Genomic DNA, 140,173 nt, shown 5'->3' on the forward strand with positions numbered 1-140,173 from the left:
GCCCTTCCCCGCACGCATCTCCTACACCTGGCTGCTCTGGAGTTTTATCTTTTGATAGTAAACTGGTACTCTAAGAAGTAAAATGCTCCTCTGAGTTCTGTGGGCTGTGCTAACATATTCATCGAACACAAAGAGGGGATTGTCAGAACCTCTGACTTAATAGTTGATTGGTCAGTCGCACAGGTGACAACCTGGCCTAGTGATTAGCATCTGAAGTGGGGGACTCTTGGGGACAGAGCCCTTAACCCGTGGGATCTGATGCTATTGATATAGAAATGTTGGGGTTCGGGGCTCACCGCCAAGAATGAATTCTTGAGACATCTTTGGTGCAAAAAGGTGGTTTTATAAGACACGAGGACAGGACCCGTGGGCAGAGAGCGCTGCAGTGGGTTGGGAGGGGTGGCTGGTGGTATACCTTCAAGTTGGGAGGGGGTTAGGGAGAGCCTGAGTCTCGAAGGAATTTGGAAGCAAGGTTTCCAGGACCTTGAGGGGCCAGCTGATGTTAGGGAAAGGTCATGTATACTGTCTAGTAAAGCGTCAGTCATGAGCCCCTTCAGATGTCTATCAGTGGGTCATATGCTTGGTGGATGCTTGTCAACATGTATCTTGGGGTAGAGATAAAGGAAGTTTCCAAGGAATTTTTATATGTCCAAGAAGACTTACGGGACCCTGGAGATGGGATAATGTCAAGATAAGGTTGCCTTTTGCCTTTAGCAAACTATAAGCATGAGGAAGGCGTAAGAAAGGCAAAACCCTCCAAGGAGAAAATACGCGAGCCGTCACAGCTCAGACCCCTTCCTGAAGCCGGCTTCATCACAGAATCTAGGGGAGCCGGGGGGAGTGGGGGGGACACCGGGGTCCATTCTTCTCTGCTCCCCCAACTCCCGGTTGGGCGCATGTGTTGGGTGAATAAGGGAATGCATTCCGGGCCTAAGGAGTAACGGGAGGCCACCTGCCCAAACATCTGGGGGCGCCCACCCTCTCTGCAACCCGTGCCCTCAGGGAGCAGAGCACATCCCGAACAAGGTGACCATGCGGACGGAGCTAGAGTGAGGAGACAAAGTCCAGAGCGCCTAGGGTGCCCCCCTGCGCCAGGTTTCCTTCTCAGTCAAGCAAAAACGCTCCTCGTGGGGTCCCGCGGCATGTCCCTCCAGAGCCTCCCTTGGGCCTTTCTTGTGGGTGCTGCAGCTCCCTGTCTCTCCATCCCTGCTCCCTGTTTCAGCCTCTCTGCCTCCTCCCTCTGCGCCTCTCCGGATTGGAGGCCTGAGTCTGAAACCAGGATCCTCCCAGGCTGGCCTCTCTGACCCTGATCTTCCACGGAGCCCGCTGCCGCAGCTTCCTGGCACCTCCGGGGTGTTCGGGCTGAGCAGATGTGCACAGACAGATGACAGCAAGCACGCCCGTCGAGACACCCCCCACCACCACCACCCCGGACACCTGTGCGCACCCTTTCCTTAGGCTACGGCACGGATCCTGGGCATCCAGATAGTTTATGGCAGTTTTGCTTTGTAAGAATTATGTACACTTGAGCAACACAATGGTATTTTATTTTCCTTTGGAGGCTCTGGCACAAATACGTGAAAAGACCTATCCCCCCTGCAGTATATTTTCTGTGAAAAATGCATTTGCGAGGCCTTGTGTTGGCCGATCCCAGGCCCCCTCATCCACACGCGTAAAATGCCTGATGTTTTCAAGGTAACCAGCGTTCTCTTCATTCTGCGACTGAGGCTGGTGAGCTCTATACCTGTAATTTATTTTTTTTTAAAGATTTTATGTATTTATTCATGAGAGAGAGAGAGAGAGAGAGAGAGAGAGAGAGAGGCAGAGACACAGGCAGAGGGAGAAGCAGGCTCCATGCGGGGAGCCCGACGTGGGACTCGATCCCGGGTCTCCAGGATCCTCTTGGGGCCTGGGCTGAAGGCGGTGCTAAACCGCTGAGCCACCCAGGCTGCCCTATACCTGTAATTTAGAACACAAATGTGCCAGAGACGGGGGATTTAGCGGAGTAGGGAGACAGGCTGAAGAAAATGCAAAAGAAGCATTTTAACATGTCTCGATATTTGGGCGCAGGTAACTCACTATTCACCAACAGCACAGTGGGTTGAGCTGATTACCTCCTCGGCCAAACAGCAAGAGGAAAAGTAAAAGAAGGGCGGTGAGAGGACGGGAACAATACTTGCCCAACGCCATGGCTTAAGTAGGGTGGGTGATGAGTAAATGAGCAACGATGGATGGGAAGCGATACATCAGGGGGAGAAATGGTGTGTGACAAAGCAGTTGAGAGCACCGGCTGAGAGAGGGCCGGCGGGGCCCCGACCTCGACCTCTGACGACAACCATCCGGTCCACCAGCCCCGCATCCCTCAGGGAGCAAGACGTGCCCACAGTTACAAGATCATTGGATCTCGAAAGCAGACGAGGGGGTTGGGATTTGTGACTACATCTTACAGATGAGGAAGCTCATTTGTTGGGGAAAAAGAGTCAGCCAGTGACCCAGGGTCCCCGAGCGCTGCTTCTGGGACTAGAACCCCCGTGGGTCACCCGGACGCCCAGGCCAGGTGGTCTGTCCCGCTCTAAGCGTGTCTCCCGGGACTCGCCTTTGAGTCATCTGGCCACGTGGCTCTGCCCTGGACACTTCTCCCGGGCCGGGCCTGGCGCTGCCCCTGACCTCGCAGCCGACCTGCCACCACGCGGGGACCCGGGTGCCGCAGACAGACAGGCGTCCTCAGTGTAGCTCAGGAAAGTCTGTCTACACCCAAAGCCGCCGGCCCGGGGCCACCCTGCCGGGAAGGCCTCCGAACTGGGCTGTCAGAGGCCACCCGCCGGCCTGTGACGCGGAGGAAAGGAGGCCTGCCTCCCCGAGCACTAGCTCTGGTTCTTCTCGAAGGACCTGGGGAGTTACTTCACCTCTTCCACTGCAGCCACTTCATGTCTGCCAAACACGGGGAACAGCAGGCCCATCCGAGCCTCCGCGTGCAGGGCCTCCTGGGCACCCGCAAAGGCGCCCTCTCTGCCCCCCTCCCTCTGGCCGTCCCTCCTCCCTGCCTCTTCTTCCTTCCCCTCTGCTGAACTTCTTCTTGCATGACCCTCCCAGAGGATCTTTCTGGAACGCTGATGGCCTCTGGCTGCTCGTGGCATCACCAGTGTCAAATGGCTTGCCATGGCCAGAGCAGCCAGCTGCCGCTGCGTCCACCCAGGACCCTCAGCTCCAGATGCTACCTCCCCCTCCAGGCCTCCTGGCTTGTCCCGCTGCCCTTCCTCCTGCCATCTCTCCCCCCACCATGCCCTCTCCTGCGTCTCCACCTCTGCAGGTGTCACCTGCTGCCAGGTGGGTCTCTCCCTTCTCTGATTTTTTTTTTTTAATTTAAAGGCTTTATTTACTTATTCATGAGAGACACAGAGACAGAGGCAGAGACGCAGGCAGAGGGAGAAGCAGGCTCCATGCAGGGAGCCCGACGTGGGACTCGATCCTGGGTCTCCAGGATCAGGCCCTGGGCCAAAGCGGCGCTAAACCTCTGAGCCACTCGGGCTGCCCCCTTCTCTGATTTCTTGTTTCATTTACTGTTTGCATCCGTTTTCTCGGTTCCAAATCGTGGGGGCAAGTACGTCTTCAGGTTGTCTCTTGCGTCTGTATCGTTTCCTTATCGGCTTTACCATCTGTCCCTCTAGGGCAGACCAAAGTCACGCTCCTCTCTGGCTCCCCACCGGCCAGCAGAGCCCAGTGGGAACACGGGACGAGCTCTGGACTCGCGCCTCCAGGCCTGGGTCCAAATCCCAGGTCTGGCACTTACAAGCTATGTGATTTAGGGCATCTTGTCTCTTGCAGCTGAAAAATGTATAACTTAGCTTCTTCAACAAAAGGTTGTTTCTTTCAAATGGGTTTGTCCATTGACTAATATTTATTGAGCATCTACTATGTGCCAGGCCTCTGCTTTTTGACACATACAAGCTCATCTCTTTTTCTTTTTTTAAGTTCATTTTATTTATTTATTCACGAGAGACACAGAGAGAGAGGCAGAGACACAGGCAGAGGGAGAAACAGGCTCCCCGTGGGGAGCCCGATGCGGGACTCGATCCCCAGACCCTAAGTTCACGACCTGAGCCGAAGGCAGACGCTCAACCACTTAGCCCCCCAGGTGCCCACATACATACAAGCTCATCTAATACTATTTCAACCTCATCTCTGGAGCCCCGAACCTTAGCCTAGAGTCCATGGGGATTATGTAAATGAAGATCGTAAGTGAATTTGCATGATGTTTGATGCATAGCAGACGCCCAGCCAGTCGGACTACTAGGTCCTCAATACGTTGAGTGTGACTGACTCACTCACAGATGGTGCTGAAGATACAGCAGTGAGCAGGATGGGGTCCCTGTCCTCATGGAACATCCAGTTCAGCCCAGCAAAGGATGAGATGGACATTAATACCTAGCGACAATTGTCTTTAGGAGTATTTCTAGAGCGTGTAAGAGGACGGCCTGTACTGTGAAGGGTACAGTATCGGTGGAGACTTCTCTGAAGAAGATGAGGAGCTCGGATCTGAAGTATTACTTATAAACTTCAGGAAAGAAAGGGAAATGGGCTAAGAGGTGGAGACCATGGGCCTTCCAGGTGGTGGAAACAGCAGGTGCAAAGATCCTGAGGCAGGAAAGCACAGAGCCGTCTCCGGGAACTTGAGCTTCGCTTGGTGAGCAGTGAGGAGAGAGGGGCCAGGCGAGGCTGAAGGCGGGCGTTTCTAGAGCAGAGCCTGGCTGCCACGCTGAGGAACTTGGACTTGATGCCAGAGAGGGGGCGACCAGAGTCTCAGGCCGGCCGGGGGGAGGTGACGCAGTTAGGTTTGCACTTCGAAAGCTCACTCTGGGAGCTGTATGAGGAACGGATAAAAGGGTGAGAGTGGATTCAGGAGAGCAGAACGGAGTGAAAGAGCCACCAGTGCCTGAGACACTGCCCATAAACCCTCCGAAGGGTCTGGGGGTTTAAGACCTGCCTTCGGGGCGTCGCCTTCAGCCCAGGGCGTGATCCTGGAGACCTGGGATCGAGTCCCGCATCGGGCTCCCTGCATGGAGCCTGCTTCTCCCTTTGCCTGTGTCTCTGCCTCTCTCTCTCTCTCTCTTTCTCTGTCTCTATGAATAAATAAATAAAATCTTAAAAAAAAAAAAAAAAAAAAAACCACCTGCCTTCAGGGTCTTGAGCGAACACCCTCACCTTCCTGAAGCACATTTGTCCTGACCATCACCTCTTGCTTCATCCTTACTCTTCCTGGACAGCCTGGTTTAGGGTAGGGGGAAAAAACCCAACCAAGAACTGCCAGCACCACCCCATTCTGTTCTGAAGTGTGGGCTAAGCCACAAACTGGTTTGAACCTGTCAGTTCAGAGCTGCTGCAAGGCCAAGACCAGTGTGGCCTGGCTCAGGGCCCGAAGCATTCCTGCGCCCACACTCACCCTGCGGAGGCCAGGGCAGGGCCAGGGCCCTGCTCCCCCCCTTCCTTTCCTGATGGCTGCCAAGGACTCAGCCTCCGCTTACCTAACCTGAGCCCAGGGCAGGGCCCCATCTCTCCTGGGGGCTGGGCGGCTCTGGAGGCGGGTTAACAGGGAGGTTCCCGGTTGGGAAGGTAGAAATAGGAACAAGGTTCTGGTCCCCGTGGTTCTGCCCACTAAGCACCCACGGTCTGTGCTTTGGGCTTAGTCCCGGCTCCCAGGCCTCAGGCACAGGTGGTTCTCCCAAGGCCCCCTGTCCAATGTTCTTCTGCTCTGCGGGGAGAAATCGGAGTGACCTTTGGCAGGGTCAGGGGAACTGTGATTTTAGACCTCCGCTCTCTGTCTCCAACCCGGGCAAGTAGCCACGACTTCTCTGGGCTTGGGTTTCTTCAACCGTGAAATGAGGGGCCCATCACTTGGGCTGAGAAAGAAGTCCGATGTAAGGGACTCAGAGCAATCCAATCCAACTCCGATCAAAAATACAGCACCAGCAAAAAAAAAACAAAAACAAAAACAAAAAACAACACCAGCTTAAAAAGTATCAATGACGTCAGTAACGACAATCAGAACGATGACCTTTCGTGCCCAGGGACTCATCGACGGCCATCAAAGCCCCGAGGACCCCTCCACTAGATCTCCAGAAGCAGTGACGTTTCCCACCCCCGTTTCCCTCCCGGCCCTGGCCCTAACCCTAACGCAGTCCAGGCTGGGACAGAGGCTCAGGCCCTCTCAGTTATGCTGCCCCGAGTAGCGAAGCTTCCTCAGGCCTAGGCCACCTCCTACCTCTCCGCTAAGCCTCTTAGGGAAGCTCCCACTGACTGCCGTGGGTACTTCCGAGGGGAGGGGTGGAGATAGTCACCAGCTCAGGAAGGGCAGCTGCAGGTGCCCCAGGCAGAACTGAAATAGACACAGGACCCAGAAGATTCCTGGAAGGAGTCAGTGCCAGAGCCCGGGCAAGATGAGAGTCCTAAGCCAACCAGAGGACAAATACAAAGTAATGAGGGGGTGACTTCCAAGTCCCAGTCTTTCATCCACCCAAGGGGATCCCTCTTCCCTAAGACTTTCAAGAGGTTTTCCATGTCTGACCCCTCTGGGGGCTCTGTCATGGTTAAAAAGTTCATGCATTTCAGCCAAAGGAATGAATCTCTAAGAACACACATACCAGTACCTAATCAGCCAAGACCACCCAGGCACAAAGCTGCTGACAGACAAAATCACATTTATTGACTCAATGCAGCGAGGGAGAGTATTTCAGAGGAACTTAGAGTGAAGCTCAGCAAGAGGGAAGAGGAGAGGCATCTTTTGTAAGGTTTGGGTTCCTGTTGAGTCATTTTGAGGAAGGTCTCAGGGAAGTGAGGTTCAGCTCTGAACTGATGGCTGTTTTCAATGCAGGATTAGGATACGTGGAAGTGATTTAGGGATTGGAGGGCCCTTGAGCAACTGGGTCTTCCAGCAAAGCAAGTCTGGGAGCATCGCGGATAAGAGAATAGTGGTCCCTCACATGGGGAGGGGGGCTCTATTCATGACATTTCACGTCTGCTGCCGGACTTTGGGAGAAGCAATGTCTCTTGTTACTTTTGCAGCTAGGTTTGTTTTTTGTTTTTCTGTTTGTTTGTTTTCATCTGTATCTGTCTGGCCAACCCGACTAAGGGCAAAGCTGCTCTTTATTTTTCATTCTGAGCAGATTTTCACTCTTTCCGTTTAGGACACAGAGTTTACTCTTTCACCTACCACCACTGAGTATAGGGCCTTCAGGTTGGGTGGCTATCTGCCCATCTGTCCACTTTCTATCTATCTATCGATTGATCGATCTACCTTCCTGTCTATCATCATCTATCTAATGTCACAGGATGATTCAGGACTGTGCTTCTGGAGTCAGGCTGTCTGTGTTTATATCCTGGTTCCACTATTTGCTTAGCCCTGAGATCTTTGGCAGTGATTTATTGTCTCCATCTCCCAGTTTTCTCATCTGTAAAGTAGGAAAAAAATTAGAGCGCTTGCCTCGTAGGGTTGTTGTGAAGGTTAACAAAATAATACATGTGAAATTCTTGGACCAGTGCTTGGCCCGTAGTTAGGGCTCAATAAACATGAGTGTTTTTGCTTCTTATTTTTATTTTATTTTATTATTTTATTTTATTTATTTATTTTTCTTATTTTTATTTTAAAAGTAACCTAATTTCTGGTTAAAGGTGACAGATTTACTCTACATGTTTTCTCCTCTCCCTTCAAAGATCCCTGCAAATAATAAGAAGGAATCAGATGTATGAACTCTGAGCAGTGAAGATGAATCAGGAAAGGGTCAAGGTCTAGGTAGGAAAAAAAAAAAGAAAAAAAAAAAAGGTCTAGGTAGGGTGAGAGAGGAGGGCCCTGACTCTGGGGACAAGGCTCACCCAGGGGGCTACAGTGACCAGGCTCATAGTAACCCCAAATGTGGAGACATGCTGAGGGCAGACAAATCTAGAAATAGGGGAACAAACCAGACCACCTGGCCCTAAATGTTAAGGAGTATTTTATTTTTTTATTTTTGGCAACTACATTGTAATCACAGAAAACGACCAGAGCTCAAAGAAGTTAAGTCATTAAGGATGTTATCAATAGTCCTTGCTCAAACCAACACGGCCCAAGAATTTCAAGGCCACAAGCTTTCCAGACAGTTCTCGATAGAAGACTGCCAGTAAAAGCCCCCAGTGGCAACTCATTTGGGACCCCTCCCACTCTAGAGAGCTTTCTTCCCTCCTTCCCTTAATAAGACTTCACTTCACTTCACCCTTTCGTGTCCTCGAGATTCATTCTTTGGCTCCTGGAGACAAGAATCCTGCAACCCTGTAATGCAGAGACCAACAGAGCGGTCATCAGAAGATGGGAGACGCCAACAGATATTTGGAAGCAATGAAGAGATGAAGGAGTGACAGTTGATGAAGCAGAGACCAGGAACAGGGTTGGGGGAGTGGGGAGGTTGCGTATTGTGGGAAAATAAAGTAGAGGAAGGGCTTTCGTGCTCTGCAAAACCCAGTGGACGTGGGCCTAGCAAATGCCAAGGGGAGTGAAGCCAGGAGTGAGATCTGGGTTGGACAGCGGGGCTTTGCTGAAACCCGGTATACACAGAGAATGCTGCCAAAGCTCCAAATACGCAGGAGCCACGCACCTACCTCCCTGGGACCACAGAACAACCAAACACCACAAATAAAATTCCCAAACAAAACCCAGCATAGGGCTTTTTCTCTTGAGACACTGAATGGTTCCAGAGAAAAGATACTCCCCAAACGGCATTTAGTTGTCAGGGTAACTGCTGGTTCACACCCGACCCGCGTGAAGCAAAGCACATACTTGTACATGGGACTCCCAACCTGATGTTTTAGAATATGAGTAGACAACCAAGGGTAGATAACCAGATCTTAGGAGAGTCTTTACTGAGAAAGGGAAAGACAGAGAGAAACGATGGTAAACAAATGGATAACTTAAGGAAGGGAATTTTGGGGACGCCCGGGTGGCTCAGCGGTTGAGCGTGATCCCGGGGTCCTGGGATCGAGTCCCACATGGGGCTCCCCGTGGGGAGCCTGCTTCTCCCTCTGCCTGTGTCCCTCTGCCCCACTTGTGCTCTCTCTCTTTCTCTTCTCTCTCAAATAAATAACTAAAATCTTAAAAAAAAAAAAAAAAAAAAGAGGAAGAAGAAGTCACGCTCCATCCTCTCCTCTCCCTGTCCCTGGAAATCGCAGATCCACTTTCTGTGTCTGTGGACTCGCCAATGCTGTACGTTTCATGTAAATGGGATCATATAACGTGTAATCTTTTGTGACTGGCTCCTTTCACGTAGCGTAACATTTTCAAGGCTCGTCCACCCGTACAGCACCACGTCTCGGTGCTTCCTTCTTTCATTGTGTGGATATGCTACATTTTTGTTCACCCATCCATTGCTGATGGGCGATTTTGGTTGTTTCCACTTTTGAACTATTATGAATAATGCTGCTGGGAACACTCATGCAATTGGGGAGTGCTTTTTGTTCATTTGTTTTGTTTGTATTTTGGGGTTTTGGTTTTTTTTTTAATTTTTGTTTTTTTTTTTTGTTTTCTGTTTTTTTGTCTTTGATTTTGTATTTGCATGGATCTATGTTTCTATTTTCTTTGAGAACACTAGTAGTGGAAGTGCTGGGTCATATGGTTAAGGTTATGCTTGACTATTTGAGGAACTGCCCTACTCTTTTCCAAGGTGGCTACACCGTTTTACATTCCCGCCAGCAATGCCTGATGGTTAAGATGATGTTTTGAGATGCATTCATGACCCCTGTGACTATATAGTTCATCCACTTTATGGCCACACCACACTGGATGCATTCTATGGTTGAGGGTCATTTGGGTTATTTCCAGTTTTGTGCTGTTATATGCAACACTCTCATGAACGCTTTCCTACAGGTCATCTGGTGCACATGTGTAAGAACTTCGGAGTCTGTGCCCAGCAGTGGAATTGCTGGGTCATAAGGTATGCACATTTTCAATCTTATTAGATAATTCTGAATTGTTTTCCAGTCTCATTGTAATAAGCAGTTTTACACCCACAGTTTTTAAGAGCTTCTGTTTCCCTCCATCATCAACAACTCTTGACATCAGATTTTTAAAATCTTGGCTAACCCGTTGAGTATGCAATGTCCTTTCATTGTGGTTTCTTAATTGGCATTTTCCTGATTACTCATCTTACTGAGCACCTTTTCGTGTGTTTGGGGCCCCTTCCAGGTCTCTTCTCCAGTGAAAAGTGAGACGTCTTTTTTTGGTGCTCCTCTTGATTCATTTTTATTTTTCTTATGATTTGTGGGTGTTTTTCCTAAATTCTGCATGCACATTCCTTTGTCACACTTTGTGTTGCAGTTGTATTCTCTGACCTGGTGGCTTTTCTTCTCTTTCTCTTTACCTCCATAAACAGTATCAAAATATTCAACTATATATAGTATGTTAATGTATTTAAATGTATCCTCTTTCCCTTTGGTTTGTGATTTATGTAGTTATAAAATAAAACCCTTCTTTCTCTTGAAATCATGATTCTCTTCCACTCTAGTTCTTTTAAATGTTTTTTTTCTTTTATATTCAAATTTTTAATCCAACCTGGAATTTATTTTTGCATATGGTATAAGGAGGGACTTGATTTGCTTTTCCCCATGTAAGTAAATAATCAGCAATACCACGCCTTTCATGTATCAAGTTTTTATCTATGTGTGGGACGGTTTCTGGCATCTCTTATTCTTCTCCACTGATCTGTTTGTCTATCCTCTCCGAATATGACATTTGTGATTACTCCAGTTTTATAATAAATCACAATACCAGAGAACATGCTGTCCTACCCTCATCACCAATCCTGTGCTTCTTCAGGGAAGGTTTTGAACATTCTTGCCCCTTTGCTCTTGCAAACAGACTTCAGAGTAAGTTGGTCACATTCCACAGAAAACCATGTTATAATTTTTACTGGGATTTATTTGATTCTACATATAGATCAAGAGGGAGAAAATGTACATACTTAAAAATTTGACCTTCCTTTCCCACAAACATATATGTCTATTTCTTTAAGCCTTCTCCAATATCTTTCAAAAAAGTCATATTCTTTTCTATATTTTCTAAAGACTTGCACATCTTGGAGATCTCTGGGTGGCTCAGCAGTTTAGGGCCTGCCTTCGGCCCAGGGCGTGATCCTGGAGTCCCAGGATCAAGTCCCACGTCAGCCTCCCTGCCTGGAGCCTGCTTCTCCCTCTGCCTATGTCTCTGCCTCTCTCTCTCTGTGTCTCTCATGAATAAATAAATAAAATCTTAAAAAAAGAAAAAAGACTTGCACATCTTTAGTCTTACATTTTTTTCTATTTTGCTGCTTTTGTAAATGAAAATTTGAGATCGTATTTTTCTGTTTAAATTCAAGATTTTATTTATTTGAGGAAAGAGCATGAGAGAGAAAGAGCACAAGTAGGAGGGAGGGGCTGCAGGAGAGGGAGAAGCCGACTCCCCGCTGAGCAGGGAGCCCAATGCTGGGCTTAATCCCAGGACCCTGAGATCCTGACCTGAGCCAAAGGCAAACGCTTAACTGCACCCCCAAATTTATTAATTTTTGTGTATTGATTTTAAACTTAGCTATTTTGCTTGCCTGTCAGTAATTCTAATAATAAATCTGTAGGTTATTTGGAGTTTCCCATGTTAGTATTCATATCACTGGCAAATAATGAGAATTTTGTTTCATCCTTTTTTCATTCTTATACTTTTTCTCTTTTTTTCCCCTTGCCTTGCTGAGCTGCCTCAGATCTTCCCTGCAATCTTAATTTTGTTCCTGAATTTTAAAGCACTACTTTTAATGTTTCACTAATGATTTACCATGTTAATATTGTAACTGGTTGGTTTTTTAAAATAGATTTCTTTAATCAGGTAAAGAAAATTACTGTTTCTAGTTTACTAGGAGATTGGTTTTAATTTAATTTTTTAATGGATAAATGTCGAATGTCATCTCAAATTTTTTCTAGACCTATTGGGATGAATATCTCTTTAAATCTCTAATGGGATGAATTATATTAAGATATTTTCCAATATAACTTCTTGCAATCTACTTATATTATTTGAAAAAAAAAAGACAAAGCTAGATTATGTTTGGAATATTTAACCAAGGCTTTTAAAAAGTTTGTATTCAGGGGCGCCTGAGTGGCTCAGCAGTTGAGCATCTGCCTTTGGCTCAGGTCCTGATCCCAGGGTCCTGGGATTGAGTCCCGCATCTGGCTCCACACAGGGAACCTGCTTCTCCTTCTGCCTGTGTCTCTGCCTCTCTCTGTGTCTCCCATGAATAAATAAATAAAATCTCTTTTTTTTCTTTCTTTTTTTTTAAAGTTTGTATTCATAAATATGAATACAATAAATATGACGGATCTTTTTTTCTTTCTCATACTTTTTCTGTATAGTGTGGGGATCCAGCTTCCATTAATCTCATAAAATAAATTTGGGGCGATTGCCTCTCCCATTATCTTCTTTTAAAGAGTTTGAATACATCTGGATTATCTACCTCTATCTGTTGAATATATGTCAGAACTCACCTTTATAATTGCCTGGGCCCAACATGTTCCTTAGGATTCAATTTCTTTCGCAGTTATGAATCTGTTAGAGGCAGTTGCTACCAGTTGCATTTTTCATGCAGAGGCAGTTGTTACCAGCTACGTTTTTTTTTTTCTGGGAGTTTGTCCATTACACCTAAGAATACAAGTTTATTGACTTCAAATTATTTATAACATTCCTCTATTATCTTTAATCTTGTTACTCTTTTCTCATTCCTGGTATTGTGAGTGCCTCTGTTTTCCTTACTTGCATCATCTTTCCAGAGCTTTGTTAATTACTTTGCTCTTGCTGTCTCTATTTTTTTTAATATTTCTGTATCAAGTTTTGTTCTTGTCTTCCATTTTCACCTCTTCACCTTTACTTGGTTTTCTTCTGTGGTTCTTTTTTTAATATCTCTAGTTGGATACTTACTCTAGTTTACTTATTTAGTGTTCAGCCATTCTTCTCTTCTAATACAATCGAAGTTTATAAATTTCCCTCGAATGTTAATTTAGTTTTGAAATTTAGTGTTTTTTTTATCACTTATATTGAAATTTTTTCTATTTCATCTTATTTCTATTTTAACATTTCTAGTATTTAAGAGATCTGTTTTCAAATTTCCAAATACATGGCTCTAAAAATATGGTATATGGCATATTTTCGTTGCTGAATTTTAACATGATTCTTTTGTGATCAGATGAGAAGATCTGTTTGATAGTAATTCTTTGAAATTCGTTGAAAAATTGATTTATGATTTACCATGGTGGTCAATTCTTGAAAATTTTTTTAAAGTCTGTATTTTAAGAGTATGTTTTCTTTCATTAGTATGTATTATATTTAATATATGTCCATTAGATCAACTTTGTTATCTTATTCATAATGATATTTTTAGAAATGCAAAGACTGGAAAAATTTACCTATCTAACTTCCTTTGTTAGTAAATGATTAGCAATATGCTTGAGCAAATAAAGGAGTCAGCTAAGACAGAGAAAAACAAGGGACCCAGGAAACAGTCTCTGTCTCAGGCTCTGTCTCTCTCAGGAATGCAGTGACACCCCAGGATGCCGGCTATGCAGCAGGTTCAGGAGCTCCAGGAGGAAGTTTCTGCAAGCACAGGCTTGACCCCCTCCCCCATTCCAAGCAAAGAATTGAGAAATTGTAAATATTTTGGATGGCAATTTTTCAATATGCGTCAAAATCTCTAAAAGTTTCATTTCGTAAAATCATGGGAAGTTGTACAAAGATGATTGAATAAGGATGTTCACTGAATCGTTATTTATGTTAAAAAAGTGATTATTAACGAATAAAGGATTGGTTGATGAACTTATAGTCTCTGTATATGATGTAATGCTCTGTAACCATCTGAAATGATATTACAAAAGATGAAATGTCATCAGTAAATAAGTCTGGGTACACTAGCAAACGGAAAAATATGACTTGGGAAAAAAGTGTTTTCAGAAGAGTTTACTTTTGTAGGACAATATCAGGATAGATAAGCATTTGGATATTAAAATTGGGTATCTTTATATGGTGGAGTTATAGGTAAATTTTAATTTTCTTCTTTAGCTCCCTGTATTTTTTAAATATAAAACTATGAAACTGTATAACAACTTTTACAATGAAATTCTTTTTTTAAAAGATTATTTATTTATTTATTTATTTATTTATTTATTTATTTATTTTCATGAGAGACACAGGAAAAGAGAGAGAGAGAGAGAGGCAGAGACCCGGGCATAGGGAGAAGCAGGTTCCATGCAAGGAGCCGGATGTGGGACTCGATCCCGAATCCCGGGATCACACGCTGAGCCAAAGGTAGATGCTCAACTACTGAGCCACGCAGGCATCTCAAAATTCTTTTTTTTTTTTTAAATCCATTTTTAAAACAGTAAATAGTTTGTTTCTGTCCCCTCAGCACAATTGTCTTTGGGAATTGATTTTGATGAGTTGAGCCTGTTGGGAGTGGTCCTGGGGGCTCTCTTGGTGTAGATGGGGAACAGGAACAGGGAAAATTGACCAGCAAGGACAGAGCAAAAGGCATTCCACACTGATGAAGTTTTGGGTATAGGTGAGGTCCGGAGCCAACCACCAAGAAAAAATTCTTGAGATTTCTTTGGTGCAAAATGGTGGTTTTAGTAAAACCCAGGGACAGGACCCGTGGGCAGCAGAGCTGCTGCCCCAGGCCTGTGAGGGTGGCTGATTATAGACCTGGGAGCTGGGAGGGGTCTGGGGATAGCATACTCGCTAAGGAATTTTGGAAGCAAGTTTTCCAGGACCTCGAGGGGGGCTAGCTACGATTGGGAAAAGGTCACTTATTACTGTTTAATAAAACCCGAGTCTTGAGGCCCTTCAGATGTGCATTGGTGGGCCGTGTGCTAGGGGATGATTGCCAATATGTATCTTGGGGGTTTAGGATAGTGAAAATTTCTAAAGGAATTTTTATACGTTAAAGTAGACTTACAGGCTCCTGGGGGCCGGGCTAAGATTGCCTTCTGCCCTTAGCAAAGTATGAACATCAAGGCAGTTGAGTCCATAGAGGAATGTCCCTCTGCCTGTTTCAGGGACTTGTCCATGTGCTACTGGGCTCGTGCTTTGTCCTCAGCTAGTCCTCTGTTCCCCCATCAACATCACACTAGGAAGCCTGGGGACCAGACAAGTTTCTACAGCCAGTGCTCTCTTGACACACAGTACACCTGCCCCTCGGGGAGGGCCCCAGTCAGCAAACACTGGTTCTGTGCCATGAAGGAGGAGAGAGAGGTGAGTGTTTGAAACGCACACAAAAGGGCTGATTAAAAAGAGGGGGGAGAAAAAGTGAAACAACTACAAAGATGTGCAGTAATTAATTCAAAATACTATAGGATTGCTTTGATATACTGGCTGATTTATGTAAGTGATAGTGGTACAGAGTAAATAATCCGAGTTCTGAGAATTTATTGAGAGAAGCTAAGTGAAATGCATGGAACACGGGCTGGTTCTAGCCAAAAAAAGAAAATCTTTTTAAAGAGTGTGTCTTGCTCACTATGCCTGTTAGTTTCTCATTAAGTGTTTGTGGAAGGAAAGAAAGTAGAAAGAGAGGAAGAAGTGGGAGAGAAGGAGGGAAGGATGAAAATAGAAGAGACATTTCAGGAGGAAGATGTGGCTAAGCCGGTGGTTCTCAAAGCATGGTCCTTGGGCGCCTGAGTGGCTTTTCTTTAAGCATCTAACTCCTGGTTTCTGCTCAGGTCATGACCTCAGGGTTGTGAGATGGAGTCCACATTGGGTTGAGCGTGCATCCTGCTTAAGCTTCTCTCTCTCCCTTGCCCTCTGCCCCTCTCCCTGCTTGCATGCTCTCTCCTCTCTCTCTGTCTCTAAAAAAAAAAAAGTGTGGTCCCTAGACCACCACCATCAACACCAACTGGGAACTTGTTAAAAATGTAAATTCTCAGGCCCGGGCCCAGCTCTGTGGTACTGAATCAGAAATCCTTGGGTGGGGCACAGCAATATGTGTTTTAACAAGCCTTCCAGGTGATTCTGATGTACCTAAAGTTTGAGAACTACTGGGCTAGGCAAAATCTTTGAAGCTGGCATGAGCAGGCTGCAGGTAAGGAGATTCACTTTGCTAGAGCAAAGAAGTCATATCAGGGTTTGTTGGGAGATCAGCTGGAAAATATACAGGAACTCCGTATTATTGGAGGTAAAATAGATTTTTTTTTTCACAAACAACATGGCTGGTATTTATGTACAACTAATACAAAGGAAATGTGTTAAAGAAAAAGAATCACCCATCCTCTCTCCTCACCAGCATATCAATTAGCTTAATATTTTTCCTGTTCCTTTATAATGTGTGTAGATATGCATAGATAATGTTTACGCAATGGTAATGAAGTCATACATGCAATTTTGGGGATGTGTTTGCTAGTTTTAGTATTTTGTAGTGGACTGGTGTTTTGATACATTAAGCAATGAGTTTAAACTTTACTGTGGTTTATGCTGTTGTATTTTGATCTTTGCTCTTCCTAGCCTGTCTCTGGGAGGTTGTTAGAGCAGAAACAAATAATAAAATGACCAATCACTGGGTTTAAGATTTCAAAAGTTGAGATCCAGGCCAAAGACAAGAGCATTTGCAAGTATCTACACAGCCACCATCAGTTTTTCTCACCTGAGAGACTTGACAAAGTACTAGGGTTAGGGGGCTAGGGCAGGGCTGCAAAGAATCAGAAGGAACATGCATGTCTTGGGCCCATTCCCCATACCGTCTGCTCCCCCAGGACCTCGTGGATGGGAGCTGAACCACCTTCCTGAAAAGAGCCTGGAGAAGTGGTGAGTGTGGCAGGGATCCTTCCGCTTAGCACCACGTGAAAACAGCAGTGGCTGCATGACCCACATCAGGCATGAGGACCCAACACGAATTCTCCAAGCTCCTTGCAGATCCAGAGTCATTTGATGAAACAGACTGAATATGGCTAAGACAGAGGCTGACCTGAGGAACCTCTCTGAATTAGGGAACACAGAAAAACCCAAGTCCTGCATGGATCCATGACCAAAGAAGACAGAAGTCGGTGACTATCCCAGTGGGTGCCAAGAAAGGGCAGGTGATGAGAAAGTACCAGGCACAACTACAGGGGAAAAGCAAGCAGTTGGGAGGAAGGGGGGGTGACAATAGACAAAATTGCCTAATACGTTCCTAAGAGTCCCCAAAGTGTTGTCAACCAGGAACAAAGCACTTCATGTGATGCAGGCTTGAGGAGGGACGTAAATCTTCTGTAGAAGAGTAAAGAAAGTCAGTATTTGGCACACCTGAGTACGTCCTCTATGATTTGTACTCGCAACAATGATGTACGCTTTTTTTTCTCATGTCTTATAACACTGGATAGTAAATTAATGGACTATATCCTCGTCAAGTGACTATACTGTATTTTATTGAAAATTAGGATTGTTTCCATTTTTAACATGATACAAATATGGCACAATGGTTATTCTGCACCATTCATTTGCCACCTACAATGTGCCAGACTCTGGTACTCGGAGGTGAGAGGAACACAGTCTCCTTAGTGTCTGATGGGAGAGTCCGACGTGTAAAATGGTCATCCAGCACAACATGAATGGCATTATAAAAATCGTGTATAACTTGAATCTTCTTTTAAATTATTTCCTTAGAAATGAGACTCCAATATTGACAAGTTGCTTTCCGAAAGGCATCAATTTACACTACGCTGAAGCAATGCTGGATTCTGTTATATGCCAAATTCCCTGACATGTTCTAGAAATGTTTTGCAGGTTTTGTTTGCCTTTCTATTTATTTACATTGCCGTGGGGGGGGGGGGGGGCAGGGCTGATTTTTAAAAGTATTTTAATTTCTCTTTTCTTATTTTATTTCTTCCATGACTTTAAAGCTTTGAAAAGTATTCCTTCAGAGACATGATAAGTACTCATTTCTATTTTCTGTTAGTTTTAAAACATGATTTGATTTTTCTTCAGTTGTTCAGTTAATCCACCTGGAATGTATTTCAACCATTAATCAGAACAATTGACTTTCTAATTGCTAGCTTAGACTATCATTCCTGTACTTATTATTTGAAGACGTTTATCAAATGCAAAATTCTTACTGCACCGGGATAATATTTTTTGAGATATTATGCCTGGTACTGCCTAGAATCTGATTAGCCTGTGGCTCTTATATATTGGATTAATGGCATCCACAGCTTCATGGAAGGGGAGGGAAGAACCATCAGGAGTAGGGGAGCTACTGTTTGGTGTTCCAGGCTATGTTGAGAAAGTAAAAAAAATTAAAAAACAAAAATGCTGGAGGAGTTTCAGATAGCCTGAGCTTAGAGAGCTGATCAGGGAGCTGATCACAGATCAGAGAGGAACATGGAATAAGGTGGTAGTGAAGTTCCCACCACAGAGTGGATTCCGGGTATTAAGAGGGAGGAGAGAGGGTGAAGGGTCACCTGAAATGCTTGACTCCCTTCCTTACCCCAGGATGAAACATTGACAAAAGGTGGGGCTGGCAGGAGGTGAGGAGATAAAATCACAATCAGATCGACTTGGAGAATCTGAGAATTTTAGGGGCTGGTATTCTGTACAAGCTGGGTGGAGCCTGGGGAAACTACAGGCCTTGCAGAGAAAGGCTTTACTGGTGAGATGCCAGACTGACATGATTCAAGATGGCAGACGTAGCAGGGACTGGGCCAGGCGCCAAGACCCCGACCCCCACAGCGGAGAACACAATATACAGTTTTCTGGCGCTCATGAAGAGTGGGATAGCTGACAGACCAGAAGAGACCTAGGTTCTGAATCAGGAAACTCTTAATGTGGTCCTCTTGTCACCAGAGGCAATAGCAAGGACTAGGGTGTGGGTGGCAGATGCCACTATGTTGCCCACGGACCAGATCAGGCCAGCTGCACCTTCGTCATCAAGCGGGATGAGGCTCTCAGTGGAAGCTACTGGGGACCAGGGATTAGCTGGACAGTATCATTGCACCCAGTAGTGCTTCCCAGTATCCCAGGAAAGGGTGACCCTTCCCAGCTGTTAGGAGTTTGAAATTTGACTTGACTGCTTTACCCACAGAAGATCTGAAAAGGAGAGAAATCAAGTTACCAATAGTTTTCGGTCAAAGTATCTTGCCAGTGTCACCTGGTCCCTGCTATCAACAGGAGAAAGGGGAACGCTCTCAGCTGTTGGTGGGGGTGCAAACTGGTGCAGCTGCTCTGGAAAATAGTGTGGAGGGTCCTCAAAAAGTTAAAAATAGAGCTACCCCCCGACCCAGCAATTGCACTCCTAGCTATTCATATAGAGGATATGAGCATAGGGATTTGAAGGGGCACCTGCCCCCAAAGGTTTATAGCAGCAATGTCCACAGCAGCCAAAATATGGAAAGAGCCTAGGTGTCCAACAGATGAATGGATAAAGAAGATGTGAGCTACACATCTCTCTCACAGTGGCATACTACTCAGCCATCAAAAGAATGAAATCTTGCCATATGCAATGATGGAACTAGACGGTATTATGCTAAGCGAAATGAGTCAATCAGAAAGATAAATACCACATGATGTCACTCGTATGCGGAACTTAAGAAACAAAACAGATGAACATAGGGGAAGGGAAAGAAAAATAAAATAAGATGAAACCCGAAAGGGAGATAAACCATAAGAGACTCTTAACTCTAGGAAACAACTGAGGTTGTTGGAGGGGAGGGGGGCGAAGGGAGGGGGTACCTGGGTGATGGGCATTAAGGAGGGCGCATGATGTCATGAGCACTGGGTGTTATATGCAACCAATGAATCACTAAATTCTACCCCTGAAATGAATAATGCAGTATATGTTAACTAAATTGAATTTAAATAAAAAATTTTCAAAAAAAGTCAGCATCCAGAACAGAATGCAATTGTAAAACAAAAATTTTACTTTTATATTACTGAGTAATATATATTTTTTGAAATTACCACCACCACCACCACCACCACCACCACCACCACCACCACGTGCGCATACACACACACACACACACACACACACACACACACACACAGGAGGCCCTTTCTGGGCCTTTTGTCCCTTTATTGATTTAAAACATATCTTTGAAGTCAGAACAGGACTTTAAGTGTGTTTGAGGCATGCTGTGTCCACAGGCAATGTAGAAGGAGATCATTTTGCTTTTTTTTTTGGCCCCCTTTTTATTTTTTTTAATTTTATTTTTTTATGTTTTTATTTTTTTATGTATTTTTTTTGGAGTTCAATTTGCCAACATATAGCATAACACCCAGCAGCATCCCATCAAGTGCCCCCCTCAGTGCCCGTCACCCAGTCACCCCCACCCCCCACCCACCTCCCTTTCCACGACCCCTTGTTCGTTTTCCAGAGTTAGGGGTCCCCCCCCCTTTTAATAGGTACAGTTGGAAATTCTTTATACTTGGTGTCAGGGGAACGCAAAGCTCTTTCATGTGTTGTTAACCTTGTGTGAGGCGAGTGGAGGCCCACGTGAGCAGCAGAGGAAGCCTCAGGCTGGGAGGAAGGGCTGGAAGGTGGGACAGTTTGGGACACACTGCCAGACTGGCCTCGAGAGAACCCTGCGCGGCCTCTTATTCCCTCATCGCCCTGTGTCCGGGCCGCCTGGGACAAGTCCCCATTTACACTGCTGTCCCAACACAAGAGCTAAAAATGCCCACTTTGACTTGCAAGAGTGTGCAGGGCTGAGTGCTCAGCCACGTGGTCGGCCTGGCCGTGGAACCTTCCTGCCACAGGGCGGCAGCATCTGCCCAGACTGGGAAACGTCCTGCGGCTGTGGGGCAGGTCCAGGGGCTGCGGCAAAGAAAGTGGCCCCTTGGGTAACCCAGGGCAGGGCCGTGAAACGGGGGCAGCGTGGCCTGCTAGCACTTGTAAGTCCTTGTCCATCCCCCGTCCCCGGGCAGGTGGCATGACCACGGCTGGCCAGCTGTGACAGCCACTGTGCGGGGCGGGGGGGGGGGGGCAAGCTCTCAGGGTGCCGAATTAGGCCCTGCCTCAAGCATTGCTTGTGCGATCCCCGGAGGGGGGTCCTCTCCCCCAGCAGCTTCTGAGATCCCCACCTACAAAGACACTAGTCCCTGCACTGAAGCTGCAGGTGTCATCAGGCTCGTGAAGAGGTTTATTTTCCAGATGATACATGAAGGGTCCGGCCTCTTCTTTTTTTTTCTTCCTGTGATGGGGTTGAATTTTGTCTGCAAAAAAAGAGTTAGGTTGAAGCCCTAACTCCTGGTACCTCGGAATGGCTTTATTTGAAAATGGGGGCATCAAAGATGCTGTTAGTTGGGACGAAGCCGCACAGGTGGAGCAGGCCCTCAGTCCCACGGGGCTGGCGCAGAAGACAAGAGGTCTGGGTTAGAGACCTGCCACCCCGGGTCAAGGAACGCCTGGGGAGGCCAGAAGCTGGGGAAGGCGAGGCTGGATTCTCTTTTAGAGGCTTCGGAGGGGGACACCTGGGTGGCTCAGTGGTTGAGCACCTGCCCCTGGCTCAGGGTGTGATCCACGGTCTCAGGATCGAGTCCCACATCAGGCTCCCTGCCTGGAGCCTGCTTCTCCCTCTGCCTACGTCTCTGCCTCTCTCTCTCTCACTCTCTCTTTCATGAATAAGTAAATCAAAAAAAAAAATCTTTAGAGGCTTCAGAGGCCTCCTGGCCTGGCCCACACCCGGCTCTTGCACTTCTAGCCTCAAGAACCATGAGAAAATTGGCTGTGGTTATCTCCTAGTTTCTTTGGGTCAAGAGCCCCGCGTACGACTTAGCTGAGCTCTGGGCAAGGCCGCAGTCGGGGTGTTGGCCAGGGCTGGGCTCTCCCTGAGAGCTCAGTTGGGGGAAGAAGCATCCACTTTCAAGTTCACACGATTACTGACAGGAGTCAGGCCCTTGTGGGCGGCCGGACCGAGAGCCTCAGTTTCTTGCTGGCTGTAGGTCAGAGGCTGCCCTCGTGGCCTTGCCGTGCGGCCCTCCCCACAGAGCGGCTCGCAGCGTGGCATCTGGCCTCGGTAGAGCCAGCGAGGGAAGCAGTCTCCTTGCCAGATGGGTGTTAGAATCTTCCGCATCTTCGTCACGGAAGTGACCTCTCATCACCTTTGCTGTGTTCTATGGGGTGAAAGTAAGTCACAGCTCACCCCGCGCTGAGGGAAAGGCAGGAACACCCTGAGGTTGGGGGGGCCTGGGGACCATGTTCTACACGGAGGGGGGACACACACTCCTGGGGGCTGGGCTCCCGGACTGAACTTCCAGGAGCTCGTGTCTCTGTGGCTCTCCTTGGTCACTGTCTCCCCAGACACCCAAAAGATAAAAAAATTATGTTTTCCTTCCCATTCCCAAGTGGAGAGCGACTTCCCACTGGGCTGTGGGGTGACCCTCTTCCCAATTTTGCCCGTTTCTCCCTGCTGCCATGGTGTAGAAGGAAGCCCCCAGGTCCAGGGGCAGCAGCGGAGTCTGAAAGGTGAAAATGGGCAGATCCGAGGCAAGGACGGGCTGTGTCTGGCCGGAATTTGGTAGGTCTTATCTTCCTTTAGGGATGGGGTGAGCCACTGCTCATGCTCCCCCACTTTTCCCTTGCCTCTGCTTCTGGGTCCAGGGTCCGTCCCACTCTATGGCAGCGACAAGGGACAGTGCTGTCCTGATTGTCCATGTCTCGACATTTTCCCTTCCTCCTTTGCAGTCAGGCTGGGGCCATGGAATAATTTAGGCCAAGGACGTTTGGTGGGGTGCTCCTGGGATGGGGAATTGAAGAGCCAGCGTGTCTCGTCCATCCCTTTCTGCCCTGAGTCAGCAAGCACGGAGCCCAAGGGCTTGAGAGGGCAGTGCCGCACGCAGGATGGAGGGAGCTGGGTGCCTGAGAGGGGCTGTCCCGGGGAGAGAGCCCTCTGCCAACCCACACAGAACGTCACTTGCAGGAGAACTACAGTCTGGGTTGCCTTATCAGCCCTCGGGCCAAATGTTGCAAAGAGCAGCTCAGCGAAGCACATTTTGAAACGTCCAGAACTTGCCCTGGGATCAAGACACCTGCTGGGGTCCCTTGGATAATAACAGACTACGGATTGTGCTCTATGCCGCGTAAGGCCTGTGACCTCGGGCGGGCCACTTAACTTCTGTGCCTCTGCTGCCAAACCTGTCAAACAGGGTCCTGCCAGTACCTTCTCATATGGCTGTTGTGAAGCGTGTGTAAAAGCCGCAGAGCAGGCCAACAGTTCCCGGCTCATGGTCTGCGTGATTGGCCACCACCAGGTATGTGCTCCGGACACCAAGGCGGTGCTGCCTTTGACCCTTTCCCCAACCTGTCAGCTCAGATCCCTGGGGGCTTCTCCTTGGCCCAGGTAAAGGACCGGCCCCCGCTTCCGAAACAAGGGCCCACTTACACTCTTCCTTCTTACCCGACTCCCTTCCTTGCGGGCATTCCTTTCCTTTGCTTAACACTAGAGGGCACGTCAAGACTGGCACCATCCAGCCCTCCAGCTTGGGTTCTCACTCCATCCAGCGACGACGGCGGCAAGGGTCCAGCAGGTGGCTGAACTTGAGCCTGGAACGTATCCCTCTGAACAAGGAGATGGGCTCCCACCTGTCAGAACAGCCAGCCAACCAGCTAACTATCCGGACCCGTCCTGCCCCACTTGCACTGAGCCCTCTTCTTTTCCTCCCGAGGAGCTAGCAACGTTTAATTACGTACTTCTTTCTCTGCTGATCAGGTTACTGTCCTTCCCGCACCCCCCCACCCCACCCACCAGACTGGAAGCTCCACAAAGGGAGGCACATATCTATCTGGTTATCCATTTCTGACACCTAGCATTGTGTCTGGTGTACTTATTCTTTAAAAAAAAAAAGATTTATTCATTTATTTGAGAGAGTGTGTGTGCACAAGCAGAGGGAGGGGTAGAGGGAGAGGGAGAAAGAGAGAATCCTTGAGCAGACTCCCCGCTGAACCAGGACCCCAATGGGGCTTGATCCCAGACCCCGGAGATCATGACCTGAGTCGAAATCAAGAGTCGGCCACTCACCCAACTGAGCCACTCAGACGCTCCTGGTGTATTTATTCTGGATAAATATTTGAGGACCCATTAAAGTAATCTCTCTATCTCTTCTCATACCCCTCCTCCACCCACCTACCCCACACCCCTGGATGTCAGCCTGACCTGGGCTACTCATCACTACCATCCTAACCTCATCACCTTTGGTAATTGTCACAATTTCCTAACAAGTTTTCATTTTTTCCAGATGTTTACTCTCCAATACATTTTGTCCATTTTTATTACCCTGCTCAAGAAACAACTGCTTTCAGGGCATTCCGACAAACAAACTCATCTAGAAGGGAGAAACTTAGGAGAGGGTTTGAACTTCTTTGAGGGCCCAAGATTCTTATCCATATAGTGAGGATAGTCATACTGACTTGAGGGGTCATTGCGATGCTTAAATGAGGTCATGGCAGGCATGGGGCCCAGCAGAAATCAACCTTCAATAAAGAATAAATATTTGCGTCAGTAATAACCCAAAGGAATGAGGACTATTTAGATGAGCAAACAGAAGACTTTACTAGACTAGTTCAAATGCTAATCAAAGAAGGAATAGATTAAATCTTGTATTTTTCTTTCTAGAAAGTGTAAGTATTACCAACTGGTAGGTATTTTTTTTTTTTTTCCAACTGGTAGGTATTAAAAGTAGTTAGGTTTTTCCCAGCTAAGGTTTCCTAAAAATTGGAAATATTTGCAAATGGGTTTGGCTGTGCATGAACTCTGTCACGGGAGCTCATCAACCTGAGGTGGCATGCCTCTCTTTTAAAGATGTCTTGGAAGATATTGTGCATCAAGTAGAGATTTGAGTTAGGTCACTTCTAAGTCTCGCATACACTTTATAATCCAATCATGATTTATGATTCTATGAGAATCCTTTCCTTTTTTTGGTCCATTGAATTCTCTTACTTTTTTGAGGCCTTATTTTTGGGAATATATGTTTGTATGGACATTTGCATTTTCAAGTTCCTTCCACAAGGAGGTAGTAAATTTCTGGAGGACGTACCTTGTATCTGTGCCCAATACCCTCTCCCCAGTGCACCCAGCATTGTGCTGTATAGTCACTGGGTGCTCAATAAAGAGTAGTCAGAGGGGAAGGGGGAGTCCAGATGGGTCTTGCTTTTGGGGAGAAAAATCTCCCGTGCTGAAGTAGGTGGGGCTGCAGGATTCCATCCCCTCCTCTGCTTCAAGATAAACCTCAGCTGCATAAATTGAACAGTTAGGAAGGACATAACCCCAGGGACACTGGGGAACCTATGCATCACTTTTTGAAATGCGAAGTGAAGCTTCATCATTTCTTCAGGTATCTTCATGTAGAAGCCATTAAAAAAAACTCACATGAATGAAAGATTAAGATCAATGATCTCTGAAGATAAATTACCTCCTCAAATTAAGTAATTTTTTTTTTTTACTTAGAGCTAAAAAGGTGATAGTATGAACAAACATAAATGAAATCCCCCATCATTTTGGAGCTTGTCTCACTGTCATAAATCTGGAGGCTAAATACATCCATTTGTTTCGATATAAGTTGCCCTTGAGAACCCCCTTGTTATCAATTCCTGTGGGATTTCAGGCGGTTGGGCAAGTCCCATAATAATCTGTCTATAACGGAAAGCTGGACCTGCCCTTTCTAGTCCATGCACACGAACAGGCTAAGTCTAAGGGGAATGGAGACATTTGTGGAGGCGATGGGGCCCCAGGACTTAGGATGGGACATCTAGGTGGATGATTTCCTCCCCTCCCCCACCCACAATGTTTAACTCCTAGATTCTTCTAAACTCTGAGCCTGCAGAATTAGCCTGCCTCTCCCTATTAAGAGCGAACACTACTCTTTCTACTCCCACTTCCACCTTGCTTGAAGAAACCTCAACGACCTTTCCCTTCCGCCTCCCCTCCTAGTAACTAAGCTTGTTACTTGGCTTAAGTCACAGCATAACCCAACGGGGCTGTTCTGGCCCTGCTAATGGAAGAAGGGTGTTAAAAAGCAAAAGTGAGCTGAGCAAATTGAAAGATCTAATTGGCTTTATTAATGATCCCTGAGCCAGGCAGCATCCCATCCTAGCAGATTTAGAAAGGAGCTCCGAGGAGTTGTACAAAATGGAAGACTTTATAGGCAGGAGGTAGGGCAATGAAGTGATTCTAGCAAAGAGTGAATTGTTTTGCAAGGTCACCTTCCCTTGGGGGAAGGCAGGGGTCTCTCGGGCAGGTTACCTCACTAGCGCTGACCAGGCAATTCTAGATCGACTGATTAAAGGTTTCACTCCTGGAAGAGACTGAAACGAGAATTATTAGGTATTACGTTTTGGTTTGTTGATGTGGGGCTTAGTACAAGTGGCTCCATGTTAGGCCTTTTTTTTTTTTTTAAACAAAAGAAATAGACCTCAAGTGAGCTGTAAGTCTACTCAGCAGGCGTCAGCAAGAGTCAGAGGAGTTCATGTGGACTGGATTCTGAAAATGCTGGATCTCGGGAGGCTGAAGCACAAGATAGAATAGGGAAGAGTATAATGATTAGGGAGCAAATCCAGAGATACAAGTTTTAACACCTGGCAGCGATTCCAGGAAGTATATGACCATGCTATTCAAACGTTTCCTAGAAGTATGGAAAAAGTGATGACCCAAGCTATATGAGGTTGAAATGCCAGAACTGCCCCAGCAGGCAGTGGAGGAAGAAATGAAGAGACTCAGGAATTGAGCATGCTAAGAGTGGATATACCAGAAGACTGGAAGACCTACCAGATAATTCTGTTCTGTCGGAAGGCCTGGGCAATACGTCATTCACAAAGCTAAAAGAAATGAGCTAGTGAGGAGGACACCAGCATTTTCAAAAACTCAATCAAGACTCTTCTATAAGCCAGGGCTGAAGTTAGGAGAGGTAGGTAGAGAATTTGGCTTAGTGATACCAATGATGATGATAGGTCCAGATTCAAAAAGGCCAAATGGATGCAGTTATTATGATGAGCAAGGGGGTCGGAGCAGTGGCCAAAGGGGCCTGACCCGCAGACAGTAATGGGGGTGATTCAAAGAACGCGACATTCTTAGAGGCAAAATAGACACTCAGCCAATGAAATTGTTTCTTTTAGTTTGTACCGTTAGGAGAAGTTAAGGCTGGATGACAAAGAGTCTAAAGACAGTGGCCCCAATAATATGTCATGATCTCTTGCTCATTTGCTGGACCTGAGCCAGTTTTCAGACTCAGGCTCAGCCAGATTCCCAGGAGATGAAACCTTGCAACACCACAGCAAACATACACATTAATGATTCCATAGGTCCTTTCCAAAGGAACCCACAGTCATTTATTTGGAGACACGTATACTGGTGAAGAGGGACTCCCGAATGTTTGATGTTAGAACACAAGAGTCCAAGCTGACATGATACCCAGAGAACCCAAGGCTCCTCATGACCCCCTATTCTAACTAGTGGGGCTTATGGGAGCCAGGTAATAAATAAAGTCCTGGCCAAGTCTGGCTTACGGTGTGCCCACTGGGTCTGCAGATACATCTAAAGGTAAGCTCTTCAGTCCCTGAAAGTATAATTAGAGTTGACGTGCTTGTTAGTTGGATCATTGGGTCTTAGGCTTGTGCAGCAAGAACTGTTGTAGTGGAGAAGGTCAAGTAGAAGCCTCTGAAACTGCCCCATCCCCAGCCAAGACAATAAATACAAAACAAATCACATAGTGGGGGGATTGTTGATATTAGTGTCACACTGAGGGACTAAAGGATGCAGAGTAGTAGCTCCCATGATGTCTCATTCAATTCAATAGTTGGCCTCTGCAGAAACCTAGTGGACCCTGGGGGATGACTATAAATTACTGCGAACCCAATCAAATATTGGCCCCAATTCAAGCCACTGTGTCCGTTTATCTATTACAGCAGAATTGATGTGACCTCGGGGACATAGTATGTAGCCTTGATTTGCTGAGTGCATCCTTCGCTATTCCCTTCAGAGAAGAGGAGGAGAGATTATTTGCATGTTTATGGGTAAATGTAAACATATGTTTACAATTTCCCAAGGCTGTGCTGACTCCCTGACCTCTGTCATAATATAGTCCAAAGGGATCCAGATCATCGGGGCATCCTGAAGGATGTCACATTTGATCCATTATTTATGGACGATATTATGCTAATCAGGCCATGTGAGCAAGAAGTGGCTAGCACGTGGAAGGACTTAAGACATGCATGCCTCAGGGGATAGGAGGTAAATCTCAGGAAGATCAGAGGACTGTCACATCAGTGGTATTTTTAGGGGTCTAGTGATCAGAGTCCTGCCAGGAAACCTCATCCCAAGTAAAAGACAACATATTCCATCTTGCACCTCCCACCACAAGGAAGGAAGCCCAAACTTGGTGAACATCTTTGGCTCTGGAGGCAGCAAACACCACCCTCAGAAATACTGCTCCAGCCCATACTCCAAGTGGCATGAAATGCTTTGTCAACCCTAAAAATAAAATGGCAGGTTATTTTTTACCAGCAAAATGCGTTTTGGGGGGAATAGGAGAGAAATTGCAATTCAGGACAAGCAAACTCTGCTGAACCACAGGCAAGTTCAAAGAGACGGGTGGGGGCTGGGGGAAGGTCAGCTTTTATTAGGTTTCAGGAGGAAATTGGAGAGGCTTGTTTTAAACAAAAGTTCATTGGAGAAGAACAAGTGTTGGAGGTTGTGGCAGGTTCTCACTGCCACATGGGGTGGTTGCTGCATTGTTGCTGGGGCGGGGAGGGATCTTCTTTCTTTTTTACTTAAAAGTAGGAGAGAAACTCCTATGTGGAAAAACGCCTCCCCTTGTCCAGATAATCCTTATCTCCCTTCCCGGGGCTGCGAGGTAGTCCGTGCAGGACAGCGCCCCCTTCAGGGCTTCCTGGCTCCATCTCAAATGAGGAGTTCACAGCTCCTACCTTGGAGCCGGGAGCAGGGCAGGGCCCTGCAGGGCCAGGCTGACCTGTAAGCGGCCAGGTCAGAGGTCGGGGTGTTGGGGAACGATGCTGTATGGAGCTCATGGTCAGTCCCAGTGGGAGAATCGCAACCTAACCCCCTGGGGTTCTTCTGCACAGCCCTGCCATCTGCACAGGAGATGGATGCGTCGTTGATAAACGACTCCTAGTGTGATACGGGCCCGGCCGAGATGTAACACCTGGACGCCGGATCCCAGATGACTGCCCATCATGAACCGAGGGCTATTACGGCCACGGAGTCATGCAGTCAGGGAGGCCAGCAGCAGCTCATCGTAAATGGGAAGTGGTATGGCTGGGACCGAGGCCATGGGGACGTGGGGCACCAGCAAGCTGCACGAGCACGCGGGCCGGCCCCTCACTTCGGCTGTCTTGTTGCACGAGCATCCCCCTCCCTCCGTTCATGAAGGGCCACACAGGAGCATACCTGATAAACCACATGGCAGGAGCCAAAACCCAAGTTTCAGTTACAGATGAATTGGTTCCATATGTAGGTTCACGGCGAAGTGAACGGAGTGGCCCTGAAGAACAGTGGCAAGAGAAAGTCCTTCCAACAGGCAGACCTTTGGGCAGTGCCTCTGATGTCCTACTTTGTGCACAGGGCAAAGCAGCCAGACGTTAGAACATGCACCGAGGCCTGGGCGGAGAGAAAGTGGAAGATTGGTCGGAGGCACGTGGATGCACGTGGGAGTGACATCAGGTGTGAAGCCCTTTGCCTCACATGCTAAATCCCACTGAGAGCGCCCTCTGCGGAGGAAGCCGTCAGTCCCCAAGCAGACAGAGGGCTTGGCTGTCTGACATCAGCCAACTCCAGGCACTGGCCACCGTGGTGCTGGCACAAGGGACATGAGGGAAGTAGCCACAGTCGGAGGGATGGGACCACCATGCCTGGGCTCCCACAAGCAGCATCGGCTCCTCCGAACCCAGGCTGAGTTTGGCCTTGTTGCTCATGACCATCCACCCTGCCAGCAAGAGAGCAAACCCCTAGCCCGCCGCAGAACACCATCCCTCGGTGGCAAGTTAATTACTGGGGGTCCCTTCCATCCTGCAAGGGCTCATTATTCACGATCACAGGACAGTGTCTATTCCAAAAAGCATCATCATTAAATAATCCCAACCGGTAAGAAATAGATTTCAGTTCCCAGACTCATCACTCCAGACGGATTGTGAGAGAAGCTGTAGTTGATCACGGTTTCCTGCAGTGACCTATGCCAAGCTCTTGGGCTCTCCTCCTATGAACTATGAAATGATCCCCGGGGATTCTTTCCCCTGCGCTTTTGCCAGCAGTCCCGTCCATGAACTTAAACCATCTCAGCACTCGCCTGATCGCCTTTGGGATGTCTTCTGGGTTTGGAGGGCTGTGAATGTCGCTGGATTGCAATCTTTGCTATCAGCTAAATGATGGTGGACGTTGTAAAAGCCTGATAATGTCATTATAAAATGATTACTTGTGCTATACAAATACTTTCTTCTCTTACCCTTTGGAAGAGTGACAAGTCTCATAGTTCACCTTCCTCTGTGAATTTCTAAGTGATCAAGGAGTGGCGGTGGCAATCCAGGTGTTTTTAAACAACGCTTTCTTGGGCATGCAGGACTTGAGTTAGGGATGGGGAGAAGGACTGTGTCTCTCCTGCTAATAACTAGGCTAGAACAAAGCTTGCAGGGGCACCTGGGTGGCTCAGTTGGTTAAGCGTCCGACTCTTGGTTTCAGCTCAGGTCGTGATCTCAGGGTCCTGAGGTCCAGTCCTGCATTAGGCTCTGTGCTGAGCGTAGAGTTTGCTTGAGATTTGCCCTCTCCCTCTGCCCCTCCTCCCTCCCTCTCTCTCTTTCTAAAATAAATAAATGAAATCTTTTTTAAGATTTTTAAATTTACTTACTCATAAGAGAGAGGCAGAGACACAGGCAGAGGGAGAAGCAGGCTCCAAGCAGGGAGCCCAACACGGGACTCGATCCCGGGTCCCCAGGATCATGCCCTGGACTGAAGGTGGCACTAAACCGCTGAGCCACCTGGGCTGCCCAATGAAATCTTTTTTAAAAAACAAAGAACAGAAAAGCTTGCATATGTAGGTAGAGCCAGCTGAAAACTCGGCAGTGATGCAGAAGGAGGAATGCGAGCTTTGAGGAGGGCCACCTGGATGCATAAAGCATCGCTACATATTGCTCTTAATTTATTCATTAGAAAACATGTTTTGGAGACAGAAGAGATCAATACAGATCGTGTTATAGCACAAATAGCTTTCCCTGCCTTGGTTAGCTTCCTGATTTCTGATTTTTACTTCAGTGCGTCTGTTTAGCAAATGACCTTTGCTAAATTTGGGATTGGAGGAACTAGGGGAGGGGGGCAGAGAGTGGGCAAAAACACTTCCCATACCTAACATTTGGTCTACGCGTTATTTCGTTTTCTTTCTGGAGTCTGGGACCTGGAATCAGAAGGTCACAGTGTCATAAACCTATATAAAGAGGCTTCCTGTGGCTTGATACTAGGCAAAAAAAAAAAAAAAAAAAAAATTCAGTTACACTCTCAAGAGGAGTAGCCAGTACAGTGTTTTCTCCCCCATAAAGTTTCAGAGAGGGAGCACTTGGCTCCGGGTCAGGGCTCTGAAAACTGGCCCCAGACTTTACAACTAATTGGGCTTTACTATGGCTTACCTCTTTAGTAATCAAAAAGTCTCCAAAATGTTCAAAAGGAGATAAACTAGACAAAAATATCCTTAAGGCTGTAAAATGTCCGCCTGGTTTATTAAACAATACAATTTGACCATTTTTTAGTTTAAAATACAAAATCAATCTGGACATGTCCTTAGAGAAATTGATTTATTTTTCATCTTTCAGATGCCAAAATAATCAAGTGGCAAAAAAAAAAAAAAAAGAAAGAAAAGAAAAAAGAAAAAAGGAAAAAAAAAGGGCAAAAGAACGAAAGGAAAAAAGAAGAAAGAAGAAAGAAAAAAGAAAGGAAATAGCAGGCTGCTGAATAGAGGAAAAGCTTCAGAAAGGACTGTTTTTTGAGGCTGTGATCATTAAATGACACCTGCTCTCTGTCGCTATAAACTAAGCTATTAACATTATCTATTAATATTATCAGCTGACATTTACTGAGAATTTGCTACACGCAGGGAACTTTAAGTTACATGGATTGTCACACTTAATCCACAAACTTTATGAGGTAGGTGTTATTATTTCCTGTTTTCAGATGAGGAGAACAAGGGGTAAAAACGGTTAAGTAATCTGACCCATATCACTTTTCCAGTACAAAGTAGGGCTGGGATATTAACTTGGAAGGAGTCTTAACTCCAAAGTCTATGGATCAACCGCAGTGCTCTAGTGCTCCCGGCGGAGCGTTAACCCTCTCTGCCACCATTCAATTCTGGGGATAAGGGGAGCCATCACGTACAGTTCTTCAGGTTGTGCACTGCGTCAGCATGCCACAGCTAAGGGGATGCCATTTCCATGGTGCATGTATTCTAACTTATAGGAGAGGCTACAGGTGTCGAAGATCTGGGCCGTCTAACCACGTCCTGGGATAGTGGCACACACCGCTCCGCACACAGTAACTGGCATACACACGTGCCCAGGACCACCTCGGCCCTGCCACACCTTGGACATCCTACAGTAATGCTTCTTTTCCTCTCTTATTTGCTGTCAGTGACCCAAATCCTACCCATAATCTATCTCCAAACCTGGAAGGGGGAATGCATAGGTAATACATGCTGCCATCTATGGTCACGGCGCAACAATATATCAACTGCCTTGATTTTTCTAAAGAAGAAGTGCCCTTTTGCACTGGCCTACGGGTGCTACAGTGCCCATCAGGGGCCCTGGTGAGAGTCCCTCACCGGAGTCTACAGCACCTCCATCCCTTGGAGCATCTTAGTTGTCATTTGAATGTCAGTTTAAAACCAACAGAGGTGGGATCCCTGGGTAGCTCAGCGGTTTAGCTCCTGCCTTCAGCCCAGGGCGTGATCCTGGAAACCTGGGATCGAGTCCTGCGTTGGGCTCCCTGCATGGGGCCTGCTTCTCCCTCTGCCTGTCTCTCTCTCTCTCTCTCTCTCTATCATGAATAAATAAAAAATTTTTAAAAAAATAAAACCAACAGAGGTAGGCATTACATCTTTTAAGAGGAAGAGAACCCACCCCTGATGTGTTTTCCAAAGCGACATATTGGGGTGTTTTTAAGCATGTTGTCCTCCTGGATGGGCCACCACTTGTCAGTGCTGTCTTTCCATGGAGCCCGTCTCATTTCCTGTATTGTGCTCGCTCTGGAGCATGAATCGGGGACTACCAGGCACGCAATTGACCTGGAGCCCGTGACCCAAACTGGCTCTCCCTGGCGGCCGAAGGGGCCAGGCCAGCAGAAGGCCCCCGCTGTCCAGCCAGCCTACAGGGGAATTCCTCTCCCAAATTTTCTCCCCTCCCCAGATTGTTGGTTGCATTACTTATCCTGAAGGGGCCAGTTACACTGGGGCATCCTGAAAGATCAGGATGGGGCCTTGGGCAGGAGGGATAACGAGAGGTTGGAGAATGTAGATCCTTGACACCTCGGTCGCCACCCCTGGAAAAGTTCTGCGAGAGTAAGTGACAGCGAGGACCACAAGGACCAGCTCCTTCCTCGACCTAGAAGCGGAGGCGCGGGGTGCAGCGACTTGCTGCAGGTGCAGAGCGGCGAGGGGCAGAGAGAGCCCCTCTCGCACTTGGAGCTTCCACTGCAGCTCCAGCTGCTTTCCAGCCCCCGGTGCTACCTTCTCAGTGTCAAGGCTAAGGAGAAGAAGCTAGACGGTGTTCCAACACCAGCATCTCAAAAAGACAGACAGACAGAGAAGGAGAGTCCGGGTGGGTCTTATCTCTGGACTGAGATGGCTGCAGAAGCCTCAGCTAAGCCAGGAGGACAGGTGAGCCTTGGCTTTGTCCCCGGAGGCTGGGATCCTGTCTCCCCGGGGAGGGGTGGTGACTCGCAGCAGCAAGTCTCACGTGTGCAGTGGGGGGCCCTTCCTGGGGCAGGCGTGTCCCTCCTGCCTCCCCACTTTCCTGCTCACCCTGATGCGCGACTCCCCGAGTCACGTAGGACCCACACATGTCACAAAGAGCTCTGGAGCAGGATGCATTGCTCTAGGTCATTCTATGGTTCGATCAGCCACAGGCAGGGCCAGAGCTCCTGAGTCCTGCTTCTGGGCTGCACTACCCGACTGGGCTCCTTGGCTTTCCTGTCGGCTGTCCCCGGGGGCAGAGAACAGGAGAGAAGTGGCCTGGGGGGACCGGAAGGAGGGGGCAGTGGGGATTTGGGGGCGCAGTCCCCCAGCCGTGCTGGAGATGGGGTAGATGCGCTTCCCGGCAGGACAGGAGGGGGGTGCCGAGAGCCCCCACCCTGGCCCTCATCCCAATCCCAAGGTCCTGGGCGTTACTCCGAGGCCTGCAGCCCCAGGCTGCTGAGCTGGGGCGCCTGGTATTCCGGAGAAAGGCTTTCGGAGGTCACGGGCGGGGCGGGTGCCTGGGCGCACTTCCTGCAGTGTCCCCCTGCCAGCCTCCAGTCAAGGCCGATAACCCGGAGGCGCTTATCTCGGTCCGAGCTTCCTCATTGCCCCTCGGGGCAGGTGCCTTTGCTCCTGAGCCTGGAGATTGCTGCCTCCCTGCACTGGTGGGGGGGCGGGCAGACTTTGGCCTCGGCCGCGGAGTCAGCACCCAGCGTGCTAGAAAAACTTCGCCCCACGGACCTGGGCTTGGTGGGCGGTAATCAAACAGCAGATTAGGGCAGCGCACCTGGCAGAGGCCGCCGGGGAGGCAGGCGGCCAGCGGGTGGGCGGGGGCCTCTTCCAGGGCCGCCCCCTCGGGGCTCCCTCGGGGCCAGCGCCGGCCTCCAGCGACCCCCCTGCTCTCGCCCCCCACCCCCGCCCCGTCTCCTTAAGCCTCCCCTCCTCCCCTACTCTGGCTGGGCCCAGGGGAGGTGACCGTCCTCTGCCCGGGGCCAGACCGCTGACTGTGCACCTGTTCTCAACCTTAGTGAGGTAGGGAGGAGACGGGAAGGACCCCAGGACAGCCAGCTCCCTCCTCCCTCCCTCCCTTCCTTCCTCCCTTCCTCTCTCCTTCCTCCCTTCCTTCCCTCCTTCCTTCTTTCCCTCCTTTGCTCCTCCCTCCCTCCCTTCCTCCCTCCTTCCTTCCCTTCTTTCCTTCCTTCCTTCATCTCTCCTCCCTCCTTCCCTTCCTTTCCTCCTTCCTCCCTTCCTCTCTCCTTCCTCCCTCCCTTCCTCCCTCCCTTCCTTCTAGGTCCCAAGAACCTCAGGCAGTACATAGATTTCAAGCACAGATTTGGGATCGGTCAGAAAGCAACCGTGAAAACCCTAGGGGAACGCGGATGAAGCAGGCATTTCTAATCAGCACGCGATGAAAGCCGGCCGGTGGGGACGGGCAGGGCGTCTGTCGCAGGAGTGGTCAGTCCTGCTCCCGAGAGCCCGCGGTGCCCCCACACCCTGCGGCCTCCTGTCCCAGAGCCATGGGGTAGAGGGGTGACACACACACGCCCACCCTCGAGTCTCCGGTGGGGGAGATCAGCATTGGCCCAGGGGACAGGGAGGGCTTTCTAGAAGTCCTGGAGAAGAAAGAGAATGAACTAGGGCCCTTGTGCAATTGCTCGTCCGTGAGCCAATGTTTAAGTCCTTGTGACTGACCGGAGGCACCCCGCCAGCAAAGCAGCAGGCTCCCCCTGAGGGAATCAGCTCTTCTTCGGCCAAAAAGAAGGGGTGGGGGGGCGGGAGCTGCTCCGTCCCTGCACACTGCCCGCACCCCTGGCACAGTCGAGTTCCAGTTGCACAACGGCCCCCTGACGCACTTGCTCGTTCCCCGGCCAGGAACCCAGCCCACGAGGCCCCACCACCCAGCCTGGGTCCAAACTGCAAGCCTGTAGCCTTTCCATGACACAAGTCTCCCCTGGATTCCCAGCTCCGCCGCGTGGGTGCAGGGGCTGGGATCCTACAGAGGGAGCCCCCCCTCTGCTGAACACAGAGACCCCAAGGGCAGGGACGCTGGAGCCTGGTATGGGGCCCCCGGGCCAAACACACATGCTTCGGAGCACGGTGGAGTCCGCGTCCCGCGCTTGGTTAGGCACGGCCCACCCAGCACAACACTGCGCCAGCGGACGTCCTGGAGTGAGAGAGGGCTCACCCCAGGTCTCCCTGCTGCTCACCCCAGCTTCTCACTGGTCCCCCTCAGGCTTCTTCAACTATAGTGCTTTCTTTGCAGGTCACCAACCGGAGGGCAGGATGGAAAATGCCCGTCCTCCTCATGGTGTGCCTATTGCAAGGTGAGACCCCAACACAGCCCCGGTTCAGAGCTTCCAAAACCAGCCCCGTGGCTTCCAGGCCGCAGGGATGCGCGGCGGGCCACCCAGCTCCCTCGGCAGTCCGGGCCTACCCCTGGCCTTCCCTCCTGGGACCCCAGGCCATGCAAGATCCAGGGGGTGGTCAGGTCTGGCTCCAGGGGGAATGAGACAGGCAAGAGCTCCCCAGAGAGGGCATATGCCTGCTTTGGTCAGTCCTAGAATAATCACTGTTTTGACATTTCCCAGTGTCTCTGCTCTCTTCTATTCAAATTGCTGACTGAAAGTCAGCTGCGTTTGCAAGATAAGGGGTCCAGGGCATGAAGGCAACAGATGCAAGGTGCGCTGCTTGTTTCCACTCATTTGAAAAACAGGGATCCCGGGTGGCTCAGCAGTTTGGCGCCTGCCTTTGGCCCAGGGCTTGATCCTGGAGTCCTGGGATCGAGTCCCACGTCAGGCTCCTGGCATGGAGCCTGCTTCTCCCTCTGCCTGTGTCTCTGCCTCTCTCTCTCTCTATGTCTATCATGAATAAATAAATAAAACCTTAAAAAAAAAAAAAAAAGAAAGAAAAACAGCACCAGGCCCAATACTGGGGACTTTGAGATGCAGACCTGCCCTACCCCAAAGTGCTGAGTCTACTAAGAAGCTAGGTGGGTAGATGATAGTACATCTCTGCATCCACTGGTTTAGTCAATACACATCCACGGAGGGCCGACGACACACCAGCCACGGCGACAGTGGGGGGAAGACAGCCCTTGCCCTCCGGGTCCTGGCAGGCTGGTGTGGGGAGGCTGGATAGATCAAGGCTCAGATGACACATAGCCCTGTCTCTGTGCTGCGGTGTCTAGATTTTTTTTTTTTTTTTAGATTTTATTTATTTATTCATGAGAGACACAGAGAGAGAGGCAGAGACACAGGCAGAGGGAGAAGCAGGCTCCCCACGGGGAGCCCGATGTGGGACGCGATCCTGGGACTCCAGGATCACCACGCCCTGAACCAAAGGCAGATGCTCAACTGCTGAGCTTCCCAGGCGCCCCTGGTGTCTAGATTTTATTTTAATGGTAATGGGGAACCCTTGAGAGATGTAGTGACTGTTTGCCCAGAGCGTCTGGTAAATGGGGAACCCTTGAGAGATGTAGTGACTGTTTGCCCAGAGGGTCTGGTACCTAGAACCTAGTCCTGAGTACACGCTAAACAAATAACCATTGAATGAATGAATAAAAAAAAATGCTCTGGTAATACAAAAAAAAAAAAAAAAGGATTAATAATTATGTTTGGCCTATAAACAAATCAGAATTTTCAGGAAACGAAGGTTCATTTTGAGCAAGGACTCTCTGTGATATAATCATCCCATCTCTTTATTTCAATCTCCCATGCGCCCCTTTAAAATTTCTCAGTAGAAAAAAAAAGTAAATAAAATAAAATAAAACTTCTCAGTAGAAGGCAGGCATCCCCCTGCCCCCAGATGAAAACTCAGGCAGGCCCGTTCTTTTTCTGCTAACATGTTAACGTAGGTAAGAGTCCTGACTTAATTCCTCTAGGTCTCAAATCTGAATTTGATACTTTAAAGGATGTAGTTAAATGTTTTGGTCGGGACTTCTAACTTTCTTCAAAGACAAGCCCCCTCATCCACCCAAGGCCTGCAGTCAGGAGGCAGTGCAGGGGACATGGTGACTGTCTACTCTGTTCCTCTCTCTCCTCTCGTCCCCATGTTGGGACCCCAGCAGGGTCACAGGAGCAAAAAGGGAGGAGAGGAAGAAGGCAGGGAGCTCTTACTCCATGGGGGGGGGCCTCCAGCAATCTGGCCTGGCAGGGAGTTTAGAGCTGGCTCTGCCTCTCGTGGGTGCATTTGTGAACTTAGAAGGCCCCCTGATGGTCCATCTCCTCCCTTTGCCCCAGGTTCTGCTTTGACCCCTCCACACAGAAGACCCCATTTCAGATGCCTGTGGAATGGCCCTGTCCCCTCCGGGGCCCACCTCTGGGCCAATGAATCACTCACTCCTTTCTCGCCCCTCTGCCTGATGGAGGAGACATCCATCGCAGGTGCAACCCCTCTCCCTCTGCCCTGCCTCAGACCTCTCCTGCTCTCTCAGACCAAGTCTGTCTCCAATCCCTGGCCTCCCTCCATCTGCCGGCCCCCCTCGCTCTTCCCCAGGGGGGGCCATAGCCACAGACAACCGCAGGGAAATGATGGGGGAATGAACGCAGGGCACCCTAGGGGGGGGCACCACATTCATCCTAAAATGCTAGCTCTTTCCTTAATTCCCACAGGTGACTAATAAAAAATTCCAAATTACTTGGAATACCTACCAAATATATTCCAAATTATATATAATATAATATAATATAATATAATATAATATAATATAATATAATATATATACATATACATTAATTACATATAACTAAGAGCTACCGATCAGTAATCCATAAAATGAGTCTCAAAGGCAAGGACAATTTGGTATTAATAAAAGAAAAAAATGTTCATCGTGAGAGCTCATGTAGAATTCCTTTTCAAAATATTTTCTTTATTTATTTGGCAGAGAGAGAGACAGGGAGGCCATAAGCAGGCGGAGCTGCAGAGGCAGACAGAGAAGCAGGCTCCCTGCTGAGCAGGGTGCCCGACCCACGGGGCTCGAACCCAGGACCATGGGGTCATGACCTGAGCTGAAGGCAGACAGATGCTTTACCATCTGAGCCACCAGGTGCCCCCCATTAAGGATTCTCAATCAGCTTTCTCCTGAGCAGTCAGACTGCCCCATCCTGTTGACTAATGGGGCAGAGGGCCTCTCGTGTGTGCGCCCCGTAGGTCGTAAGAATTCCCGAAGCTAGGGTGTGAGCACTTACTCAGGGCCCCATCACGCTGTCCCAAGACGGTCCTTGTTTATAATCCTGAAAATTCTCTCAATGATAAATTGCCATTTAGCTTTAGTGATCGTGGCCTAGTTGGACGTACGTCACTTAATTAAAACTACAGTGAGAACATTGCTACAGTCGTGGCCTGTACGGCCTTGAGTCTCCCTATAACTAGACCTCAAGACATATGCAGCAGGCAGGCCAGCTCCGTGAGCGCGTGCCCTGTGCATCACAAGGGCTCCAGCCTCAGAAGACCCCTGGTTTACTGCCCTATTACCATAAAGGATGGGGGTTAATAGCCTCCGAACAGCGGGGTCCTGCATTTCCGTTTTGCACTGGGCTTTGCAATTCTGTGGCCAGTTCTGGCCACAGGATGTTATTAAGCTTAGATATTAAACTGAGCCTTCTTGGGGTGCCTGGGGAGCTCAGTCGGTTGAATGTCTACCTTCGACTCGGGTCATGATCTTGGGGTCCCAGGATTGAGCCCCAATTCGGGCTCCCTGCTCAGTGGGGAGCCTACTTCTCCCTCTCCCTCTGCCCTTCCCCCTACTGGTGTCCTCTATCTCTCTCTCTCTCTCTCTGTGTCAAATAAATACAATCTTTAAAAACAAACAAAAACTGAACCTTCTTGGTTTCAGAGGCCCTAGAGACATAGAACAAATTGATAGATGCCAGGCACCGACATCCCAAAGCAAGATATTTAACAGCCTGTGTAGGATTGTGGGGAGAGATGGCACAGCTGGTTGTGCGAGCAACAGCCCCCCCCCCCCCCCCCCCCAGCCATCTGAGGAATCCTGAGTGTGGCCACACTCCCTGTAAGAGCTGTTTTTGGAGACAGATGTCAGCGTGTTGTGCTCTCCTCCACCTGCCCCCTCCCCACCCCCAGGAGACAGACAGGAGGGCTTACTTCCCCCTTCACGTTCAGTCCAGCAAGAGAAGGAAACTTGTAGAAAGCTACGCAACACGCTGTCCCGTGTCCCAGCTTCTCTGGACAGCAGGACAAAACTATGCTTCCTGTGACCAAATGTGGCACCTATGAAAGGAGCTGGCGTGGGGACTCCGCCACAAAGGCCCCCCAGAAGGGACCATGACCACAAAAGGAAGGGCGGGTGGCCAGAAGCCATGGTTTGGTGGAGGTGGAGGAGGCCCAAAGGCCAGCAGGACAGGCACTTCTTACAAGAAAGGAACAGCAGCCAGAGAGCATGGGAAAGTCTGGGAGGCCAAAGTCCCAGGGAGGGCCCTGGACATGCGTGTGCCCAGAGATCAAGGCGAACAGCCCACAACTGTCCCCCCACCTTCCCCTCTGCCCCTCCGTATGCGATCCCCGAGGGGACACCGCGATTTTGAACAGAGGAAGGAGGAGCTCAGAGAGCCTGGAGTTGCAACCGGTCATCGCACTCCCCTGGAGATGCCATTCTCGGCCGGACCAGACTTTTTCCTCTCCGGGTGAGACGACAGAACCTACTGTCCCCAAAAGGATGCCTGAGATGCGTGAAGGAGCAGAGCCAATATGAAGAGAGAGTGAAAGGACAAGCTTTGCTTCTGCCCGCACCGGGTCAAGTTCGTGCCATTCGGTAGACAGGCCACAGCCTGGGTCAGGCGTGATTTCTGCCACTTGCCAGAGCAGACATGGTCCCAGTCTGTGCTTTGATGGGGGCACGTGACGGTGACATTTCTACAGAAGAGTGCCGGGTGCGAACATTTTTCGATCCTGGGTCTGGGGACGGCCCCTCACCAGGGGGACCGGGATTCTTGTGTTTGGGCAGCCTCCCCTCTCAGAGGAAAGCACCCCAGCCTCCCTTACCTGCGTACCCTCTCTCTTCTGCGGTCCAGCAAACCCACCACAGGCCTGCACATGTTGCCACAGGCTCTGGGTGGACTTGTGCAACCACACCTGGCACCTGGCACAGGACAGGTGCTGGCTAATAGCTGGTAAGAGTATCCTTGCATTTCTGTGTCTCAGATGGGGCCTTGGATGCAGCTCCATTCCATATCTTGGGGTGCTCCGGACCCAGGGGCTAAGCTCTGACATGTCCATATTGGTTCTTCTTTCTTCACTTTCATGAGGCCATTTTCCGACCTGTCCCCTCATTCCGGCAGAGCGCGGAGCTCGTGACTCCCCAAACGGTGACCACACTCAACGCCCCCTTTCCTCTGACTTTTTCCCCCTCTCTCTGCCTGCAGCTGCAGGTGCGTTGAAGGGCCCGAGGCTGGTGTCCGGGGAGCCTGGGGGAGCTGTCACCATCCGGTGCCACTACGCCCCCTTGACCATCAACATGCACGACAGGAAGTACTGGTGTCGCCTAAGCCCCGTGACACACATCTGCCACACCATCGTGTCCACCACCCACTACACTCACCTGCGCTACCGCGGCCGCGTGGCTCTCACTGACTTCCCGCGGAGAAGCTTGTTTGTGGTGACGCTGACCCAGCTGTCCCCGGATGACGTGGGGCGCTACCGCTGTGGCATTGGAAACACGAACAACATGTTCTTCTTTAGCATGAACCTGACCGTCTCCGCAGGTACGTGCTCACGGCTGGCGGGTCAAGTCCGGTGAAGGGAGTGCAGGGAAGGTGCAGGTGCAGGAGACGCTGCACGGGTCCAAGAGGGCTTTGCCCCCCCGGGGGCCGGTAATGAGGAAAAGCTGGGGGTAAGGCAAGACCTCTAGGAAGCAGGCTTTCATTTCAGAAAGAAATCACCTTCAGAAGGAAGGTAGATATTGAGAAACCCTTCCCAGCGGAACGCACGCGGGCCATCCCACCCGAGCTCCCCCATGGCTCCTGGCAGGCGTATTTGGGCAGGACTCGAGAAGGGAGTGAATCGGATAGTTTGGCCGCTTGGGCTCACGATGTCTCTTTGTTCAGACAAGCAGAGCAGGTGAGACACGAGCACGGAAGAGGCTCTTCCTGAGACCGAGCCCCTGAGCAGACGTCTGGCGCCTCCCAGGTCCATGCTCTGCGTGGAAGGTTCCAGAGAAGTGACCTGGAGCTGGGGACCCAGGGTCCGCAGAAGGGCGCCCCGGGGAGGGGGCATGGCAGGGAGAGGGCAGTGCCTGGGACCGCACTTGACTAAGCATCTGGCGAGAGCCCCACATGGCGGGCTGGGGCCCAGGGGCTGCCGGAGGGCTGAGGAGGGCATGTGTGGGCACCACACGAGGAGGAAGGACCAAAGCACATCAATGTTTGCAACAGGCTAGAGAAGACACCTGGTTTTCCCTAATTTTTTTATCCTATCCCACATATTGAGCAAAGGCTGCTGCTTCGTGAGGCCGCGTTCCTCGGAGCGAACACGTTAGGCCTGGCGGCCTTTGGTGACTCCTGTGGGCAGCCGGGGTGGCCTTCCCATGGGGTGTCCCCCTGCCGTTCGCAGGCCCTTCCGGCTCCATCCCCACGGCCACTCCAGCTGCCACTGAGCTCGTCACGGGACCCTTTGGAACAGCATCACCAGCGGCCAACAGACGGACCCCAGGAGCCACCCAGACCATAGGAAGACAGGGGACAGGATGGGCCGGAGTTGCTGGGACTCCAGGAACCACAGCTGAGGGAAGGCAGACCCTGGGAACAACGGGGGCAGGAGCTCTAGGGACGGGCAGCCAGGGAGCGGCCTCCGTCTGGGCAACGGTCCCCATTCCAGAGAGTCCGGCTTCAGCGATCGGAGGCGTGTCCGATACAACAGAAGATGTTTGGGTGTGGGACCCCAGAGGCTCGGTAGCCAACAGGGCTCGGCCCAGCGAGGAAGGGGGGGAGACAGCTACTGAGGCCGATGGAGCAGAGGAAGAAACAGAGAGGGTCAGAGCAGCCCCGGATGTAGCTGCGAAGGTCACAGGGACCTGTAGGCCATCAACTCTGGTCTCTGAAAAATGGGTGCAGGGAATCCTTCGAGAAGCAACAACTGTTTCTGAGCCACAAGCCCTGGGCTCCATTGAAGGAACTGCTCCAGCTGCAGGTGTGTGGACCCTGGGACCCACCAGCAGAGAGATGGCATCGGAGGAAGGAGCCACCCAAGGGGACCTAGACAGGCCTGCAGGAGACAGCGATCCCCAAGCCACACCGAGCCAGGCCCCAGCTGCTGGGTCCGTGAGGCCCTTGGGCAAGGGGTCCCCCATGAAGAGGTAAACTCCCAGACCCTCGTCTCGGCTGGGGCCCTGCCTCTGCCCCACTTTCCGCATGCTCCTCTGTGGGCTGACCTCTGTGCCCCCCTCCATCTGCTCACTCCTCTTTGTAAGCCCAGGACAGCGAAGGGCAAGGACCATCAAAATCACAGACCCTCCCTTGCCTGTTCAAGGGTCCTTGCTGAGAAACCCCGAGTATTTTCATGTGGTTCTCAAGTAAAATCTAAACATTAGGAAAACAGACTATTTAGGTGGAACCTTTGGGACTTTTTTAAAAGATGAGGAACAAAAAAATCTAGACATGGGAGGTCCTTGCTGAAGCCACAAGGAAGGATTGTGGTGGAGCCAAATGCCCAGGGTAGATTCCCTGACTCACTCAGCTGTTTCCCACTGGGGCACATGGTGGGGCCCGCACCCAGGCAGGGCAGACAGTAGTGACAGGGATGCAGGGCTTGGGAACCTGAGGGTGGGGTTCTGGTCCCAGCTCTTCTACTAACCTGCTGTTGAATGAGGGCAGCCCCCCTCCCCCACCTCAGCTTCTCACCTGTAAAGTGAGCAGCGAGGGTCAAATGCCCTTCAGTCTCCCATCCAACTCCAACCTCCACTCCCCTGTGCTCTTTCCACATCCCCCCCCCCCCCCCCCACCGGCTACATCTACTCCAGTGCTACTCCAGGAGAGAAAAACAAATCTTGGATCCTGATTCCGGTCTCTATGCTGTTCCCCGTTACGCTTGTGGCTCTTGGCCTATTGCAAAAGAAGCTCCAGAGAAAGAGGATGAGTGAGTTGAGTTGCAGTAGCCTCCCGGGGTGGGGGTGGGGGTGCAGGGAGTGCTTGTTCCCATCTGACACCTGGGGACTGGGTGGGGTCAGGGTTGATGCCAGGACCTCTGGATGTAGAAATGCTAAATTCTCGTCTGAGCCATCGAACCACTCCTGGTTTATCAATAAAATGGGGAAACCATCTCTGTACGTATGCCTCAGCGACCGCCCAGGGCTGAAGGAGAAGCTCTTCAGGGGATGGCAAGACATATGCTACCGGTAGGCATGTGTGCCACAAGAGCAATCCCAGCAGCAGGTAGCAGCAGGGCTGGGGTCAGATGCGGGAGCAGACGGCACTTGCGCCCCCTACACCGTCTGGCTGGGCATCTCTTCCAGCCCAGTTTTAAATACTCGTAAAAATGAGGGCTCCATGGTGTTTAGCGCTTCTGAAGAGAGGGTGAGATTTCTGGGAGCAAGTGCAAGAGGCTAAGTTGATCACACCCAGGACCCCAAGGGTCTGGCCCAACCCCTTTCAATCTAAGGGTTCAATTGCAACTCTTCTGGTGTCAGGAGTTTCCCAAAGTCTGTGGGGGTTGGGAGTCAGGGTTCCCAGGGAATCAAATTCAGTCCCCAGTCCCCTCACAGCATCCTCTGTATGTGTGCAGCTCAGGAGACAGAGAGGACTGCAGGGGTCACCTTGATTCAGATGACATATTTCCTGGAACTGAGCCTCCAGCCAGACCAGCTGCCTCTCATAGAAAGGAAGATGCTCCGGGGTGACTGTCCTCCCCAGGCCAGTCTGACAGTCCCGGAGAGGCACCCCGGACCCCGAGGAATAGAAGAGTAAGCTGCTCAGTCACCATGGGAGGAGAACCAGGACCAAACACCGTAACTTCAGCCTTTTCTCATCCTTCCTCCACCTGCATGAAGGGGAGCTAATGGAGCTGGGGCTCCATCTGGGGAGGCAGGGGTTAGCCATCCCTGGGCCTAGGAAGGTCGAGCATTTCCCACAGCCAAAGGTGATGCTTGACTCAAAAGATGATTCAAGAAAGGATTTATTAAACCCTGGTGGAGGTCCCCTGGGGAAGTGGGATTTCCATACCTGGGGATTTGATAATAGAAGAGGCTGCCAATTGCTGTGACATCTTAGCCATCGCTCCTAGCCCTCGCTAGCTGCCCTCTTTCCTGAGGTCTGTTAGCACTCGACCTGCTGCACACATTTAATCATATTCATGTACACGAGGCTGCCTTCTCAAGTGCATCCTAAGCTCCTTTAGAGCAGTAATCATGTTGGATCCGCCTCACTATGTCCCCAGACAACTTCCAAGTCAGTGGGGGTCCCAGTAAATATTTGTGACTAAAGGGCTGACCGGAGGGCATGGGCTCAGTGGCCTTTGAGATACTCTGAGCCCCCCCGCACTTGGAAGTTCCCCTGGTTGACTCCACCAGCAGGTGCTTTCTCCATGGAAACCAAAAAGAACAACCCCCATTCCTCAAATCATTCCTCCCCAGGAGCCCTCACTCATTATGCTCTAGACCTTTTGACCCAGGCAAGATTTTCTGGGGTTTTCCTAAATTCATGGATGAGGAAGGTGTTTTTCAGTAGATCCTCACCTTGTTCATAAAGCTCCACTTGTTCAACTGCTTATAAATCTTTGATATCAAGGACTGTTGATAAAGCTGAGACATGGTCATTTTAGGGGGAGGGAGGTGTTAACAGAGAAGGTGGCCAGAAGGAATTTTATGTGGATTCGGCTTTATGACCACTTCATCCCATGCCTATCGGGGAACTTGCCCTCTACCCTTGGTCCCAAGGCTCTTTTATTTTGTCAAATCTGTTAATCAGCTGTCTGAGCTTCATGTTTGGGCAAAACAGCCTTTGAGCCTTGGAAGAGAAAGAGAAGAAAGACTCTGATATCGAGTTGAGAATTGTCGGGTCGACATTTCCAGAAGAATCAGCCCTGCCTCCTCCCATGCTGCCAGCCACAGTAGAAACCCTTCATTAATACCTCCTCACAGCTGGTACTGAGCACAGACACTGTCCCCAGAAAATCATGGCAGTTTGGTCTTTAAGGTTGGTGAGAGAGACCCCATTTTTTTGGATAAGGGGAGGGGGGCGTTGAATGTATCTAGCCAAATGGAATGGTAGACTTTCAGAGCTCATAGATCCTTAGAGTCTAGGGGAAGTAACTGAGGCCCTGTGGGGAAAAGAATTTGGTTAAACCCAGTGGGTACCTGAGCAAGGATCAGAAAAGGGACCTCATAACCTTGATCTTGTGCTTTCCTCACTTTGCCATTGCTAAACAGTGTATCGAAGCCAAACTAATAAAAAAAAAAAAAAGAAAAATCAATGACACCACAGTCATCTTGCTCCAGATCGTTTTCATGAACGCTATCGCAGTGACCTACCCGAAAAACCTGCAAGAGGCCGAGATAGGACAGCCCCACTACCGCATTCAACCAATGAGGAAGCTGGCCCCGGGGTGTATGTAGTACAGCCAAGGTCACTTGGCCCATTAGAGGCAGGGTCAGGCCGAGAACTCAGGCGGTACAGGGTCATTCCACCCAACTAGTGTTTACCAGGGGCGTCCACAGAACGCTAGCTTCTCAAGATTGTGAAGAGGTAAAAAAAAAAAAAAAAAAGTTTCGGGAGATCAAACAGGTTTGGGACATGCTTGTTGAACAGTAAAAAGGTTCTTCTGTGTATGATTTTTAGGAGGCCCTAATACACTAAGGGGCATTGTGACTAGCCCTGGGGTGTGGAGGCACCATGACTGTTTCCCCGTCTGGGTGAAGCAACCTCCCCGGACCGGGTTCCTCAGATCGCTCTGTTTGGGAAAGCTGGATGCACTGAGAGCAGGGGCCTGCAAACTTTTTTGCGTAGAGGACCTGATGGTAAATACTTTAGACTTTGTAGAACAAGCAGCCTCTGTGGCAGCTACGCAGCTCTGCCGACGTAGCACCAAAGCAACCAGGGGCAACACGTGAAGGAAGGACTCTGGCTGGGAGCCAACACGGTTTTACTTACAGAGACAGGTGTCAGGCTGGATCTGGCTCTAGAGCCATGATTTGCCAATCCCGATCCCTGAACTAAGCCACAAGAGCATACAAGACCTTCTGTTCCCGCTCTCATGTCAAGGATCAGACCCCACTCTTCCTCATAAGCTTCCCTGCCTCCCCCTGACTACCCTTCTCGGGGACCTCTCCCTCCACCCGAGTCCTGTAACACTTTCTCTTGGGGTCCAGCAGCTAGGGTGCCCCGCCCGACTATCTCATCTTGGGGAAGTAGGGGACCCACCTGGCAAGGGTGTTGCCCAAGTGGCCGGAGTCAGGGGTGACTTCTGGAAGTAGAACCGGCTGCCACGTCAGGGTGCATTAGGGAAGCTGAGGCCTGCCAGGAGGAAGAGCCAGGACAAGTTCAAAGCGTCAGAGCAGAGCCAAGATTAGAGTCTCAGGGCCTACGGTTGGGAGCTTGGCAGAGATAAGATGTGAGTCAAACTCTCCCCTGGAAGGAAATGGGGGCAGCCCAAGTCTTTACAGCTCTTCTTTATGGCCTAACTGGTGCCTGGAGTGGGGCAGGAGTCAAACAGACGAAGTAGACCAACTTGGGATTGTCCGTGATTTGTTTTTCATTTTCTTTTTTTTTTCATTTTCATTTTTTAATTTTTATTTTTCATTTTCTATCCCCAGCTAGCAGGCTAGTCGCATCACTGTCACGCAGGGCAGGGAAACATCCATCACTAGGTTGCAATGAGGGAAGTCTTCATGGAGATTTCTTTTTTTTTTTTTTTTTTGAAGGCTGGGGCAATAATTTATTTTTTACTGGTGTTCAATTTGCCCACATATAGAATAACACCCAGTGCTCATCCCATCAAGTGCCCCCCTCAGTGCCCGTCACCCAGTCACCCCCACCCCCCGCTCTCCTCCCCTTCCACCACCCCTAGTGCATTTCCCAGAGTTAGGAGTCTCTCATGTTCTGTCTCCCTCCCTGATATTTCCCACTCATTTTTTCTCCTTTCCCCTTTATTCCCTGTCACTATTTTTTATATTCCCCAAATGAATGAGACCATATAATGTTTGTCCTTCTCCATGGAGATTTCTAATCCAAGATGCAGGGAGCACGGACTTTCCTGAGATCGAACAGATCCTCCCCGCAAGGGCGCAACTCTTCGTGCTGCGGCTTCTTGCTTTAGCAGCTCCACACAGCAGCCCCCACCCTCGGTTTTCACATTGCATTGGACGCAACATTTCCATCAGGCAGGTCTGATGATTCTCGCTTTACACGTGCAAACACTGAAGCCAGTTACACTCCTAGGGAGAGGGCAAGCCAAGAACTGAACACAAAGCCGTCTACCTCCATGGTTAAATCCTTGACCCCCACACTGCCCTCTTCCTCCACACTTGGGTCTATGCCCTGGCATCTGATCAGGTCCTTTCCTGTTTAACGTTCTAGAGCCTTCTTTGTTTTCCTCTGTTAGGCCTGTGTGTAGAAGGTTTTATAATCATTTCCAGTAACTTGTTTTCTTTGGTCACCCAACTGGCTTATTCCTATTCTGGCTAAATGAAGTATAAAAGTTCAGGGAGCTGGAACTGAGAGCTATATATTTGGTCACTACCCCGAGGTCTCACCGGCCTTGTGCTAGTAGAGCTCAGATCCTTAACTCCTTGTGAGGATATCTATCCATCGCAGGTGACCCGGGGCAAATGCTTGACCCCCTCCTCCCCCCCAACTTGTCAATGTTCTCCACTAAGATTTTGGGGGGTTTCTTCCTCTCCTCCAGCAGCCAGTGTGGTCTGGGAAATTCAGAATCAGCTTAAAACCAGTTTGAGTCAGACACAAAGAGGAAAGTATTTCCATGGAATGATCTATAATGCACTTCAGCCAAGTAGACGTGAATCGTGTGATTATTTTCCACTGGGATGGATACTCCAGGGCTAAGAGCTTGACAAATGTTGAATGGAAATGGAGATTCGACACACAAGGAAATCTGGCCCTCTGGCAGGGTCCAGCACCACCAAGCTCTCCCCTCCCCAGTAAGGGATGCAGCTTGGCTCTCGGGTGCTGGCCTTCTGGTGTGCTCCCTTCACTATCAGCAGGAGCATGAATGGTCACCCCGCTACCTGCTCTCCGAGGGGTCGGCTGAAGCCCAGAAGGGCAGCAGAGAGGCAGGAAGGGACACTATGCCACACTTCCACTATGGGGAAGCATGTAGAAATCAGGGACACTGAGGCACGGGGCCAGTAGGGCCATTATTCACGCCCCCCCCCCGGTCCCATTTTATTGGACACACATTCCTTGGTTAGCATCTGGTGTCTTCTGTGTTCCACCATTTCTAACCTCTGTCCGAGTTCCCAACCTTTGCTTATTTGCTGACTTGATCTAGATCTATCAGCTCTGCTCTGAGTCTAGAAGGTCAAAAAAGGGCCACTTCTCTCCCTAATGTTGTAAGTTCCTGCCTCCCTGACCCTGAGTATCTTAGCTAAGAGGAGGAGAGCCCGGACCTCCATGACCAAAGGCATTTTCCAAGTTGCCCTGCAAGTGTAGATGTTGCACTTTGGACAAGAGAGTTCAGGGAGAGGACATCGGAGAGTTTTGCTTCTTCAGAGCCTGGCATTGGAAGGACAGACTGGTGAGTGAATGCAACGGGCCTAAACTCTTCATTTTGCCAGCACATTACACCACCTGTGCGGCGCAGACAACTCAAAATTAATCATGGTTTACAGCACCAGAAAAAAGCGGATTGTACACCATTGCACAGATGGGAATGTTAAGGCTCCGATGGGCATGGGCTGCAGGGGATCTCCGAGGATATTTTTCCAGTGGCCGTCTGACAGGCAAACGGTGGGCTGAAGGCCAGGCTCGGACCAGGAACAAGGAAATTGCAAGTCCACAGGAGGACCCCAGTGGCTTATGAGAGGGGCTGGGCCCTGTTACCTGACACGCTGCCTGTTGACTTTGGATGTCTGCTCTAAAAGTCTTCCTCCTTCCGCCCCTGCCTGGCCAGGGTCTGGAGGTGGGAGAGGCCAAGAGAGCAGTGAGAGCAGTTTGGTAACCTCTGAAAAGATTTGTTCGTTTGTTCCTGCCTCTCAGAAGCAGAGAATGAAAGTCTCTGGGGCCCTGGATTGGCCCCGGGGAAACTGAGACAGCCTTTGGCCCACGGCCAACTTTCCACCCGGCTTCACTACCCCTTGCTCTTCACAGCAGGTTCCTCGGGGCAAGACACTCCGACTACAGTTTCTGCCTTCATTGCCCCACCACCCAAATGATGAAGACACCCCCCCCTTCCCTGCCCAGGAGCCTCTGAGGAAATGTTTTCACTCTCTGATTGGGAGTGAACAGAATTAGGGAAACAGGTGAGGGGTTGGACATCTGGGCCATGACACAGGGAGGCAGGTAGTCAGGGAGAAAGGTGGCTCAGTGAGTGTGCATAGGAGAAAGAAGAGCTCTGGGGCTCTCATGCGTATTTTGTGCAGGAAGCTGCCTGCCCCAACACTCTCCAGTGACCAGAACCACCTTCCTTCCCGCTCTCCACGTATCCACCACCCAGCTGGCCATCCTCCGGCTTGTCCCTCACAGAGGTTGTTCTTGCCATTGACATGACACTGGCCAGTCACAGATGTCATGCTCCCAGCTCCTTAAGAACAGCCTTGGGGAGCCTCTATGAAATCACCCAATAGCCAGGCAAATACAGAGTATTTATAGCTAATCTCCTCCCCCCCACCCCACCTACTCCCTAACAGGGAAGCTCACCTGGGAAGAGGTTCAGGCCTCTGAACATACGTCTGGGCTCAAGAACTCCCCCAAAGCCTACCTGAGCCCAACCAACTAGACTATTGGAGCGCCCACTTCCACAGTGGGACTCCTGGCACGACCACACTAGGGCCCATCCTCCCAGCCAGCAGCACTCAGCTAAGCACCAAGGGTAATAGTCCCTATCCCGGGGTTTAGGACAGGCGGGGGGAGCTGCCCAGGACAGGAAGAGCACATGCTGTGTTCCTGCCCATCGAGGACAGCTAGGCCCAGGAATTGCCAGAATGTTACCTGCTGCTGGTGAGGGGAGGGCTGCTTAGACATGACAATCCCAAAGACGGGGAGAGGGGCTTGATGTTTAGCTTTGGTGGATTCACTGTCACAATTCTATTTTTCAGTGATCGACATTGAAATGACTCTGTATGATTGGTTTGCTGAGGAATGCCGGATTTTGGGGCTGGCTGGCCTGGGATTAAACATTGACTCCAGATGGGGTTAAACATTGACTCAGCCAAAGATCTGCACATGGGAGCAGAGAATGGGCAGTAAACAGCAGTGATAGGCTGCTTCATCTGCCCGCTCTTATCTCGCTGGGCTGGCAAACGCTGCGTTCATAAGCGCCATCCGCAGCGAGGGACACCAGAATGCCAGGAGAGCAGGGGACGTCTGGGGAAGGAGCCCACCGCTTGGGCCTCCCCTTCTCTATGGGTAGCGGGGTCAACCCAGGGACTTGGAGGATCCAGCTGATGACACCAGCCCGTAGGGTTGGACCTGCACAGGCCTCTATCCTTGGTCCTCTCCAGTCTTCCCTGAATGCACTGAAGGTGCAAATCAAAGTCTGTTGCCGCCCGTGGAAGCACAATTCAAAAGATCCATCTGGAGAGTAGAGGCTTTGGGAAGTGGAAGAAACTTCCTAATGCTGGAGGACCCTGGTGCTTGACCGGTCTATGTCATTGCCTCATCGGGGCAACGTGGGCAAATCATGCCACTTCTCTGCCCTTGGTTCCTCCTCGATCAGCGGGAACCACTCTTTGTTCTGAGAGCCTAGGCTGCCCCATTCGTTTGAAGCTGAATCCTCAGCACCTACGTGATGCCAGCCCCTGCACATAATAAATATACTTAGTATTTGTAACAAATACACAGGGTAAGTGTAATTAGCCCCATTTTATACATGAGAAAACGAAGGCTCAGAGACCCTATGGAACTTGTCGAGGGTCCCCTGGGGCCAGCAGGTGGCAGGGCTCGGATATGAAGCCGGCATTCTGGGTCCCGTGAGCTATCCCCAAGCCGGCCCTGCCTCTCCATGCTGGCTACCGCCCAGCTGGTGTTGCTCCTTGGCAGCAGTGTGTGGGGTCGTGCCTCCTCAGAGAATACAGCCTTGGAGAACACAGATGCACACTTCTGGAATCTCCCTGGACCTCACGGTAGATGCTTGCAGTAGGCTCCAAAGTGGCCCCCCAAAGACACGGTCACCCCCCTGATCCCTGGAATCTGTAAATGTTACCTTATTTGGGAAAAGGGTCTTTGCAGATGTGATTCAGTCTAGGGACTTGAGATGAGGAGGTCATCCTGGATTATCCGAATGGACCCTACACACCATCACAAGTGTCCTTGTAAGAGTGTCCTTGTAAACAGTTGAGGCCACACGCGGAAGGCAACGTGAGCACAAGAACAAGACTGGGGTGATACAGCCAGGAGCCAAAGGCTGCCCCGGGGATCCCACAGCAGCCGGAAGCCAGGGGAGGCGGGAGTGGGGGGCTTCTCCCCCAGAGCCTCCGGTGGGAGCACGGCTCTGTCCACCTTGATTCCAACTTTGGGTCTCCAGAACCGAGAACACGTTTCTGCGGTTTCAAGCGGCCGGAGCTACAGCGATGTGTTAGAGCAGCCCCGGGAATCAGAGGCCGTGCTCAGCCGAGCCCAGACTCCCAGGACTGCAGAAGCCTTGAGGACCACGTGGCCCAGCCCTCCCATTTAGCAGAGGAAACAACTGCAGGCCTAGAGGAGGAAGCAACGTGGCCAAGGTCACTTGGCAAGTCAGAGGCAGAGCCCGAACCGGGACACGTGTGTTCCGAGCCCAGACCAGTACTCCTGCTGAGTCCCTTCAGACGAGAAGCCCTAGTTCTCATTATTGGTATATTCTTCTCGTGTTATTATTTCACCGGGGCGGGGGGGGTAGTTTAAACCACATGATGTGACGCGAGCTTCAGAAGGTGTGATTACTGCTCTCATCATCGTTAGTGCTGAGCTGGGCCGTTGACCCCTCCTGGCCAGTCCTTCCCCACGCAGGACAGGGAGGCAGGGGGGTTATGCTTTAGGGCCACTGAGTTCCTGATGGGGAAGCCACAGCGCCAGAGGGGAAGTTGGGGAGCTCCAATCACACCACCAGCATGTGGCTGAGCCCAAAATAAGATGCAGGGTTTCGACTTCCCGACTCTTCCCTAGGTTCTACTTCTGGTTTTCTCTTTGCCCAGAGCTGGATCGGTAGGCCAGGTGGGCTGTGCACACGTGTGTGTGCCTGACACGGTCTGCCAAGACAGTTTTGGGGACTCCTGGGAGCACGCACCAGAACGTGACCTATTCTCCCCAGTACAGCACAAAGAACCAGGGGTGGGGGGGATCTGGGGTTTCCAAGGCAGCCAGAGAGGTGACCATTTCCTGGGGGTGCCTCCCCCAGCCCTGTAAGCACTAACCACGTTTCGGCCCTAGCACCCAGGGGGCCTCCCGTGCCCCCTGCTCCAGTCCACACGATGAGATCTGAGTCATCCTCTGCTTGGGAAAGTGAGTTAAGGGGAACCAAGAGAACAGCCGGTACCTGCTGACTGGGTCTGGAAGGAGAGAAGCGCAAGAAGGGGGGCTTGTGGAAGGAGCTGCCACCTGGCAGGCCAGGCTTGCCCAAGCCCCGTGCCCCCACCACCCCCATCTCCCCTCCCACGTGCCTGCTCCTAGGCTCCCCTGAGATAGACTGCCCAGCCACTGTGCACCTGGGTGCCCCCCAAGCCCCACAGCGGGGCCTTTCAGGGGTCGGGAGATGAACAGGGGTGGAGGTGTCCCGAGTAGCTGGGAGGCGCCAGAGCCAGGGACCTGCACCCTGCTTGTCCTGCGAGCACGGCCAGGGGTCCACGGTCTTGCCCACTCGTGCTGCTGCTCCACTTACATGCCAACAGTGGCCAGGGGGAGCCAGGGGAGCGCAAGGCCTGCTGCACAGGACCCCCCACGGCATCAGGAGGGTGCAGGCCAGCCCCAGGCGCTGGCATCCACCTGAAAGGCAGTGGAGGGCTGGGAGATGGCAAAAGTCCTACCCGAAGGAGCCTAGAAGTAGGGACAAGGGCGGCACGGAGTGGACCACAGGGAGTCTCAGGATGAGCGGGGCCCAGGGCCACTGACCAGCAGTCCAAGTCACATCTCAGAGCACAGGGCTGTTCGTGCCCCAGGAGGAAGCCGGCGTAGAACCGCGACAGAGCCGGGTCAGAATAATCGGACATTCCTTCTTAGAGCCCCGACAGTGACGTAGAGCCACCCCCTTGCCCCTGCCCCATTCACCCCAGACTTAACAGAACGAGAGGAGAGAAGGGAGACGAAAGGGAAACTGAGTCCCAGTCGAGGCTCAGCTTTGAATCGGGAGTCAGGTGACAACGACCCAGAGCTCGTTGAACTGGACCGAGCTTGCCCGGGAGTGACTAAGGAATTTTATTTTCTTACATTAGTCAGATCGTGCGCTGAAGGGTCTGAAATCAAGCTCCATGCTCGAAAATACAATTTCTAGTCTTGCCATCAGCTGTAGGGTTGCAGGTTAACATCCACTCCCGAGGGAGGGGTGAGCTAAAATAAGACCCGGGGCTCTGACCGCCTGTGTTTCTCTGGGACTCTATTTCTCCTTTCCTCCTTCCCCTTCTGGGCTGCGGCCTGCGGGGCGCTGGAGGGAGAGCCTGGGGCATCCTGCACAGGTAGGATGGGGCGGGACGGTGCGGGAGCTGGTGTGTGGCGAGGGGTGCGGGGGCACACGTGCGTGTGTGTTGGGGAGTGGGCTTCACTGGTGTGACATGGGGCTGCTAAGAGCATCTGGGCACCTCTGGGAGGCCTAACCGGATCACGTCGGGGAGACAACCGAGGACTCACTGACAGAGGGAAGGAGGATCCCCTCCACCCCCTGCCCCAGCTCGGGACACCAACACCGACTTTGCTGTGGCCCAGAGCCCGGGTCCCAACGGGACTCTAAGGTCCACCATTTGCAGGCGAGCCCAGAAGCAGCCCGTCTCTAACCTGCATAGGGAGCGAAGTGGGAAGAGCCACAGTCCCACGCGTTCCCGGAAGCACTGGGGCTGGTAAAGTGGGGGGCTCTTCAGAAGATGTGTGAAGAGAAGACCTCCTCCGGGCGAAATACCCCAGGACGTTGAGGGTTCCCGACTTGGCGGGGGGGGGGGGGCATGAGGCCAGGGACTGCGAGCCATTCCTGCCACCTGTGCCCCATCACCTGCACAGGAACCTCATACCACACCTGGACCAGGGGTTTACATCTAATATCTGGTTACACTCTCGACCTGCAGGTTTGGGATTACTATCCCATTTTTCAGTGAAAAAAAAAAAAAAAAAAATATATATATATATATATATATATATATATATATATATATATAAAGGTGACTTGCCTAGGATCTTGCAGCTAGAAAAAGGCGGAATAGGCTCTTCATGCTTGATACTCTGTCTTGCATCCTGCAGTGATGGAGGGTTCCCTGGGAACGGCCTCCCCAAGGTCAAGGGGAGCAAATGGAACCAGTCAGAAAAGCCGAAAGGAAAGGAAAGCAAGAGATCTGTGAGAGTCACGTGGCCCTGGCCGGCCGCCAGGCCTCGGGGAGAGTGTCCCTTTAAGAGCCCAGGTGTGGGTGAAGCCCTGCACACAGTTTCAGTTTTGGCAGCACCATCCGGTGTCCTGCTGGCAACTTTGGGAAAGCCCCAGGCTGTGGACTGGCCAGTGGGCTGCGCCCCCCGAAACCGACTTGCCAGGAGAGGAGAAAGTGGCATAAAGTAAGTGTGGCTGCTCCGGGGTCTGCGAAGGGATGTGTCTGGGAAGGGCCTGGGATGGTGGCTTAGGCAACCCTCAGCCCTCGGGGGGCCGCAGCCCGCGTGGCTGAGCGAGCAGTCGGGGAGCAGAGGGCCATGGCCCAGAGGTGAGCAAGGGCGCGCGTGTGCGTGGGAGCCCCCACCCCTTCTCTGCGAAGTGTCGGCTGCTGGGAAGGAGGAATGTCCATGGTCAGCACGTGTAGTCACTTCGTCCCCTGAATTCCCGACTAACTCCCCCGCAGTTCATCCTTGTGACCCTAAGCAAGTCACCCCATAGCTCTCGGAGCCTCAGTTCCTCCATCTGTAAAATGGGGATCCAAATAATACCTCTCACTCCGGTATGCAGGGTTCGCATGAGAAAATAGGTGTCACTTTGCTTTGTAACCTCGGGAGCAAAATGACAATTGTTGGGTGTTTTTCAAGTTAGCTCAGGTACCCCAGGACTCACTGAGCACCACAGAGACCTGGATAAGATATTGCATCCCACGTGCCCGGCGCGTAGCAGGTGCCCCTCTGGTCTTGGAGGCTTTCCACCTCTCCTTTCTGGGGAGGGCGCCTGCAGCCCCTGTTTCAGGGCCTCAGAGGGGCTCTGGGATCCTTTCCTGTTTGAACCTAGCTTTGTTCCAGTTGATTCCTGCATACGGAGGCATCATAGGCCCCATCATATCCCCCTGCCCTCGCCAGCGTGGGGGAAGGAGGTCCTCCCAGGGTGAGGTGGGTCGAGCCCCTCCCAGGCACATACAGCCTTCTGAGTCCACTCTCCACCCGCCCCCCAGCTCTGCAGCCGGGAGGCCCCCCACCCTCCATGCTCCCCCTTGCCCATCCCGACAGCATCCCCAGCCGGCCACGGGACCCTCAGCCCCAAGTGCAGAGGTTGCACAAGCTCCATTCCCAGCGCCCTCAGCTCTGCTTGGGCAACTGGCCCAGGCCTGGGGCCACCAGAACTGCGGGTGGCTTGGCCCCGACGCCTCTGCCATCGCTCTCCCCCTTCACTAGGGGAATGGTGGGTTCCTGAGCTCCTGGAGAGGAGATGTGCCCGTTCATGGGTTAGGGTAGAAGGCAGCCGTCTGCTCCCCCAGAGCCAGCTCTGGATTCTTCATCCATCCAGCCTTCTCCTTGGCCCTGGACGTGGTGACGTAACAGAAAGAGCAATGAACCAGGAGTCAGGAGAGCCACTAGCTCTGTGACCATTGCCGGCCTCTAATCACCTCTAGACCTCTGTGGCTTTATTTTATCAATAGTGTGAAGACCGCAAATTCCATGTAGTGAAGTCACGCACCGCAGGCTTTCACAGCTTCACCTCATTCCCACCTGAAACAAATCTAGGAGGTAGGCAAGGCAGGTGTCACAATCCCATCTATAGTTGAGGAAACTAATCCTCCATGGGTGAATGGGTGACTGCGAGTGGTATAAGGTCACCCAGCAAGTATGGAGGTGACATTTTGGTATAACCATTTTGCCATGGTCATGGGGACCTTTTGACAGCATGTAAAAAAAAAAAAAAAAGGACAAAATACCCAACTTAAAAAAAAAAAAAGTAATATTAGCCTTCATGTACTTGACGGAGACCTTCCTCAGATATGTCTTGCCCTGTCTCTGGGTGGGCTGGGGCTGGGATCCCAAAGTCCCTGGCATTGACCACGTAGGAAGCAGTTTTGGAGGCAATGGGTCCAGGTACAGGAAACAAACATAGCATGCCTCACACGTGGTAGGGGCTACGTAAATAGCAGCTATTATTATCTTTTAGGAAGAAATTTCCCTGTTGGCACCTACCTCTGGGTTTAGGTGTCTCTTCACAGGAACTATCTTTCCTGTGAAAAGTGAAGAGGAGAGACCCGGACTAACTTTTCTAGCTCCCTCCTCTCCTGAGCGCTTCTTCTCCATTTCAAGACAGCATCGCCTCTGCTCTTGGTCCAGAGTACCTGAATTTGAATCCCACGGCAGTCACCTACCAGCTTTGTGACTCTGGGCAGGTTTTTCACTCTGCCTCAATTGTCTCATCAGTGAAAGGGGTTTGCCCATTTTATTCTCTCTCCTTAGGAGGGAGAACAAGTGAGGGAAACACGGGGGAAGCACGTGAAAAGAACTCCACGTATGCTGGCTGTAATTATATCTCCCATTTCTAACCTACTCTCCTCTTTCAGACCATGCCGGTCCCATCAGAGTAGCTCACCCCCAGTCCTCAAAGGACACCCACTGAACAGACTTCTATTGTCTTCTCACTCTAGGACAGGGAAAGGAGAAGACCGTGTTGATTTTAGGAGGGAGATGGGAAAGGAACTAACATTTTTTAAGCCGACACCATACTAAGGACATTGCATATGCTGTTTCATTTAATCCTTATAATGATTCTCTATACCCGGTGTAATTGTCTCCAGTTTACAAATGAGCGCTTGAGGCTCCCGGAGTTGAAATACCCTGCCCCCAAATCACACAGCCCCCAAGTGAGAGAGCTGTTAACCAAGCCGTTAACCAAGCTAATGCTGTGTGCCACGCTCACGTGCACAGCAACCGTGAAAGTCAAGTGCACAGACCCCCTACACCCTTGTGCTTAAGAGTGATTGTAACCTCCTACAACTGAAGGGCACTTCATGCTATTTAAAGCACTTCCATATGCATACCCCATTATCCCCTCCATATTCCCGCATCCCACAGAAGCCTTTCTCTCTAAAAGATTCAAGAGACCGTGATGTTCATTTTACAGACGAAGCATTTGAGCCAGCATATTTTGCCCAAGTGATACAGCTCTCCTGGGGGCTGTGACAGCTCTCAGGACCTCTGAGTTCTCGTCCATCCTCTAAGCTCCTCTTCATGCAACTCTGCCTTGCATGCCCCAAACCAAGAAGGCATTTGGCAAAGTGAAAGAAATCAGCCCTGACTTGACCCTTCCCACAGACAGGATGGGGATGTAACCATTTCCAATCCCATTCGACTTTGCTGAGCAGCTGGTCGTTGCCAGATGCTGTCATGCAGGCCCCTCAGGGTTGTAGAGGTCCATCTCAGTTGGCCCTGGCTTCCAGGAGCAGGAGCAGACGAGAGAAGTATCTAGGCATCAGGATGGGATGGAATCAAGAACAGAGTTCTAAGTTTTTGCAGAAAGATCGTCTGGAAATCTACGAAGCTTAATCCCAGGGCTTTACGGAGCTGGTATTTCAAATGCTTAATTTATGCTTAAACTTTGCATTAATGCAGGCTACTTTAGACAGGGACCAGACTAGAAAGTCTTGGATCTTTCTAGCTCATACATTCTTCAGACCCCTTGACTGTTCTCTATTTTCTTGCCTTCTAGAATTCTTTTTTTTTTTTTTTTTTTTTTTTTTGCCTTCTAGAATTCTTATTCCCTTCCCCCAACATTGCCTTTACTTGGAGAGTCTCCCACACTCCAGGACTTCTATAAATCACATAAACTCTCCTAAGCTCCTACCTGTCATTTCAAGCCTGAGGCCCTTCCAAACCACACAGACTGCTGTCTCTCCCTTAGTGACAATGCAGTTTCTGGGATCACTCTAGTATATGCTCTGCTCCTGCACCCAAGGGAGATAGAAGGGATAGTCCCAAATGGACTCAGGCAGTGCCTCTCCTAGAAGTAGGCAGGCACCTCTCAGTCCAGGCCAAGAAAAGCCCCATCCCCAGCCAGGCCAGTCACTCCCCACTCCTCTGAGCTCCAAACTTCTTGCTCCTCCAAGCTCACACTCACAGAAAGTCGCCAGAAATTGCCAACTTGGCTTCAGTCTCTGTAGTACACACTTTCTGTCCTCCCTCAAGCCTGAGGGGCTGTGATAACCCTGACTGACCCTCTGCTCTGTACCAAACAGATGAAAAGCTCAGAGTGGCTAAAGGCCATATGGTCCACCAGCAGCCATGCTAAGCCCTTGTCCAGGAGATCCCTCTCCCTCTGAATAAAAAAGGAAACTATAGATTCGATGGACAAAGTTTTGGATCCCAAGCTAGTAGAGCTGAAGTTCAGTCACTCTAATAATGGAAGGGGAACCAGCTAGATTAGTTTTTTAAGGTAACAAATTCTGTTTTCCAGCATAGCCTACAACTCTGTCCCAATCCACAATTGTGTAGACATGTTATAAATGTGTCAGAGATAGCAACTTGGGAACATGAGAATGATTTACGATATCCCAGTCTAGCTGGGAAAAAGAACAACTCCTGTTCTGAGGACAAGAAAAAGTGCCTCCATGCATGATACCCTAGCCTATGTAGATTCCCCAAAGGACAGGTCCCTCTGCTCATCTAAGTAACCCAATTCTGCTGTGGGGCTTGGGGCCAAAAATCTCTCCAACCTTTAGCTCTTCCATCTACAACATGAAGATAATTATATCTACCTCTTGGGTTGCTGTGATGATGGATGAAGTCATAAAAGAAAAGCAGTTAGCAAAGCCAAATGGTGCCATAGTAGGTGCCCAATAAATTTTATGCTCTTTCCTTAAGCAAATTATTTAAACCAGCTCCAACCACCATGGACCAGTGCCTCCCTGGGACATGAATTTCCCAGATTTGAGAGAATTGTGGTTTGGAAAGGAAGGGATCTCTAATGATACTCAAGTCCCAGGGTCCTTTCAGCTGCTGGCAGAGAAACTGTGCTTCAAGTTTGACTTTGAGCAGAGTCCTGAGAGTGGGGGCGCCCTCGCCCTCCCATCATCTCCCCTGTGATTATACTCTGTTCCTCACCAAAGTCATTCTCTGCCTGCTTTGCCTTCCCAGCTGTGCACACCTGATGCTCTTGTCCCTGGCCTGAGGCTGTGCAAAGGGTTATGGGTCCGTGTGTGCATCCTCTCCCCAGGTGGACATTCCCAGCCATTTAAGCAGGTCACAAATGGAGGAAGCCTGGGCCAGAAGTTGTGGCCCGCTCCCCACTTGGGAAAAGCAGGCATCTGCCTCTCAATAACTGCAAGCAAATCACTTTTATCAATCCAGAGGAGGTACTGCATCCCTCAGCTCAGCCCATGGGAAGACCTATTCTTGTCTCAGAGAAATATTAAGGAGCTTGCTTATCTAAAGGTGAGAAGAGGAACCATAACGAAGGAAAGCACTGCTGGCTTGACTCTTAAAAGCATGTGGCATTTTGTCATTGCCCTCAAGGCCAGTGCAAACTGCAGGTGGTAATTTCCCTGGGTCTCTGCAGCCGGCCCACTCCAAGCCTTCCAGAGGAGACAGACTTCTCAGCCTTCTGACATCTGGTCCCACCTGGAAGTTTCTCTCATGGTGACCCGTAGTGTCCCCTCGGATGGTTCCCCTAGCCAGCATCTCCCGAGTGTATCCAGTTTGGAGCTGATGCTGGCATTTGGCTAAGAACCTACCCTAGAAGTTAATCATTGGCCTCATATGAAAGGTCCGGGGCAATTAACTGGAATCAAGAAAACGTCAGGCTACCACCTGACACCCATATCTGTGCCCTCCTTCCCTAACCCACACTCCTCACTCTTCCAAAGAACTGGAGAAACAGAGTGCCTTTATCTGCACAAGGAAATAAAAAGGTTCCTTGCTGGGGAATTCCCCCACGGAAAAGAAATAACCAAGACAAACAGCTCTATTGCCTTTGGCTCAAGCAAATGAAGGGAGTCTCTGGGGGCGGGAGCAGGGGTGAGGGTGGTAAGGGGAGGCTGGGAGATCACTCCCTGGGCTTCCTAGTGCTTAGAGCTTCCTTATCTTTATAGGTCCTCATTACTGCCCTGTGCTTGTTGACATGGTTTTCTCCCTTAATGCTCTCATTGTCAAGTCCACTCCGAAGGTTAAAGCCTACTGAAGTCCGTGGGAAAGTGGCGTTCCTCTGTCCCCCTCTTTCCTCCTCTGGGCTGCAGTGAGGCCGATCCCTGGGACCCTCAGACTGCACCCCCTGCCCCAGCTGAAACAGAGAGATGGGGCCGCTTGTTGCTATAACCATTCATCCAGTGAGCTATTCCTGAGATCTTACAGATCTTGCCTAGGACCATGCCTTCCAGATGGGGACATAGGAAAAATGGCACCTGTGTCCTTACCCCAAAAGGAACGTGCAGCCTAGTTGAGAAGACAAATATCGACACATAACTATTAAGGAATAAAAAGCACCGTGGGATAATGGGACTTGGAAGTGTAATGGGAAAGGCGGAGCCATTCATTCTTTCAAAAGGATTTATGGCAGTTACTGGAGGTACAACACCAAACAGGTGTTACAGGAACTCGACGGCCTAATTGGCCTTGGAAAATACAAGATTGTCATCTTTTGTATTGTTGTCTTTCAGCTTCCCACAAAGAAGTTGACCTGGGTGGCACAGCCCCCTCAGGAGCCACTAGCGATGAGGCTCCTCTTCCTCACCTGCCTGCTGGCTGTCTTTCCAGGTGCGTCTTTCAGGCCCTGGCCCATCCCTCCAGGACCCAGTTCCCTGGGAACGCTGAAATCATGCCTATACCCAGGGATGTCACTCTCAAAACTTGCACTCCCTTGAGGAGGAGTCACACAGACGATGCAGAAAGGTCATGTCTCAAAAAAACCCACAATGACCAAGTGTTGGGGGTCTGGAACAGGAATGGCAATTCCTCATTTCAAGGCCAGGAGTCTTCACCAGGTCTTCCCCAGGAGGGGGGAAAAAAGACCTTGACCTCGAACCAGACATCCTTATAAGTTGCTCTGGGGTTTTGAGGAAATGACTTATCCTTCTTTGCTGTCAATATTTTAATCTGGGAAAAGAAAAAGAGAAAAGAATCTACAAAATGTTTTTGGAAATATAAGAAAATAGGGACCCCTGAGTGGCTCAATGGTTGAGCGTCTGCCTTAGCTCGGGACGTGATCCCGGGGTCCTGGAATTGAGTCCCATATCGGGCTTCCTGCAGGGGGCCTGCTTCCTCCTCTGCCTATGCCTCTGCCTCTTTCTCTGTGTGTCGAAAGAAAGAAAGAAAGAAAGAAAGAAAGAAAGAAAGAAAGAAAGAAAGAATAGCAAATGCAATGGGGTAGTCCCCACAAAGTGCCCTTTTTTTAAAATTTTTTTTTAATTTTTATTTATTTATGATAGTCACAGAGAGAGAAAGAGAGAGGCAGAGACACAGGCAGAGGGAGAAGCAGGCTCCATGCACCGGGAGCCCGACGTGGGATTCGATCCCGGGTCTCCGGGATCCCGCCCTGGGCCAAAGGCAGGCGCTAAACCGCTGCGCCACCCAGGGATCCCCAAAATGCCCTTTTTTTAATGAACAAGGATATCACGAAATAAGTTTGCTGTTCCATTGTCCTTAAAATGGTGATCTTTAATGTGTTACAGTTAGAGTTTAATAATGATTAATCAACCATTTTACCCAATTGCAGCAAGTCATGTAGCGTTGTCTAGTAGCACTTGTCCCACTGTAGAACACAGCAAATAATCCACAGAAGGCACATGTGCTGGGGGCAATATTCATCTCCTGGGGCAGGCTATCTGGATCTTTTCAGTAGGCTTTACCTCCCAGGGCCTCAGAAAACCTCTGTCATTTGTCCCCACAGTGGTCTCCACGAAGAGTCCCATATTCGGTCCCCAGGAAGTGAACAGTGTGGAAGGTGGCTCAGCATCCATCACATGCTACTATCCGGCCACCTCTGTCAACCGGCATACCCGGAAGTACTGGTGCCGACAGGGAGCCAAGGGCCGCTGCACAACCCTCATCTCTTCGGACGGCTACGTCTCCAAGGACTACGAGGGCAGAGCCAACATCACCAACTTCCCAGACAGCAGCACATTTGTGATGAACATTGACCACCTCACCCAGAATGACTCTGGGCGCTACAAGTGTGGTCTGGGCATTAACAGCCGAGGCTTGTCCTTTGATGTGAGCCTGGAAGTCAGCAAGGGTAAGAACCCAGGTTCCCTGGACTCCTCTGGAAGAGTGAGAGGGACTCATCTCAGTTGCAATGGGAGGGCTTGAGGAAGAATTGCCTGAGAGGGAAGAGTGTCTGGCACGGGGTAGGGAAGGCTGTGAGTTCTTTTCCCAGAGGCAAGGACTCTTCATAATAGAACCTGGAAATGAGACAGATGGGACCTCCTTGGGGGTGATGGGTACACTTTCTAGGTCTTCAAGGCCTGTAACATTGTAGGGTTTTACCAAGGCAGTAGCTTAGAAGAGCATCAGGAGGACAAGTTCTCTCACTGTTTGCTGTAGGTGTAGCAAGAGGTCTTTGAGCTGAGAGAGACAGAAAAGGCAGGGAGAGATTTATAGGGATCCTCAAATTCCTGCCATTAGTGCACCCTTCAGATTAAGAACTTAGGTCACCAGAAGGCTTCTTACGAAATGCATTTTTTTTTAACCTGGTACCCATTAGGCCATCAACACCCTCAGCATAAATTAAACGATCAGTTCCTGAAGGAGTGGTCCACTGAACAAGCCTGTTCTAGTTGAGGAAAGAGAAAAATAGGAAAGATCTTTCTGACAAGCGTTCAACAACACAGGGCATTTTAGATAATCCAGGGAAATTAAGAGAGAAAGAGGTCTTAAGAGAAGAAAATTGGAAGGATTCTCAAAGATATGTTTTATTCCTTTGGGATATGCCCAGTGTTATCTGTGAACTGAATAAAGAGTTCATTCAGGTGGTCATGGAGAGTCATAAAATGGAAGAGTTTTAGGAGCTGAGGAGAGCTTGGAATTGACCCTATACAGGATGCTTGGAAGAACGCTGGGGACAATGAATATACAGCATCTGATTAAACACTTTAAGTGGCAGAAATCCATTACTTTACAAAGCAGCTGATTCCATGTCTGGACGGTTGTAAATTTTAGAAATTTCTATCACAACGTACTGAAATCCATCACCCTATACGAACATTCATTCTGTTTAATTTCAACACACGTTAATTTGGGCACCTACTTTGTATTGGCATCATGCCTGGCACTGCAGGGGAGTCAAGCTTGTGTAAAGCGTGTCTTTGCTCTCAAGGGACTTCCAGACTGTGGGGAACATAATTAACTATATGCGAGATCAGATTGTAATAAGAGAGACAGATATAAGTGTCATGAGAGCCCAGAGGAAGAAGAGACTAGTGTCAGCTTGTGGGGGGGCTTCACGGAGGAGACGGCAATAAGGCTGGGTCTTGGAAGACATATTCTGACAGTGTCCCTCTGGGAAGGAGGGCAATGAAGGTGATAGGCACACCCAGACCCCCACTGGGAATACTGAGCTGCCCTGTGTTGCAAGAAAGTGAAATCACCCCTTATCTTGCAGGTCCTGGGCCCCTAGGTGACACTGAAGTCTACACAGCTGACTTGGGTGGCACAGTGACCATCAACTGCCCTTTCAAGCCTGAGAATTCTGAGAAGAAGAAGTCTGTGTGTAAGAAGACAGACAAGGGCTGTGTCACGGTCATTGACTCCACTGGGAAAGTCAACTCTGACTATGGTGACAGAATAAAGCTCGATATTCTGGGCACCGACCAATTAACGTTCAGATTCATTATCAAGCAAGTCCAGCTCAGTGATGCTGGGAGCTACGTCTGCCAGATTGGGGAAGATACCATTGGTGAGAAGAGCAACATTGACCTCCAAGTGCTGAAGCCTGAGCCTAAACTGCTTTATGGAGATCTGAGGGGCTCCATGATCTTTGACTGTGCCCTGGGCTCCGACGTGGAAAATATGGCCAAATTTCTGTGCCGGATGAGCAGTGAGGAAGCCTGCGATGTGGTCATCAACACCCTGGGGAAGAAGGATCAGTCTTTTGAGGGCAGGATCCTGCTCATTCCCAAGAACAAGCGCTCCTTCAGCGTGCATATCACCAACCTGAGGAAAGAGGATGCAGGGAACTACCTGTGTGGTGCCCATTCTGATGGCGAGCCTCACAAAGGCTCACCCATCCAGGCCTGGCAACTCTTTGTCAATGAAGGTGAGACCTGAGACGGGGAGGGGAAGAGGGGAGTCAGCCCAGCAGGTGGGTGCCTGCCTCATACCCCGTGAGTCTATCCAATATCCAGCAGTCGCCAGTGTCATGTGCTCCCCATCGAGCCTTAAACTGCATGCTATGTGGACAGCTGGACAGGAGAGCAAGAAAACACGGTCTCAGCCTTGCATTATTTACTAATTCTTCTCTGTCAAAGGCCTTGTGATAGCTGTCCCTGATTAATGAGTAGGAAAGGGACACTCCTCATTGCGGCAAGACTGCAGGTTGTTTGGGGCTCAGAGAGCCACTATGAGGACTTAGCATGGAATCCCAGTGCCATGGCAGAGCTTGCAAGGGCCACCTGTCCCTTCTCCCTGTCTTTTGAGCAGGATGGCACCTCATCCCTCACATTCGAATGGGAGAAGGGTTGGCTTATCTTGGTCTTAGCGCTCTCCCAGGAAGGCAATGCCCCAGCCTCTAACTTTTCCCTTCAACATCTCACAGGGGTATCTGTTATTCCGCCACCTGGCCTACTCAGTTCTAGTTTGGCAAGCCAGCAAGGTGGTGAAGTCATTCGATCCCTGCTGCCTCTCACCTGGGAGCAACCTGCACAGTTACCCTCATGAGAAACAGCAAACCAGTACTTGCAGTTGATTGTCACTTGTGACTTTTTGCTTAAGGGGCTCCCATTCCTTGCTCGTCACTTGTGTATCTAGCTTGATCCTCACCACATTCCTCAGCATCTTCAGTCCTCCAGTGCTCCCACTGGATGTCAGCTTTAGTTTTTTGGAGAATGGCCATCTTTTTTTCTGAGATGGCCCTCGGGGTCTTCAGCAAGTAAAGCTTCTGTGCTACACAGTTTATATTTTAAATCGCACCAAATCCTAAATGTATTTTCTTAATTTGGAGAAACACCATCTGGTCATTGTTACGGGATGAGCTAATAAACAGCCAAAAACTTAGATAGAGAGAGATTTTATAAGAAGCACAAAGAGAAGAACTGATGGTCTCTCCTTAAACTCCTCCCATCCTCTGCACAGAATAAGATGGGGAGAGGAAACAAGAGACCCAGACGAGTGGTGAAGGTCACTGGAGTCTGGTTGCACGTCTCCAGCTCCAGGCTCTGTGACGTTAGGAAATTCCTTCTCATTTTCTGAGCAGAATGAGGCAAATAATCGACACCTGACTCTCCACCCTCGCGGAGACCATGGGGAGGAGGCGGCCTATACCGTGTTGGTAACGTTCCATTCCATCTCTGCCTGTACTTCTAGAGACCGTAATTCCTCCTAGCCCCTCTGTGGTGAAAGGTGTGGTCGGAGGCTCTGTGGCGGTGTTCTGTCCCTACAAGCCTAAGGAAACAAGCAGCCTGAAGTACTGGTGTCGCTGGGAAGACACTCAAAATGGCCTATGCCAATCTCTGGTGGAGAGTGATGGGGGGGTCACGGAGCAGTACAAGGGCAGGCTCGCACTGCATGAAGAGCCAGGCAATGGCACCTACACGGTCATCCTCAACCAGCTCACCGCCAACGATGCTGGCTTCTACTGGTGTCTGACCAACGGCGATACTCACTGGAGGTCCATGGTGAAGCTCCAGATTGTCGAAGGTAAGAGCTGAACTGGGCCAAGGGAAGGGGGGTGGGCAGCCCTAGGACCTACCAGTCAGCAGCGACATCTCCCTCAACCACCTTCCTCCCATCTCACTGATGGGACAGACCTCAGGAGAGGGCCCACCTGTCGACATACGTTTTCATGACTGTAACAGGTACCCTTTCCTGTGCACACCCCGTGCTCTCCGAACTACCACATGTTGCACCTTTTATTATCAAAAACATTGGCCTCTTTTACAGTATATGTGCCACCAGCTGAAGCAGAGTACAGCTCTTTGTATGAGTCTGGAAGAGAAGAACAAGGAAAGCAAACTGAGGTCAATGTGCTAGAGTCTAGATTAGTGTGTTAGTCTAGATTAATGCATGAGGGTCATCAATAATAATTATTATATGGGCACATAATTACATTCTTTATGCATCCAGTATAATGTATTTATTTATAATGCTATCCAGAGAGGAAATAGGCCATGGACAAAGGCCCCGCCATACCCAAAGGTCCCCGCCATACCCACTTTCCTGCAGTATCACCAATGCCAACTTGTGTGCCTATCTCTTTCTCCCTCCCTGCTCTAGGAGAACCGAGCCTCAAGGTGCCCAACAATGTCACTGCTTTGGTGGGAGAGACTTTGAAGCTCCCCTGCCACTTCCCATGCAAGTACTACTCCTATGAGAAATACTGGTGCAAATGGAGTAACAAAGATTGCAAAATCCTGCCCAGCCAAGGCGAAGGGCCCAGCGATGCCTTCGTGAACTGTGACCAGAATAGCCAGATCGTTTCTCTGTCTTTGGACCCAGTCTCCAAAGAGGATGAAGGCTGGTACTGGTGTGGAGTGAAGAACGGCCTCCGGTACGGAGAGACCATGGCTGTCTACGTGGCAGTCAAGGAGAGGGTAAAAGGTAAGTCTCTGAAGACAAGATGGTCTGTGCTCCCCAGGACACCAGAGCAGCCTCCTACCTACCAGCTATTCCAATGGAGGTGGCTCCCAGGTTTGGCTACAAGAAACTGGAAGCAGGAGGAGACTTATCCTGTATCTAGTCTCATTTACCCTCCTTAAGGAGCATCTGAAATAAACGTACAAACCAAAAAAAAAAAAAATGGGTTTGCCATACAGCCTCAGCTTCAAGACAAATCCAATGGTTGCCCCCTTCAAGCTATTTTGAAGCCCTTTTTATAAAAGAAATCTTCTACACAGTGGAATTTCAAAGTCATTTGAAAGTCACTCTCAAAAGAGAGCCAGGTATCTTCATGTATAAGATCTGATGGAGAAAATTAAGGCAACTTCTTCTAGCATGTTTGCATTTTAAGGCTCTTTTTAATACGTCGCATGAAATGTTTTATCCCTATGGGGTATGATTAGTCCCTCTAGAAATCCTACTATGTCTGGGTCCCGCTGGTCTGGTTCACTGAGGGGCCCATTGCCAAGCTACCAGCAGGGGGCAGCATGATTGCACTCAGCCCTGCCATCAGGAGACCTGGGGGCAGGGTTTCAAAAACAGAAAAATCTCCCTGTCTCCAAATGATGGGTCAGCCCTTAGGCAGAGCTGGGTCTGTGCCGTGGAGCCTTATAGACGGAAGTGAATTTGGTGCGAATGGGACCAGGCCCTTGGGACAGGGCCATCTGTTTCTAGTTCTCCTGGACTCTAAGAGCCTCGAGACCTCACCCTGGTGTGGTGATTGCTAATGAAATCCCTCTCCTCGGATTCCCTAACCTCAAGGAGTGAAAACAGAGAAAGAACAATAATCCAGCACCCCCCCCCCCGTCTTTTTCCAGGGTCCCAAGATGTCAGCCAGGTGAATGCTGCTCCCGGTGAGGAGGCGGTAGAGTCAAATGTCCGGAAGGTTGAGAGCGAAGTCGTTCAGAATCCCAGGCTTTCGGTAGACAACGTAGCAGTGGAGACTGGAGATGCTGCTGGTGGGAACAGAGCATCCGTGGACACCAGCAGGTGAGAGAGAACCTCCCAGAGGAGGGGGCCTGAGGTTGGGCCGCGGGGACCACGGAGGAGAGCCTGTGTGCCTCTCACTGGTGGGGCAGCCCTCACTGCCTTGGTCTGTGCGCAGGAGGGGCCGGTGGTGCTCTCTACCCTTCTCCTGCGGCCAAGGTGGTGTCCACTGTTCAGTTCAATTTCCCAGGCCTGAGACGCAGAGAAGGCCCAGTCCCCACCTTTGCCATGTCTGGAAAGTGTCCTTTCAAGAGGAGAGCTGGGGGGCTGTATCAAGAGGAGGGAACGGAAGCTAGTGGGACCCAACCTGCTGGCACATCCTGGGACCCAGGCTTCCCTTCCAGGGACTAACTCAGTCCCTTTTCCAGCTCCGCAGGACAAAGCGGGAGCTCCAAAGTGCTTCTCTCCACCCTGTTGCCCCTGGGCCTGGTGCTGGCAGTGGGGGCCGTGGTAGTGGCGGTGCTCAGAGCGCGGCATAGGAAGAATGTCGGTGAGTACCCGGGATGCCCTTGCCCCACCCTCCATCTCCAATCCTGAGCCTCTGGGCCTCACCGGGGTGCTTAGCTGCCTTCAGCGTGGGGCTGCCACGGTCCCTGAGAAAGCGTTCTGGGAAAGTGGGGTGGGCAAAGATGAGCTCGTACTCGAAATCCCCATTAAGCGCTGCTGTCTCTGGAAGGCCACCTGTGATGGCTCAGGGCCCAGGTTCAGAGGCCAGGAGGAGGAACTCAGGGTGCAGGGGGAATGACGCTTCTGGCCTACTTTGAGAACTGGCTGGCCGTGTGACTTCGGGTATCCCCACTTCATGCCTCAGTTTCCCCAGGACTTGGGGTAATAATAGTAATAAGTGTCTCACCGGGCTGATGCGAGGACAGAAGGAAGCACTATGCTTTGAAAGGTCAGGGGTTGTTGGGGTGCCTGGGTGATTCAGTCGGTTGAGCATCTGACTCTTGGTTTCAGCTCGGGTCATGATCTCAGGGTCGTGGGGTTGAGCCCCACATTGGGCATCGCTCTTGGCTTCTCTCCCTTTCTCTCACTTTCCCTCTGCCCCATCGCCTTCCCATGCTCGCTCTCTCTCTCTCTCTCTCTCAATAAATAAGTAAATAAATATATCTTTAAAAAAAGAAAAAAGAAAAGAGAAAGAAAGGTCAGGGGTTGTTGAGTCTTGATTCTCCGTGAGAAGGGAAGGGTGAAGGAGACTCTGATCATTTCCATTCTGCTCTGGGTCGGAGTCAGAGCCGAGCGACCTGCCGTGCTGCCCCCTCCAGCTATGCTGCGGGGCTCCCTCAGAGGCAGCACATCCTGCCCGCGTACGTCCTCTGTCCCTCCGCCAACTCCTCTTTCTCCTGGACAGACCGGATTTCCATTAGAAGCTACAGGACCGACATTAGCATGTCAGACTTTGAGAACTCCAGGGATTTTGGTGCCAATGACAACATGGGAGCCTCTCAAGTCATTCAGGAGACAACTCTCGAAGGACATGACGGTAGGTCTCTCCCTGGGGGAATGCCTGACCACACCCCTCCCTGGGAGAGCAAGAGTTAGACCTGACCCTGCCTCTGGGGTGGGAATATAAGGCCAGTGAAGGCTAATCTCCCCCCCTTGCTCCTCAGAGTGCAGTGCTGCCACCACCACCACCACCGAGAAGACCATGGAGTCCGAAGAACCCAAGAAGGCAAAACGAGTAAGAGTGAGGAGGGGGAGGGAGGCCTCATTGTGTGACAAGGAAGTGCAACATGAGGGACAGCAGTTCGACCTCAGAAGAAACTACCTCAACGTGCGGGGGGCTGATGTCAGAATAGGGAAGGTAGTGGAAATCGTGCTCGGGAGAACTTTTGGAGGACAAGATGTGCCTTATTGCTTGTGGCACCTGTGTGGCTGAGGCAGGGGAGGGGGTAAGCTGATGGGCTGCGACACGTGGGAGGCAGCGAGGCTGAGGGTTAAGAAGAAAGTGCATAGACGCTGCAGACACAGGGTGGGAAAGGTCAAATGTCAAATGCTGGCGATTAGGTGGATCCTTCTCCTGGGCTGCCGAACCGAACCGGTGCACTTGTCGCCACCCAGCCTCCCTTGAGCATTTGCTCAGGACCAGCCTTCTGCTTGGGTTTGAAAGACATTTGCTGGCACTGGGCAATTTGGTAGTCACCAGAAGCCCTTCCCCGCCCCAACCAAGTGCCATATAACTCACGATCCTACCAGAAGTGACTCCTGGCACTGGGTCACATATCACCCTCCTCCTACCCCCTGTGTCTCCTTAATCCCAGGGTGTTAATGCTTGCTATCGTATGGACTCTCCCTGGAAGCAGCAGAGCCCCCCAAATCTGGAACAAGTAGGGGATTAAGCTGGTCCTGGAGATGGCTTTCCCCTCCAGCTCTGTGTCGTTGCCAAGCTCCATCTCGGAGCAGGTGGTAAAAGAAAAACATGAACCAATGTGGCTAACACCAGTCTAGAGCACCTCGCTTGTGGACTGTGTGGGCAGAGCTTCCGGGGACAGGCCCCAGCAACAGAGGTGGTTCCACTCTATGTGTCAGAAGACGGTAGTGAGACAAGGGGAGATATTTTTAGAAACTGTAACTTTCCGCTTCTCAAAATTAGTCCTTGGTGAGCACAGGGAGCTAGAACAAGAGCAATAGGGCAACACAGGCTTGGATTGCTTAGGCCAAGATTATGGATTCAGGATATTTAGGGCCTACTCTCCCTCCCACCCCCACCCCCTGAGCCAGTGTCCCAAACACTGACTCCTGTCCTGTTGCCCCCTTAGTCCTCCAAGGAGGAAGCCGACATGGCCTACACCGCCTTCTTGCTCCAGACCAACAGCATGGCTGCTGACGTCCAGGAGGGCCACGGGGAAGCCTAGGCGCCAGCTGCTCTCTCCTCTCCCACCACTCATGACAATCGCCTTCAGAATCATATTGATCCTCAGGGGACCTCAGCTCCAGGGGGCTTCACTGCACTCACACTCCACTTTCCTACCTGCGCTCAGAGGATTTGCTGGTCCCTACTCAGTTCGTACCCAAACCTGGCCTAACTGTTCCTGGTGGGGTTGAGGGGTCCAGAGGGGTTCCCTCTGCAGCTTCTTTTAACAAGAGAACCCAAGATATAGAAGGAGAATTAAGATCTTAGAGGCACCTTTCAGAAAAAAGAGAGATCACATGGGTGGGGCGCTAAGTTCAGAAAGAAGGCTTTTCTGCACATTTCTAGTGGGATCCTCAACGGGATTGTCCTCTCCACTCCACCCTTCCCTCTCTCCATGTCCCCCTCCCTTCCATCTTCTCTTCTTTCCTCCCTTCCATCTTTTCCTTCTTTCTCTTCTTTTCCTTCAAATACATATCTGGATACGCACTAGAATCAAGGTGCTCTTCTAAACACTGGGACAGAGACCACAGACCCAGCCAACAGCCTTTAGGTAAACACCACTGAATCCTCGGAAGCTGCAGTTCTTCTCAGTATAGTTATACTCACCAAGGCCTGAAATCCTCACCAGGGACACTCACCTCCGCCCATAGTGGGAGAAATCATAACCTGTCTGGAGTCCCAGGGCCTGAGGGATCATGTAACATGGGCATACACACAAGGAATCATAAACACACATGCTAACCACTTCACAGCAGAGAAAATTGAGGTCCTGAGAGGTGGAGAGGTTTGCTCGAAGGTACCATGTAGCATAAACCAGTGTCAAAACCAGGGGTGGCGTCTCCTGTCCTCTTGGCCAGGAATCTCTCTACAAGAGCCCCTGCACTCCTGATGGAGGCAGAGTTTTAGAATAATGAGGAGGAAGAAGAAGAGAAAAACATAATGGAGACTGGTCTTTCGCATGCCCCCCTCCCCCTCCCAGGGAGGAGGACTCTTTTCCCTTTCTGTCACTCAGATGACCCAAAAAAGTGTTTGGCCACTCTTTTATATACACTTACGTGGATAAGCCACTTATGTGAAGCCACTTATGCCAAGAGTTTCCAAGCAAAGGGAAGGAAAGGAGGTGTTTGATGACGCCAGGGAGGGGCTGATCTCCAAAGAGCTAAGGTTTAAGGTCTTTTCCCCTCTGAGCTCTGTACTTCCACCAGCACCTACCAGCTGACACTCGCTTACAAATCAAAAATGTGACTTCATTGATAATTAAAGACCGTGATTGCCACCAAGAAGGCTCAGACTGCATTTGTCCCCATACGTTCCATTTCCCAGACAACCCCTTCAGAGTATTTTGCTTTGGTCCCACTTTTAGGCCCCCCACGCTGTGGCCCTTAGTCAAAGTTCCCCCACCTCCAATGCTGGGCTGAGGGAGGCTAGCAGACTGCCTACAACTGGGACCAAGATGATCTTCAATAAAAGAAGTGTTTGGGGTCCCCACCAATGGTCAGGACCTTAAAGTTCTGTGTTACAGAATGTAATACACCAAAAGCAAATGTAACTGTGCTTCTCTTTGGCATTAAAAAAAAAAAATCTTTGCTAAGCATCCATGGAATACTTGACCTTGAATCTCATAACTTCCTGGGGTACCCTCCCAGATGGAGAGGCTATTAATAAAAAATCAAGTAACCAAATGAGTCAACTCCCTCCATAGAAATATTAACTAGAAGCTAGTTAAATGATAACCAAGCTTTTAGAACAGTTGACCCAAAGTGTCTTGGGGAACAGCAATTACATAAAGGACCCCCTTGTCCGCAAGGCCATTCCTAGGTTCTGGCACTGCACCTTGTCATGTCCTGTAAGCCCCAACCCCATGCCAGACTCATCCTCAGGGCCTCTGTACATGAGAATTCCCTCTGGGAGAAGGTTCTTTCCAGGCTTCTATCCTGCCTGATGTGGGGCAGAAACTTTACTTCCACACTGATCTCAAACATACTGCCTCTGACACACTGTGCTTCTAAGCCTGCCCCTGACAAGACTCAGATTTCAGATTCCTCCTTGGTCCCCCCTCCTGCTCTACCAACTGCAGTTCCCGGGCTTGATTCCCGGACCATGACCTCGTTCAGAGCCTTCAGCTCCACCCCGACCCAGAGAGGTGGTCGTCAGAAATGTTTATTTCTCTGTTCTCTATAATGGCGATGGACCATCAATCCATATAATAATGGACCATCATTCCAGAAGAACCAAAACTACGAGGTCCATCAGAACCTATCACTCCTTTCTCCCCTGGAAGCTGCTCCCCGACCTGCAAAGCATCATGCCTGGGGCAGAAGTGTTAAGATGCAGCGTCCGTACTAATGCCAATAACCCACAAGCCAATCCTGAGCTCACAAAGCCTATCCCAGTCCCTAGAATCAAAGGCCAAGAGATGCCACTAAAGCCATAGACAACCTTACATGATTCTGAATTGATATTATAAATAGGTGATAGCAGTGTAATCACGTACTACCCCAAGTCCACCTTAAATCTTTTCATGAAGAAGGGAGCTGGTCTGTAGTTGAAATGGGGTATCTCATAGGTTAAAAAGTCACTAGTTTGGGGGAATGTATTGATTTCCGAGGGTGGCTGTAACCGAGTACCATGAACTGGGTGGCTTCATATAATCGTAATTTAGTGTCTGACCATCCTGGAGGCTTGAAGCCTGAAATCAAGATGTCTGCAGGGTTGAGCCCTTCGGGAGATGTGAGGGGGAATCTGTGAGGGGGCTCGGCCTCTCTCCTGGCCTCCAGGGGCCGCCAGCAATCCTCAGAGATCCTTGGCTCACAGTCGCACTGCTCCATCCTCTGCCCCATCCCCCCTTGGCCTTCTCCCACTGTGTTTCTCTGTGTCTTCACGTGGTGTAGTGTCCTGCAAGGACCCTTGTCATTGGATTTGGGACCCACCCAAATCCAGTTTGGCCTCATCTTAATGAATTCCCTCTGCAAAGTGCCCATTTCTAAATAAGGTCATATTCAGAGATTCCAGTGGACGTACATTTTGGAGGGACACTATTCAGCCCAGTGCTGGGGAATAACAATCAACTGCGGGATTAATGATAAACCAAATAGCAGCGATCGGTGTCCAGCAAACACTCAGAGAACCACTGAAATATTTCTGACGATAAAAAAAAAAAAAAACAACTCAAGTCCTTGAATTATCTTGATTTTTTTTCTTTTCAAAAATCTATTATGTAATATAATGATTCCATAATACTAAGACCCAATAGTGACTGAAATATCTGCGGATAGTCATTGGTTTGGGTGTGTAAAGATGTATACGTCGTTTGTCCAAGACTTTCCTGAGAGTCAGGATGGAACATTTCTCCTCAGGACAGTAGACAGCAGAGAGGAGGAGCTGACTGTGGGAAGGTCTTGAAGCTGGTCCCCAAGGCAGAGAGACAAGGACAGTCCTCCCACCCCACCCCATCAGCTTCTCTGAAATGACGAACTCTACCGGGGAGTCTGCACAATAAAAATTATATAAGGGATCACCTCAGAAAGACCACATATCTGAGGAGACAGGGGGCACACCAAGAGAAGTGACGTAAAACTGAGACCTCTGGCCCCCAGCTGGCCGGGGGAGCTGAAACGGTAGGAGAAGGAAGATGGTACTGTAAGAGTCCACGAGTGGAAATGTCCCTCATAAGGCTGATTTTTAAAAAATGGGCAGCCAATGCACCCTACTAGAGTCAAAAGCTTTGATTAGATGTGTGGAGGGGAATACTCTAAATTCCAGACTTTTCTTATAAGTCACATTAAAATTCATGCCAAATCCTACGGATCAGGGTTCTAACCTTAGAGGACCAACAGAAGTGGAGCCATATTCAGGGCAGAAGTCTTCCCACTTGTTGTACCACGAAGCCAGGAGTAGGCTAGCAGTAAAGGTGAACCTTCCCGAAGCCCCGTTCCTGCAGAGTGGCTCACAGGCAAGCCTGTGGTCCAAGCTCTCGGAAAGCGGGAACGACAGGACGCCTGGGCCAGGTACCTCTACCTGAGTGGGCTCTCTGGTGAGTCCAGCAGGCGGGTGGGGGTGGGGGTTCTCACAGTCTGTCTTTGGGGAGAGCAGCGTTGGGTCATGGGGAGGGCCACCTAGGATCTCAGCGCTCAGTCTGGAAAGGCCCAGGAGGTGGCCGTCCGAAGTCTGGTGACACAGGAGGTCAAAGTCAGGTGATGCTACAACCGAGCACAACCCATAAGGACAACGCCCACCCTCACGACAGGGCCGCTCTCCACGGCACTCACCCTACCTTCCGGCATCGTGCGAGACCCTCTGTGGTGCCTCCCTCGGGCAATCTCACAGCAACGTCGTGAGAAGTAGTTTTCTCGGGCAGCCCGGGTGGCTCAGTGGTTTAGGGCCGCCTTCGGCCCAGGGCATGATCCTGGAGACTCAGGATCGAGTCCCCCATCGGGCTCCCTGCATGGAGCCTGCTTCTCCCTCTGCCTGGGTCTCTGCCTCTCTCTCTCTCTCTGTGTGTCTCTCATGAATAAATAAATAAATAATCTTAAAAAAAAAAAGTAGTTTTCTTCTCCCACCTGTGATATAGGGAGGTTGATAAAACCCGAGTTATTATGGGGACTAAGTGCATTTACCTGGAGGACTTAGAACAGCTCCCGGGGTTCCTGGTGTCACTTGTGCTATCCACCTGCCTGTCATTACACTCGGGATTTTCCCCCCTGGGGTTCATCCCCTCCGGTGCAGCCCCGGCCCCGGAAGGCGTTGGGCCAACGAGTTCCCGGCGTGTCGGCGTGTCGGCGTGTCAGCGGGCTCCGGCTGCTCTCGCCCTCTCCGGGGAGTGGGAACTCGGGGCACTGGGGTCAGAAGGGAGACATGAAATTTCGGTGGAGGAAGCCAGGAGCGGGGGGGAGGATAAGACAGCAAAGGTCTCGGGCTCTGAGGTTAGCCAGGGGCCCGCCTCCCCTGGGGCCCAGGCCCGGCGACCCCGGGGTCACGCCTGGGGATGCTAGGGACAGGGCCGCCCGGGGCCCGAATTCTGATTCCTCAGACTCCGAACATTCACAGTCGCACCTCGCACGCACACACCACACACCCACACACTAACGTATCGCACAGGACGCGTTCCCGGGCCGTCCCTCGCCGCGTCCCACATGGCGTGTCCTTCACGCACGGCCACACGCTCAGAGTCATATGTCCCTTGTCACCCACACGCCACACGCCCACACTCTTATACACTCACAACCACACAACACTCACACGCCGCACACTTGCTTACGCCCACTGGCACACCTATGGCACATCCACTCATGGGTTCTCCCTCCCTCCAGAGGCCTGGAGCCCAGCAGGTGGCAGACGTCCGCTGTGGGACAGCTGTCGGGGATCTGGAAGAGCCCTGCAAGCAGGGAAAGGGGGAGGCTGACCAGAACCGAGACCTCCGGTGGTCACTCACCCTGACCGGGCCTCAGGCCTGCCCCCTCCACCTTGGGCCCCTTGGTGGTTGGAGGAAATCAGAACTACCTCAGCTCTGGGCTGCTGGAAACCCAGGTGGGGGTGGGCAGGGCAGGGCAGGGCAGGGCAGGGCAGGCTGCCCGCCCCCACACACGTTTCCTCTGCACCTGCTCTGGGCCTCACAGCTACTTGCACTGCGGATGTTGTCGTTTGATGTTTAGGAGAGCATGTGACAAGTCCGCGCGCGGGGGCGGCGGGCAGCAGTGTGCGCAGGACCACCGGGAAGCTTTCCCAGGAAGGGGGGGGAAAGGGCCTCCGGCCTCCACGGGCTCAAGAGGCTGCCGTGCCCGGAGGCGTGGACGCTGGGAAGCCACCTGACATGTAACCGTCAGGAATGGAGCCGGGGGATCTCCTGATAAGGAATAGCCCCGTGCGTCTCCACGTGAAAGGGCCCTTCAAGCACTTCCATGACCGTGGCCTCCGCTGGGCCTCCCGGGAGTCCTGGGACTTCTGGAGAAACTAAGGCCCGAAGCTAGCAAGCACCGAGTCAGGACCAGACCCCACACAATCTGACTGGAGCCCAAAGCTCTTCCCGTGATACCTCACGACCGACCGCCTCAGCGTTTGTTTCTTCTCCGTCAGTCACTGGGCCTGCCCCGTGGACCGTCAGGGGCTTGAGGGCCATTTCTGCCAGGCTGCCTGCGACCCTAAGCACTGTCGCATCATCTCCTGTACGGACCTGGGGGCACTGGGCGGTGGCCTGGGCGCCTGCCAGAGGGCAACACCTTTAGGGCACAGCTGGGGGACATGGGAGGCGGCTGATATGAGGTGCTGGGGAAACTGGGGTTGATTAAGACTCCAGGATCAATGACCAATGGGCAGGAATGTTATTCCCATCTAGTCCCACGTTCATTCTTTAGGTAAAGGGCCCTAGGTTAGAGAGAGGGAGGGAATCCCTCAAACCCTGTGGTTGGTGGCCCCACGTGGTAGGTTCTCAAAATAATCTGTCAAAGAAATCCAAGGGCTACCCCCAGCATCTTGTGGCGTCAGGCCTGAGCTCTATCCACCCGGTCTTCCTCAGATGGAGAAAATTGGTGACAGGTCCCTTTCGTCCTGAAGACAGGGATAGAGCAAGTGAGGCGAGCTCACAAGTTAGTGAATCTACATAAAGGAAAAGTGCCCAAGGCAAAGAAATATCATACCTGAGAGTTTCTAATGGTTTTTAGGAGCTGCCTAGAAGCCCTTTGAACCCTGGTGACCCGTTTGCACTCAACATAACATGTTTTCTTAATTCCTAACTTCCGCTGTGGTTTGCTGCTATTTTCTTTTTTAGTCTAAGACAAGAGAGCAAACAAGACAAGTTGTCATTTCCTCATTTTCAAGCCTTGCTCCTCGTGAGGCCAGAGATCTCTTTCAAGCTCCAGCTTGTAAAGGTTTCCTGGGTGAGCAGGGGGTCTCTGTTCCCATCTCCAGGGGCTCTTGGATGGGACCTTGCTCTGGAAGGAGCCATGGACCTCTGGCTTTGGTCACTTTGCTTCTTGCCAGGTAAGTGCCACGGGAAAACGCTGTGCGCGGTTTATGAGGTTCGAATTTGGCCACAGGTCGGGGAGTTACGGGCCATCTCTGGCTCTGACGTCCCTGGACAGATTTAGTGGCAGACCGGACTAGGATGGGATCCGGAGGGAGACCACGCGAAGTTTGGGGAGCCTCCCCCGTTCTCTGCTAGAGCCCCTCTCTCCACTCCAGACACATCTCCTGCGGGGCGATGTTGACTCATGAGGGCTGAAGGTGTCACCTCTCCTAGACATCTTAGCCCGATAATAGGGGATCTTAAGGCCAGTGCCTCCAAGTTCCTTTCTTCCTACCTCTACCTTCTTTCTTTGAATCTCTTTTGCTGCTGGTTTTCAACTTCAGCTTTATTTTTTTTTAAAGATTTTATTTATTTATTCCTGAGAGATACAGAGAGAGGCAGAGACATGGGCAGAGGGAGATGCAGGCTCCCTGCAAGGAACCCAGTGCGGGACTTGATCCCGGGACCCCAGGAGGCAGAGGCTCCACCACTGAGACACCCGGGCGTCCCCCAGCTTCACCTTTAAACGGAGACTCCCTCTCCCATTCAGCAACCCTCATCCGTTCCCCAAGTTCCATACCACTTTACAGCTGTCTTCTGGGAACTTCCATTTCTAGGTTCCACCAAGATCTGAAATGCAACATGCCTAACACCTCACTTCAAATTCCTAACCATCTTAACTATCTCTAATATCAGCTGAAAAATGCCAGAATGTTTTTTTAATGTTTTTTTTTATTTTAAATTCCATTAATTAACATATAATGTATTATTGGTTTCAGAGGTAGAGGTCAGTGACTCACCAGACGCACGTAACACCCAGTGCTCATGACATCACAGGGTCTCCTTAATGCCCATCACCCACTTACCCCATCCCCTCACGCCCCTTCCCTCCAGCGACCCTCAGTTTATTTCCTATGGCCAAGAGTCTCTTATAGTTTGTCTCCTTCTCTGATTTCGTCTTGTTTTATTTTTCCCTCCCTTTCCTTATGCTCTTCTGTTTTATTTCTTAAATTCCACATATGAGGGGCACCTGGGTGCCTCAGTCAGTTAAGTGGCTGCCTTCAGCTCAGGTCATGATCCCGAGGTCCTGGGATCGAGCCCCACCTCAGGCTCCCTGCTCAGTGAGTGGGAAGCTTGCTTCTCCCTCTCCATCTGCTTGCCACTCCCCCTACCTGTGCTCTCTCTTTCTCTGTCAAATAAATAAAATGCTTTAAAAATTTTCCACATACAAGTAAAATCATATGATATTTGTCTTTCTCTGACGTATTTCCCTTAGCATGATACCCTCTAGTTCCATCCATGTCATTGCAAATGGCAAGTTTTCATTTTTTTGATGGCTGAGTAGTATTCCATTCACCCTGTCTCCCCATTTATCCCCACCCAGACTGTGACCCAATCAATAGCCAATTCATGGAGTTTCTGGGTTAGCATTACCAGAATGAGCAGCAGTGGCAGTCTCCCCTCAAGGGAATGAAAAGGAAAAGAACAGTCATCCCCACTTCCTCCAACCTGACCCACCTGTGGCTCCAGCTTACGCTTTCTAATGCTTGACTCTGATCACAGGACTGCCCTTCCCAGCAACCTTCAGTGGCTCCCACTGCCTACAAACTCTTCCCTTGTGCTCCTCATTTACCCTCCGACCTTACCACCCTCCCCTGCACTTTCTTAACCTCCAGCCAAAGAGGACTTCTCCTTGAACGTGTGCTAGGACATTCTTGCCACCGTGTTTTTACTCACGCCATTCCTTCTGCCAGGAACATCCTTCCTCTCATCGCCACCTTTTATCCTTGAAAGTCCACCTCAGCCTCCACCTCCTTCTCATACACTTTCCAGAGCCCTATCTTCTGAATCCCCGTAGCGGGCCTCATTCTGCCTTATGTTGTGATTTGGCGTCTGTTCATCTTGTTGATTCAACGATAAGCTCCTTGAGGGTCAAAATTATTTTTTTATTCCTATTTGCTTCCTTCCTGATGTCTTGAATATGGAATAAAGTCAAATATTTGTTGAGTGGAAGATTAAAAATCCCTAAAAGTCCAAGGAAATGCAGCTTTAACGAAATGTCAGTCTGAGAGGTGGTAGTAGGGCTCATGTGAACACAGTGGATGGTTAACTAAACGTAGGCCTGAGAGGAGAGAGGGGTTGGGTGAGGGTCAAAGACTCTAGGAATGAAGAGCACTTAAATTGTACCACCGCAGTCTGTCCTGAGCAATACCTCCATTCTAGCTGGGCCAGAGGGATCCTTGGTCTGGGTCTGGTCCATCTCCATTTGTAGCCTTTCCCACAGGGTGAGGAGTTCACAGGCCCAAGGAGATTGTACACTTTGAGCCTGCAGCCATGTCCCCTCTTCTAGGCCTCAAGTTTCTTGTCCAAATGACTATGGGCCCACTTTTAATGGCTGTGCGACCTCTATCCTGGGTCTTCTATCCTAGAATTCTAATTCTATAAAAGGGTGGCCACAGGTGATCATTTGGAATAAGATGGGTGGAGCTAATACACGTCAGCTGGGTTATCTGCTGTGTGCGTACCAGGATCCTCGTGGTGTGGGCAGGAGGTGGTGTTGAGAAAAGAAGGCAGAGTGGACAGAGGCTAGGAACAGGAAATATTCTTCCCACCTAGAAATGATTTGGAGTGGACATCTAAAAAGTGTGTGAATTTGCCAAGACGGGGCATAGAACACATTTTATTCAACAGTTCATTAACTTGGTTTATAACTTTAAAATACTTACATGTCTGATGTTTGGGCCTTTACCTGTATTTCTGCCCCAGCTTGTACCAATTTGGGGGGTGGTCCTGGTTCCCAGGGCCCAGCGCATGGGGCCCAAGCCGTAGACCACATTGGCTGCAGCCCTGGATGAAGCTCCATAATAAAGCAAGGCAGCGTTACGTGGTGTGGACTTTCAAATCCTTTTTTTTTTTACCTTGACTCAAAAAATGATAATACATACACTTGATGTTGTGACCCGGTCTGTGCATGTGCGCATGCGTGCGCACGCACATCCACGCACACACACAATCCTAAAATTTATTCTTGATTCTTTAATACGATGTGGGAATGAGTTTTGGACGTTAGCAGTTGGATGGATGCTGGTGTTACTCCCTGAAACAGGAAGAGCTTAGAAGGAACAGGTTTTGGAAGAGAAACCAATAATTCTTCTTTTTTGTTTGTCTATTTGTTTTGCCTTCGTGAGTTTGAAATATATCTTAGATGTTCAAGTCGAGTCCAGGTGGAGCTATCAGAAAGGTGATTCCAGAGCTCAGAGGTACAGACAAGACTGGAGAAAAATATGAAATATGAAAAATATGAAATCTATGTAGAGTTGGCATTAAAGCCATGGGAGTAAACGAGCTAGTGCAGGGGGAGGAAGGGAAGATGCAGGTGAGAACAGGCCCAAGTTCCAGGCCCTGGGGCAGCCCAACATTGAGAGGCGGATAGAGAAGGAGAAGAAAAGAGCGTGGCATCAGGGAAGCCACAAGAAGCAAGCATTTCAAGCGGTTCCCTCAGATGTTGCCAAGAGGGCACGTCGATGACTTGCCACCAAGTGTGGCCACAAGGAAATCTCTGCTGACCTTGACCAGCCATCCTAGTGGAATGTTGGAGACAAAACTCTGACAGGTGGAGGGTGAAGAGGAAGTGGGAGGTGTGCGGGTGGATTCCATGATCACAATGATGCGTTTGGGAGAGGAAGAGAGGAGGGGAGAACAGCAGCTGAAGGGAAGGCAAAAAGGAAGAGGAGGGCTTTTTCAATATGTGCAACATCAGAGCAAGCGTAGGCGTAGGCCACGGCGGGCAGGCAGAGAGGAGACCACTGATGCACGGAGGAGAAAGGGACGGCGGCGCAGGAGAAGGTCTGAAGAACGTGACTCAGGATAGACTCGGGACGCAGGAGGAAGGACTGGCTTTTGGGGGGAGAGGGGACACTCCGTTTCTTGTGACAGGACAAAGAGCAGACAGCCGGCCTCGACACACGTGTTGGCATATGTGGGGGTGGGAAGTTGGGGAGGACGTTTCTCATTCTTTTTCAGAAATTCACACTCCATGTGATAAACTTAAAAACCTCGAGCTAACTTCCTTCTTCCAGAAATAATTCTGCTCTAAGTTGACAGGGTTCTCATCTCCTGGAAAACCATCGCTACATAGAATCCAAAGCCCAGTCTCCAGAGCACCACCCCAGCCAAGGCCTGTGGGCATTTGCCATGATTCTCATTATGGAAATATGGAAATTTTGTGGTTTTCCCTATGTTCCAAATATATATCTTTATACCCAATTACGTACTGAGAGTGACTTTTTAAACCGCATGTATCTCTGTCCCCTACCATCATCATGGAAAACCAAGTCGCCAATTTAGAGATTAATGTCACTTACTGAATAGCCTCTCTAAAATACCAATAGTAAGCAGGGTGGGTCCTTTGGGTACCTCTCCCACCCCGCCCTTTAGTCCCCAGAATCATTTGGACTAATAACCACATAATTCAGAATTGCACAAATTCAAGGGTACCTGGGATGCTTATTTTAAGGAAGGCACGTGATATCCTGAGCACTGGGCGTTACGTAAGACTGATAAATCACTGACCTCTAGCTCTGAAACCAATGATACGTTTTATGTCAATTAATTGAATTCAAATAAAATAAAATAAAATAAAATAAAATAAAATAAAATAAATGAAATGCAGGTCCACAGGCCCCACCCTACTTGGATGTAACCACCTTGCCAAAAGGGAAGATCAAGCCATCTGTAGCCTAGTGAGTTCCTCCCACATGAATCCTGTGCACACTGTGCATTAAGTTCCAAACCAGGAGATATTCTCACTTTTCTCTCTTTGGGAAATCTGCTTTTCTGAGCGTTGGGTATGGGTTAGAAGGTAGCACGAACTCCAAGGAGAGCTGGGGTCTGATCATTTCGTATCCTGCCAACTCGTGCTTCCTTGGGGCCAGAGCTCGGTGTACCCAGCAGCTCTTCTTGTGTTTCATCCATTCAGAGTTTGCACAGTCTGGCTGCTTCAGTGAACTACCATAGACAGCGTGACTTCAACAGTAGGTATTTCTTTCTCCCAGTCCTGGAAACTAGAAGCCCAAGATCAAGATGCCAGCAAATATTGCACTTGGTGAGGGTCCTCTTCTTGGCTTATAGACAGCCACCGTCTCCCTGGGTGCTCGCGTGGCCTCTTCTTGTGTACAAGGAGGGAATGAGGACATGAATCCCATTATGAAGGCTCCACGAACCTCATCTAACCCTGATTATTTCCCAAAGGCTCCACCTCCTACCACCACCACATTGAGGGTTAGGGCTTCAACACCTGTGACGGAGGGTCTGGGTCAGCCAGGGCTTTACCAGATCATCCCTGAGCAGAGTGAGGTCACTGAGGTGTCTGCATAGGTGGACACCCCTCGCTCCCCTGCTCCATCTCACCCCTGCCCACACTGTAGCATCTTGCTCTTGGGAAAGTGGTATTTACTCCCCTTGCTGGCGGAGTTGGTCTAAAAATACATGTTCACTGGCAGGTGCACGGCCTTGCACCCAGGTGTGGGCTGTCTGGACGCACAGGGTAATTCCCCCACCCCCTGGATTGCGTCTTTGTCTTTTGAATGGGTCACGCTCTACCCATGAGGCCGCCTCACACACCTCAGTTTCCAACAGATTAGAAGCAGCGTCGGATTATGCGTGTGAAGGCTCCCGTGTCAGCTATTTCGTGTCCGGTGGCCCCTCTGCTCCTCCCCACCACGTTAACACCAGCTACACTCTGAGATTTGAACGTGCCCCAGCAAATGCTCCCTTCCCGGCCCCTCTGCCCTGGCCCGCCCACGGCCGTTCCTACCTCTTCACTGCTGCCCACACGTCCTCCTCTCCCCAGACGTCCTCCTCAGCTCTCTCTGCTCACCCGGGAGCCTCAGGCTCTGCTTCTCTCCTTGACTGTCCTCATCTCCCTAAACTCGTTGGAGCTATGCTCAGTGTGTGGTCAGTGAATGAATTTCAAGACATTTGTTGGCTCCTCTTTGCCCCCCTCCATCCCCCAACATGCCATGTTCTTTCTCATATTCCAGCCTCTTTGGGGGCCGCACTCACCGCCCAGAAGAGTCTTTCCTCCTCCACTCAAGTCCCCGGGCCTCACTCCAACACACACGTGTCACCCCATGCCCCTCTTCCCAGAAATATGTGGACACTGATTGGGACCCACTTAGGTGATAGTGAATCATCCTTGGACTTACCTTCTTCTCCAGCTGACTCAACCGCATTAGACCTGCCTTTTCTCAGCCAAAGCGTGAGCTTTTTGATTTCAGGGGCCCATGAACTATGCATTTATTCCTCCCTGCTTCACACCCTCCCTAGCACACATGCAGTGTGCGTACACCCGTGCACACATGCACGCACTCACACACACCCTTCAGTGAGGATGATCATCGTTCTCTCCGCTGCCCTCCACACTCAGTCTTTCAGGTCATAACTGAGATCACTTCTTCCAGAAACCCTTCCTCAGACTGCACTATTCCTCTGCAACAACCTGGTCCTGGGGTCTCTGCTGTTTCCAAGGAACACTGTGCATCTCTGTCGTGGAATTTATTACCCTGTGCTGTGCGACTGTCCACTTCTATCGCCTGCTAAATGATTTATTATGTGCAAGGCAGGGATGCCAGCTACCTTCCTGCCACATGAAAGGCACTCAGTAAATGCTTTTTTTTTTTTTTAATGACTTAAAAAAATAAAATCTGAGGGTGAACAGTCATTTTGGCTGAGTGGATCTGAGCAAAATAAAACTAGATAGAAAACCTCTTGTAGCAAAAAAGCACTGTGCCTCCCAACACCACACTGAAGTCACTTGGGTGCTACGTGCTGTTTGGGGCCACCATGGCACAGCATCTCTTCCTGGGGTGGGCCAGGAGGTTTGACTATATTCTTAGGGGGTTGGTGTCTGGGATCTTATGGGTTTGGGTCTGAATGAAGTTGAGGGTTAGGTTAAGGCTTGGGCTGGGAGAGGTCTGGCTTGGCCAGGCTTGGGCAAAAGGGACCAGGGCATAGAGCCGGGCTGAGGGTACACGTAGGGTTAGGGATGAGAGGGGGGCAGAGGATGAGGCAAGGGCAAGAGAGCAGGAGGGGGCCGAGGCTGAGGGCTCACTGAGGCTTGGGGTGATGATGGAGCTGGGGCTGGAGCTGGGGAGGAGTGTGGGGCTGGGCTGGGGCCTGGGTTGGAAGTAGGGCTGGAGTTGGGGATGTGGTTGGGCCTGCGGCTCCCTCTACACGAACTCCCTCTCCCTGCAGTGGCTGGGGCTCTGAGGATCCTCCCAGAAGTAAAGATGGAGGGAATGCTGGGTGGATCCATTACCATTGAGTGCCCACTTCCCCAAATGCACGTGAGGCTCTATCTGTGCCGGGAAATAGCCGAATCCGGAGTATGTGCCACCGTGGTATCCAACAAGAACTTCGTCAAGGAAGAGTACAAGCACCGAGTGACCCTGAAGCCTTGTCCAGATAGGAAGCTGTTCCTAGTAGAGGTCACCGAGCTGACCAAGAGTGACAGTGGCATCTATGCCTGTGGAACCGGCTTGAACACAGACCGGGGCAAGACCCAACAAGTCACCCTGAGTGTCCACAGTGGTAGGTACCCCCGGCTCAGTGCACCCAGCAAATGTTCCCACCTGGGAAGGCTGGCACGGCCATCAAAGTAGAGCAGTCCCCAGACTCTCCTGCTACCAGCCAGTCCAAAGATGATCGGGATTTATTGGGATTTATAGAGTTGGAACCTCACAGTCCCCAAAATTTCCTATCTGAACCATAGGAAAGGAACAAGACAAGCGCTCTCCTAGTGTTGTTCCGGATCCACCCTACCCAAGGTCTGAGGGCACTGGGGGCTTTAGATCGAGGAGAGGCTCCGAGACAGGAGGAAAGCGGAAGCAAAAGGGCATAATTGTCCTACATAGTTGTCCAGTGAGAAATATCAGGGATTTCAAGTCACATTTGTAGGCCAGACTTGGCACTTGATAATCTGATCCTTCCCATATATCTTCTCCCAAACCCCATCTTTCTCCCTGCCTCCACTGGCTTTCCAACTCCTAGGCAGCACCAAGTCAACAACCTAGAATCCCAGTGGCCTCTGGTGCCAAGGCTGACCGAGGGGGTGGGGGGTATCATGAAAGAGCGTATCATTCAGGGAAGTCTCCAGCCCATGGCTTATTCGGCTCTTCCTGCTGGACTCTGCCCCCAGCCCCTCGCCCGCCTCAGCGCCATCCACCCGGGCTGAGCCAGCTTCCACTCCTACCAACGTCCCTTTCCCAGGCCTGTTCTCGGAACCCACCAGTGTTTCCCCCTCCCCTTGCCTCCACAGAGTATGACCTATTCTGGGAAGAGGAGCCGATGCCTGAGCTTCCAAGTTGGTTTCATAAATTCCTACACATGCCGATGCCTCCTTGGTTCAAGATGCCCACACCTCCCAGTCCTTTCGAATTCGTCCCTAAAGGTCAGTTCAACCGAAGCCAGGGTAGGAGAGGGGGAGGGAGAGATGACGTGGCGCTGTGGCAGTGGAGGAGGGGGGACGTGTTCAGTTGGCGGAGTGGTTGCAGAGCACAGGTGAGTCTCAGATGGGCATTTCCCTGTCTTGGGAGAGGGTACCTCTCTGAGATTAGTGTCCCAGGTGCTTCCCGCCCACCCTTAAAGCCTGGTCAGGACTAGTTGCAGGACTGAACACATCACCACCAGGTGGCACCACAAGGAATGAAGTTCGTGCTTCATTCACAAAATCTTAGATCTCTATGAATGACCTGTGGAAACCCAGACTGGGCCGACCTCTTCCAGCCAGAGTCCCTCATGCCTCCTGCCCATAGGGCTGTCTACGTTTGCTGGAATACGGTGATTTTAACAATTCTGTTTTGCAATAAAAAGACCGATGACCTTACCAAGGGTACCTTTACATCCTACATTCTTTTCCTGTCTTAAATGCATTTTGACAGGCAACTATCTCCATCATATCCTCCCGTCTATCTTGTGAGGGTAGATACATTAATTGAACAATTGTCACACTAGAGGACTCTGCTGGGTGCCAAGAGGGATAGTGTAACCGAGCATCCCATATACCCGCGGTTCTGACTGTCAGGCGTGGGATGAAGGAGAATAGCCAAGCACACACATACGGCATAAAGCAGAGGAGGGATGGAACTACAAATGGGGTTTTCTCCATGCTCAGAGGAGGACAAGCTCCTCTGCCTGGGAGGTCAGAGAAGGTCTCTTGGAGGCAATGGCATTTGAAGCAAATATACATAGAATTTAGTTGGTGTAGAGAACGGATTGAGAAGGCATTTCAGGCCGTGAGGACAGTCTAGGTGAAGGTAAAGAGTGTTCCAGAAAGGGAGGGTGACCCACTCCTGCTGGAGACTACAGAGTGTGTGGAGGGAAGGTCACTTTTTCCCTGTTATCTCCTGCAGTGGTAACACCAGCTCCAAGGACCGAGGCCCCTCCAGCAGTTCACTCCTCCCCCCCGATCCCAATCTCTCACCACCTTCGAGTTTCCGAAGCGTCTTCAGTAGCAGCTTCCAAGCCCCCAACCCTCCTGCCCTCCACCACAGCCTCAAAGACCTCAGCTCCGGAGGCGCTGCCGAGGCCCCAGACGGCCAGCTACAACTACCACACCAGGCTTCACAGGCAGAGGTAAGAGGTCTCCACCCATCCAGGAAGGGCTAGAGGTCAGGCAAAGGAGTCTAGAGTTAGAAGATCCCCTGAAGTCTTCCTGCAACGCCCGCCATCCCAGACCCTTCTTGGCTCCAGGCCACTGTGGACTCTACTACCCATGAGTGTAGCACGTTACCTCGGTCGTCCAATGACAAGAATACACTTGTCCATGCCCCAACAGAAGATCCTGTAGAAATGAGACCGGAATCTTTAAGTCCCTCAGCATTCATTCAGATCCGCCTTGAGGGGGAATCTAAATAAAAATAAAACCAACAACGAAACTATTAACTATTAAAATCCACTTCACCTGTTTTATTTCACTTTTTCAGTGTGGCTATTAGGAAATTTAAATTGCATCTGTGACCTAGTGTTTCTACTGAACAGCACTGGCCTCAAGGCTGGGGCACACCCAGGAAAGTGCTGCAATGGACCCCCAGGGGGCAGCATTGGCCCAGTCTCCAAAGAAAACCTATAATAATTGGAATTATTTTTGCCTAAGCAAAGACAAGCATGTTAGCAAGAAAAGAGACCTCCAACATCATTTGGGTTTTAGAGGTGAGGAACTGAGGTCATGAGAACTACGTGGCCTATATAGAACCAGGACGCCTGACTCCTAGTTCAGTAGACTGCACCAGCCTATCAGTGGTGAAGAATCCAAGTCAATTCAACCAACATTTTTAAAATTAATTAATTAATTAATTAATTTGATAGAGAGAGAGAGAGAGAGAGCACAAATGGGAGGGGCAGAAAGATAGGGAGACAGACTCTCAAGCAGACTCCCTGCTGAGCGTGGAGCCTGACATGGGGCTCAATTGAGCTCACGACCCTGAGATCATGACCTGAGTTGAAACCAACCTTGGGACGCTTGGGTGCCCCTCAACCAATGTTTGCTTAGTTTCTACTACCTGCCAGGCATCGTGTTCCATCCTGAAAGTGTAAGAAAGATGAAAACATGCCATAACCAGGTCTGATCTTACTAAGGCCAGTCTGACTGTGATGAGGGCGGTAGCTGGTATAAACACAAGAACTGAGGACAGTGAGAGAAAAAAAAAAAAATGATTCTAGTTTGTCATGATTGCAAAAGAAAAGAGAACTGATGTACTGAGGTTTCAACCTGTAGAGCAAATAGACGGAAGACCTTCTAAGATGAGGGCACCCCATGAGAGAAACATCTTTTTCCACGGTTATAAGAAACTTAATTTGTTTAGTCTTTGCACTAATCTTGTAAGAAAAGTGAGATGCAAACAATCAGAAGGGGAACTGACATCCGATTGCCGCCTGGACCAGGTGCTTTCACTTCTTTATATCTACAATTTTGTTTTGCCCTTTAACAGTTCTGTGAAATAGGTTTTACTATACCCATCCCTGGAGATGAGGTTCAGAGACCTTCGGGGACTGATTCAAGGTCGCACAGCCAGTAGACAGCTGAACCTGAATCTGAATCCAGGTTTCGTGACTCCGTAGACAAGGCTCTTTGGGGGAGAGGGGCAGGTTTTTTTAGCCAAGGGACAGACCTGTGAGCCATCTCCAAAACAGCTGGCTACCCAGGAGTGCTGCCTTAAACCTCCCTCCCTCCCAGACCTCATCTTCCCTCTCGCTCTGCTTCCATCCTCAGAGCCTTCCACCAGGACCCCGTGCCTGGGTTGGAAGACCAAGGATTTCACATCCTGGTCCCCACCACCCTGGCCCTCATCCTGCTGGCACTGCTGGGGCTGCTGATGAAAAGGGTCATTCAGAGGAGGAAAGGTGAGCGGCTCCGGGCTCGGTGAGGGCGAGGTGCGCGCCGAAAGGGCCCAGAACATTCGGACTCCGCTGGAACCGCCCCACCCCCCCCCCCCCCCCCCCCCCGGTGCAGGGGACACTCGGGAGCTTCAGCTGAGCAGCCTGGGGCAGGAGGAACGTGGGAGGGGGTGCGTGATCTGGAGATGGGGGCCAGGAGGGCGCCTGGCTCCGCCGGTCTGCGCCCTAAACCCTCCGAGCACCTCCTCTGCAGACCCGGCCGGGCCGGGGAGGGAGCCCCGAGGGCGGGCGCGGTGGCCGCGGGCCCCTGACCCGGTTCTCCTCTTGCCCCGCGGCTTCACGGGGCAGCCCTCTCCAGGCGGGCCCGCCGCGCGGCCGTGAGGATGCGCGCCCTCGAGGCGTCCCAGCGGCCTCCGCCGCACCGGCCCCGCCGGGCGCAGCCGCCGCGCTCGCAGAACAACATCTACACCGCCTGCCCCCGGCGCGCTCGAGCGGCGGACGCGGAGGGTGAGCTGCGCGCTGGGCGCGCCCCGCGGACGGCGGGGCGGGGCGGGGGCGGGGCGGGGGCGGGGCCAGGGCCTGGCGGGGGCTCGGCTGGGGGCGTGGCCGGGGCGTGGCCGGGGCGGGGCGAGGCCCGGCCGGGGGGCGGGGCGGGCAGGACCCGCGGGCGCGCTGCAGCCGCGGAAACCCGCGCCTCCAGGATCGCCCCGAGCCTCCAGGATCGCCCCGAGCCTCCAGGATCGCCCCGCGCGTGGGCGCCAGCTCGACCTTCCCCGGGCTTCCGGGGGGCCCGGCGGGCCGGGGGCGGGGCCGTGCCGGGGAGGAGGCGGGGCCAGGGCCGGGCGGGGGCGGGGCCGTGCCTGACAGGGGCGGGGCGTACCCGAGGCCACGCCCTCACCTCCGTCTCCACGTCCCCTTAGGCGTCCCTCCTCTCCCAGGCTCCCGACCCTCGGCGCCACCTGTCGCTCCGCAGGTAAGCTCCGCCCCGCCCCTGATTGGCAGCCGCGGCCCCAGACCTGGGTGGGGAGGACCGAGTGGGGGCGGCCTGTCAGCCGGAGGGCGCGGCTTTCCCAGCAGCTCCAGCCTGGGAAGAGGTGGCGTCAGTTTCCCCGGACCGCCCCGCAGGTGTAATAGGGCTTCGCTACCGGCTTCCGGGGGCAGGTGGGGTGAGCGCGCGCTCAGCGGGGCGATGGATGGCAACTCTACAGACAAGCACTTGCGCACGAGAGAGCTGCGATCGCCAGGGCCTTGAGGGATTGGAATCTACCCAGTTTCATCTTAACAGGAGGGAGAACTTTCTAGTAACCCCTGCAGGACGAGAGGAGGTAGTTTGCCCATCACTGGAGTGTGCAGGAAGCCTGGCCTAGAGGATGACTTGGCAGATAGATGTCAAGATGTAGATAGGATTCAAGGCTTGGGTGAGGAGGAGTCCCCTGGAAATGTAGGGATGGACATAGGGAGCTCCTGTTCCTATCAGTGGCCGTTGGCACATGGGTAAAAAGTACTCAAACTGTCCATTCATCTCTGTTGATCCAAATTATGAAGAGAATGTATTTTATTCCCTAAAGTAGCCCACAGTAGATAAACACTACTACTACTCTTGCCTCGGGAACCGGGAAAAAACTAAGTGTGGCAAACGTTCTGGTTTCATTTAGGGTGTAGACTAAGCTAATGCACCAGACCCTAAGCCACAGAGCTCATAACACGGAAGCCTGTTTCCCTCCCAAGGTAAAGCAGGGGGCCAGGAAGAGATGGAGGAAGCCACCAGGTGACCCAGGGACTCAAACACCTTGTCTGGTTGCTCTACTGTCCCCTGGAGTCTTGCCTGGTCCACCGTCCATACTCAATCACCAACACCCATGTCTACATTCCAGCCCATAAGAGAAAGAGAGAGGGACCGTAGACCATAACCCCGAGGTTTCACACATCACTTCCAGTCACGTCCTACTGGCCATGACTTAGTCATGAACCACACCTATCTTCAAGGGAGGCTGAGAAATGGAGTCCCTAACCCGGCCATGGTGTGCCTTATTAAAAAGAGACAGTGATCCCCAATAACAAGTAACAGCTCTGCCACAGTCACCGCCAGCTTCTTGACAGTGTCCTCCCGCGGCCCTGCCAGAGGAGGTTCATGGCAGCGTAGGCGTGGCCCACGGCACCCTCTACCTCTACCTCTACACCATCCCTTTCCCCTTGAACCTCCCTACAGCCGCACACACCCTCACCTGAGCCTGTACCTCGCTCAAATCTTACTCTTCCTCCCTGCTTGAAACTCTCATTCCCACTATTAGCGACAAAAGTCTTGATGGAACCAGTCCACCACAAGGTGTGGATGGTTAATGCCTCGATATTTTAGCTTTCACTGGGAGCATCTTGATTTTTCAAGCAGGATAACTTAATCTTAAATGATGAAGTGTAACAAGCAGTAGAAGATATATATATAGTTTTAAGATTTTATTTATTTATTTGAGACAGAGAGAGAGAAGCACGAGCTGGGTGAGGGGAAGAGGGGAGGAGGGAGAAGCAGACTCCCCATGGAGCAGGGAGCCTGATGCAGGACTAGATCCCAGGACCCTGGGATCATGACCTGAGCTGAGGGCAGGCACTTAATGGACTGAGCCATCCAGGCACCCAGAGATGTGTTTTTGAAGCAAATTGCAGCTCATTCCCTCTCTGGCAAAGTTCACAAAGTAATAGCTGCTTTCCATGGCTGAGCACTTCCCGAGTGCTCCCTGTGCTCATGGGGCTGGACTTCTGTCCTCAGCTCTTGTGTTTCAATAGGGCGACTCTCCCCACCGAAGCCTTTCTTGGGTGGATGCCATAATAACTGTGCAGCGTTGGAGTCACGGCACAGCCCCATCCTCCCAAGAACTGACCCTTCCCGAAGCCAGATGATCCTGCGGCTTCCTTCCGGGGAGGAGGAGCACCGCTGTGCTCAAGTGGCCTACCGCCTCCCTCCCCTTCACTACCCAGCCCCTTCCTGGAATGTACTGTTATGCCACATCACAACTTCTCTGAGTCCTCACAGAGGTGCAGGGGATGACTCACCCTGCTTCTGAATAACTCCCTAAGAAGATGCATATTTATTCCACAAGTCACACCAACCATCTAATCCCAGAGGGGAAACTCCTCTGGCAGCTGAGTCTCCTTCAGCCCCATGCTCAGCCACGTGACTTTAGCTGGAGCCCCATTTAAGGCATTTCCTGCCCACACTAGATCTAAGCATTTTCCAGTTATCTGGGGTGAGACCCCACCCTGAAACTGCCCAAGTGAGAGACACTTCTGCATCTCTGCCTTCTAGAAATCAGCAAGCCGGCACTTACCCCGCGCCCCCCCACCATTGCCCACTGTGGAAATCTATCTGGAGAGATACTGAAATCACCCTCCCCAGATCCAGTGACACTTCTTTGGTTGTTCCCAGGCGTCCGAAGTTCTCTGGCTCCACGCCCCGTCTCTGAAGACCAGCTGTGACTACGTGAGCTGCTACCGTGAGCCTGCTGCCAACGCGGAGGACACAGATTCGGATGACTATGTCAATATTCCTTACCTGACTCACCTATCCAGCTGTCCCCCTGGGCCCAGACCTTGGTGCCAATGAGCCCTGTCTAGCTGCTTGTTTCCAATACTTGCTCTGTTTTCAGAGCCCTCATTACCTCCTGCACCAGCCTCAAGTCTTGTTCCTGTCTCTTCAGAGAATAGCTCAGTAACCCCCTCCCAGCTCTTCTTGCGCACCTCTGCAGCCGCCCTGTGGTTTTCAGGTGGGCTCTGGGCATGCAGAGCATTTGTCTTGGTTACACCAGCTTCCTCTCCAAGCCGTGGAATCTGCAGAGCGTCTTTGATCACAGGATCTTTACTGCCATGGCTCCGGACTCATGGCATCAGGCTGGAGCATAAGCATGGCTGTGGCTTTGGGAGACTTTCTCAGGCTTGGGCGTCACACCAGTGGAAGGCTCTTGGACCTCGTAGTGAGGGCATGCCTCAGCCCTGTGAGTTAGGAAGGGGTCAGGTATGAAATGCCCCTGGCAACATCCTTTGCCCTGATCTTGAGGCTGCCTCTTACTAGTGAGCTTCTGTACATCTTGAGTCCGATGGTGAGGACGTTTTCTCCTGATATGATGAAATGTAAATTTTCAGAACCACGCTTGTTAGTGTTAGTGATCATATGTATACATGTCCCTAAATTCTCTTTACTGTCTCCCTCCCTTGATGCACATAAGTACCCTGACCCGTGTGTCTCCCCTGTTTTAAAAATAGCGTACTTTGTGTCATCTCTTTATCTTTCTTCCATGGCTTAGCACTAACTCTGTGTACTTATCTGAATGTTGGTCTGTTTTGGCCACCCCAAACTATTACATCTCTGCTTCAGAAATGCCCCCTCATTTCTTTGCCATGTAACCTGTGCCAAGGTAGGGGAGGAAAGTGGCTTCTTGGAGGGCCAGGTGCTCTGTAATAGCACTTATGTCATGAAAGGAGAGAGATTGGCCCTCCAACATATACTTTCTCGTCGGTTTTCTGGGCCAGGGCAGAGGCAGACATTGCATCTCTGGACTAAAGTCAACTACAAAATCCATTCAGAGCTTGAGACTAGAGAACACCCAGTCTTGCTGTTGAGAAGAAGACCTTTCCTGGATGCGTAACTCAGCCTTACTGGGCACTTGTCCACACTTAGAAAGAAGAGGCTGCCAGAAATGAGTCCCCTGCCTTTTATTAGCAGAGAGATTGGACAGTCCATCCAGGTATGATGACACCACCAGCAGTGTCAACTTGACAATGGCACCCTCTCAAGTGGCTGATAAGAATGTAAGAGAGGAGGGGCCCCAATGAGAAGGGATGATGGAAATGGGGTGGGGAGAAATGAAATGTTTAGTGAGGCTGCATTGTGCTGGGCACTTAGCCTGCGTTGTATCTTCTATCATTTACCTTTCAAACTGATGTCCCTCACGTCCACCCCAATGCTCTGTTCCTACAGATCTCGTGGCAGTATGGTTTCTAGCCCATGAAGTTCAACCTCGTATCCCAGCACCCCCTCATTGATCCTCAATAATTCAAATACAGACAAAAAACCCAGTTTATTAAGCATTTACTGAGCACTCATCCACTGTCCCACATGGTGTCAAGCATTGTGGAGAATAAAAAAGAAGCATGGGGCACTGTCCCTGCTGCCTACACAGAATTTACGATGTGACAAATAAATATGACATCAGTTAAAACACTGACAGGAATTAAATAGAGTGGTAATAAATACAGAAATCTACCTTGTAGATCATTCACAGCATCTAAGGGAACCTTCCATGATTGTCTTTGGGGCCACTTAAAGAATGAAGTCTTTGAGGACAAGCCTAGCCAAGAACGAAATCCATCATCAAGGGTGTGCAGTGCCCAGAGAACATCACAAGAAGGGATACGGCACGTTGGAAATGACGTGGAGATCAAGGAGGGTCTCCTGGTCTTGGCATTCAGAACTCGTAGAATTTCTCCATCCAGGTCAAGAGAATGTCGACTTCTCCAAAGGCTTTGGTCTGGGCTGCTTGTATGTCCAACTAAAGAGAAAGGAGAGCTGACGATCTACCATATTAGCCACAAGAATAGGTTTCCTTCCCACCCACCACTCCTGGAGCTGGCTCACCTCTGGGATGGCCTCTGAGGAGCTCACCCGCCCACCCTGGTTCCTTCACAGAGGTGGGGGGAAGCACTGAGGACCAACGGACCAGTGAGTAGCAGTGGGTAAGGAGCAAGGGAAAAGCATCTGGAGTTCCCGATAACAAGAACTATGAAATCCCAGTGCAGGTTGGATTTGGCCAACTCCTGAGTCTACTATGCAGATGATGAAACTGAGGCCCAGTTGGCCCCCTTCCTCTATATATGATTACCCTTTACCATTTATTTTTAGACTGATATATCTGATCAAAATCGTATATATTTTTGTGGGGGGGTCTGGGGATGAAGTTTGGATTTTCTTTGTTGGCTTTCTTTGGGGAAACAGTAATGTATTTTCCCATGCTTTTTTTTTTTTCTCACAAACTGGACCATATGAGCATAATGGAAAATACTGCAGTTATGTAGTACGTGTTTGGGGTCGGACGCCTACTTCAGACTCCAGCTGCCCAGCTCAAGTATTTGTAAAACTTTCACAGGGAAAGTCCTTAATAATGAAATCATCTTGCAGGGAAATATAAAAGCATTTTAATGTGAAAACTGGCACAAAAATGGACCATGTTGTTTGTGGAGCTTGTGCAAAGTGTATGATAATTAATGCAAATATACCTGTGCTTGTGGAAAATTAGGTGGCTCTTGGGCATGCCTGCAGGAGTGACCTGCCGTGAATTCTGCAGGCACCCTCTTGTGATGGCACCCTCATGTGGCGGTTCAGGCTACTCTACTGGTGAAGAGGCAGGCTCTCCAATCCTGGCCTTGATTACCTGTTTAAATGCCCTCTGAAACAGCAGAAATCGCCTGCGTGCACTCTCGCTGATAGAAAACATCTCATTTTCCTGCTGGATAATAGAAAAAAATTGTGCCAAAGGTTGGGTAGCAGCAGAGGCAAGCCCCCCGCCCCCCTCCGGTGATGCCAGAGGGCTTCCCAGGGCCAGCTCTGAATCCCACATTCTCAAGGGAACCGCTGCTGAACCCCCACCGGTGGTGGGGGCTGACTTCTTTCATTTTCATAGCAATCTTGCCACGTATGGGTGATTATCTACATTTTATAGGTAAGAAAACTGAAGTTCAGAGAGGTTGACTGCCTTGCGAGGCATTATCCAGCTGGTTAGATGCAGGCCTGACCTCGAATCCAGAGCTGCTAGCGTCCAGAGCCTGTGCTCTTTCCCATGACAGCACTGACTCCCCATCATGGAATAAAAGCCAAGACTGGATAAGGGGAGGGAGAGGGCGTCTCCCTAAAACACATCGCTTCCCGTGGGCTCCCAGGTAGCAGCATTGTTCTACTCACGCTGGGTTGTAGTTTTGATGCAATGACAAAAAAGTTGTTGGCCAGAGTAGAGAATGACCTCCGGATCCTGACGTCAGCTGCCTCATCCAGGTAGTTTTTGAAAACGGTGTTCAAGTAGAACGTCAGCAGGGCACGGATGAGGTAACAGCTCTCGGCATCCTGGGGAGAGTCTGGGTTACTGCGGAGTCGAGCGCTGTGCCCACCCTGGCCCCAGATGGACAGCCCACATGCCCCACGAGGCGAGATAAGCACATAGAGAAAGAGATCTCCCAGGAGATGTTGAGCAGCATTTAATCCAAAGGGAGCATTTGATCAGGGTGGGGGGTGGGGAGCACACAGAGGGGCACCTGTGGTTAATGGGAGGAACCACTGACCCAGGGAGGAGGGACACACAGCCAGCCAGTGGCAGATGCAGACCTAGGCCCCAGGAGTCCTGACCCCATCTGCTTAGTCTTCTTTCCCTACACCACATGGCCTCTCTGATAGCTATTGGGGTTGGCAGGTGGTGGTGATGGAGCCTGAAAAGTACCCGACACTTGGTGGCTCAGAGCTGAGAGTCTAGGGAAAGAACTGGAAAGAGAAATGAGAAATGCAAACTAACACCCTGGAACGCAGTGATTGTACTCGAGCCCCCGTGAGCACCGGTGAACCTCAGTGCCTTGCAGGGATCAAGGCTCGGTGCATATGCTCGCTGACTGCCTAGCTGGGTGAGGGGAAGGCACAACAGGTGAGGAAGAAGGATGGGAACCAACCAAAGAGACCTAAGCAGATGTGGGATCCTGGCAAGTCTGGATAAATGGAGAAAAAGATGCTTATGAGCCCTAATCCCCACCACCTTCCATGCCACGTAGCCCAGGCACTGGGGTGACGACCCAGACCTCGGCCTGGGCAGAAGTGGTCTCTGTCAACCTCCCCTAGACCACCCGTAGAAGACAGGCCACCAGAGAGAGGCATCGTCCTTCCCCAGAGTCTAATTACCGAGACATCCTGCAGAACCTCCTTCCGTAGCAGCCGGACACCGGTGATGTTATCCTGAGCTTGCTTTGGGGACAGAGAGCAAACTTGAGGGGCAGCACAGAGACCCACCTTGCAAACACACGCTGACCCCCAGATCCACGCAGTCTGAGATCTCAGAGGCCAGAGGAACCAAGGGAGGACCCAGGAAAGGCTGAGCGGAGATAGCCTGTGGGGTGAGGGCCCCGCTTTCCAGCCAGAAATCACTCCCCTTAACCCTCCGGGGCAGATGGAATCCCAGGAGCTCTGAGAGCCTTGGTCGGGGACCTGTTTGGTTCCCCTGGTCAGGAGGGGGCAAGCCTCTTGGGTTTAAGAACTAACAGGGGCAATGTTCTGCCTTCATATTCCGTGGGGGTTGGCTTGGGGTGGGGGCTGCACCTCTCAGCTGCCTCTTGCCCTTGGAGCTTCCTCTGCAACCAGCCACATCCTCCAATTCTCAGATTATAGTCAAAGCATCCTCGTGAGAAGGGAGCTTTCGAGCTTGTCCCCCCCCACCCACAACGTGCCACCAAGGAAGGTGATGGAGGGGCGGGTACTGTGCCTGGTTTCAAGGTCAAGGTCGCACCCGGCTGTCCTGTCCCCAGTCCAGCGCTCTCCCCTCCTCCAGGCTGCCTCACCGCGCTCCCTCTTTCTGCCCCAAATCTGAGTCCTTGTTGAAGGAGTGCGCTTGCCAGTGGGAGTACCGGGTCACCACTTTCAGGACCCGGAGAGATTCACAGTCACATTCCGCCGCCCGAGCCTCAGACATTCTTTTTACCACTAGCCGATGCCTTGGCAGGTGAGAGCAGCTGAGCAGGAGCCTGGCCAAGCCGGTGCTGAAAACCCCAGCGGGTCTCAAAGCAGTTCCCAGGACTTGCGATTGGTGGAGTCCCATGTCCCCTCTGGGACGTAGATGAAGCCCCAGGGAATCAGGGCCCTTCTGTATTCCCCTCGGGCTAATTTATTTCCCTAGAGATTGACCACATCCTGCTGAGCCTCATGTGCAAGAGGGAATGGGTCCTTGTGATGCCTCGGACTTTATAAAGTTATCATATAGGAACACAATGAGCGAGGGGCGAAGGGCTCTATCATCATAGGATACTATCCCGCACCCACGGGAACCCCCGCAGCCGGGCCCAGAGCGACTCGTCACTCACCACAGTGTCCTTCACGGTCCAGAAGGCCTCCCGCAGTTCCCGGAGAGCTACTCCCTGCACTCGGCAGGGTCCGAACCGGAACTCCTGGCCCTGGGCCCCCGGCCCCTGGCTCCGTAGAAGCAGGATCAGACTCAGGCCGAGGAGGGCAGTTGTCCGTCCCGGAGAGCCCATCTGCCGCCAAGGAACGCCCGGGAGGATCCTGCTGCAAGAAAGGGAGGCATCCCACTGAGGTAGGTCCTCTGCTCCTGCAGGGGCATGTCCGGGATCACGCTCCTCCGCTCTCCTCGGCCACCTTCGGGGACACAGGTGCAAAGGCTGAGACCGGGGTAGGTTCCCAGTGGTGGAATATTGCTGACGGGTGGCCTTGCTGGGGGTGGGGGCTGGGGGTACGTGGCTGTCTGCCCTTCCATCCCACACCCGCGGCTCTCGCTGTCTCTCTGCCCTTCCCCACCAGGCCTGCCCACGTCGCAGACGCCCAACACCCCCTTGCTTGCTCCATGACAGCTCTCTCCGGCCACCAACTGGAGTGTAAGCAAGAAGAGTGAAGACATGGGGCGGGGGCTGAAGCGCCAAAGAGCATGTGTAGAACAGCCTCTACACTCGGGAGGTTAGGGACCCTCACTAGGCGGTTGCTAGTCTGAGCCCTACTCTGAGGTCTCCAGGCGCGCTCACTGGGGCAGGTCTTTGCTCCTGCCCCGGGAGGGGACCCTCCTGACTCCTCATCTCTGGGGAGCCCAGGGATTAATCCTGGACCACAGGGAGGGGCCCAGACAGTAGGTTAGGGTCGCAGGCTCACTGTGCCTCCACAGCTGACCGACTCACCCCTTTCCAGGTCAGGACACAAGAGGGAGGGATCAGGTTTCCAGGTGAATCAGCTTCAAAACCTCCCACTAAAGCACCAGTGGGATGACTGTCTGAGGAGGCCCCAAGCCGGGGACGGGAACCCATCATCTATTTGTCATGCCCGCGGGCAGACAGTTTCTTCTCCCTGCTTTCTTTGCCCTTTGCTTTTCTTCCTCCCTTCTCTCCTCTCCGTTGTCTGTCTCCCTCCCCTTCTTCCTTACTTCCTTCTGCAGGAAGTTAAGAACCTCTGTCTCTCTGGGCACCGGTCTCACACCTGAAGCCACCCAGTTGCAGCCCTAGGCTGGGAAGGAGACTGTCTCTAGAGTGACCGCCACCCCGTGGCCCAGAGGGGCCCAGGACGAGCGCCCGAGGTCCTCTATCAGCCTTCCTGCCGTGCAGCCCAGATCCTTCTTGGTGTCAAAGCGGAGAGTCCAGCTCCTCATCCATCCCCCCGGCTCCCGGGCCTGAGGACGCAGTGGCCCAGTGCTCCGGAGCGAAGCACCCCTGATTCGCCCATCACTCACCTCAGGCCCCAGCAGTGATGCTTGAGGGCGCACTGTTCAGGGGTGGTTGGCTCCTGGTATGGGGGGGGCAAGTTGGACAGGCCCCCCACGGTTTGCTGCTCGGGGGAGTCCCCGTGGGCGGAAGGTTCTCCCGGCACCGTTGCAAAAGTTCAAGGTGTGCAGGCGGGCCAGGCTTTGTGGGGATCATATATATGGGGGATGGGGGAGGGGCGGAGGGAGGGGGAGGTGGAGAAAGGGAAATTGGTCATGCTTTCCCACAGCATTACTTCACTGCCTACTCACCGTTCACTGAGGTGAGCTGAGGCCTTGGGCTGAGTGCTGGTTGTGACCAGGAGCAAGTGCCCCGGCTGCCCTGAGCCTCGGGCTCTGCACCTATGAAACTCAAACGGACCAACAGACGACCAGCCCCCACCCCCCCAGGGCAGGTGCGAGGAGCAGTTGGGAAAGCGTGTCCTCGATGTGCTTTGGGAACTCTACACACCACGTGCAAGCGCATCACTGCTGTGTGGAGTATCCTGGCCTCCTTTTTTTTTATTTTCATAATATGTATTTTTAAAATTTTATTTATTTATTCATGACAGAGAGAGAGAGACAGAGAGAGAGAGGCAGAGACACAGGCAGAGGGAGAGGGAGAAGCAGGCTCCATGCAGGGAGCCCGACGTGGGACTCGATCCCGGGTCTCCAGGATCACACCCCGGACTGAAGGTGATGCCAAACCACTGGACACCGGGGCTGCCCCATACCCCGGTCTCCTTATTGCAAAATCACTCAATAATTATGCCCTACTGGTGCTGGGACAATGACCTGGACACCGAGGCTGCCCACGCACACTTCTGTGATGGTTCGGGGCCAGGAATGGTGGCGTGTCCCCTCGCACACAGCCACCAATGGCCGTGTGTCCAGTGCAGGGAGAATGAGACAGTGTGTGCATGGCCAGACCGGGAAGGCGGAAGGGCCCCGGGGCCTGGCGGCCTAGCCTCGGCCTTGCTGCTCGGCGGGGGATCCCTGAGGGATGCGGCCTGTCAGGAGCCAGTGCGGTGGACAAACCCCAGCACGTGTGCAGCCAGCCAGGCCCTTGGGCTTCGGGCCGCCTACAGCATGGAGGGTAGGCCCAAGCAGTGCTCCCAAAGCAGGTCGCACAGCACGTGGGCTGAGGGACGAGAGATTTCGTAGGCAGGAGATTCCAGAAGGCTGGCATGTGCCAGCACCCCACTTGGAAACACGTAATGCTCCCAGGAATGATGAAGACTGAGAAGTCCCCCGAGGGCCAGGGGGGTGGGGACATGGCTTTATGTGACTTTGTTAATGCAGCATTTCCCATGAGTATCTGACCATGTCCCTGGGACACATTGTGGGAAACGCTGGACCCTGAATCAGAGATTGACAAGCTGTGGGCCGAGAAAAGGCTAAGGATGGCTTACCCTGTGACCTGAGGATGGTTTTTATATTTGCTAATGACAAAAAAAAAAATCAGAAACCGAAAAGTACATGAAATTTAAATGTCAGTGTCCATGAATACAGTTTCTCCGGGGCGCAGCCACACCCAGCCTGTTTACATATTGTGTATGGGCGCTCTTGTGCTACGATGACAGAGACCAGTACTCATGGCGGAGACCCTCTGGCCCACAAAGCCCAAAATATTTACCCTCTGCCCTTTACAGAGAGGGGCTGCTGAGCCCCGCTCCGAATTACCCTCCTGCACAAACATCTGGGTTCAGGTAGACTGTGATGTGAGGGGTGGGAGAAGGAAGACCAGGGGACCCTGGAAGGACTCGGCCCTTCCCCATCTCTCCGGCTGGCAGGCCCTTCTCATCCTCTGGGGCACCAGCACCCCTGCCCTTCATCACTCATTCATTCACTGGCATTCATTCCCTTAGGCAGACAAACTCCTCGCCACCGTCCCCTGGCCAGGACCTGGCCCTGCTGCTTCGGCCTGCGTGAGGGCCCAGCTAGAGTCCTTCGCTCCAGCAGAACCTACATGTTGCCCTTCAGTCCATGGCAGGGGCCCACACCACACCCTTTCCTCCCCCTTGGGGATCCAGGGCACTACTAAAAATCCCCAAGTACTACGGGAAGAAGATGCCCAGAAGGCATTCATGAAACAAAAAGAACATGGGCTAAGAATGTGGCAGCAAGGGGGGGGATGGGGAGGAGGGACCGGAGAAGACTGGAGAGACAGCTGAGGCAGGAAGCTGAGAGGGAAAGTGAGCCCCAGGGCAGCCACGGTGCTAGACAGCTGCCTACTGATAGGCAGGAGGGCAGAGGGATGAGCTGTTAGCAGGGCAGGCTAGAACAGAGGCATGAGGTCATGTGTAGAGCTCGAGAGGTTCCAGGACATCCCCCCGGGGTCACGAGTAGCTCCTTATGTCTAAGGGAAAGATAATACAAGTCAGATATTCCAGGCAAACATGTGCCTGAGCTCAACATAGCACAATTCCCTGGAAGAGGGGGCAAGGGAGAACTCAAGGACTTGGCCCAGCGACAACTGAGATTGCGGGATATAAGCACCAGGCTGGCCCCCAGGCAGACTCGGGTTCAAGATGTGACTGAGCTGCCTTGAGCTGTCTGCATCTTAGCCTCCTTATCTATAGAGTCAAGTCTCATAGGGTCATGAGACGCAATGATGTAGGGCCTGTTACTCCAAGTGTGGTCCGTGGACCGGGGCAACAGCAGTATCTGGGAGCTCATTGGAAATGCAGACTCTCAAACCCTTCCCCCTAAACTGCTGAGCCAGCGCGTGCATTTTAAGAAACTCCAAGGGGATTCTGAAGTATAGTAAAGTTTGAGAAAACACACGGGGCACAACCCAGGGTCTTTGACGTGGTAAATGCATAACAAATGAGGGCTTCAAGGGTAAGCGGAAGGACCGGAGCGGTGATTCTCCATGGGGCAGTTCCATCCCTAGGGGACACGTGACAATGTCTGGAGACACTTTGGGTCGTCCTCACTGGGTGGTGTGGGAGGTGGAGGTGCTACAGACATGGCATAGAACGGGTCAGGGCTGCTGCTGAACATCCTACAGCACGCAGGACAGCCCCTCATCACAAAAACGGAGGTGACCCCTAAATGCCAACAGTGCTGAGGCTAAGAAGCCCTGGGCTAGAGGCAAGTAGTGGCTGTGGGGGAAAGAGCTGGAATAGCACCAAAGTAGGACAAGAAGGGAGCCCTTACTGGGGTGGGGGCAGTGGACAGATAGCATGGGCAGGGGAGTGGGAAAAGCAACATGGCAACTTGGAAGGCAGAGCCCAAAGGCTCCTGGCAGCAAGGAGATGGGCAAGGGCTGGCCCACCCCACTGGCTCATCCGTGGGGAAGCTCCAAGTCCCTGACCTCAAGGGCAGAGAAAATGGGGCTGGTCCTTTGGTCTGTATGCACATATTTCTACCCAAAATCCATCCTAGACCAGACTAAGACTAGAGGTTCTTCTAATATCTCTAAACTCCATGCTCTCTGGAACTTGGAGCATTTCCTTTACAAAAATATGGGGCGGGAGAAAAGCTCCCCTGAGAATAAACTTTGATTTACAAGCCCACCCCCCCCCAAAAAAAATCTTTATTAGATTTAGGGGGTTTATGCTTTTCATCCCATACCACCTGTCACGTATAACTCTCTACAGAATTTCAGTTTTACGTTTGAGAAATAAATCGACTCCTACTCCCATATCTCCTATAAATTCCCCTAAACCTACAGGGAGAGAAGGGGCCTGAATCAGGATGGAGAAGGGTCCCATCTCCACTCTCAGATGAAGCAGTAAAGGGCTCACTCTTAGACCTGAATACCTCCTCTTTCTGATGGATGGATATGCCCTGCAGGAGAGAAGCAATAAGCCCATTAACTAGGATTTCCTGATAGCCAAGAGATAAAAGAAAGTTACATCATCATTTTTCTTCCAGCAAATTTACTTTAATCTTCTCTCTAAAAATGATTTTATCTCCCTATTTGGCTAGGAAACTTATGCGGTAATAGATGTGGGTTACCGGGGCCTTTTGTCAGCCTTTTCCCTGTCTTCCCTGCACACCATTCCCAGGAGCAGAGATGACACGTGCTTGTATCTACTGGTTGGCCCCTGGGGCTGGCCCTTGGCCATTCTACCTTGGTGTCTCTCTGGGCACCAGAGAACGGCTTGTTCCAGCCGTTTCAAAAGATGAAAGTAAAAACAAACAAATTCTTTTTACATCCATACAGCATGCTTAGATATACAAAACACTTCCAAGGAAACGTTCCCCTTTGATAGGCACCATGACCTTTTGGGATAAGGAGGACAGATATTATTTCTTCGCAGATTAGAAAGCTGAGAGTCAGAAGAGTCCAGTGATTTTTCTCTCGGGTACGTAAATCGATAATAGGACCAGAACTGGAGTGCAGGTCCTCTGGCTTTGAGTCGAGTACTCGTTGCCCTGTACCACCCTTTCTGTGCTACTTCTCGATCATGCAAATGAGCATTCATTTACTGAACAAATATTTCCTAAGCACTACTGAGTGCCAGAAGAGGCTATCCAAAAAAAAAAAGAGTTAGTGTATTTTACATTTCTGTGAAAATGTCCAGAAAAGACAAACCTATACAGACAGAAGATAGAGTTGTGGTTGCCTAGGGCTTGGAGTCAGGATCTGGGTGGGTAAGGAGGTTTGGGTGTGACTGCTAATGAGTTTAAGGTTTCTTTTGGAGGCTTAGGAAAATATTCTAAAATTAGATTATGGTGATGCATTCTTTGAACATACTAAAAGCTATTAAATTGGACGCTTTAAGCCGGAGAACTCTATAGTGTGTAAACTATGTCTCAATAAAGCTGTGAAGAAACAAATTGAGATGCAGTCCTCTGGGTTCCAGTGCATCAGTAAAGTGGAGATACACTTGCAAACAGAAAAATTGTCACACTATGTCTTGCAAGGTGCCCTTAACAGAAGGTTAGAGCTCATGGGGACATGGAAGTTGGACAGAAGCGCCCCTGGTCTTGGGACAGGGCTGGAAGGGGTAAAGAGGCTATGCGGTTGAGGTGATGTTTGATCTGAGGCTTGAAGCCTGAGCTGGAGTTTATCAGCAAAAATGAAAGGAGGACACCTGCCCGAGACCACTGTGAGCCTCACAAATTCCATGGCCATCCAACTACTGAAGGGGACCAAGAAAAAGAAGGATCTGGAAGCTGCTAGAAGAGGGACCATCACTGATTGCTCTTTTGCTTAATGATTCATGGAAACCAGTGGAGAACAGCAATTTAAATACAACTTAGGAGCCTAAAAAGAGACCTAGGGTGCTGCTGATCCCTCAGAGCTGCAGGCAGGAATAGAGGCACGGGAAGAGCCAGGGTCCTCATTTTCTAAGCAAAGCCTTTGGCCAATCACAGGAAACAGAGACACAGGAGACACCCAGTTCCGAGAAGTGCCCCTGCTCCGCAGAAGCCGGGCTCCTATACCCTCCCACAGCCCGCAAGGCACTAGGTTTGAGTCCCAGAGACATGAATATTTTAAGTACAGGACAGTATACAGGTTGGGAAAAATGATAGTTATAGTTTCCTGCTGGATCCAGGATTGTGGCCCATTTTCCTGTGTCACTCTGTCTCTCACATGTCCCAGATTGCTTTTCCTAATGGAGATTTCTTTTTCTTTTTCTTTTATTTATTTTTATTTTTATTTTTTAAGATTTTTCCTTTTTAATGGAAAGAAGAAAAGGAGGGAGGGAAGGGGAAAAGAAAGGGAGGAAGTGGAAGGAGTCTTACAGACTCTTGTCTCATCCTTTGAAACAGAATGCATGCTACTCTAGAAGAAAATTCTATTTTTTTTAAGTTTATTTCATTGTATATTTTTTTTATTGGAGTTTGATTTGCCAACATGTAGCATAACACCCAGTGCTCATCCCATCAAGTGCCCCCCCTTAGTGCCCCCCTAGTGCCCATCATGCAGTCACCCCAATCCCCCACCAAATCCATTTCTACCACCCCATTTTTATTGGGGTTCAATTTGCCAACATACAGCATATCACCCAGTGATCATTCCATCAAGTGCCCCTCTCAGTGCCCGTCACCCAGTCACCCCAACTCCCCTCCCACCTTCCACTCCACCAGCCTTGTTCATTTCCCAGAGTTAGGTGTCTCTCATGTTCTGTCATCCTCACTGATATTTCCCATTTTCTCTCCTTTCCCCTTTATTCCCTTTCGCTATTTTTTATATTCCCCAAATGAACGAGACCGTGTAATGTTTGTCCTAGAAGAAAATTCTAAATGCACAACTCAAGTGTATCACCCCTCACCCATCAAATCATCTTTGGTTTCTGGGGGGAACACTCTCCCTTCCCCACTTCCACTCCTCACTTTTCTGTTTCTGTACCCCAGCAGTGCCCAGCTCAGAGCCCTCTACTTTTCGGGTGGCCAGTAAATGTGTTTGCTCTCTAAACAATTGTTGATTTCAAAATTGGGTAAATGGAATACACCTTGGGGGGGGTGGATAAAGTGAATTAAACTGATTTTTGCTTTTGTGTGATTCTTAATTGATTGTTTATGGGTAAAATCTATACAATGGCAGGCCGTTTGGCCACTAATAATTTCTATTTGAATTCTTAAAAAAAATTATAGCCTTTTAGAATTCAAAAGCAGGTTACAAAATGATATATGCAGTATGATCCCATTTTTATGCCGAAAAGAATGGGCATTATGTTGAAAATGATGAAGAACTACACATGCCAAGATGTTAACCAAATTATCTATGCGTGGTAAGAGAAGGGGTGTTTCCCTCCTCTATAGCTTTTCTTCATTTTCCAACCTTCTATATGTTGAATATAAGCACAAGTTTCTTTAAAAGTTATTTTTAATTTGGGGGACCTGGGTGGCTCAGTTGGGTAAGTGTCTGGTTCTTGGTTTCAGCTCAGGTCGTGATCCTGCCACCATGGGATCAAGCCCCACGTCAGGCTCTGTGCTTCACATGGAGTCTGCTTCGACTTCTCTCTCCCTGTCCCTCCCACTCACTCTCTCTCCATCTCTCTCACACATACATAAATAAAATCTTTCTTAAAAGTTATTTTTAATTTAGATAAACCGTTGGTTTCACCACTGCTCACTGAAGATGACCGAGACTCCCTGACCTGGAAAGGTGCAGACCTTGTCCATTCATTTTCCCAGCTTTCTTTCTTCCCACACCTCCGCACAACGTGCTCCCAGCCCAGCTGAGCTGCTCCTCTCCACCTCCTGCCTCTACCAATCTGTTCACAATCTGGGGTGTCCTTACCACCTGCCAAACCCTAACCACCCCCTATCGCCTTGACATAGAAGGATGGTCACGGTATATTTTTGATTGTCAAAAGAAGATTGCACATATGTGCGCAGGTATATAGCCATATATATGTATATATCCATATGGGTGTGCACGACACACGCACACACACACACTGTGAAGGGGTAAGATTACAGGCTGAGTAGAGTTTTATTTCTATCTTTAAACTATTTGGTGTAATTGGCAAAACCGATAAATCCCTATTACTTTTGCATTAAAAATTTTACCTGCTCTTCGAGTTCTGTTCCTTCAAACCATTTCTGAAAGCTGCAAAGAATTTCTATCACCCCTGAGCACTGTAGCAATTTGAACCTTTTTTTGTGGAACGGAATCCCCTTCCCTCCTGGCCACACCCCCGCTCTGCCTCCTGGATTAAGATCTGGGGAGGGCAAAGGGATAGATATTGTCTCTTTATCTTTCCTTTACGCTGTTCAGCATAGAAAAATAGGTTATTAAGATACTCACTAGGAGAGTGTTCGGAATGATTGGAAAGCTGCATTTTGCTGGGTTAATCTCAGCACACGAATTAAGATTTTCAATCTCTGAAGGTGCTCTACACCCACTTTAAAGTATGGCAGACACTGAAGTTCCTCCTCACATTTACAGCTTCCCTCGTCCCACACCGTGGGAAAATCACACTTCCCCACCCCAGTGGAGTTAGATGGGCCATGTGACTATTTTGAAGTGGAAGAGACATGTCGTTTCGGGTGGAAGAATGAAAAGCCAGTGCGTACTTCTCCATGCTCTCACGTCCTGCTTGTGTTAAGACAGTGTTACAGGATAGAAGTGTCTCCTTCAGCCTGGGCCCCTGAGCATCCATGAAGGACAGAGCCTCTTGCCAACATGTCTTGTGTGAAAGAAGTGAGAAATCACTTTTGTTGCATTAAGCCACCGAGAGAGATGAAGATATTGCTTATTATTGCAGCACAACGTGGCCTAACCTGGCTAATGTTAGAGGGGAGGAGAATGTAAATGTTTTTAAAGACCCTTTCAATTCTCAGAAAATGAATTTAGAGCCTGATTTAGGAAAAATCATTAGTCTTAGATGCTACTTAGACAGCTCATTATAAGTCAGGGATTCTCAAAAACCATTCTTTGATGGAAAGCACGGCTTTCTCCTGAAGCACAACGCAAGCAAGGCACGCAGCAGCTTCTGGCATGATGCGCACCACTTTGGGATCCAGCAACTGGCTGCTCATTTAGGAGTCACACCATGGGACAGCAGCTCCAGAATGCAAGATGGATGGAACCCTGACAGTCTCCCTGCATGAGAGAGCCTTGTGCTCCTGGCAAGAGTGATGGAGAGGACCCTTCTACTGGGAGGCACCAGGAAAAAGTTTTGGATAAGCCAACACACACACAGACACATGCTTCTACCCACATACTACTTGGATTTTAAAACTGGCAAAGAAAGGCAGGTCTGAGCTTGCCCCAGAATATGAGAAATTAGAGATTGTGGCCCTGAAAAGCCTTGCATATGGTGCTTGAAGTGCAAAATGACTTGGGTTCTTAAACCCAAATTTTTTTTTCTAAGATTTTATTCATTCATTCATGAGAGACATAGAGAGAGAGGCAGAGACATAGGCAGAGGGAAAAGCAAGCTGCGAGGAGCCCGATGTGGGAGCCCGATGTGGGACTCGATCCCAGGACCCCCACTGAGCCACTCAGGTGCCCCATAAATCTCAAATGTTTTGCATGTGGTTCCTTATTTCCAGCCTTTCCCCACAGATAAATGGTCAAATCCAGGGAATCATCAGAGTCAAAGGACGGGTGAAGAGTGGTTACTGCTTCCAGCAACAGTGGGTGGGGCTCATTGTCCATTCTGTCTTCAACTTCCGAAAAATATCCTCTTAGAAAATGTATTACTCATGAAAATGAGGAGAGGGTATTTCCCTCCGTGGACTATTTCCTGCCTGGAAAAGTCACCATGACTTTTCCCAAGCCAGAGAGTCCTAGAAGAAAGGAGATGTGATGGATCTAATTGCTTGATCCTGGTTGAACGAATTCCTTTTTCTCCCACACTAAAATAACAGTAAAAATAACCTGGGATAGCATAACCTAAATGCTCATGTTTCATTAGCCTGTGATTAAAAATCAGAAATTAAATATCTCAAAGTTCTGTGGTCCCATGGACTCATGTAAACATAGCAGGCTGTTACAGAGTTCTCCTCTGCAGTGTTTTGAGAATTCCCAAAGGAGTGTGTCTCAGAGCCCCGTCCATGCACCAGTCTGGACCAGCAGGGCTGGCCGAGCCCGCTATTGTAAGCTCCAGCTGCTGCCTCAGTGACGGTGAGAATGGGATTCTCCTCGCCAGCTTCTCAGCACCAGTTTGCTCCAGCCAAAAAATGTCACAGGGTCTCATCCACCCCCCAACCCCCATAGGGTGTTGAGCCCAAAGTGTTACAGAGTTCAGTGAGACAACTTTCCCAATTGATATTGCAAGTCCTTCTTGACCACATAACCAGGACACCTGCCGGGATGATTGGTTTGGGGACAACTTCTGGTAGCATGGGACTGGAATTCATCATTTCTTTGTGCTGGGGGTTGGGGGGTAGGTCTCAGCTCTACTCCAATAAGCCAGCCTATTGTGTTGTGCCTTATGAAGAACTCCCACAATTTGATATTTACGAAAACCCTGTGGGACAGAGCAAATATTTATCCACTTTATGGATTAGAAAGCCAAGACCAAGAGAAGTTTAGTGATCTGCCTAAGCTCATAGGGCTAGAAAATGGAGCTATCTAAACTTGACCCCAGGATTCTGACTCCAAACACTAGCTGTGTGGCCTTGGATAAGTAAATCTCTTAGTTCTGGGGTGCCTGGGTGGCTCAATCAGTTAAGCTTCTGCCTTTGGCTCAGGTCACGGGCCCAGGGTGCTGGGATTGAGCCCCATGTCAGGTTCCCTGCTCAGTGGGGAGCTCCCCTCCCTCTGCCACTCCCCTGCTTGTGTGCTCGCTCTCTCTCTTTCTCTCTCTCTGTCAAATAAATAAATAAATAAATAAATAAATAAATAAATAAATAAAATATTTTTAAAAATTTTCTTAATTCCTCTGTTCTTCAGTTTCCTCCTCTACAAAGGGAGACTAACAACGCACCTCTAAGTATTTGTGAAGGTTAAATGAGAAAATAAATGCAAAACACATAGAAGAGAGAGCCCGACACATTAGTAAGCACAGGAAAGAGTTAGCTGCTGTTAAACTATTACTAATATTATTTTTATATATTGCCATGACACACTTAATGCCTTTTATTAATAAAAAGTTGCTTGAGACAGCTACAAATAGCTTGTCACCCTTTATCTATATTCTCTTTCATTTAGGAAGAATAAAAATAAGGCTTATCATAGTACCTCCTATAGAAATGGGAGAATAGACTGTGGCTAATCCCAGTGTCTATCATCTGCTCAGGATGTCTGCAGAGTTACTTGAAAATGATAATGGTTCAGCCCCAAGAGAAGCCATATGAGAATATTATATAAAAACCTCAAGACCAGAACTTGTGGAGTGGGCTCTTTTTTGATTAACATTTATAATGAAAGCAAATGGGAACTAAGTCATTTCCTAATAAGCCAGATCATCTTGTCCTAGAATCACGATGCCTTAAATAACTATTCGTACTTTCTGCTAAAGTTTGTTGATCTGAAGATGTTTTTATTTCATGTTTATTTTTAAAACAAGAGCTTTATTGAGATGTAATTCACATACCATAAAGTTCGCCCTTTAAAAGTGGTCTCGGGTAGGGCGCCTGGGTGGCTCAGTCAGTTAAGTGTCTGCTTTCTGCTCTGGTCATGATCCCGGGGGTCCTGGGATTGAGCCTGCATTGGGCTCCCTGCTCAGTGGGGGGTCTGCTTCTCCCTCTCCCTCTGCCCCTCCCCCTGCTCGTGCACGCTCTTTCTCTCTAATAAATAAATAAAATCTGAAAAAAAAATTCTATAAAAGTGGTCTTGGATATATTCCCAGAGTTGTGCAACCAGCACTGTTATCTAATTCCAGAACATTTTCATTACCCTAAAAAGCAAACCTCCTACCCATTCTCAGTCACTCCCCATTCCCCTGCCATTCCCCTGCCCGTAGTCCCTGGAAACCACTGGTTTATTTTCTTTCCCTGTGAGTTTGCCTATTCCCAACATTTCCAGGCATTGTATTTGAAAAATTACCATTTCAAGCCTAGAATATCATTTTCCTATGAGGTGAATTTATATTTGCTTCTGAAAGGAGAGCAAGGGATTAGTTATCCCAGATTACTTTAATTACTTTAATTGCTCAGATGACTTTGATAGACTGAGATGATTCAAAGCGGATTTTTCTGTCTCTGTTAGGGCCAGTCTATGGAATACCATGATTCCTAGGGGCAGCCCTTTGGGGTCTCAACCCCAAGCTTGCCAGGGAGTTAGTAGGGCTCCTCTTCAGCAGGCCCCAAAGCCTACTGTTGTGGTCTTGATCCTGTAAATTTCTGTTAAATTCTACACATCTTCTCAGCCTCCCAACCTTTCCTTAACCTTTCTCAATTTAGATGATTTCCCTGAGGGAAAAGCCATCCCCAGTGGCGGGCCCAGCACCGACTGGATTTCCGTCTCCCACGTCTTGGCTCTATAATTCTGTCTACCTTGTTATCTCTCCAAGACCTTCAGTTTTTGTTCCCATATTTCCTGATTTTTCCAATTTTTTCTTGGATTCTTCTCAGTGAGAAGTTTCATCTAGAAGCCAACAGCTATTTCCTCCTTCATGCAGAACAGATGAAAAGCAAGATACTTCCACATATTCGCCACCCCCTGACAGCTTCGGGAAAGTCTCTGGGCTCTGCCATTGGGAGGAGAGACACCCCCACTGTGCAGAGTCTGTGAGGGTTCAATGAGATAACGTAGACCAAGTGCTCAGCGAGTTTGTAATAATCGTTTCCCAATTTGTTCCAGCCTGCATAAAGTGCAGAGCCAATTTTTAATCCTTCTAGCAATTTATGATTCACACTCTTGTGATACATCCTTTGTGGAAAAATCTTAGCTCACCTTCATTGCATTGTCTGCCTTCCACATGTTTCATCCATTTTCCTTAAATCTTGGGTGGCATGTATCTTTATAAGCCACTCTAAATCACTTTAGTAGAAGGAGGGACAAAAGTAAGTAAATAAGATAAGTTAAATAAGGGCATTTTAACTGCTATATGCTCTACATGCAGAAGGAAATAATGATATCAGCGCGAGATTGAACCAGTTGCCTGGGGTAGCAGGATTTTGAAGTCCTTTGTCTTCTCGTGCCACTTGCTGACATCCTTGCTCATCCTTCAAGGTCTAACCCAAGAATCTCTCTTTCGAAGAGCCTTCTCTGGTCTCTCTACACAAGTTTCTTTCTTTAACCATATTGGGCCATATATTGCTGGACAGTGACTTACCTTACCAGCCTCGCTCTCCTTATACACCTGTAACCTCACAGCGCCTACAAAGAGAAACTGCCTCACGTTGAATTATTTTGTAACAGCTTTACAGATATGCAGGAAACTGCATATATTTAAAATGGACAATTTGGTAAGTTGTGGCATATGCACACTTCTGTAAAACCATCACCACCCCCAAGATAACAAACATATCCACCACATTAACCATTCACTTATTGGTGGACATTTAGGTTGTTTCAAAATTTTATTTAAAAGAGAGCTGCTACAAGCATTCGTGTACAAGTCTTTATAGGGGTATATGCTTTTTTTTTTTTCTCTTGGGTAAATACACAGAGGTGGAATGGCTAGGTCATATGGCAAATATTTGCACACGTTTTTACGAACTGCTGAACTGTTTTCAAAGTGGTTTTATCATTTTACATCCCCAGCAGCAGCATATACAATCGCTTCATTTCCTCCACATCCTCGCCAACACCTGGTGTGGCCAATCTTTATACTTTTAGCCGTTCTAGTTTGTATGATGTGGTATCTCATTGTGGTTTTAATTTGCATTTACTTAATGTCAGATGACGTTGAGCGTCTTTTCATGTGCTTTTTGTTTTGTTTTGTTTACCTTCTTTGGTGTCTGCTCAAATTTTTTGCTTATTTTTTTAATAGATTGTATCTTTGGATCTATGGTCCGTTTTGAGTTAGTTTTTATATACCAAGTAAGTTAAGGGGTCCAAGTTCATTTTTTTCCGTACAATATCCAATTATTCTAGCATCATTTCCTAAAAGGACTATTCTATCTCCACTGAGCTACCTCTATAACTTTGCTGAAAAATCCATTGCCCACGAATATGTGGGTCTTTTCTAGACCTTCTTTTCTGTTCCATCAATCTATTTTTACACCAACACCAAACTGTCTTAATTGCCATTGCTTTAGATAAGTCTTCAGATTAGATAATATACCCTCCAATTTTGTTCTTCTCTTTCAGAAAGCTATTTTGGTCTATTGTATTTTAGTAGGAATTTTAATGTGAATCTATCGATTTCTACCTTTAAAAAAAGGCTGCTGAAAATTTCATAGTGATTACATTAAATTTATAGATAATATTGGGAGAATTGACATCTTAATAATTTTGAGACTTCCAATACTTGAATACATCCTCCCATTACTTAGATTATCTTTTATTTCTCCCAGCAATGGTTTGTAGCTTTTAATGCAGAAATCTTTTTTTAAAGATATATTTATTTATTCATTTATTTATTTGAGGGAGAGAGCAAGTACAAGGGAGGAGGGGGAGAGGGAGAGAATCTTCAAGCAGACTCACCACTGAGCACAGAGCCTGATCCAGCTCTCCATCTCATGACCCTGAGATCATGACCTGAATTGAAAACAAGAGTCAGACTCTTAGCCAATTGAGCCACCCAGGTGCCACAGTGAAGATATCTTTTACATTTTTAGCCTGATTTATCCCCAAGCATTTCAAAATCTTTTATGCTTTTGTCAAGAGTGTGTATGTATGTAAATGTGTGTATCATATACACACATCTATATTATTTATGTATATCATTTACTTCTATTATTATTATTTGTATTGCAATAATATATATATTATTACAAGTTCCAATTGTGTGTTACTGGTATATAGAAATACTATTGATCTTATTTTCTGCTACCAAATAAAACTTTCTTTTTAGTTCTAGGAGCTTTCTATAGATTCAATCAGATATTGAACTCAGACAAGCACATCATCTATGCATAAAGACAATTTTACTTCATTTCTGTGGATGACTTATTTCTTCTTGAATTGAGCTAAGGTTTAATAATGTTCGAATTACATGGACCTGAGTTTTAATGCCAACTCTGCCATAACTCACTGCGTAACCTTTGACAAATTGCTTTCCCTCTCTGAACCCCAGTCACCCTTAAAATGATCTATGTTCTCTTCACTTCTAACATTCAGTGAAACAAAGGATGCTTTCTGAAAGGTATTAGCATTCTAGTTGTAATCCACGGCTTCCTGCCTCCAGGCCTCTGAGTCCTACCTTCTTCCCGTTAAGCAATTGACTCATCCTGCTCAGGACAGTTGAGTTGAACTGGAGGGTGTCACCTCTTCTCCTCCCAACCTTCCAGTGAAATATGGGAGTGGTTGTATTCAGTCATCCTTTTACCATTTGCCCTGCTGTCTCCTATGGGCAAGGGAGCAGGGGGGTTATCTGTGTTCTGGCAAAAACCAAAGCATTTAACTCAGGGGAAAAAAAAAAATCAAGAAAAAGTAATTTAATTTGGTATTTTAAAAAATGTTGCCATTACACACATTCTATCTCTTTGCTTTTGAATAAAGTCTTTAAAATGTAATGTTACACTGAGATAGAGTAGGCTAAAAAGCTGAAAAGACACAGTCCTGTCCTTCAGAGAACTTGAGTCCAGCGCGACAATGGTCCATCCCTTCACCATCTTTTTGAAAGAGGGATATAGGCAGACAAAATCACATTGGACTATGTTGGTGAAAGCCTGGACCCTTAAAATTAAGGATTTTGGGCAACCCCAAATGATGATGGGAATGAAAGATATAGTGGACGTTTATATTCTTTTGAGTTACTCTCCATCCAGATCTCATTTCTAGGCTTGGGAGCTAGCTTTCATTCTGAGAAGGAGCCCACCTCCCACCAGAGAGAAGGCTTGCCCAAACTTCCTGGCATCCAGCACCCTCTAGGCCTGCCAATAAGTTGCGCTTACCCCAAATTCTGAATCCAAACCTGGTGATGTGGGAACCATGCAAACTCCTTCTGGCAACAGAAGGCAGCAGCAGCTACATCTGATCCCCCAAGTCAGTTGTAGCACATCTGGTTTCTAGAATTCAGAATTACCTGTTTCTACACTTTCATTTTACAAATGTAGTGTGGAATAAACTAAGACCAACCAAATGAGAACAAGCAAAGGCTATTTAATCAGAGCTTGTTACAGTAAAGAACACTGTCACTTGTGTTCTGGCACAGATTTAAGGCCTCGAAGGAATGGGAAATTTTATAGTGGACAACAGGGAAGTCTTTGGATTTGCCTTGATTGGCATGGGGAAGCTGTCGGTGGGCTCACTAGAAGCAGGGCATCCTGTGTGATTGGTTAGGGGGGCATATTTGGCTTTTCTGGTTCACGCTAAGTTGAAAATTGGAACAAAATATAGGGAATCAGTCAGTTATCAATAAAATCCTGGCCACGAAGGGGCCAATTGCTACAGGGGTTACTGTTTGGCTTCCTGGCTCGTTGCTGCATAGCAGTCTGACTTCATACAAATCCAACTTATAGATAGCAGACTGGCTTCCTGGGCTGGGCACTGCGGGCAATGAGCTGGTTTCCGGGGCTGCAGATTGTAGATCAGAATTCTATTTTTATATATGGTCTAGCCACTGACCATATTCAATCTCTCAGCAGAAACTGAGACCCAAAAGGACAGAGTAACCAGAACTGATAGGTCAACATGAGGTTGGGCACATTTGTCTTGTGACCTCCAAAGGCACTTACGCTCTGCTTGTTGAGAAGACAAGGTTTAGACTATGGGAAAATGATGTCATTTCCCATGATGCTCAACAAATAATGCTCAACATAGATGTCATAGAGAGTAGTTGCACCAGGAAATTAGAGTTAGCACTACAGCTTGGAAGGAAGGCTCATCACCTTCTTCTCAAGGCAGAACCACCCCTATAGCCAGAGCTTCTGTTGATCAAGAACTGTCTATATTCTGGACGTTCTGTCCAGCTGGTGAGGTAAAGTGGTTGGATGCATGGTTCTCCAGTCTGCCTACTGTGTTCATATTTTACCTCAACCATTGTAAGCTGCATGAACCTAAACAAGATGCTTCGCCTTTCTGCTCTTCAGCTTCATCATATGTAAAATGGGGAATAATCAACTATCTCATCATGCTTTTATGCAAATTAAATGAGTGGGTACTTATAACACAGAGCAATAGCTAATATATAATAAGTGCTTGTTCAAGTTAGCTATGACAATCCTGTTCAGTGTTTACATCAACCCAGTGTAGTAAGTAGTATAACCTGCATTTTGCAGATGAAGAAGCTAAGGATAGTTACGTCACTTGCCCAAGATAGTGATTGTCAAAGTCAGGATTTTTATTCATGTCTCAATGAAGTCATCACACATTTTTCCTTCCTACCGTATCTCTGAACACAAGATTCCATTGTTAGAAATGCAAAAGGTAGAGTAGAAAGCATATAGGGCTGTGGTATCAGGGTGCCCACCTTCAACTCTTGCTTCTGCCCCCTTACACAAATTACTTGCCATCTCTGAACACTTTGTCCCTTGCAAATTGGTAATAAAACTAGTTATTACAGGGTTGTCTTGAGGATTGAATAATATAATATATGTGAAGTTCTCAATACAGTGCCTGACACATGATGAGTATTTAATAAATGACAATAATCATTTTAATAATTGGAGTTGGAAGTAACAACCATAAACCATTCTTTAGAGTCTGTCCCTTACCGGCCCCACCTTTATGAAGTTTTTCCTTTGCCCATAACCTGACTTGACTTCTCCACTTCTGAATTCCCTGTTGTTGGTACAATGATATGACAGGTCAAGCAATGACTTGGAGGAAGAGATGGGTCCTGCTGGGGAGAGGAATCAATAGGCAAAGAGGTAACAAGTCATTGCTAACACAGTAATGTGTAGTCCCAAAAGGCCCAGGCTTCTCATGGCTCAGATTTCCAGAAGAGTCAGAAATGTTTCCCAGGAAACAAATGGATGAATTTTATCCTTAGCTGTGGGATCAACCTGTAACACATCCTTCTGGAATACTCATACCCTTCAAAGATAAAACCAGCCTCCTCATTGCTATCCAATGTCTTTTGGAGGTAGTTGTTCCAATTTTAACACTGAGTTAATTAAGATTGGCTCCTCAACTATTCCCTGAGAGTTGAAGCTAAGTTGTTTTTCAGACTGGTCAAAGAAAACCATGAGACATGTAGCTGGAAAATATGATAGAAGATAGGTGGCAAATATTTGATAGTAAATGAGTGATAATTATGTGGAACATGAAAGCAGAATATGTCTTATTTTCAAAGGAGAATAAAAAGCCATGTCTTCCATCAACCTGAAAGGTAGGCATTATCATCCTGTCTTCCAGAGGAAGAACCCAAATTTCAAAAAGGTTAATTTTACAGCCCAAATCACTCAGGTAATGAGGGTTGAGTCATGATTTAGATCCAAGGAAAAAGATCTGGGAGAAATATATCTAAATATTTAAGAGTGGATAATAAGTGATCTAAATTTTCTTCTTTATGTTCCTTTGTGTTTTTCAAATTTTCTCTGTTGGGTAATTGTTACTTGTATAATGAAAAAAGAAATTAATAAAGTCATTTAAACTTCATCAAGGCCCAAACTGAGGACTGAGAACAGAAACCAGAGGCAGTGAGGGGAGCCAGCTTTGGGAGTCAGGGCTTCAGCATTAGTCTGCTGTTCACGAAGTTGGGAAAACTAAACTGCTAAGTGGGGGGGGGGTTGGGGGGTTAGGTCAGAGTGCAGTGGGGAGGAAGGAGGCAAAGAGCCCATGCCAGAAGAGCTCAGGGAAGCTCAACATGAAACGGGCCTGAAGAGAGAACACCGGCTTAATAGACGGTCACAAAGACTGGATCCAGAAACAACCTAGACCCTGGAGCTGGCCAGAATAGAAAGTAGAAAAGCCCAACGTAGGCAAGGCCCGGAAACTACACTTTGCATCTGCGTATTTTTAACCTTTATAATAGAGTTTTCTGTCTGTTGTAATTCATGTTGCAATCAAGACTCTGATTACAAAAGTGAGAAAGAACAAGAGGTCAAGAAGGACAGTGCTCAAAGCCAACAAGGATAAAGCAGGGATGACTGAAGCTCTTCACTTGGTCACAGTCCCTTTATGTGGACAGAGGGGCAGAGTCGTGGGGTAGAGATGTGGGTCAACTAAGACACAGAATTGGGAATGCGTTCAGTAAGAGAGAAAAGAGGTTCTCATTGGCATCGTTCTTCCCCAGAGAAGCCAGAAGTCCCTAGGTAATATGAGATTCAAGGTCTCGCCACCATTGTTTTTGTTCCTGAAGCATTTTCTTTTTCTTTTTCTTTTTCTTTTTTTATTTATTTATGATAGTCATACAGAGAGAGAGAGAGAGAGAGGCAGAGACACAGGCAGAGGGAGAAGTAGGCTCCATGCACCGGGAGCCCGACGTGAGATTCGATCCTGGGTCTCCAGGATCATGCCCCGGGCCAAAGGCAGGCGCCAAACTGCTGCGCCACCCAGGGATCCCCTGAAGCATTTTCAAACTCCAAGAAGATATAATGCAAAGAAAATTTTATTTGTAGAAATACATTTTGACCATACAGACTCCATAATAGTACAGGGTTGGGCAGTTGAGTGGGGGTGGTCAGTAATTATAAAATAAGTCTCCAATTTTCACATCAGAACTTTTTCCAGAACCCACACTTAATAGCCATTAGTTCTCTTTTAAATATCTCATAGAATCTTGGCAGTCGGTAAACAAGTCCTTAATCTAATAAAATAAATAACAACCCTAGCCACCTCTCTGGAATTTAGAGGCTTTGTTTACGAAAACCTGTAGTCAGGTTATAAATACAATCCTTGAAATTTTTTTTATAAGTCTTATCTTCACATACAAAAAATAAATAAGTTAAATAGAAAAAAATAAATAAATATATTAACCAATAAATACACCCAATAGTAGAAAAGATATTATTAAAATCTTATAAAGCCATGGGGTAAATTAAGAGTGGGAACACATGAGGATAGCCACAATAAGGAAGCAAATAATAAATAAATAAATAAACAACACACGGTGACCCAGCACTAAATTATGTAGCAGTGAGTTGGTAGTTTGCGATCCTGCTTCTGCCAGTACCAAGGACTGGGACTCTTGGCCAGCACTACTGCCAGTAGGGTCATCATTCTCTTCCCCTATTCCATCTCCTCCATCCATTGCAGGAGAATGTCCAGCTCTCCCAAAGCCTTCACCACTGCTGCTTGAGGTGTAAGCTGAAAGACACATGCTTCTGTGGTGAGCCTCTCCTAAAAAGACAACATATGCTCCTAGGTTCATCCTCTCCTTTCATTGGTAGGTCTGCAGGGGATTGTAAGCACAATATTCTTTTCAAGATGGAGAGCCCGAAAGCAGTTATGGAATCTCAAGATCCCCAAGAGTCAGGGAGCTCCTGGAGTCCATTACATAGAAAAAAGTGAAGCTTGGGGGGAGAATTCATACTACAACTCAAGCCTTTTGAATCACAGAGATAGAGTAATTAGGCTGTTGTTGTTGTTAAAGGTGTGTGTGTGTGTGTGTGTGTGTGAATGTGTGTGTGTGTGTGTGTGTGTGTAGGGGTTACCTACTGTGCAACTTTAATTGAACAAATATTTATTGTGTTAAGCATTGGGCTGCTTAGGGATTCAGAGATGAGCGGCACAATCCCTACCTACCTCCCTCAGTCTAGTGAGGGAGGCAGAAGCAGACAAGTAAAATGTAGTGTGGTGGACAGAGGATGGAGTCCCCATGGGATGACAGGAGAGGCACCTCGCTTTGAGAGATGCAGTCAGCCTAGAGGTGATGCCAAGGATGAGTCTTAAAGGATGAATAGGGGGGATCCCTGGGTGGCGCAGCGGTTTGGCGCCTGCCTTTGGCCCAGGGCGCGATCCTGGAGACCCGGGATCGAATCCCACATCAGGCTCCCGGTGCATGGAGCCTGCTTCTCCCTCCGCCTGTGTCTCTGCCTCTCTCTCTCTCTCTGTGACTATCATAAATAAATAAAAAATTAAAAAAAAAAAATTTAAAGGATGAATAGGGATTAGTCAGTGAGCAGAGGACTCCAGGCCTTCCTGGCAGATGTGCTGAGGCACTGAAATGAGAAACAGCATGTGTGAGACCTGTGTGAGACTGTGACTGAGTGCTTTTGAGGGCATGTGTAAGTAGGTGAATTTTGAAAAACTATTGCCTCTTGTTTGTACAGCTGGAAGATCCAGAGGTCTCAAGTGCCTTGATGGAATTAGGGCCTTTCCCTCTTGAACCCCAGAGTGTGTTCCAGGGACAGCAACACTTCTGGAGACTGGATGCATGTCCTCTGGGCTAAAGCAGAGGGGTGGTCCACATGACCTCAGAGGGCTACTGGGGACTACAGGGTTTCTACCAGTGTGAATATCCATCCCACCCATCTGTGATCTCAGTTCTAAAAAACGCACCCATCCCAACCAAGGCCCAAATTGCTATACCTCTTCGAAGTGACTCAGAATCTGGCTGTATTTCTCCGTTGCTTCCTCTCCACAAGAGCATGTCATATGTGCATGCTGAAAAGAATGCCGCAGAATAATAGATTTTTTATTAAAGATTCTGATTTTCTGCCCTTGCCACTGTCATAAAGTAAGGAGAACTCTACTCTTTCATCTGCATTCTTGTACATACTCTATTCCTATAGAAAAGTCTTTTCAGAGCTCATCATTTGAGATTATAAAAATAATGATCAACCAGAAGAGGAGGCCAGCTTCATAGGCTCAAATATGGGGCTCTTTGTTGGGTCCCCAGGTCCTATTCAGACCTTATCTTGATATCGAGTCCAATGGCTTACTGCGAGGCTACCTGGACACAGGATACACTAATATGTGGTAGGATCCTTCACCTCCAGAAAAGTGTAATTTCATGCATAAAGATAATTATCATGAACATCAAATAGCATTTTGTAGTTATGTAGATTTTTTTTTTTTTGCATGGAGCGTGTACCCAAAACTCAGTAAAACTGAATTCTTATTAGCTAGTCATGCACTACAAGACAGATTATGAGAACTTTTGGACTCAGCTTTTTTATCCATCAAATGGAGGCAAGAAAGAGCTTGGTTGCTAAGTCATTGAAGTTATGTGCAGTAATGGATGCTTTTCCCTTCACTCACACAGAGCCGGAGGTCCTTCTTGATGGTAAGAAAAGAGTTGGCAAGACTGCTGGTCTTCCGGAGGATATGGTGGTCAGGAGTCTGATAGTTTTTGAATACCCTGTCCAGGTAGAGTCTCAGTACGTGGCGAAGGAGGCAGCACTGATCTGCAGGCTGCAAAGAAGACTACTATGTTGGTTGGGGGAAGGTGTCCCGGGACAAGACCCAGGGTGATGGAGATGCCTCCAAACCATATATCCTCCCAGAACTTTTGGGACCAAACACATACCTTTGTGTCTTGCAAAGACTCAGACTTCCTCAAGATTCTGATATCAATGACTTCATCTTTGGCTTGCTAAATGGAAGAAGGCAAGGCAACAAAGGACAGGTCAGTGACTGCTGCCAGGTCTTAGACATCAAGACCTTTCCTCTTTTCCCTGCCACATGGCCCAGTGGACAGTGTCCCTTTCCAAAACACTCTTAAATTATGAACTACAACTACTTCTTGGGGACACATCCTCCCCGATCAGGAGTCCCCAGCCTATCTCTTTTTGTGATCACACTGCCAGGCTGCCAGAGGACCGAGAAAGATAAGGAGAGAAGGAGAGAGACAGCCACAGGGGCAGGGAGGGGTTGCCTCCCTCACTCACCACACTGTCCCGTATCTCAGAAAATCCATTTCGCATTTCCTGAAGGTTTGTGGTGATCACACAGCTTCCCAAATGGAGTGTCTTCAGCCCAGCAGAAGGTGTCCAGAAGAGATAAAATGCAGCAGAGAGAAGGCAGATGGGAAGACCAGAGGCTTTCATCTTGTGCCAGAATCTGAAGACCAAAGGAGCTAGGAATTCAAAGGAAAAAGATGACTTACTGATTTTCCCAACATCGTGTCTTAAGAAGCCAATCCAGTCACCAGGGACATGCCTTCCGCAGGTGTCCCCTGGTGAAGCTCCATAGCTCTGTCTGGCTTTGGACAGTCTGGCCCATTCATCTAACTTACTAAGAGAAGCTGCTGAGCCTCCTGAGAGAAAAGACGGGTGTTTGTTCAGGGTCTGGGTGTGAGTTGGTGCTACAGGTCCTGACTCCTTTATTCTGTCCCCAACCCAGCTCCATCGTCATTGCCCAGCAGGTAAGCCCTGGAGCAGCAGCCACTTGCTGTGAGTAGAGAGAGGATTACATTTCAGGGAAAATGTTAAAACTTGTTTTGGCGAATTGACGTATACAGTCTTCCCTTCCAGAATGCCAGTGTAGCTCGCTCTTCTGGTCCCCTTAGGCCTGCAGGGGAACTGCAGGAAAACAAAATCTCACAGGAGCTGCTGATGAGCCACCAAAAACACTTGGATAAAATTGTCTGTGGATTTTATGGCCACCCCCAGGGCAGAAGAGCTTAGCTGTTTGGTATTTGTCTGGAATTGGGTTGGTTATTTGGGGATAATAGATTTATTTCAGTCCCAAAGGCAAATAGAAAATCAATGATTTCATAATAATTCTCCTGCCAGGGAAAGTCAAGATCTGATGGGCAATTAGCCCAGTTACACCTAACACTTCTCCCTCCTGAGGTGTCTGAGCTCCACAGCACCCTCTACAGGGAGACCATGGTCAGACATCTGAGAGGAATGACCAGGATGCTCTCTCCGGGCTCTGCCCAGGCTCCCCCAAAGAGGAGAAGAAAGGCAGGAAGGGAACTCATTTCTTCTCGAGATAGGCTGCTCCAAATGGTGAAAAGTAACAAGGCAGGAAACCACAAATGTTGGAGATGATGTGGAGAAAGGGGAACCCTCTTGCACTGTTGGTGGGAATGTGAACTGGTGCAGCCACTCTGGAGAACTGCGTGGAGGTTCCTCAAAGAGTTAAAAATAGACCTGCCCTACGACCCAGCAATTGCTCTGCTGGGGATTTACCCCAAAGATACAGATGCAGTGAAACGCCGGGACACCTGCACCCCAATGTTCACAGCAGCAACGTCCACAATAGTCAAACTGTGGGAGAAGCCTCAGTGCCCATCAACAGAAGACTGGATCAAGAAGCTGTGGTCTATATATACAATGGGATATTCCTCAGCCATAAGAAAGGACAAATACCCACCATTTGCTTCAACGTGGATGGAACTGGAGGGTGTTACGCTGAGTGAAGTTAGTCAATCGGACAATGACAATCATTATATGGTTTCACTCATAGGTGGAATATAAGAAACAGTGAAAGGGATTATAGGGGAAAGGAGAGAAAGTGAGTGGGAAAAATTAGAGAGAGCAACAAAACATGAGAGACTCCTAACTCTGGGAAACGAACAAGGAATAGTGGAAGGGGAAGTGGGCGGGGGGATAGAGTAAGTGGGTGATGGGCACTGAGGGGGGCACCTGATGGGATGAGCACTGGGTGTTATACTATATGTTGGCAAATCAGACTCCAATTAAAAAAAAAATATATATATATATAAAGAGATAGGCTGCTCCGGAGGAGGGCATTTTATAGTGTCTGCTAAGTTTTAAAATAAATTATAATGGGCTGGGATTAGGGTGAGGGAAGGGAAGCACTCATCCCAAGCACAAAATTGATGGGGGCACCCGAAGTCGCAAAAATCAAGATAAATAATATTTTAATGCAACATCAGAATTAATTTAAAAAAAATCCATAACGAACAACATATCAGCATTGTAAATAAAGACGGAATCTGACAGGGCCATGCTGAGGCATACTCGCTATATGTTCCCATTGAAGTAGGTTGTCCCAGTTTGCTCAGGACTGAGGAGGGTCCTGGGACATAAGACTTTCAGTTCTAAAGCTGGAGAAGTCACAGGTAAACCTGAATGCTTTGGTCACCCTATATCTATGTGACCCTGGACAGGTAAACGCGCCTCTTTGAGTTTTGCTTTTTTAGCCCCCAAAATGGTGCTAATAACATTACCCCAGAAACTTGGTTTTAGATTTAAAGAAAATGATGCATGATTTATACATCTAAAATATACAGATAATATACATCTAAAATAAATCAGAGTGACCAATTCATTTTTAAGAGAATGATGTTAGTTGCCTTGAGTGTAGGGGATGTATAGTAAATATCGTTTAAATCCAAAATTCGATTAGCATTTTTTTGAGCACCATCTTAAATACTGTGCTAGGTACTGGTGTGAGAAGATAAACATGACAATTCTCCACCTTAGGACATTTTGTTCTTTTGCAAAGTGCTCCTTTAGATGTAGCCCTGAACACACCTGGGTAAGTGATTGGGAGAACTAGCCCGATACCCAGAGCTGTGTGAATAGTGTTGAGAAAGGGAGTTCTCTTACCCGAGTTCAGGAAAGGCTGCTGCTTCTGGTCTCCTGCTGCTTCTGGTCTCAAACCAGAAGCTTCCAGTGATTTATATATGTCACATAAAGGAAGTGAGCTCCTGCAGGTGAGTTCTGAAACTCCCCTGGAATTTCTCTGGTGGCATTGCACTTCCTCCCATCCTCAGGCAGATTAATTGCAGGCTGTTACCTCAACACCTTCCTCCTAAAGAAGGCTTCTTGGGAGACTCCTGGTTAGAGTTTTTAGGTAATGATGGTGCCTCTTTCTCCCCAGCTCCCTTCCAGAAGGAAAATGGTAATCAAAGCAAGAAAGATTACTGAATTACAGCAGAGAATTCTAAGAGGTGCTTTTGTCCCTCCCTTTTGACTTTTGTTTTTTGAGATTTTATTTTTAAGTAATCTGGACACCCATTGTGGTGCTGGAACTCACAGCCCCGAGATTAAGAGTTGAACGAACTACCAACTGAGCCAGCCAGGCTCCCCACCCCCTCCTTTAAATCCAGTTCTCCTTAATCAGGTTTCTCCCCAGCCCAGATACTGGGCTAGCTCCTTCTGTTTCTCCTTTGCATTTGTTATTTCCATGATTTCTCTCCAACAATGACCACCCTTCATTCCCTTCACTCGTTATTAAAGAATGGACCCCAATTCTTTATTTTTGAACTATTTAGGGTCACATCAATCCATCCCTTTTCTGACTTCTACTTGCAGGTTTTTCTTTGGCAGGTGAAAGAGTCTAATGTTGCCATCTGTTTCATAAACCTTAGCCTTTTCTCCCTAATGACACTGAAAGATTTTCTCAGACAGGGATTAATCCATCAAGCAGAACAACACTTCCAGGTAAGATTAAATCAAAGCACCTAGGATTAACTATACACGATGATTTGAAAACTATCAAGTTGATAGAGATTATAAGATACCCTTTTTCAGCTCATTTCTTAATAACTAAGACTCTGGGGTCCTATATTTGAGCCATGGTTTATAGGATGACTTTCCCCATTATTTCATTTTTCTGGATTTCAGTTACATATCTGTAAAATAAGAGCAATAGAATAGGTAATGTATAAGATCTTTTCCAATTCTTCTTCTCTTTTTAAAGATTTTATTTATGAGAGACACACGGAGAGAGAGAGGCAGAGACACAGGCAGAGGGAGAAGCAGGCTCCATGCAGGGACCCCGATGAGGAACTCGATCCTGGGACTCGATCCTGGTACTGGATCCTGAGACTCCAGGATCATACCCTGGGGCCAAAGGCAGGTGCTAAACCTGATGAGCCACCCAGGGATCCCTTCCAATTCTGATATTCAATTTCACTATGATTCTTTGCTGTTCTACCTTTTGGGTCAGAACATTCTTTTTAATGTCTTTTAGTGTCTTCCTAAAGTTCCTTGAAAATGAAGGCTATAACTTTTCATTGTAACGCTTGATAAGTGTTGAAAATATGTGTGAATATCTAATCTAAATACCTCTTGAGCTCATGCTTGCTTGTTCATCATTGTTGCTAAGTAAATCATCTCTCATGATCATCCACAACCTTGATTAAAATAATGAGAAACATGGTTTGACACGAATACTTGAAGTCAAAACCTTCAGAAAATATAAGCTGTTCTCATGGTAATCATTTCCTTTCCTTTAAGCAAGAAGAACCCAATTATTTTATTTGAAGTTACCTGTACAATCAACTTAACTTATTCATGTGCAATTCTGATTCTACTTTAATAATTGAGTCTCTCCTTTCCCTACATTGAAGTACTTTTTTTCTCTTAAAATTCACCGAATAGATCCCATTCCACTCTGTACACCAATTTGACTCTCCTTCTCTATAAAACTGTCTCTGCCTCACGCTAACCTCTCTCTCTCTCTCTCTCTCTCTCTCTCTCTCTCCACCCCCATTCCCCAGGACAAAATTGGTCCCTTTCACCTGTGGGCCTTCACTCTGTCTTGCATATACTTCTTTTGTACTTATCACAGTTAACTGCAGGGTTTTTGTTGTTGTTGTTGTTGTTCCATATCTAGATCTCTCACTACCCTGACAGCTCTATGTTCATCTTTGAGGTCCCAACACTCAATGGCTCCTGGTAGATGCTCAGTTAATACCTGATAACTATTGAATGAACATACTGATTTAAAATCACGTCTTCTTCATGTTATATCCCAAAGCCACAGGATCTCAGACTTGGCTGAACCTAAAAATACAGACACACAGAGCAATCCATCATTACCAGACGGCCTGAAATCAAGAGAGAGACAGGAGGACAGGGAGATAAGCATAAAAGATAAGCTGGTTTGAGGTCAGAAGTAATAGTGGTCACGTTAAGGAGTCTGGATTTAGCCAAAAGCAAGGAGTTACGAAGGCTTCCAGCAAGGAGCAACATGATTGGATAAGCAAACTAGAAAATCCACTCGAAGCAGTAAAGACAGGGAAGAGTGGGGTCCAACAAAGGGCTTTCAGGACAGAAAGGACTAGGGTAGCGAACCTCGCAGTATAGTTGAGGACTAGCAAATGGCCTAGCTGACTGCAGCTGAATTTTGTGTAGAGGGGCAATAGGAGATCTGGTGGGAAATACGATTTTATCATCAAGGACATCATGTCAAGGAATGTGAACTTGGACTGGGGATCTAAAAAGATCCTTTCTAGCTCTAGCTTTACCTGTAGCCCGCTGTGTGGTCTTGGGGAAATCATTTCCCTTCTCTGGATCTCCATTTCCTCATCTGTACATTATGGGGAAATTAATTAAGTGATCTAAGTCCTTTTCATTTCTGCCTTTTGTTTCAGTGATTCTTTGTCCTCGCCGCCGCCAGCCACCACCTCCACACACACCCCCAGTGCCACCCACTGAAGCAGTAAGGAGCCGTGAAAGGTCTTAGAGAGGGGGAAGAGGTGTGAAGTAGCTGTACTAACCATGAGATCCTCAAGGGCAGCAGCGTGCTTGGTATATTTTAGTGATCAAATAACATGCTTGGCAGATGATGCGGCTGTGGTGAAGAAGTGGGGGGTACATTTCATGAGCCCGTCAAGATAACTCTAGGAAATAGGGTTTTAGGTCAGCATATAATCGGTGCCAGTGTAACTATAAAGGTGAGCTGGGCAGAGAAGAGAAAAGAAGAACCCCTTCTTATGAAATAAATTCAGCTTCCTAACCAAGCCATTTTTGGGCAGGAAATAATTTTCTAGAAACCAAGAGTAAAACCCAGCCACTCCTTTTTTCCCAAGGCAAGTCCTGTGTTTGCAGCTCAGGGTTTTTCCTATCTACAACAACGTCACAGTTGCTAGTACGTGGGCTTCCTGCCCAGTTGCATCACCTTGGAGGGAAACACTTGGGTGTTCAGGTTCTGCTGAAGGAAGAGCCTCGCTTCCCTGGGTGGGCAGGTAGACACCATCCTCACTCCCAGGCCTGCAGTGTGGGAGCTTTGCCCAGCCTGCGGCCTCTGGTACCTCCCCTGGGGCCCCCCCGCGGGGTGGGGATGGGCGGAGCAGCAGACACCATCTGAAGCACATTTTCAGTTCCCTGTCCTCAGAGCCTACAAAATGGATGACGTCATTTCCTCTTCCTGCGTTTTTCCATCATGCTCTGTTTAATCAACTTGACTTGCTGCCACCCTTTCTCTTGAGATTTCCTCTGACATAGCTGGGTCCTCAGAGTTGGCCAACGCCTCCGAGCCTCTACCTGCAAAGTGGGAACCCCTGGGAAACCCCACCCTGGACATAAATTCTGGGAACAAAAATCCAGACATGGCCTTGGAATAAGTTTCCTCATCTAGAGGAATAGGGATGAACTTAATTCTTTGCCTTTTAATTCCACAAACAAGCATGGAGACTCCCATGTGTGGGCATGAGCTGGATGGTCCCAGGGCACCCAAGGGAAAAGATTGGTCTCTTGAGACCTCTATGTGGGACTCTGAGCCTTGTAGAGGAACGGAGCCTTTACTGTGGGAGATCTTAACCTGGGAGAAGGTGGATGGGAAAAAACCACATCTTTTCTTTCCCCTAACCTCTGAGCAAAATTTAGCATTTTCTTTGATTATGGGGATATGAAATGAATACAAAATACAATAGTATTAGCAGTATCTGTGACTTTGTCACTGAAAAAAACATAAATATTTTTGCATAACATTACTGTTGTTTCAGACACTTCAAAATATCATTTATACTCATCGCTACTTGGCAATGTCAGTAGCTTGCAGGCCTGCCTGCTGCTGAGAGTCTTGTTAATGTATGAATAAAGAAGCACATTTATTATATATTACCTATGGTCATTCTATATTTTGATAGTTGTATTTTAATACAATTGATTTCTTTTGTAAGCCTATGTATTCTATGCATTTAGAAACATGATTCTGAGTAGGGTCCATAGGCTTTGCTATATACCATAGAGGTCCAGAGCACAAGATCCCTGGCTCTAATGGCAGCTGCAAAGACCCACAATTATGACACAAAGTGGGAGAAGAAGCAGGTTATTGATGGAGGTGATGGGAGAGATTGTTTGTTATCAGCATATTTCTAGAAAATTCAGAGAATGCGCTCAGCAGAGGCACCCAGGGTTGGGGGTGGGTGTGGAGATTACTTCTTTTTTTTTTTTTTTTTTTTAAGATTTTATTTATTTATTCATGAGAAACACAGAGAGAGGCAGAGACACAGGCAGAGGGAGAAGCAGGCCCCATGCAGGGAGCGCGACGTGGGACTCGATCCCCGGTCTCCAGGATCATGCCCTGGGCCAAAGGTGGCGCTAAACCACTGAGCCACCTGGGCTGCCCTGGAGATTACTTCTTATCTGAGTTGGTTTCTTAGACAGAGTCTGGTTTGAGAAAGGCTTTGAAGAACTAATGACTTTATGAGGTTTGGGGATGGAGAGGCTATGGCAGGAGCAGAAGGACCTTTGCTCCTTCCTGTGCTATGACTAGAACAAAGTTTCTGAAGCAGAGGGCACTTCTAGAAGTATATGAGGGAGGGCTCCCCTGTGGGTGTTGGGTGGGGAAGGGGTGGCAGATATTGAAGAAGGTTGAAAAGGCCCAATACCATGAATGGTGAACATCAGTTTGAGGCCATGGCACTCTGAAACCTTCCATGTCTAGGAACCAATGGCCAGTGTCCTTTGGTGACGCTTGGGTCAACGTTGCCCACGTCGCAAGGAGCTCAGCCGACTTGCTTACTGATTCATTTCCCCAACTAGATTCAAAGCCCTTTTTCAGGCACTGGTTGCTCACAGAGACTAAGATCTCTGACATCCAACAACTGTCCCATCGGACGTGGTTTCTGGCTCCCCGGGCATAAACCCAGTGCCTCGGCGCAGTCCTCCGGGGGTGACCGCCAGTGGCCATGGTCTGCTCTCTGCCTCAGTTACACTGTACTCTTGGTGGGCTAGGTGTGGACGTGTTAGAGGACTGAGTTCTTGGGTTCTTTCTTTCTTTCTTCCTGCTCACAGGGCTCGCGGCCCAAAAAACCTGAGAACTCCCTGCCCCAGAGGGAAGGTGCTGCTGCTGGCCTTGTCAGAGCAGAGGACGTGCCGTAGCCTGCAGTCGGGACCATGCTGCTCCCAGGTGTGGAGGCACCTCGGTTAGCAAGATACCCAAAGGGCTGGCTGGCCCAGGAGAGGGATGGGAGGCGCTGACCTTCAGGCTTCAGGATGTGGAGTTAAAGACCATAAGACAACAATCAGGGGCAAAATCAAAACCAAAGCCAGAGGGGTCAAGCAGAGGGGAAAACTGACTCCTTGCTCCAGGCTAGAAACAGGGATACCAAGCAGATGCATCCAAAAAGCAAAGCCAAGGTTTCCTCCGAGAGAGCCACCTCGACAGCTCGGATTGGCTTTGCATCATGCACACACTAATTTATTCAAGGCCTATTTATATCCTGAGTGCGGCCACTCACGGTGTAGCTGCCCCCATACCAGCAAGTCTGGAAAAACAGAGATGGACACTAGTGGATCTTGGACTTGTCCAAACCTGGAAAACCGCTGTGGGTCCCAGGGCCCACAGATGGGGATGGGGTAGGGGTGGAGACGAAGGAGCAGGAGGAAGATTGCTTTCTGTCCCAGGGGTGGAGCTAGGGTTCTCGGGAAGTTCAGCCTGGGTTGGGGCAGAGATGGAACAGCAACAGAGCGTGACCGGAGGCTCTCCTGTTGCTTGTAGCACTTACTGAATGCCAGGCGCTGAATACTTCATAAAATATGAGCTCATTTTACCCTCAGGCAATCCATGAGGTAGGTAGGACTATTCTTTGCATTTTCCAAATAAGGAAACTGAGGCACAGACTCTTCTTCATGTCTAGGAAAGTGACCGGATGGAGGCAAGCTGGGGCAAATGTCCCTCCTCGTACAAGCTGGATTCTGAACCCTCTCGGGGCCCGGTACCTGACCAAGCCTTGTGCCTGCATGGAGGAGGCTTCTTACAGGACACTCTGACCTGATGAGAGTGGCTCCATGGCCAAGGTCTGAGACTGGGCCAAGCAAGTGGGTCTCAGAAACAAAACTGAAAGGAGAGACTATTTCTAGAATACTCTAGAGCTCATTCATAACAACTTTTTAAGACTTTATCCTCCCCCAAATCTCTGGGCCAAATTCGATATGCTGGTCCGTGAAGCCACCTCCAGGAAGGAGTTTGTTTCCCCCTCCCCGACCAAGCATTTGTTCTCTGCTGCCTGGGAGGTAGCCTGTGATTTGTCTGTGTGAGGGGTTGTGCTGGGCATGATTGAGGCAAGGTTGGGACAGACCCAGGGAGGGGTCCCGCACTGGGATGGGTCGGTGGCTGAGGGAGGACAAGTGCAAGAGGGTGTCTGAGCAGCAGAGAGATTCAGGAAGACAGGTGGAGCCTGGCTGGGGGCGCAGAAACTGCGAGTTCCCTTTGGGGGGCTCAGCTGACAGCCTCCTGCAGTGCAGACCGAGGCCAGTGCCTTTTGTCTTGTCTCACTTGCTAGTTTAAAAAACACAACAGTGTTTTAAGGGAAATAAGATCAGAAAAGTTGAGAATCGTTAGTAGCAAGCGTCATTTCAAATGATCCATACTATGGATGATGTTCCGAGTCCTCACAGCGATTCCATGAGGCAGCTCTCTCCTGCATTTGTACCAAGGAGGAAACTGAGGCTCCCATGGCCCAAGGTCCTATGGCAAGGGCAGGAGCTGGGTTTCACACCAAAGCCCGTCCTCTTATCCTCTTGGCCGATCTTTTGGGCAAGATCACAGTTCTGAGAGACAGTTGCCTTAAGCATGGCTGTCAGCGATTTGCTCTGAGATGCAAGGAGGAGAGAGTGTCCTCCAGGGGTCAGAGGACTCATGTGACACCTCAGGAGCTGGCCTCTGCTTCTTCGCCTTGTGTTGGCCCCTTGATGAGCGTGTAGCTTTACAAGATTCTTGCTAGTAAGTCCAGGCCCTTTGTCGTACATCTGGGTTTGATGATCTGCGTTGCTTGCATCCAGCGTAGCAATCCAGGCCCTGGATGATACAGTCTTGGCCAAAATAAAGTGCACCCCCCGCCCCCAGCCCTGCAGCGAGGGGAGAGAGCGCAGGAGCCAGAAGATGGGGCCTGGATCTACCGTCTACATCTGCATCTCCCGTCTCTCAGCCCCGCGATTTGAGGCAAGTCTCCCACCACCCTGGGCCCCAGCTGCTTTCCCTGCTCACTTGCGGGTGAGACCCCGATCTCCTGGGCCCTCCGGGACCCGAGCGGGGCATACGTGTAAGGTGCCTGCCATGGTCCTGCACAGGCCGTGCGGTCCCTCCCTTTGCACCTAAGCAGTGGAAGGCGAGCCCTAGTGCAAGGTGCAAGGGTGCCTGCGCGCCCGTAGAGGCCCCAGAAGGGATGCTCCGGGGGAGAATTCTAGACTTGGATGCTCAGCAGGCATTTATTAAGCACCAGCTCCGTGATGGCAGGAAACCAAACAACGACACAACGCCAGAAACAAAACCGTCACCCTGTACCAGGCCACCACCACCCTCTGCCCCAACGGGCTGCAAAAGAGGCAGGGTATGTTCTTCTAGTCTGGAAGGAAAGAAGGGACGGGTGCACACGGGAAGAGGACAAAGCGAGACACGCAGACTAGAGATAAGAAGGAAAGAGAGGGTGAGATCTCCTCCTTCCACATTTCTCACCGCCCGCCTCCCCGCCTGGGCCGTCTCCTCCTCCTCCCCTCCTTCTGCTTCTGCAACCAGGCAGGTGGAGCTCAGGAGCCCAGGAGAGCTCCTTCCCTGCTGGCCCCCCTCCACCTCCACCTCCAGAGGGGGTGCAGGCTGTGCAGGTGTCCATGCAAAACGCATGGGCAGCATTCCAGCCGGGCTGAGGGCCCGGGTGTTGGGGCCGGACGTCCCGAGAGTGAATCCCACTTCCACAGCCAGCTGCATGGGCCTAGGTGTGCGTGGAGCCTCGCCAAGCTTCAGATCACTTCCTCTGTGGGATTCGGGGGGTCGATAACCTTTGCCTTACAGGAGCGTCGTGAGGACTAAGGAGAAAGGAGATGTAAAATCTCCCCCTGGGGGCCTGGCACAGAGTGAGCGCTCAGGACGCTGCTGCTGGCCTGATAGTTCTTTCTGGAAACCAGGTTCCCGGCTCTGCTGCTTGTGAGCTGTGTGACTTCGGGTCAGTCACTTAACCTCTCTGGGTCCCGATTTCCTGCGTGGGTTTAAACATCTGTATTGTTAGGATTCAATGCAGTGGCTCTTTTTTTTTTTTTTTTTCATTTTATTTCATTCAATTAATCTTGCTAGAGGATTGTTGTGAGGATTAAATTATACATCCAGGTATATATTCGTATTATAATACACTAAGTGTATTTCAGGGACTGTAGCTACCATGTAGAAAGCACTATTTAAATGTTTGCTATTATAATCGTTTAGGTTCATCCAGATGATTTATTCAAGAACAGTGAGTTTAATACCTAGTAGGTGGCAGGCAGTGGAGAAACCAAACTATCCTCGCCCTGGTGGAGCTTACATCTGACTCGGGAAATATAATGTGGGATGCTAGGGAGGCCTGAAAGGGGTATAAGCTGTGTTAAAGGTGGAAATGAGGGTTTCTACTTACATAAGATGCCTTTTAATAAAGGCCTCCAGGAAGAGGGGGTGCAGGCTGTGCAGGTGTCTGGGGTCACCTGGGCCCCAGGGCAGGCATAACAGATCAGAATGCTCTAATGAAGCCGGTCCTGCCCTCATCCAGCTGGCTCAGGATGGCTGTTCCTCCAAGGTCACCTCGCGAAGGCGGAGGCCTCAGCAGACAGTCTGCTTTCTCTGAATGGCCCATTAACCCCCTCAGGACACAAGGCTGGATTGTTTTTTAACCCTACCTCTGCGTTGGCATGTGTGTGCCCACGGAATGCAAAGGCCCTACGAGGAGAACATGCCTGGTGTGTTGGGGGAACACAGAGTAGGCCCATATGACTGGGTCGGCGTGAGGCCCAGCAAGCGGTCGGGACACGGTTGGAGGGCACATTGCTAGGGAGGCAGTGTCTGCAGGTCGTAGGGCGCTCTCAACCAGCTTAATGACTCTGGCTTTTAAATGAGCACCCACGGGAGATTGTATAGGGGTCGTTATCCACATTCCAGGCAGCTAAGGACCTAAAGAAATTTAGTGACCTGCCCCAGGCAGTTCACGGCAGGAGGAGCCTTGAGAGCGCATCCCGGCCCCTTGGTCGGCGCTCTATACCACACCGTGGAGCGCCCACCCTGCTGGGGCTCCTACAGGGCCCTGCAGCACCCTTGAGGCTCACGGCAACACCCTGAGATGGTGCCACCTTGAGATGGTGCCTTCCTTTTACAGAAGAGGACACTGAGACAGACATGAGGAGTTAGTGCAAAGTCCCATGGGACTGGAGCCAGGTCTGTCCGACCAGAGATCTGCCCTGTCCACTAAAGCATGTTCTGTGGAATCTCTTCCTCAGGTAGGAGTGAAGAAAGGGTGCTTCAGCCAGCCAGTGACTGTATAAATGTTGACCCAGGGCAGCACATAGAACGTGCTCGTCTCAGCACCCGGCACTTGGCAGATGCTCCGTAAGTGCCAGTTGTTATCGCCACTAACCATGTGAGGAGGGGCCTTCTAGAAGATGGTGCCCATTTGGCCTCTTTCCAGTGGAGCCTGGGCCCAGACCTCTTTACTCAGCCTAGCCCATGCCGCGGGCCCTACTTGCTCAGCTCTGTCACCAGGACCATCATCCCGCTGTCAGAAACATCCTCCCTCTAACGCAACATATATACTCATGGAGGATGAATTTAGGGTCAGAGAAGATGTATCCAGGTGGGGGGCAGAAAGAAAATAGTAACAGACAGAAACAGAGACAGAAAGAAGTGGAGTGATGTCAAGGAGCCAGTGGTCAGAAGCCCTGTGGCCATCATCGATCTTCTTGATCATTAGGTGGAGGACAGGGTGCTGGGTGGAGGCTTTGGGGACCCGGGTGCAGCCCTTCTCCGCACTGACTTGCTTTGGGACTCAGTGATTCTTATCCCTCACTAGCCTCGGTTTCCCTACCTACGTGCATTCCTTAAGGCCCCTTTCACTTCTACTTGTCACCACGGTTCCCGGACTGACGCTTGCTGAATGAGAAGACACTTCCACTGGCTGGTAGAGAACAGAGTTTATTCAGGGAAGTCGGTCCGTACAATATGTACTACAGGGCATCGCTCCGCTCGCAGCCCAGACACAGCGTAAACACGTGCACAATAAATTAGGGGAAGCCCACCCGTGCCCGCCACGATGGCCCTCAGGACCTGTCGACAGATCGGTTTATTATAAATACAACAGGGGACTGTCTGGCTACCTTCGGGTGGGGTCGGGCAGCCTGGGCCCAGCGGTGGGCCTTGCAGCCCCGTCCGGGACCTGTTCACACCTGGATCTCTCCCGGCAGTATCCCAGCCCCAGGGGAGAGGATTCTAACCCCGAGAGAGGTCTCTTCAAAAGACCCTCCTCTGCATGAAAAACGGGGCCTTCTCCATCTCCCTCCCTCGGGGGTGGTTCCTCCCTGGGGTGTTAGGCCCGTGTCCGTCAGGCAGCCAGAGTTCCTTGATGATTCTTGTCAATCCAGGCTAGCAAGACGTCAAGCTCTCCCAGGGACTTAATGGCAGCAGACCGGACCTCCAGCTGAAACCAGGCAAATCATCGTAAGAGCCCACCTTTCTAGGCTATGTAAATCATTTTCAAATCTTGCCCCGAATTCCAGTCCTCGTGAGCTTTTCCTTTAATCCATCAAGCATATTGGCAGAGCATCCCAAGTTATCTAACAGGCCACCCAAATTGCCTTCCCCATATGAGCAGTTAAATCAAGTCAGCGACTTAGAAACAAAATTAAAAATTCTTCATTCTTTGCCTCTGGTTTTCTTTTCCATTTTTTTTTTTTTGTATGAAAAGAAAAAAAAAAAAAGAACCACACACTGGCCTTACTGGCCAAGCCCTTTGCTTGTTTTCCTTTTCCCATCAGCTGGCTTTACTTGTGCTTTCTGAGAAAGCCTCAACTCCAGTGGGTTGAGGAGCATGCTGGGTAGGAGCACATTGTCCCCGTGTGACATGGGCAAGCACCGAGGCCCTAAAGACAAATGTCCTCCCCCGCAGTGTCACACAGACAGTTGGAAGCAGAGCTGGAACTAGAACCCAGGTCTCCTGACTTATTCCACCCCCTTGCGGCGGAATAGAGGGAGAGGGTGAGGTCCAGGTGTATATCCTGGGGAGCCAGACAGCAGGGAGTCGAGTCCCACCTCCACCACTTGGTTGCAGTAGTTAAGTTGCTTAACCTGTTTGTGCCTCAGGCTCCTGATTTATCAAATGCAGATAATGGTTCGTAGCATCGTAATGAGGAACACACGTGTTGGTATTTGCAGTGTGTTTGGAAACACAGCGGGTTCGTGGCAAGAACAATACAAGGCTTAGCCATTGTTCTAGTATTAGCCTCCCGACTGGTCAAAGCGCTGGCATCGCTTGGGAACGTGGTTGAAATGCAGAATCGCAGGCCTCCTTCCACACCTACCAAGCCACAAGCTGCATTTTCTGTTGGCAGAGTCTCCAAAGGACGCATGGGAGAAGCAGGCTCCTACTCTACCTCTATGACATGTGCGCTCTGCAGCCGCACACACGTGAGCAGCCCTGTTCTGCGTCACCCCGCAGGATGCCGGTGGCAGCTACGGACCACAGTGACACCTGGCAGGCAGCATGTTTGGTGTCCAACAGCTTACAGTTCACCGAGGATCCTTGCTCCCTCTGTAGCACGCCCACCCAAAAGAGTGCGTGCTTTCCCCCCACAACTTAACGGATTAGCTCTGATCCGTGAGGGCAGGAGAAAACCATGGAGGCGTGATGGAGAAGGGGAGCCCAGGAGACTAGCAAAGGGGCTAAAACCAACACACTCTTTGCGGACACATAGAATTGGGGAGATGGGCAATAGATACTATGGAGTGAGTGGGCGACTCAATGAGCAGACAGAAGGGTTGGCCCAGTCTCAGTCATCCACGCCCCATCTCCAACTTCCACATCTCCCCCTGCCTTCTCTTACCTGATCGTAGTTGTCGTGGATGATTCTGGTGGCGTTGGTGGCTGCCTCCCTGCAGTGACACTGCCTCTGCGCCTGCTGTGATCAAGTGGAAGAAGCGCTCGTCTGAGGGCCTCTCCACCCAGCCCACTTCTTCCGCCCGAAGAGAGGCACCCTTGTTCCCAACGTGGGTCAGGTGGACCAACTCAGGTTGGAGCCACAAGGGGCAAGTCACAAGTCACCTTGTGTGTGACCAGGGCTTTTGCTATGTCTGGGTTTACGGCTCACCCGACTGGAAGGGCCAGGAAAGGAGAGACCAAGTGTCTGTCTCGTCACCACTCAGTGAAGGCCGCACCCCACAAGGTAGGCACGAAATATTTATTGGACTAGTTAATTAATTAGTTGATTAAATGAATCTTAATATAAGTATGGCAGGGATCATGGCTTCTTCTAACAATTTTAGAATCCGAGACACAGAAAGGAGAGATAATTTGCCACAAGGTCACATGCGTACCCATTGGCAGGGATGGGGCTAGAACCTAGGCTTTCTCCTGGTCCGAGTTTGTGTTGGTTTGTTTGAGTTTGGTTTTATTCCTGCTGTTTGTTTTTAATAGAGCACAATGAATTTATAGGCAACCCGCAGGGGTAGACCATGGGATGCAACAACCCAGCTCAGAAGTTAATGGGTTTGGAAACCCCGAAGGACCACAAACAAAGAAACTAAAGAGATGCATATGATTAGCCTGGACTCCTGGGCATGCCTGTCTCCCAGGCCAGCCCTGACATCCCTGAAGGAACACTTTGATATAAGGCCGCCCCAGGAGGATTCTCCATGAGGAAGTGGGGTCTGATGAGGTATCAGCCAGGAGGAAGCCCTGAGGAATAGGTTCTGGACAGTTCTCCTCATGGATGACAGGGCAGGGGATTTCCTGGGAGGCCAGGAACCACTTCAGAAAGCCTGAGTGGAACCAGCATGTCCTGGGCTCGCTCTGGGGCTGTCAGGGAACACAGAGTCCTGATGTGACCACTCACGCATCGTTGCAGAGCCTTGTGCATGTAGAGGAAAGAGTTGGCAATGCTGCTGATTTTCCTCAAGATTTGGGGGTTCAGCTCCTGATGGTCCTTGAATACTCTGTCCACGTAGAATGCCAGGAGGTTCTTGGTCATGCAGCATACGTCTGAGGGCTACAGATACAAATTAGAGAAAACCCCGGGGGCCCTCTTTTACTGTCTTAGAGACCAAAGCAAGTCTTTGTAGGGGCATCAAGGAACAAAATAGCTAAATCAATTTTTTTAATAAAAATATTCATATTAGTCTCAGAGTATCCATGTCCTCTCAGCACATCAAAGATGCTTATGACAAAGGCACTGGAGAGAGATGGCAGCTCCTCCTTCTTTATGGCCAGGAAATAAAATAGCAAGCGATGGAGCCCAGGCACAGTCTCGAACTCTCTCTACTGCATCCCAGCACATCATCACTAACTTCAGCTCAAACCCTTCCAGGAATTCAGTGTCTCCCCTTTGAAAGGACCCATGTCTGAGCAGCCTTCTGGAAAAGGACTTCCTTATGCTGTGCCGCCGTCCACCCCCGGCACTCTCTCACCCCTCAACATGCACATAAGACATGCATGTGAGTATCCGTCTCTGTGTGCATGGGGCGCGCACTGGCCACGATTCCTTCCGTGGCAATGACATCGTGTTGGTCCTGACCGCCCTGCTCCCCTCACCATCCCAGTCTGTCCTTTTGAACCTGGCGGGGATCATTTGAAAGGAGCTAAGATTGGCGAGAGTGGAAACTGTTCACAGCTGCAGCAGTGGGTGCATCTGGGCGAGTGTGCAGCTGGCAGTGTGCACATCTCTCCAGGGGGAGGGGGGAGCTTTAAATTCCCAGGACGCAGCTCAGAGCAGTTGGCCAGGCTGAGTTTCCTTCTAGCAAATTACAGCCTGCCCCGAGCGCCAGGGAGCTGCTCTGCAGATTTAGGGTCCCGTCTGAGAAGGGAGGGGTGTGAAGCGGGATGGTGCATCCATCCTCGTCAGCAT

At 49.7% G+C, this 140,173-nt stretch overlaps 6 protein-coding genes and 1 long non-coding RNA gene across 14 annotated transcripts in view; 4 read left to right on the plus strand and 3 right to left on the minus strand.

The window, feature by feature from the left end:
• The first annotated feature begins 33,794 nt into the window (after window positions 1–33,794).
• On the plus strand, window positions 33,795–46,296 carry FCAMR (Fc fragment of IgA and IgM receptor). Of its 7 annotated transcripts, XM_041761346.1 has the most exons (8): window positions 35,795–36,088; window positions 36,183–36,243; window positions 38,158–38,301; window positions 41,299–41,327; window positions 41,547–41,637; window positions 42,485–43,226; window positions 43,890–44,005; window positions 44,651–46,296. In XM_041761346.1, the coding sequence occupies exons 1-8, from the start codon at window positions 35,855–35,857 to the stop codon at window positions 44,830–44,832; spliced, it is 1,599 nt and encodes a 532-aa protein (XP_041617280.1). In that variant the 5' UTR covers window positions 35,795–35,854; the 3' UTR covers window positions 44,833–46,296. The 7 variants fall into 7 exon arrangements, with proteins under 7 accessions (XP_041617303.1, XP_041617294.1, XP_041617288.1 ...); XM_041761360.1 differs by lacking the exon at window positions 35,795–36,088 and adding an exon at window positions 33,816–33,841 and having other exon boundaries at window positions 41,299–41,637; XM_041761354.1 differs by lacking the exon at window positions 35,795–36,088 and adding an exon at window positions 34,603–34,951 and having other exon boundaries at window positions 41,299–41,637.
• Window positions 46,297–49,444: 3,148 nt separating this feature from the next.
• LOC121494684 lies at window positions 49,445–51,672 on the plus strand. The gene is made up of 2 exons (XR_005988845.1): window positions 49,445–50,339; window positions 51,135–51,672. It is a non-coding gene; the product is annotated as an uncharacterized LOC121494684 (long non-coding RNA).
• A 3,925-nt stretch (window positions 51,673–55,597) lies between these two features.
• On the plus strand, window positions 55,598–73,293 carry PIGR (polymeric immunoglobulin receptor). Its single transcript, XM_041761317.1, has 11 exons — window positions 55,598–55,758; window positions 62,025–62,121; window positions 63,254–63,598; window positions 64,964–65,617; window positions 66,883–67,215; window positions 67,792–68,115; window positions 68,991–69,162; window positions 69,528–69,649; window positions 70,511–70,642; window positions 70,770–70,840; window positions 71,919–73,293. Exons 2-11 carry the CDS (start codon window positions 62,079–62,081, stop codon window positions 72,012–72,014), a joined length of 2,292 nt encoding a protein of 763 aa, XP_041617251.1. The 5' UTR covers window positions 55,598–55,758; window positions 62,025–62,078; the 3' UTR covers window positions 72,015–73,293.
• A 5,511-nt stretch (window positions 73,294–78,804) lies between these two features.
• FCMR (Fc fragment of IgM receptor) lies at window positions 78,805–95,580 on the plus strand. Its single transcript, XM_041727340.1, has 8 exons — window positions 78,805–78,988; window positions 86,268–86,603; window positions 87,331–87,462; window positions 88,424–88,646; window positions 90,283–90,413; window positions 90,756–90,914; window positions 91,328–91,380; window positions 93,829–95,580. Exons 1-8 carry the CDS (start codon window positions 78,952–78,954, stop codon window positions 94,003–94,005), a joined length of 1,248 nt encoding a protein of 415 aa, XP_041583274.1. The 5' UTR covers window positions 78,805–78,951; the 3' UTR covers window positions 94,006–95,580.
• Window positions 95,581–95,863: 283 nt separating this feature from the next.
• On the minus strand, window positions 95,864–102,968 carry IL24 (interleukin 24). The gene is made up of 6 exons (XM_041750068.1): window positions 102,911–102,968; window positions 99,504–99,640; window positions 98,332–98,394; window positions 97,354–97,512; window positions 96,827–96,901; window positions 95,864–95,947 (listed from the first exon to the last, which is right to left on the minus strand). The coding sequence occupies exons 1-6, from the start codon at window positions 102,966–102,968 to the stop codon at window positions 95,864–95,866; spliced, it is 576 nt and encodes a 191-aa protein (XP_041606002.1).
• A 17,493-nt stretch (window positions 102,969–120,461) lies between these two features.
• IL20 (interleukin 20) lies at window positions 120,462–123,223 on the minus strand. 2 transcript variants are annotated; one of them, XM_041725989.1, is made up of 5 exons: window positions 123,065–123,223; window positions 122,704–122,769; window positions 122,436–122,588; window positions 121,764–121,838; window positions 120,462–120,539 (listed from the first exon to the last, which is right to left on the minus strand). In XM_041725989.1, the coding sequence occupies exons 1-5, from the start codon at window positions 123,221–123,223 to the stop codon at window positions 120,462–120,464; spliced, it is 531 nt and encodes a 176-aa protein (XP_041581923.1). The 2 variants fall into 2 exon arrangements, with proteins under 2 accessions (XP_041581923.1, XP_041582001.1); XM_041726067.1 differs by lacking the exon at window positions 121,764–121,838.
• Window positions 123,224–136,659: 13,436 nt separating this feature from the next.
• The window catches only part of IL19 (interleukin 19), a 5,439-nt gene continuing 1,925 nt past the window's right edge, over window positions 136,660–140,173 (minus strand). The window contains exons 3-5 of the mRNA XM_041722246.1: window positions 139,166–139,318; window positions 138,158–138,232; window positions 136,660–136,755 (exon numbers count right to left, since the gene is read on the minus strand). Of these exons, the coding sequence (XP_041578180.1) occupies window positions 136,660–136,755; window positions 138,158–138,232; window positions 139,166–139,318 (324 nt within the window). The remainder of the gene's footprint in view (window positions 136,756–138,157; window positions 138,233–139,165; window positions 139,319–140,173) is intronic.

The sequence above is a fragment of the Vulpes lagopus genome, chromosome 1, assembly GCF_018345385.1.
Source record: "Vulpes lagopus strain Blue_001 chromosome 1, ASM1834538v1, whole genome shotgun sequence".
NCBI classification, from domain to species: domain Eukaryota; kingdom Metazoa; phylum Chordata; class Mammalia; order Carnivora; family Canidae; genus Vulpes; species Vulpes lagopus.

Coding starts and splice junctions, on each gene's coding strand:
- FCAMR (XM_041761329.1), top strand. CDS start 35,855: ATGACACAAGTCTCCCCTGGATTCCCAGCTCCGCCGCGTGGGTGCAGG. Junction 36,089..36,182: donor GCGCCAGCGGACGTCCTGGA/GTGAGAGAGGGC, acceptor CTTTCTTTGCAG/GTCACCAACCGGAGGGCAGG. Junction 36,244..38,157: donor CATGGTGTGCCTATTGCAAG/GTGAGACCCCAA, acceptor CCTTTGCCCCAG/GTTCTGCTTTGACCCCTCCA.
- PIGR (XM_041761317.1), top strand. CDS start 62,079: ATGAGGCTCCTCTTCCTCACCTGCCTGCTGGCTGTCTTTCCAG. Junction 62,122..63,253: donor CCTGCTGGCTGTCTTTCCAG/GTGCGTCTTTCA, acceptor TTGTCCCCACAG/TGGTCTCCACGAAGAGTCCC. Junction 63,599..64,963: donor GAGCCTGGAAGTCAGCAAGG/GTAAGAACCCAG, acceptor CTTATCTTGCAG/GTCCTGGGCCCCTAGGTGAC.
- FCMR (XM_041727340.1), top strand. CDS start 78,952: ATGGACCTCTGGCTTTGGTCACTTTGCTTCTTGCCAG. Junction 86,604..87,330: donor CACCCTGAGTGTCCACAGTG/GTAGGTACCCCC, acceptor TTGCCTCCACAG/AGTATGACCTATTCTGGGAA. Junction 87,463..88,423: donor TTTCGAATTCGTCCCTAAAG/GTCAGTTCAACC, acceptor TATCTCCTGCAG/TGGTAACACCAGCTCCAAGG.
- IL24 (XM_041750068.1), bottom strand. CDS start 102,968: ATGAATGCCTTCTGGGCATCTTCTTCCCGTAGTACTTGGGGATTTTTA. Junction 98,395..99,503: donor GGACCGTGAAGGACACTGTG/GTGAGTGACGAG, acceptor CTGTCCCCAAAG/CAAGCTCAGGATAACATCAC. Junction 96,902..97,353: donor CATCAAAACTACAACCCAGC/GTGAGTAGAACA, acceptor TCTATTATCCAG/CAGGAAAATGAGATGTTTTC.
- IL20 (XM_041725989.1), bottom strand. CDS start 123,223: ATGAAAGCCTCTGGTCTTCCCATCTGCCTTCTCTCTGCTGCATTTTAT. Junction 122,770..123,064: donor CTGAGATACGGGACAGTGTG/GTGAGTGAGGGA, acceptor TCTTCCATTTAG/CAAGCCAAAGATGAAGTCAT. Junction 120,540..121,763: donor TTCTGAGTCACTTCGAAGAG/GTATAGCAATTT, acceptor TGTGTCTTTCAG/CTTACACCTCAAGCAGCAGT.